This window comes from Oryctolagus cuniculus, chromosome 16 (assembly GCF_051225735.1).
Source record: "Oryctolagus cuniculus isolate XC-2025 breed Fujian yellow rabbit chromosome 16, ASM5122573v1, whole genome shotgun sequence".
Classification (NCBI taxonomy): domain Eukaryota; kingdom Metazoa; phylum Chordata; class Mammalia; order Lagomorpha; family Leporidae; genus Oryctolagus; species Oryctolagus cuniculus.
This window is the reverse complement of record NC_142882.1, coordinates 14,770,795-14,914,973: the sequence shown is the minus strand read 5'-3', so window position 1 is coordinate 14,914,973 and position 144,179 is coordinate 14,770,795. Positions and strand designations below refer to the sequence as shown.

Below are 144,179 nucleotides of genomic sequence, written 5' to 3'. Positions count from 1 at the left end.
AACTCACCACAGTGAAACATAAAGAAAAGATTCTAAAATGTGCAATAGAGAAACGTCAGATTACTCTCAGAGGATCTCCAATTAGACTCACCCAGACTTCTCATCAGAAACCCTACAGGCTAGGAGGGAATGGCGAGGCATAGCCCAGGTGCTGAGAGGAAAACTGATTTCACAGAATATTATATTCTGCAAGGCTCTCATTGGTGAATGAAGGTGAAATAAAGACCTTTCACATTAAACAGAAATTGAAAGAATTTGTCAACACACATCCATCCCTGCAAAAGATGCTTAAAGATGTGTTACACACAGAAACACAGCCATCAATATGAAAGAAGGTGAAGGAAGAAAACCTCACAGTAAAAGATCACAAGAAGTTCAAAGCATATATTAGAAATATCTTTGGCAAATGGCAGGGAAAAGTCACTACTTATCAAGAGTCACATTGAATGTAAATGGCCTCAACTCTCCAATTAAAAGACACAGGCTGGCTGAATGGATTAAGGAACAAAACCCATCTATTTGCTGCCTACAAGAAACACATCTTTCCAACAAAGATGCATGCAGACTGAAAGTGAAAGGTTGGAAAAAGATATGCCATGCCAACAGAAACCAAAAAAGAGCTGGTGTAGCCATCTTAATATCAGACAAAATAAACTTTAACACAAAAACTGTTAACAGAGAAAAAGAGGGGCACTATTTAATGACTAAGGGATCAATTCAACTGGAAGTTGTAACTATTATAAATGTATATGCACCTAAGTACAGGGCACCGGTTTATTTAAAATATATGGTAAGGAACTTAAAGGTAGACTTAGACTCCAATACAATAGAATTGGGGGATTTCAATGCTCCACATTCAGCAATAGACAGATCAACCAGACAGACGATCAACAAAGAAACAGCATATTTAATCGACACTATAAACCAAATGGGCCTAACAGATATCTACAGAACTTTTCATCCTACACTTAAGGAATACACATTCTTTTCAGGAGTACATGGAAGCTACTCTAGGATTGACCACATACTAGGCCATAAAGCAAGTCTCAGCAAATTCAAAAGAATTAGAATCATACCATGAAGCTTCTCAGAGCACAGTGGAATGAATCTGGAAATTAGCAATCCTGAGAGCATATGCAAACACATGGAGACTGAACAACATGCTCCTGAATGAACACTGGGTCACAAAAAAAATCAAAAGAGAAATCAAAAAGTAAATGAAGATAACAACACAATATATCAAAAGGTGGTCCAAGTACTTGGGACCCCCAACCCATGTGGGACACTCAAATGAAGTTCCTGGTTCCTGGCTTCTGCCTGGCCCAGCCAGTGCCATTGATTTCACTGGGGGCATGAGCAATTACATTCATACTTTCTCTCTCTTTCTCTCTCTCTCTCTCTCTCTCTCTCTCTCTCTCTCTCTCTCTTTCTCTCTCTCTCTCCCCTCTGTTCTCTGAATCTCTGATTTTCAAATAAAATAAATAAATCTTTTCTGAAAAATCAAGAAAATGCTATCAGTAGGGCTACACTTGCAGTAAGAGTCCTACTCAGTTTTTATCCTTGGTGTTCATGCAAGAATACAAGCTTCAGGGACTGAAGTTGTGATGTAGGAGGAAAAGCCACAGCCTGGGATGATGGCATCCCATACAGGCACCAGTTCACGTCCTGGCTGCTCCTCTTCCAAACCAACTCCATGCCAATGTCCCTGAGAAACCATCATAGGAAGGCCAAATACTTGGGCCTCTGTGATGCCTGGAAGCAGCTCCTGGTTTCTGGCTTTGTCCAGGCCCAGTTCGAGCCATTGCAGTTCTCTTGGGAGTGAATCTACCTGATGGAAGATCTTATCTTTCACTTCTCTCTCTCTCTCTCTCTATTAGGCTCTACCTCTCTCTGTAACTGACATTCAAACAGAGAAATAAAATATTTTAGAGAGAGAGAGAATATAAGCATCTGTAAATATTTGAAGAATTCTCTCTTACAATTCTTTTCAACGTGCACCCTTTACTTTTTATAGAATGTAGGTGCTTCTGGCACCCGTATCAGAGATGCACTGTACACACATAGGCAAGTGTACATTGCACAATGGGTCAATGCATGGTACTTTAGTTTTCTTTATTTCACTAACTTACTGCATGTTGAATATTTTAACAAAACTTGAAGTCATTTTTGTTATCTTCCTCATAAAGGAAACTATATAGACCTTATTTGAAGATACTGCAATAAAAATATTTCTAGAGCTAAGATTATGGAAATTAAATATACTTTTGGAAGAATTCAAATTATTATAAACATATTTATTCAGCATTGAACAGTGGAAATATTTATCATTGAGACTTAGTACATTTTTACATTTCTCAAAATGATTGGCTTTAATATTTAACATTGCTTAAATGTTGACCTTTTGCAATGGTTTTTGGGGTTACCAAGTTGTATCATTTTTAGGATTTTGTGTCTCTACATTTCACATTGATTTTCCTCTTCTTCTAGTATATACATCCAAAGAACAAAGTGGTGGCCTTCGTTATGTGTATTGCACACCATGCACAGTGTCATAGATGTAGCACAGAAAATAACACAGTATTCCCATCACAATTCATGTGAAGTAGCGCCCTGCTCATCAGTTGTATATGGAAAAGTTCTGATTTCAAGCCCTTTAGAAATCCAAAGGGAGCCCTAACAAATATAAATATTATATTTCTTGTTTAGACATTAGGCCTCAGATTGAGACAGTCTCCTCCAGGACTGGATGGGAAAGAAGGACACCAGATAGAATCAGTGTCAGAGTTGAGCTAGAGAGGATGAGCACCGTCAGACAACAGCTTATACATAATGAGATGGTGATAGTGAGCATACAACAAGGGTATGGAAAGAGTGAGTGAAGGTGTGCATGGAGAACAATAGGGCACTCTGATCCCAATGCAAATATTCTTGGTTTCCTTTTTATCAAGAGGCTGGATTCTCATAGGTCAGTTCTAGGGTTTTTACCTGTATGATTGGAAATGTCTCTTTCTGGACAAATAACACAAGTATAGCAGCAGACAGGTCTTCCTTTCTGTGTCATTTTCCTGAATCCTGGACCACACCTCTGGCTACACAAAGACTGAGGAGTCTGTGGAGAAAAGAGAATGATGATGATTGCTTTGCACGACATTAGGCACTGTGATAGGATGACTATTTGCCTCATCACCCCCAAGGACATCACTGTGTCCTTCCCAATCTGATTCTGTATCTCCTTGATTTTACCTAGGCACCCAATTTGGAGTTTCTATGATGCTCGTTAGAGGTTTTTCATCTGTGTAACAAATAATATGAGGGTACCTGATCGCTTAAATTTCATTCATCACCAGATATATGCTTCCGAACATTTCTCTCTTTATTGAATTGTTTCCTCTGAAATCTTTGCCATTCAGTTTTTTATTTGATAATTATTTTGAGAATGTGTATGCCTGAGACTATTTTACATGTGTCTTTCCTTAATTGAGTAGATTTTACATGCCAGAAAAAATAATATCCAAAAATCAGTATGACTAGGTACACTTCTGAGTAAGCAGATTGATTCTACAATCTCTGGAGCCTGGAGGCAGAACAAGATCTTTGATTGCTTCATTGGTCAATTTGCCAAATATTTAAGTTATAGATAACACCAATGGTAAAGTTTCTATCCAGAAGATTGAAAAGCATGTATTCTTAGCAAAAAACATATTAAGTAATTTCATTTCATCTACAAGGATGCTGGACAGTTGAGGGAGGGGGGACAAGCATTTTATAAACCTTTAATGCTATCATAATAAGAATTTTGTTTTGCAGTAGTAATATTCTTAATTAGCAGATGAAGAATATAAGGTTTGATGTAATAAACAGATAGAAGGCAAAGGCAGGATTTATATCTCCTACCTGTCTATAAACATTTCTCATACTCCTTCCAAGTCTACAGTGACCAGGTAATTGACATTCCAAGCTGATACACTTTTAACAACAAGATGGGATGACATTAATGAATACTCAAGGATTATTTGCATAAATTGGCTGTAGGAAGCAAACCAGAATGTGTGATCATTTTAGATAAAAAATATCTGTCTCACATGTAGACATCCAGTGATTTCATGATTTGTACTATAACCATGCATAGCATGTTTAGTTTGGCACATGAGAGGTACTCGGTAAATTATTTGATGAATAACCGATATTTTGTTCAGTATATTCTAAAATTCATAAAGTTTAGGTTTTCCAAGTTGTGAGATATAAATCATGTGAAATAAGTTATGTAAGTAAAAAAAAAAGAATAGAATTTTGATAACAAAGAAAAACATATATTCCTAATTTTATATCAATAATAAGTAAACACAAGCATCTGGATAGCAAATGTAGACCTATCTATTAAGTTATTATGAGAAGGGGGGTGATAGTGTGGCGTACCTGGTAAAGCTGCCTCCTACACTGCTGTATTCCCATATAGGTGCCAGTTCAGGTCCTGGCTTCTCTACTTCCAATTCAGCTCTCTGTTATGCCTGGGAAAGCAATAGAAAATGGCCCAAGTCCTTGGGCCTCTGCACCTGTGTAGGAGACCCTGAGGAGGATGCTGGCTCCTGGCTTCAGGTTGGCACAGCTCTGGCCATTGCAGCCAACTGGGGAATGAACCAATGGATGGAAGACCTCTCTCTCTCTCTCTCTCTCTCTCTCTCTCTCTCTCCCTCCCTCTGCCTCTCCTTCTCTCTGTGTGTAACTCTGACTTTCAAATAAATAAATAAATCTTTAAAAATATTATGAGAAAATTATGCTACAGGTTGATACAAGCCATTAAATGGAAAAGACTTGAAAACATTGTGCAGTGAAAGGTGCCAATCAACAGATGATAACAAAGGCTATGAATCAGTTTATATGCAGTCTCCACAACAAGCAGACCCATAGAGACACAAGGTGAACTGGGGGTGTGCTGGGCAGGAGGAAGGCCTGAGTATGGGGACACACTGACAATGGGTGTGGGGATTTGTGAGGGTAATGGAAACCTGTGGGTTTATCAGCAAGAATTTGTCAAGAAGTACCATAAGCTTTATAAAGAAATATACCTCATGATCCAAGAATTTGCCCCAATTATTTCAGTCAGAGAAATATACAAATAAAATTATCATTAATATATTACATCGAGAAGCAAGAAATGAGTGACATTCCAAATATTCAATATTGGGTAAACAAGTATGAGTTATGCATATGAAATGACACTTGGTGGCCATAACATAATGTCCATCAGTTAGGGGGAAATACTTTCATGGCATATTGCGTCATGTGGAAGTCTAATGACACATAGAATTGGCAGTTTGTGCCCATATAGGACTTTTCTACATCTAGGCACAGTAATTCCTGAGACATCAGATGGACACACATGATGACTGACTCTCTTCTGCATAGAATGGAGATGGACATTGTTTGCCAGTTGAACAGTAGGTAGAATGCAATGTATGGGGGGACAGGCTCTATTTCAGGTGGTGGATCTCAGACAATAATAGCTTCTACACGAGGCATATTTGTTAGCAATGACACCCAGGGTGAGTGCCTTAGACCTAACACTGACCTCAGGCCATTCTCTATTCCATGGGTTTTGTCTGTGGCAGACAAGGGTGGGGGCGAGGATGGGGGCTGGAGTTCCACTAGTCCACTCATTTCAAGATTCTCAGAGGCTGATTAGGATATCAGATTAATAGAGTGGATATAAAATATGTCCATCTCTCTCTCTTCTCTTCTAGAGGAGTGGAGAGCAAAATAAAATGGAAAGGGAACGTTGTGAAAGGCAAAAGAAAGGAAGGAACTCCAGAGTTCTTTGATCTGCATTGCTGCAACTTCTGTGTACATTTTTTAGAATTCTCAAGCAGATTAACCAATACAAGCACACACTCACTTGCAGTCTGAACCACAGTTGACACATAACTCAATGTTGGACTTACCAATTAACTGACATTTTATACTTTGGCCCTGATAAAAAAGGTAACCAGACCATGTCTGTTTCTCGTTCCAGGATGTGAAGGGGGGGGGGAACCCAACCAATAGCAAGTCTCCATCTCTGTAGACACTTGGCCTCATGAAATTATAACAGATCAAGGGAGGAATGTCTTGTGAACTGCATATAGGATTCAAGAGTAATTTGAGAAAAATCACAGAAAACAGGTCAAGTCCACCCAACATAAAGTTAAAAGCCCAAGTCTCTACTGATATTAGGAAAAAATAGACTGGATTATGTCTGCTATCTCAGCTCCCTACAAGGGGAGTATCTCTGTGTAGGGCAAAGCTGGTCCCAGTATTGCTGTATGCTCTCAACAAGTAGACAGTGTGTGCTAATCTACTGAGTCACACAGAGACACAGCTAGAATCACTAGGAAGACATTTCAAAGGAAGTCACCCGGTTGAGGCCTTGCCTTAATGTCCCTGTGATCAGATCAGCTGATCTGATTTTCATTGCTTCACTTCTGCCCTATCCAGGAACTGTAGGCATCACCTTGCCCTGAGGCTATGCGTCTGCCACTCTCTATGAGCATAAAAACAGCTTTGGAAAAACATGATTTGGACTCTCATTCCTCCCTAGGGCATTGCTGGAAAAGAACTCTGTAACCTGCGTGCACAGAGGCAAGGGTCATTACATCAGTAGATGTAATGGGAATTTGGGATTTGGCAATTGTAGAAAGAATTAGTGTTTGAATTAAAAAAAAAACACATCCAGTTTCATCATTTCACATGATCCTTCATCAAGAAGGTGAAAGGTCACATTCACCACTGATGACCCTATGTGTACCCTAGGAAGTCTCTTCATGGCTTTGTCTAATATCTCTCTCAGGCCTACAGAACTTTAATGGAGAAATGGGCTTCATGATTTACCAATGTGTAAGCATATCCAGAGAAGGGCAGAAGTTCATCCCCCTACTGACACATCCACAAAATTAATCCTTTTACTCAACTTCTTGTGTAATCTGCTTGATTTCGAAGTATATCAAAATACAGCAAAGATTCTCACCATATATGACTAAATGATTTAGAATGTATAAAGAAATATATGTAGCATCTGTGTATGTGTGTGTGTGTTTGTGCTTCTGTTTTCTTAAGTTGCTTCTTTCTCCATGTATTAACTTTGCTCCTACCGTTCTCTCAGCTGCTGATACAAACTTGCACATATGAAAGACAGTGGCTGAGGACATGTGTGAGGAACATCATACTTTATGCATACATGTGAAATGAGAATTCAATGCATATTTAAAATTTCACATATCATCTCCTCCCACCTCTCTCTGTTTCTAATTCTTCTCATAGAATGACACATCCTTGAATGCAGGAGGCCATTCTATCATCTGTGCATTGATGACCAAGACTTATTCATGTACACTCTTGGCAGGGGAACTCTCCAATTTTAGCCAACAACCCAAGACCCAGAGGAAAATACACACACTCTGGATATCACAGTGTGTCATACAGTGCCTGAATCATGGAAGAATATGTTATCCCCAGCACTGTTTGCAAATTTGCTTTTCCTTGGAAGTTGCTGAAGCTGTAGGACAGGCATAATTGGAAAGAGAGAGAGCACTCAAATGAGAGGTGGGAGGTGCATGTGTACTCAGCAGTCCTTATTTTTCCTCAACCTCCCTATCCTAAAGGTTTCATTTGGGTAGAAGCTTAGTCTTTTGTTTTTGGTGGCCACCATCTCATGAGTTTAAATGATGAGAAATTGATTGTCCATGCATCCTTTCAACAAATTGGGAATTGCTTTAACTCAATCAAGAAAAGTCTATGAAGTAGTTGCAAGGGTGATTATGGTATGGACTGTTCTGGAACCCATCCCACGGAGGTTTTGTTGCAACTTTATGTTAGCTAATTATAGTACTTCAATAACATAAGCAAAACATGGATGGAGATGTTTGTATGATTTTTGGGTAGGTTGCACTACTGTGTACATACAGGATTAAGTTTTTTAAAATAATTCTATTTAAGTTCAAAAAATGAAATTCAAGTTGTGTTTTTGTTCCACAATTACAAATCCATCATAGATTTTTCAGAATTCACAATTTCTGTTTATAGGCACCTTGTATTACTTGGTAGACCCAAACTTACAAAAAATGTATAAATGCAATTCTAGGTATACATATTACTCAGGTTTTCTTCTGTCTCTACCATTGGACTATTTTGTGAGAATGTGATTTCTTTTGGTATTATAAGTTCAGGGTATGACCAAAAAGAAAACTTCCAAATCTTCCCATTGTTTTGAAATCATCTATAGTGTTAGCTAACCCTTGTCTTCTGGGTCACAAGATGCTTAATATAGCGTATATCAGGAATATATTGTTGGAACCTTTTGACAAATTCACTTCTTTTTTTTTAACTTTTATTTAATGAATATAAATTTCCAAAGTACGATTTATGGATTACAATGGCTTCCCCCACATACTGTCCCTCCCACCCACTACCCTCCCCTTTCCCACTCCCTCTCCCCTTCCATTCACATCAAGATTCATTTTTTATTATCTTAATATACAGAAGATCAGCTTAGTATACATTAAGTAAGGATTTCAACAGTTTGCTCTCACACAGAAACATAAAGTGAAAAATAATAGATGATTTTTTTTAAATGAAGATGAAATCAGATCAGACCTATTGTCATGTTTAATCCCAGTGAGAGTCAAGTTGGGAGTTGATAATTTCTTTTTTTTTTTTTTTTTTTTTTTACAGAGGATCAGTTTAGTATACATTAAGTAAAGATTTCAACAATTTGCACCCCCATAGAAACACAAAGTGAAATATATTGTTTGAGTACACTCGTTATAGCATTAAATCTCAATACACAGCACATTAAGGACAGAGATCCTCCATGAGGAGTAAGTGCACAGTGACTCCTGTTGTTGACTTTACCAATTGACACTCCTGTCTATGGCATCAGTAGTCTCCCTATGCTCCAGTCATGAGTTTCCAAGGCTATGGAAGCCCTCTGAGTTCTCCGATTCTTATCTTGTTTAGACAAGGTCATAGTCAAAGTGGAGGTTCTCTCCTCCCTTCAGAGAAAGGTACCTCCTTCTTTGAAGACCTGTTCTTTCCACTGGGATCTCACTCGCAGAGATCTTTTGCCAGAGTGTCTTGGCTTTCCATGCCTGAAATACTCTCATGGGCTTTTCAGCCAGATCCGAATGCCTTTAGGGCTGATTCTGAGGCCAGAGTGCTATTTAGGACATCTGCCATTCTATGAGTCTGCTGAGTATCTCGTTTCGCATGTTGGATCACTCTCCCCTTTATTTATTCTATCAGTTAGTATTAGCAGTTACTAGACTTGTTTATGTGCTCCCTTTGACTCTTAGTCCTTTTTAAGATTTACTTATTTTTTGAAAGAGTTACACAGAGAGGAGAGGCAGAGAGAGAGAGAGAGAGAGAGAGAGAGAGGTCTTTCATCCGATGGTTCACTACCCAGTTGGCCGCAATGGCTGGAGCTGTGCCGATCTGAAGCCAGGAGCTTCTTCTGGGTCTCCCACACAGGTGCAGGGGCCCAAGGACCTGGGCCATCTTCCACTGCTTTCCCAGGCCACAGCAGAGAGCTGGATGGGAAGTGGAGCAGCCACATCTCAAACTGGCACCCATATGGGATGCTGGTGCTGCAGGCCAGGGCATTAACCCACTGCACCACAGTCCAGCCCCATAATTCATTCTTTTCTAAGGATTCTTTGGTACACAAACATTTCAATCAATATTACTATACATAAAAAGAGAAATTAGATGGTGAAAGAAACTTTCCAGGATAATTTTTACATATGGTTATTTGCCTTTTCCCCAGATTTTAATTCCTCCAACTAATTTAATTAATGTGTTTGTCCCATGTACATGGATATACAAGGTCTTAAATATATTCTACATGTAAGCTATGGTATCAAATAAGAAAGGGATACATTTCTCTTTCTTTTTTAGAAAACTTTCATTACTTCATATAGTATATTCACAGTTTCAAAATGGCAGTGTTTCATTTTTAATATAAGGTACTTTTCTATTTTGTCACACTGTATTGTATATATTATCCTGCCACATGAATCTAAAATTTTTCCTGTGGTATAAACATATAAACAAGTGTTCCTTTTCCATACACACCTGAACCAAATTGGATTTCTGATCACAGAGAGGACTCGCTTGTGGGACACTAAATATATCTGGTGCAAAAATTATGCTGTGGATCCATTGAGTAATTGAGTGATAAGAGTGGTGAATTAAATTATTTAAAATCATTTTGCTTTACCAGTGCCATATCACTATTCAAAGTGATCGGTTTCAGTTCACAATTGATCATAATGATAGGATTAAGAGTCAAAGGGATCACATAACTAAGACTAGTGTCTGATAATATTACTGATAGAATTAAAAAGACTAGAATGAACCAACATGGGAAGCAGGATACATAGCAGACTCATAAAAATGTCAGATGTCCTAAACAGCACTCTGGCCTCAGAATCAGCCCTTAAGGCATTTGGATCTGGCTGAAGAGCCCACGAGAGTATTTTAGGCATGGAAAGCCAAGACACTCTGGCAAAAAGCAAACAAACAAACAAAAAAAAAAAACCACAAAAAATAAAAAAAAAACCCACATGGAAGATCTCAGCGAGTGAGATCACAGTGGAAATAATGAGCCATCAAACCTCCATCTCCTCCCTCTGAAGGGAGGAGAGAACTTCCACTTTGACTATGACCTTGTGTAAATAAGATCAGAGTTGGCGAACTCAAAAGGCTTCCATAGCCTTGGCAATGCACGACAAGAGCCTAGGGTGATTACTGAGACTATAAACTAGAGTGTCAATTGTTAAGTCAACAACAGGAGTCACTGTGCACTTACTCCCCATTTAGGATCTCTGTCCTTAATGTGTTGTCCAATGTGAATTAATGCTATAACTAGTACTCAAACAGTACTTTACACTTTGTGTTTCTGTGTGGGAGCAAACTGTTGAAATCTTTACTTAATATGTACTAAATTGATCTTCTGTATATAAAGATAATCAAAAATGCATCTTTTTTTAAACTTTTATTTAATAAATATAAATTTCCAAAGTACAGCTTATGGATTACAATGGCTCCCCCCCCATAACTTCTCCCACCGGCAACCCTCCCATCTCCCGCTCCCTCTCCCATTCCATATGCATCCAGATTCATTTTCAATTATCTTTATATACAGAAAAGCAGTTTAGTATATATTAAGTAAAGATTTCAACTGTTTGCACCCACACAGAAACACAAATTGTAAAATACTGTTTGAGTACTAGTTATAGCATTAAATCTCAATGTACAGCACACTAAGGACAGAGATCCCACATGAGGAGTAAGTGCTCAGTGACTCCTGTTGTTGACTTAACAAGTTGACACTCTTGTTTATGGCGCAGTAAAATGAATCTTGATGTGAATGGAATGGGAGAGGGAGTGGGAGACGGGAGGGTTGTGGGTGGGAGGGAAGTTATGAGGGGGGAATGCCACTGTAATCCAAAAGTTGTACTTGGAAATTTATATTTATTAAATAAAATTAAAAAATAAAATAAAATCATTTTACCCTAGTGATATACTTTGCCATTATGATGGGTATATTTGTTCACCCCTGGGTTATTTATAGCACTGATAATCAGCTGAATATTGAGTACCTTAATATTTTTTCAAAATATGAAGCTGTCATCTATTAAGTTCTGTACTGTGCACAAAGTTGGAAGAAAAATCAAAGACTCAAGAACAAATACTTGTAAAATTCCCACCTTATTATAAGCAACCAAAAATATACTAATACAAAAAGTCCATGTATATGTTCTGAAAAAAGTATACTTCTCACTGATACAGTACAACATGGGTAAAAAATGAAAATATTGGGCAGTGAAAGAAGCTCATCCCAAAGGCTGACAAAGTGAAATAGAGGTTCTTGTCTTCCGATAAGAAATTAATTTCAGATATAAGATGGAGGAATGATAAGCAAGGCAGCAAGGTTGAATGAGGTAGTGCATGCATCAGAATACCTAGGCACCTTTCCAGACACATCTGCGCATTGTCAGTAGTGGTCCTGGGTCTCAAAATTCATCCATGCCAAGACCCTGGAGTTGGATCAGGGGATGTGCTTATGGGGTGAGCCCAAAAATCTTGATGCCTGTCTTCTACCTCTGAAAGGCTGGGGAGCAAACACAAAATTCTATGGAAGGCAGAACAAGGGTGAGGACCTCTGCTTTCATTCATCTGCCTTTCTGCCATACATTTGTCAGATTTTCCAATAGGGACAGAATACACAAAGGCACAAAGATACACTCACCTGCAGTCACAATGATACTTAACACATACACACAACCTTGAACTTACCAAGATGAGGACACTGTATTTTCTGGTTTGAACATTAGAGTCTGGTTGTATCTCTATTGGTAGACTTTCTGTGTAGACATTTATCCTCAGATAAATTTGGTAGCTGCAGACTGACATATTCAGTGAAGTGTGCAAGAGTTGGAGTTGCAGGCAAAGAAAATACAGAGATGATGACATGTCAAGATCTCCTCAGCATAGAGTTAGAGACCAGAGTGTCAGCTGAAATGGGGAGAACATGGGGTAGATACTGTCTGCAGGGCCAGCCCTCTGCAGGGAGAACTAGTCTCTGTGTAGGGCACAACCAATCCCAGGATTGCTGTGTCCACAGCCTACAGAATGCATGTCACAGTCTGGTGATCCAGACAAGGACACAGCTCGAAGCCAAAGGGAGAGATTTCTAAGTCAGTCACAGTGCTGAGACCTCGCCTATGTGTCTCTGTGGTCAGAGCAGGTCAGAACTCTGTGTCCTTTTATTGCTATATCCCTCTCCATCCCAGGAAGTCAGGGAAACCCCCAGCCCTGATGCTCTGCACTGTGACTGGGAAATAAATTGTAAAGGATGTGTGGAGGTTAACATCCGTGCATTGTCTCTCCTGATGCCAGGATTTGAATTGTCCTTGTGCATGGTTCTGACTTTTCTTCACCAGGATGTGTGAAGGGCTGACTGTACCCAAGGTCCAAGGGTTCTATTCCTCTCCTATTGAGCTTACCTGAGTATTGGAGCCTCCTGCCTGCCAATATCCTAAGTTATGATTGTCAACGGGCTTTCTCTGGGTCAACAGTTTCTGAGCACAGGACCTTTTATTGGAAAAGGGCTTGAACTGAGAGATTTGGAGAGGATTTGCTTTTTAAAGACCCGGATATATGACAAGACGGCCTTTGGGGGACCACATGACAGGATAAGTGGGTGAAGTGGGAGGCAACTCTGGAAGACAGCACGGCATTATGAGCATGGTGTGGTCAGAACAAGACTTGCCCTGACCACCTCATGGTGTGCAGGAAGGATATCTACTCTCATCCCTGTCCTTGAGAAAAAGTAAACACTGATTTAGATGTTATCGAGAGCATACTCATGCCTGGGCACACGTGGTAGCCAGTCTCAACAGAGGTGAGCCTTCCCACAGTGAGCTGGGGACACACAGGATACAGGAAGTCAAGTAGGCTGTAAGCCCAGGCCATGGTCATCCATATCCCTGAGCCGCATCTCTATTTAAAATATATGTTTGTTTTACTTTAGACGTTACATACAGAATTCTAAAAGTATGCTTCCCTCTGTTTCTATAAATTGACATCTAAAAATGATTTAGATAAGCAGGTTATCTTAATAGACTTTAATCAATTAAGAACAACGGAAGTTTTATTCAATTGTTTTAGTATTTGTGTAACTGTAAAAGATTCTGGGATGAGTGTACTCATTAGCAAAGCAATTAAAGCACTAGAGAATATTATCATTGTTCAATATTATTAATGACTAATTTTAGAAAATATTTTTAAAAAGCAATATAAAATGGTTTATGAAATAGACACTTAAGATAATAGTCATTAAAAAGCAATCCATTAAGTAATGTCATGTAAAATTCATATCACATAAAATACTACTATACAGGTTAAATATTATAACTAATATTTGACTAGAAATTTAACACTCAAAATATTTATATTTAAATATTTTGCATATTTGGATAGCAGAGAGTTTTGTTTATTCAGTATCCTCATTATTACCATCATATCCACATGGGTCTTCGCAGATCAGAAGTCCCCACCCTGAGGGGAACAGAGGGATTCGGGCAGCCCCAGTGTTGGGCGTTGAATCTGGGGGACTGGGATGTGCTAGGGCTGTAAGGCTGCAATGAGTTAGGGGCTTTGTGTAACAGGTCTCGCCGGTCCCAGCTGACTGAGTCCCATTCTCCTGCAGGCCACACGGGACACAAGGCAACCTCCCCAAACGGCAGAGACTGCAGCAGGGTCCCAGGCCAGGTAAGGCATTTTCTATGCTCTCACCTGACTGCCCCCACTAGGAAAGGCTCCCCCTTCCAAGGCTGACTGCAACGGGGGAGGGACTTTCTCTAGGATGCCCAGGCCTGCAGCCACCTCCGCGCTGGGAGCAACTATGCCCCTCCACTGGGACTCCTGCGGGACAGCCGCCTCCCCTCAACACACTCCGTGTTCCCCTAGGTGCAGAAGCTGCCCAGGAATGGCGGCCGTGTCCATGCCATGCTGTAGCGGTGCCCCGTGGAAGCTCGAGGGTAAATTTTGGGGTCCACGTGACTTGTTGGGATCCAAGGTGTAGGGAAAGTCCATTGGTTGAGCTCGCTGAGGGTGTCAGGACGGTGAGGTTTCTGGGTGGCCATGCAGGGCTGGATTGGGGGCTGGGTTTGCAGTTCAGGCTGTGCCCTGCCCTGTGCCCTGCCAGCCACTGCACGACAAGCCCTAACTGCTGGCTTTTCCTCCCCAGGGCCTGCAGAGTGCCAGCGCCCAGATGATCGTGGTGGTCTTGGAAGCGGGAACAGAGCTGCAGCTTCGCCTGGGAGCTGAGGGCCTGGTGCTGGCCCCACAGACAGCCCTGCAGCTCACACTGGGCCATGTGGTGGTCGTGGTGGTCCCTGAGAACGTCCTGACAGCAGCAGAGGGGCTCTGGTTCCCTGCCCAGGCCCGCTGGCTCCTGCTCACAGGTGCTGACCCCACCTGGGAGATCAGCATGGAAGACGGGTCTGCCGTTCCCCAGGGAGCAGACAGGGCGGCTGGTGCTCCCCACGGCCCCCAGCCACCCTCGGCATGCCCAGCCAATGCAGCACCAGGAGCCCGCTCCTCTGGCCACCCAAACACCCTCTTCCTCACCCCTCGCTACAGCTACAGAGCCGCTGCCCCTCGGGACTCCTCCCACATGCCCAAGCCTCACCCAGAGAGGCATCCTTTGCCAGCTGAGTTCCAGTTGAGTCTCCATGGCCTGGAACCCCTGGCCTGCTCTGCCCTCAGACCTCTGCCTCCCTCTCCCTCTCCCAGCCCAGGGCCCAGAGCCCCTCCCATCAAGGCCTGCCTCAGGCCAGGCTGCAAGGCACAAAGACATCTCTTCCAACACTGATGCCCCCCACCCCTGGGAGCCCTCAGGCCCCACACAAACTGCAGACAAGCTGACAGCAAGACCATGGACACCTGCCCCTTCTGGGATTGCCGCCTCCCTGACCTCACGCCCCGCTGAACGAGGGGGACACTGTGGGTGTGGGGGCTGTGGAGAAATGCCATGGGCTCTCGCTAGACTGTCACCAGCTGGAGATGCTTGGAGGAGAAGTGGAGCTCTGGATTCTCTGGAGTGGGGGTGGGGGAGAGGGTGGGGGTGGAATGCTGCCAGCGACCCTCCCGTTGTGCTGGCTGGGGAAGATGGTGGAAAGGCTCCTAGCACTTGCCTTGTTAGTGGCTGAAAGAAGAGACTCCAAGTTCACTCCACAGTGAGAGAACTCACCAACTGTGACCCGCTGGGAGGATTGTCTCCTCTGCTGTATCTGGATGAGAATTTTGTGCGCTGCCATTGTCTCTGTGGAAAAGCCACCATCAAGAACTGAGACTTACGCAGTCCTTGGAACATGTTCCACTCCATGAGACAGTTTGCCCATAGACAATCATTCTCGTGTTTGTAACTCTTGTGAATCCTATCAATACACTTTGTTATGCAAATGTTCTATGGAGATGTGCTCTCTTTGTGATCTACACCCTGGGTTGAGCATTCAGAAAAAGGGGAGAGAGTCACAACGTGTGATGTCTTAGTTTCTCATGATGCTACTTGGATACTTTGGCTGGAATACAACAGAAAAATGAGTTGTGTGTGTGTACTATTTCTTTTCTATCCCAAGCATACATTTCAAAAGGCACCTTGCAGATGACCAAAAAAGGATACCTATTGTTTGTAAAGAGTGATTTTATTTTTTGACAGACATAGAGAGAGGTAGGTGCAGAGAAAGAGAGTGAGGGGGAGGGAGAGAGGGTTCCAGAGGGTGAGAGGATGAGAGAGAGAGAGAGAGAGAGAGAGAGAGAATCTTCCATCTGCTGATATACTCCCCAATGGCACGAGCCTTCCTGGGTCTCGCACAGGGATGCCAGGGCCCAAGCATTTGGGCCATCCTGTACTGCATTCCCTGCCCTGGCCATGGCAGAGAGCTGCATCAGAATGGAGCTGCCAGGACTCAAACCGGCGCCCATATGGGAGCCGGCACTGCAGGCGGCGGCTTTGCACGCTATGCCACAGCACCGGCCCCTGGAGGATGTTTTTATTTATTCAACAGATAGATTTATAGACACACACACACAGAGAGAGAGAGAGAGAGAGAGAGAGAGAGAGAGTAGACAGAGACAGAGAGAGACAAATAGAAAAGTCCTCCCTCCTTTGGTTCGCTTCCCCAGATGGCTGCTAGGGCTGGTAATGTGCCGAACCGAAGCCAGGAGCCAGGTGGGATGCCTTTTTTTTTTTTTAAGATGTATTTCTTTTATCTTAAATGTAGAGTTCCAAAGTGGTAGGTCTTCCATCTGCTGGTTCACTCGCCAGATTGCTGCAATGGTGGGCAAAGCAGAGCGAGGTGAGGTGGAAGACGCAGCCCGCCAGCGGTGGATGGGGTCCCAGCTGCCTCCACCTCCCCTTCTCCTGGGTGAGGCTGCCTCCCACTGGGCACCACTGTCATCCAGAAGGTTGGAGCCAGGCGCACGGGGACCACGGGCAGTTTGTGGGGATGAGAAAGCAAAGCTGTGTGTTGCAGGGTTTGCTTTTCTTGGAGAGCAGAGTCACAGAGAGTGAAGGAGAGAAGGGGAGGTGGAAGATGGTGTCACGCTTGCTCTTCCAATTGCTCTCAGTAACTCTTTCTTTGAAATCAATTAAGAAATGTGTCAGCACAATCTGGTCTATGACCCCAAGAAAGTTCACATGACAAAGAGTAGATGACATTGCCTGTCCCTCGACACCATGGAGTGAAGACCCATGAGATAATACTGTTTGAGGTTGTGGCCATGTTTGGAGTGAACCAGCAGGGGGAGGGCTTCTCCCCAGCCCTCCCCCCACCCCATCTGTAACCCAGCCTTCCAAATAGATCACTGAATCTGAAGGAAAACATCCTGTCAGTTATGGAGAGAAATGTGAGTGAAGGCAGAAGTATACCAGTGGACACTGGGGAGTCACAATCATTCTCTACTCACCAGGGAGGGCTGGCTTGCAGAATGGAAGGACACAGGTTCTCTCTCCCGTGCTCACAAGGTTTGCCTGGCTGCCCTCAGTGCGGGATGCGCACACAGCCTGTGGATCCTTGGACAATGCTGCTGCAGCTCTGCCGTCTGGCTCATCTTTCGAGAGGAAGACAGTACACAACCAACTCATCAGGAACTCCACAGCTCCCGGGATAAATGCAGTCACTTTCCCCGGTCACAATCCCATCAGCGGTGAAGCCACAGGCCAAGGCAAAACTCTGGGTGGGAAACATATTTTCTCTCTGGAAAACAATAGCACGTTTGCAGACACACCAATTTGCATAGGGCATCGGTTTTACTAGGCTACAGGAGAAACTGTGCTGCTGTTGTGGCCCAGGGGAGGAAGCCACCTGTGGAAATGCCCACATCCCATAGAGGCACAGGGTGGAGTCCTGGCTGCTGCCCTTGCAATCCTGCTCCCTGATGCGCCTGGAAAAGCAGTGGGAAGAGCCAGTGGATGCAAGATGGCTCTTTGGGTCTCCCTTTCACACTGTCCCTCCGCCTTTCTCAATCAATACAGAAGGAAGGAAACCAGTAGTAAAGATGGGAAAAGACTGATCTCAACCATTCCATCCTGGGGCCGGGGCTGTGGTGTAGCAGGTCAAGCCACCGCCTGCCGTGTCAGCATCCCAGGGGGAAGCTGGTTTGAGTCCTGGCTGCTCCACTGCTGATCCAGCTCTTTGCTAGAGCCTGGGAAGGCCAGAGAGCATGGCCCAAGTCCTAGGGCCTGTGTACCCACGGGGGAGACCCAGTCGAAGTTCTTGGCTACTGGCTTCGGATCGGCGCAGCTATGGCTTTGCAATTCACTGGGGAGCGAACCGGTGCATGGAAGACTTTTCTCCGTCTCTGCCTCTCCAGCTCCCTCTGTGGAACTCCGACTTTCAAAAACATAAATACAATAAAAATAAATAAAAGTGTTCTTTTAAAAAATCCATTCCTGTAAAATCACACAAGCCTCATGGGAAAAGATAACCACATCAAGGAGTGAGAGGACCTGTTGACCAGAACTGCATCCCATAGGCAGTTCTTCCTGGATGGGATTTTCATCAGGGAGGGTTCTATTGGATTTTGACTGTCCTGGATAGACAGACTGCCAGCCTATCATTATCCCGATTGACTGGGTTCCGCTCAGCAAGCCCCGCCCCTCACCAGCCCAGCAGGCTTGAAATACCAGGAGGAAGCCAAGGCTACCATTCCTCCCTGGCTCCACCTCTGCCTCCCACACCTGGATGCATTCCAAGGAGCTCCCTCTGTCCAAGCTCACTCTGCCCTGCCCGTGTGAGGCTGCAGGAACATCTCCCTAGCACTCAAGTTGCCTGGGGTACCAGCTGGGGGGCTGATCCCTCTGCCTCAGGTGAAGAGAAAGAGCAGGAGCCAACGGGAGATCTGCAGGAAGCAGACATCGCCTGGGGTTGGCACAGACAGACCAGAGAATCTGTACCATGAGCGGCTGCCGGCGCCCAAGGAGTCCTAGTGACTCCTGCCAGGAAGGGACCAGCGGCCCTGTTGGAGACAGCAGGTATGTTGGAGGAGAGTGTCTAGGTGACAGATTGAGTGTGTGTGTTTGTGTGTGTGTGTGTGTGTGAGAGAGAGAGAGAGAGAGAGAGAGAGAGAGAGATAGAGAGAGATGCCTCGTAGGTTCCTGTCCCATGTCGGTGTGTGCTGAGGTGAGCACAGTTTCAGGGGTGGGAACATCAGCCCCCTGGGCCCAATGATGCTCTTTTGTTCAGCCTGTGCTAAAGGATCTGCAGGTGGGTGCCTGATGGCAGAACAGCAGAGCAGACTCCTTTTTAAGCTGAGTGGTTGGTATGGCCCCCAATTGATGTTGTAATATCCACATGGGCCTTGGCAGATCAGAAGTGCCCACCCTCAGGGGAGAAGAGGGATTCAGGCAGCCCCAGCGTTGGGCATTGAATGTGGGGGACTGGGATGGGCTCAGGGCTGCAGGGCTGCAATGAGTTAGGGGCTTTGTGTAACAGGTCTCGCTGGTCTCAGCTGACCGAGTCCCATTCTCCTGCAGGCCACACGGGACACAAGGCAACCTCCCCAAACGGCAGAGACTGCAGCAGGGTCCCAGGCCAGGTAAGGCATTTTCTATGCTCTCCCCTGACTGCCCCCACTAGGAAAGGCTCCCCCTTCCAAGGCTGACTGGAACGGGGGAGGGACTTTCTCTAGGATGCCCAGGCCTGCAGCCACCTCCGCGCTGGGAGCAACTATGCCCCTCCACTGGGACTCCTGCGGGACAGCCGCCTCCCCTCAACACACTCCGTGTTCCCCTAGGTGCAGAAGCTGCCCAGGAATGGCAGCCGTGTCCATGCTATGCTGTAGCAGTGCCCCCTGGAAGCTCGAGGGTAAGTTTTGGGGTCCACGTGACTTGTTGGGATCCAAGGTGTAGGGAAAGTCCATTGGTTGAGCTTGCTGAGGGTGTCAGGACGGTGAGGTTTCTGGGTGGCCATGCAGGGCTGGATTGGGGGCTGGGTTTGCAGTTGGGGCTGTGCCCTGGCCTGTGCCCTGCCAGCCACTGCACGACAAGCCCTAACTGCTGGCTTTTCCTCCCCAGGGCCCGCAGAGTGCCAGCGCCCAGATGATCGTGGTGGTCTTGGAAGCGGGAACAGAGCTGCAGCTTCGCCTGGGAGCTGAGGGCCTGGTGCTGGCCCCACAGACAGCCCTGCAGCTCACGCTGGGCCATGTGGTGGTCGTGGTGGTCCCTGAGCACGTCCTGACAGCAGCAGAGGGGCTCTGGTTCCCTGCCCAGGCCCGCTGGCTCCTGCTCACAGGTGCTGACCCCACCTGGGAGATCAGCATGGAAGACGGGTCTGCCGTTCCCCAGGGAGCAGACAGGGCGGCTGGTGCTCCCCAGGGCCCCCAGCCACCGTCGGCACGCCCAGCCAATGCAGCGCCAGGAGCCCGCTCCTCTGGCCACCCAAACACCCTCTTCCTCACCCCTCGCTACAGCTACAGAGCCGCCACCCCTCGGGGCTCCTCCCACATGCCCAAGCCTCACCCAGAGAGGCATCCTCTGCCAGCTGAGTTCCAGTTGAGTCTCCATGGCCTGGAACCCCTGGCCTGCTCTGCCCTCAGACCTCTGCCTCCCTCTCCCTCTCCCAGCCCAGGGCCCAGAGCCCCTCCCATCAAGGCCCGCCCCAGGCCAGGCTGCAAGGCGCACAGACGGCTCTTCCAACACTGATGCCCCCCACCCCCGGGAGCCCTCAGGCCCCACACAAACTGCAGACAAGCTGACAGCAAGACCATGGACACCTGCCCCTTCTGGGATTGCCGCCTCCCTGACCTCACGCCCCGCTGAATGAGGGGGACACTGTGGGTGTGGGGGCTGTGGAGAAATGCCATGGGCTCTCGCCAGACTGTCACCAGCTGGAGATGCTTGGAGGAGAAGTGGAGCTCCGGATTCGCTGGAGTGGGGGTGGGGGAGAGGGTGGGGGTGGAATCCTGCCAGTGACCCTCCCATTGTGATGGCTGGGGAAGATGGTGGAAAGGCTCCTAGCACTTGCCTTGTTAGTGGCTGAAAGAAGAGACTCCAAGTTCACTCCACAGTGAGAGAACTCACCAACTGTGACCCGCTGGGAGGATTGTCTCCTCTGCTGTATCTGGATGAGAATTTTGTGCGCTGCCATTGTCTCTGTGGAAAAGCCACCATCAAGAACTGAGACTTACGCAGTCCTTGGAACATGTTCCGCTCCATGAGACAGTTTGCCCATAGACAATCATTCTCGTGTTTGTAACTCTTGTGAATCCTATCAACACATTCTGGTATGCAAATGTTCTATGGAGATGTGCTCTCTTTGTGATCTACACCCTGGGTTGAGCATTCAGAAAAAGGGGAGAGAGTCACAACGTGTGATGTCTTAGTTTCTCATGATGCTACTTGGATACTTTGGCTGGAATACAATAGAAAAATGAGTTGTGTGTGTGTACTATTTCTTTTCTATCCCAAGCATACATTTCAAAAGGCACCTTGCAGATGACCAAAAAAGGATACCTATTGTTTGTAAAGAGTGATTTTATTTTTTGACAGACATAGAGAGAGGTAGGTGCAGAGAGAGAAAGAGAGTGAGGGGGAGGGAGAGAGGGTGAGAGAGGGTGAGAGGGACAGAGAGAGATAGAAAATCTTCCATCTGCTGGTCTACTCCCCAATGGCAGGAGCCTTCCTGGGTCTCGCACAGGGATGCCAGGGCCCAAGCATTTGGGCCATCCTGTACTGCATTCCCTGCCCTGGCCATGGCAGAGAGCTGCATCAGAATGGAGCTGCCAGGACTCAAACCGGCGCCCATATGGGAGCCGGCACTGCAGGTGGCGGCTTTGCACGCTATGCCACAGCACCGGCCCCCAGAGGAGTTTGTTTATTTATTTGACAGATAGATTTATAGACACACACACACACACACACACACAGAGAGAGAGAGAGAGAGAGTAGACAGACAGAGACAGAGAGAGACAAATAGAAAAGTCCTCCCTCCTTTGGTTCGCTTCCCCAGATGGCTGCTAGGGCTGGTAATGTGCCGAACCGAAGCCAGGAGCAGGTGGGACGCCTTTTTTTTTTTTTTTAAAGATGTATTTCTTTTATCTTAAATGTAGAGTTCCAAAGTGGTAGGTCTTCCATCTGCTGGTTCACTCGCCAGATTGCTGCAATGGTGGGCAAAGCAGAGCGAGGTGAGGTGGAAGACGCAGCCCGCCAGCGGTGGATGGGGTCCCAGCTGCCTCCACCTCCCCTTCTCCTGGGTGAGGCTGCCTCCCACTGGGCACCACTGTCATCCAGAAGGTTGGAGCCAGGCGCACGGGGACCACGGGCAGTTTGTGGGGATGAGAAAGCAAAGCTGTGTGTTGCAGGGTTTGCTTTTCTTGGAGAGCAGAGTCACAGAGAGTGAAGGAGAGAAGGGGAGGTGGAAGATGGTGTCACGCTTGCTCTTCCAATTGCTCTCAGTAACTCTTTCTTTGAAATCAATTAAGAAATGTGTCAGCACAATCTGGTCTATGACCCCAAGAAAGTTCACATGACAAAGAGTAGATGACATTGCCTGTCCCTCGACACCATGGAGTGAAGACCCATGAGATAATACTGTTTGAGGTTGTGGCCATGTTTGGAGTGAACCAGCAGGGGGAGGGCTTCTCCCCAGCCCTCCCCCCACCCCATCTGTAACCCAGCCTTCCAAATAGATCACTGAATCTGAAGGAAAACATCCTGTCAGTTATGGAGAGAAATGTGAGTGAAGGCAGAAGTATACCAGTGGACACTGGGGAGTCACAATCATTCTCTACTCACCAGGGAGGGCTGGCTTGCAGAATGGAAGGACACAGGTTCTCTCTCCCATGCTCACAAGGTTTGCCTGGCTGCCCTCAGTGCGGGATGCGCACACAGCCTGTGGATCCTTGGACAATGCTGCTGCAGCTCTGCCGTCTGGCTCATCTTTCGAGAGGAAGACAGTACACAACCAACTCATCAGGAACTCCACAGCTCCCGGGAAAAATGCAGTCACTTTCCCCGGTCACAATCCCATCAGCGGTGAAGCCACAGGCCAAGGGAAAAATCTGGGTGGGAAACATATTTTCTCTATGGAAATCAATAGCACGTTTGCAGACACACCAATTTGCATAGGGCATCGGTTTTACTAGGCTACAGGAGAAACTGTGCTGCTGTTGTGGCCCAGGGGAGGAAGCCACCTGTGGAAATGCCCACATCCCATAGAGGCACAGGGTGGAGTCCTGGCTGCTGCCCTTGCAATCCTGCTCCCTGATGCGCCTGGAAAAGCAGTGGGAAGAGCCAGTGGATGCAAGATGGCTCTTTGGGTCTCCCTTTCACACTGTCCCTCCGCCTTTCTCAATCAATACAGAAGGAAGGAAACCAGTAGTAAAGATGGGAAAAGACTGATCTCAACCATTCCATCCTGGGGCCGGGGCTGTGGTGTAGCAGGTCAAGCCACCGCCTGCCGTGTCAGCATCCCAGGGGGAAGCTGGTTTGAGTCCTGGCTGCTCCACTGCTGATCCAGCTCTTTGCTAGAGCCTGGGAAGGCCAGAGAGCCTGGCCCAAGTCCTAGGGCCTGTGTACCCATGGGGGAGACCCAGTCGAAGTTCTTGGCTACTGGCTTCGGATCGGCGCAGCTATGGCTTTGCAATTCACTGGGGAGCGAACCGGTGCATGGAAGACTTTTCTCCGTCTCTGCCTCTCCAGCTCCCTCTGTGGAACTCCGACTTTCAAAAACATCAATACAATAAAAATAAATAAAAGTGTTCTTTTAAAAAATCCATTCCTGTAAAATCACACAAGCCTCATGGGAAAAGATAACCACATCAAGGAGTGAGAGGACCTGTTGACCAGAACTGCATCCCATAGGCAGTTCTTCCTGGATGGGATTTTCATCAGGGAGGGTTCTATTGGATTTTGACTGTCCTGGATAGACAGACTGCCAGCCTATCATTATCCCGATTGACTGGGTTCCGCTCAGCAAGCCCCGCCCCTCACCAGCCCAGCAGGCTTGAAATACCAGGAGGAAGCCAAGGCTACCATTCCTCCCTGGCTCCACCTCTGCCTCCCACACCTGGGTGCGTTCCCAGGAGCTCCCTCTGTCCCAGCTCACTCTGCCCTGCCCGTGTGAGGCCGCAGGAACATCTCCCTAGCACTCAAGTTGCCTGGGGTACCAGCTGGGGGCCTGATCCCTCTGCTTCAGGTGAAGAGAAAGAGCAGGAGCCAACGGGAGATCTGCAGGAAGCAGACATCGCCTGGGGTTGGCACAGACAGACCAGAGAATCTGTACCATGAGCGGCTGCCGGCGCCCAAGGAGTCCCAGTGACTCCTGCCAGGAAGGGACCAGCGGCCCTGTTGGAGACAGCAGGTATGTTGGAGGAGAGTGTCTAGGTGACAGATTGAGTGTGTGTGTGTGTGTGTGTGTGTGAGAGAGAGAGAGAGAGAGAGAGTGAGAGATAGAGAGAGATGCCTCGTAGGTTCCTGTCCCATGTCGGTGTGTGCTGAGGTGAGCACAGTTTCAGGGGTGGGAACATCAGCCCCCTGGGCCCAATGATGCTCTTTTGTTCAGCCTGTGCTAAAGGATCTGCAGGTGGGTGCCTGATGGCAGAACAGCAGAGCAGACTCCTTTTTAAGCTGAGTGGTTGGTATGGCCCCCAATTGATGTTGTAATATCCACATGGGCCTTGGCAGATCAGAAGTGCCCACCCTCAGGGGAGAAGAGGGATTCGGGCAGCCCCAGCATTGGGCATTGAATGTGGGGGACTGGGATGGGCTCAGGGCTGCAGGGCTGCAATGAGTTAGGGGCTTTGTGTAACAGGTCTCGCTGGTCTTAGCTGACCGAGTCCCATTCTCCTGCAGGCCACACGGGACACAAGGCAACCTCCCCAAACGGCAGAGACTGCAGCAGGGTCCCAGGCCAGGTAAGGCATTTTCTATGCTCTCCCCTGACTGCCCCCACTAGGAAAGGCTCCCCCTTCCAAGGCTGACTGGAATGGGGGAGGGACTTTCTCTAGGATGCCCAGGCCTGCAGCCACCTCCGCGCTGGGAGCAACTATGCCCCTCCACTGGGACTCCTGCGGGACAGCCGCCTCCCCTCAACACACTCCGTGTTCCCCTAGGTGCAGAAGCTGCCCAAGAATGGCAGCCGTGTCCATGCCATGCTGTAGCGGTGCCCCGTGGAAGCTTGAGGGTAAGTTTTGGGGTCCACGTGACTTGTTGGGATCCAAGGTGTAGGGAAAGTCCATTGGTTGAGCTTGCTGAGGGTGTCAGGACGGTGAGGTTTCTGGGTGGCCATGCAGGGCTGGATTGGGGGCTGGGTTTGCAGTTGGGGCTGTGCCCTGGCCTGTGCCCTGCCAGCCACTGCACGACAAGCCCTAACTGCTGGCTTTTCCTCCCCAGGGCCCGCAGTGTGCCAGCGCCCAGATGATCGTGGTGGTCTTGGAAGCAGGAACAGAGCTGCAGCTTCGCCTGGGAGCTGAGGGCCTGGTGCTGGCCCCACAGACAGCCCTGCAGCTCACGCTGGGCCATGTGGTGGTCGTGGTGGTCCCTGAGCACGTCCTGACAGCAGCAGAGGGGCTCTGGTTCCCTGCCCAGGTCCGCTGGCTCCTGCTCACAGGTGCTGACCCCACCTGGGAGATCAGCATGGAAGACGGGTCTGCCGTTCCCCAGGGAGCAGACAGGGCGGCTGGTGCTCCCCATGGCCCCCAGCCACCCTCGGCACGCCCAGCCAATGCAGCGCCAGGAGCCCGCTCCTCTGGCCACCCAAACACCCTCTTCCTCACCCCTCGCTACAGCTACAGAGCCGCCGCCCCTCGGGGCTCCTCCCACATGCCCAAGCCTCACCCGGAGAGGCATCCTCTGCCAGCTGAGTTCCAGTTGAGTCTCCATGGCCTGGAACCCCTGGCCTGCTCTGCCCTCAGACCTCTGCCTCCCTCTCCCTCTCCCAGCCCAGGGCCCAGAGCCCCTCCCATCAAGGCCCGCCCCAGGCCAGGCTGCAAGGCGCGCAGACGTCTCTTCCAACACTGATGCCCCCCACCCCCGGGAACCCTCAGGCCCCACACAAACTGCAGACAAGCTGACAGCAAGACCATGGACACCTGCCCCTTCTGGGATTGCCGCCTCCCTGACCTCACGCCCCGCTGAATGAGGGGGACACTGTGGGTGTGGGGGCTGTGGAGAAATGCCATGGGCTCTCGCCAGACTGTCACCAGCTGGAGATGCTTGGAGGAGAAGTGGAGCTCCGGATTCGCTGGAGTGGGGGTGGGGGAGAGGGTGGGGGTGGAATGCTGCCAGCGACCCTCCCATTGTGCTGGCTGGGGAAGATGGTGGAAAGGCTCCTAGCACTTGCCTTGTTAGTGGCTGAAAGAAGAGACTCCAAGTTCACTCCACAGTGAGAGAACTCACCAACTGTGACCCGCTGGGAGGATTGTCTCCTCTGCTGTATCTGGATGAGAATTTTGTGCGCTGCCATTGTCTCTGTGGAAAAGCCACCATCAAGAACTGAGACTTACGCAGTCCTTGGAACATGTTCCACTCCATGAGACAGTTTGCCCATAGACAATCATTCTCGTGTTTGTAACTCTTGTGAATCCTATCAACACATTCTGGTATGCAAATGTTCTATGGAGATGTGCTCTCTTTGTGATCTACACCCTGGGTTGAGCATTCAGAAAAAGGGGAGAGAGTCACAACGTGTGATGTCTTAGTTTCTCATGATGCTACTTGGATACTTTGGCTGGAATACAACAGAAAAATGAGTTGTGTGTGTGTTCTATTTCTTTTCTATCCCAAGCATACATTTCAAAAGGCACCTTGCAGATGACCAAAAAAGGATACCTATTGTTTGTAAAGAGTGATTTTATTTTTTGACAGACATAGAGAGAGGTAGGTGCAGAGAGAGAAAGAGAGTGAGGGGGAGGGAGAGAGGGTGAGAGAGGGTGAGAGGGACAGAGAGAGATAGAAAATCTTCCATCTGCTGGTCTACTCCCCAATGGCAGGAGCCTTCCTGGGTCTCGCACAGGGATGCCAGGGCCCAAGCATTTGGGCCATCCTGTACTGCATTCCCTGCCCTGGCCATGGCAGAGAGCTGCATCAGAATGGAGCTGCCAGGACTCAAACCGGCGCCCATATGGGAGCCGGCACTGCAGGCGGCGGCTTTGCACGCTATGCCACAGCACCGGCCCCCAGAGGAGTTTGTTTATTTATTTGACAGATAGATTTATAGACACACACACACACACACACACACACAGAGAGAGAGTAGACAGACAGAGACAGAGAGAGACAAATAGAAAAGTCCTCCCTCCTTTGGTTCGCTTCCCCAGATGGCTGCTAGGGCTGGTAATGTGCCGAAACGAAGCCAGGAGCAGGAGGGACGCCTTTTTTTTTTTTTTAAAGATGTATTTCTTTTATCTTAAATGTAGAGTTCCAAAGTGGTAGGTCTTCCATCTGCTGGTTCACTCGCCAGATTGCTGCAATGGTGGGCAAAGCAGAGCGAGGTGAGGTGGAAGACGCAGCCCGCCAGCGGTGGATGGGGTCCCAGCTGCCTCCACCTCCCCTTCTCCTGGGTGAGGCTGCCTCCCACTGGGCACCACTGTCATCCAGAAGGTTGGAGCCAGGCGCACGGGGACCACGGGCAGTTTGTGGGGATGAGAAAGCAAAGCTGTGTGTTGCAGGGTTTGCTTTTCTTGGAGAGCAGAGTCACAGAGAGTGAAGGAGAGAAGGGGAGGTGGAAGATGGTGTCACGCTTGCTCTTCCAATTGCTCTCAGTAACTCTTTCTTTGAAATCAATTAAGAAATGTGTCAGCACAATCTGGTCTATGACCCCAAGAAAGTTCACATGACAAAGAGTAGATGACATTGCCTGTCCCTCGACACCATGGAGTGAAGACCCATGAGATAATACTGTTTGAGGTTGTGGCCATGTTTGGAGTGAACCAGCAGGGGGAGGGCTTCTCCCCAGCCCTCCCCCCACCCCATCTGTAACCCAGCCTTCCAAATAGATCACTGAATCTGAAGGAAAACATCCTGTCAGTTATGGAGAGAAATGTGAGTGAAGGCAGAAGTATACCAGTGGACACTGGGGAGTCACAATCATTCTCTACTCACCAGGGAGGGCTGGCTTGCAGAATGGAAGGACACAGGTTCTCTCTCCCATGCTCACAAGGTTTGCCTGGCTGCCCTCAGTGCGGGATGCGCACACAGCCTGTGGATCCTTGGACAATGCTGCTGCAGCTCTGCCGTCTGGCTCATCTTTCGAGAGGAAGACAGTACACAACCAACTCATCAGGAACTCCACAGCTCCCGGGAAAAATGCAGTCACTTTCCCCGGTCACAATCCCATCAGCGGTGAAGCCACAGGCCAAGGCAAAACTCTGGGTGGGAAACATATTTTCTCTCTGGAAAACAATAGCAAGTTTGCAGACACACCAATTTGCATAGGGCATCGGTTTTACTAGGCTACAGGAGAAACTGTGCTGCTGTTGTGGCCCAGGGGAGGAAGCCACCTGTGGAAATGCCCACATCCCATAGAGGCACAGGGTGGAGTCCTGGCTGCTGCCCTTGCAATCCTGCTCCCTGATGCGCCTGGAAAAGCAGTGGGAAGAGCCAGTGGATGCAAGATGGCTCTTTGGGTCTCCCTTTCACACTGTCCCTCCGCCTTTCTCAATCAATACAGAAGGAAGGAAACCAGTAGTAAAGATGGGAAAAGACTGATCTCAACCATTCCATCCTGGGGCCGGGGCTGTGGTGTAGCAGGTCAAGCCACCGCCTGCCGTGTCAGCATCCCAGGGGGAAGCTGGTTTGAGTCCTGGCTGCTCCACTGCTGATCCAGCTCTTTGCTAGAGCCTGGGAAGGCCAGAGAGCATGGCCCAAGTCCTAGGGCCTGTGTACCCACGGGGGAGACCCAGTCGAAGTTCTTGGCTACTGGCTTCGGATCGGCACAGCTATGGCTTTGCAATTCACTGGGGAGCGAACCGGTGCATGGAAGACTTTTCTCCGTCTCTGCCTCTCCAGCTCCCTCTGTGGAACTCCGACTTTCAAAAACATAAATACAATAAAAATAAATAAAAGTGTTCTTTTAAAAAATCCATTCCTGTAAAATCACACAAGCCTCATGGGAAAAGATAACCACATCAAGGAGTGAGAGGACCTGTTGACCAGAACTGCATCCCATAGGCAGTTCTTCCTGGATGGGATTTTCATCAGGGAGGGTTCTATTGGATTTTGACTGTCCTGGATAGACAGACTGCCAGCCTATCATTATCCCGATTGACTGGGTTCCGCTCAGCAAGCCCCGCCCCTCACCAGCCCAGCAGGCTTGAAATACCAGGAGGAAGCCAAGGCTACCATTCCTCCCTGGCTCCACCTCTGCCTCCCACACCTGGATGCGTTCCCAGGAGCTCCCTCTGTCCAAGCTCACTCTGCCCTGCCCGTGTGAGGCTGCAGGAACATCTCCCTAGCACTCAAGTTGCCTGGGGTACCAGCTGGGGGCCTGATCCCTCTGCCTCAGGTGAAGAGAAAGAGCAGGAGCCAACAGGAGATCTGCAGGAAACAGACATCGCCTGGGGTTGGCACAGACAGACCAGAGAATCTGTACCATGAGTGGCTGCTGGCGCCCAAGGAGTCCCAGTGACTCCTGCCAGGAAGGGACCAGCGGCCCTGTTGGAGACAGCAGGTATGTTGGAGGAGAGTGTCTAGGTGACAGATTGAGTGTGTGTGTGTGTGAGAGAGAGTGAGAGAGAGAGAGAGATGCCTCGTAGGTTCCTGTCCCATGTCGGTGTGTGCTGAGGTGAGCACAGTTTCAGGGGTGGGAACATCAGCCCCCTGGGTCCAGTGATGCTCTTTTGTTCAGCCTGTGCTAAAGGATCTGCAGGTGGGACACAGAATGCAGAACAGCAGAGCAGACTCCTTTTTAAGCTGAGTGGTTGGTATGGCCCCCAATTGATGTTGTAATATCCACATGGGCCTTGGCAGATCAGAAGTGCCCACCCTCAGGGGAGAAGAGGGATTCGGGCAGCCCCAGCGTTGGGCATTGAATGTGGGGGACTGGGATGGGCTCAGGGCTGCAGGGCTGCAATGAGTTAGGGGCTTTGTGTAACAGGTCTCGCTGGTCTCAGCTGACCGAGTCCCATTCTCCTGCAGGCCACACGGGACACAAGGCAACCTCCCCAAACGGCAGAGACTGCAGCAGGGTCCCAGGCCAGGTAAGGCATTTTCTATGCTCTCACCTGACTGCCCCCACTAGGAAAGGCTCCCCCTTCCAAGGCTGACTGGAACGGGGGAGGGACTTTCTCTAGGATGCCCAGGCCTGCAGCCACCTCCGCGCTGGGAGCAACTATGCCCCTCCACTGGGACTCCTGCGGGACAGCCGCCTCCCCTCAACACACTCCGTGTTCCCCTAGGTGCAGAAGCTGCCCAGGAATGGCGGCCGTGTCCATGCCATGCTGTAGCGGTGCCCCGTGGAAGCTCGAGGGTAAGTTTTGGGGTCCACGTGACTTGTTGGGATCCAAGGTGTAGGGAAAGTCCATTGGTTGAGCTCGCTGAGGGTGTCAGGACGGTGAGGTTTCTGGGTGGCCATGCAGGGCTGGATTGGGGGCTGGGTTTGCAGTTGGGGCTGTGCCCTGCCCTGTGCCCTGCCAGCCACTGCACGACAAGCCCTAACTGCTGGCTTTTCCTCCCCAGAGCCCACAGAGTGCCAGCGCCCAGATGATCGTGGTGGTCTTGGAAGCAGGAACAGAGCTGCAGCTTCGCCTGGGAGCTGAGGGCCTGGTGCTGGCCCCACAGACAGCCCTGCAGCTCACGCTGGGCCATGTGGTGGTCGTGGTGGTCCCTGAGCACGTCCTGACAGCAGCAGAGGGGTTCTGGTTCCCTGCCCAGGCCCGCTGGCTCCTGCTCACAGGTGCTGACCCCACCTGGGAGATCAGCATGGAAGACGGGTCTGCCGTTCCCCAGGGAGCAGACAGGGTGGCTGGTGCTCCCCACGGCCCCCAGCCACCCTCGGCACGCCCAGCCAATGCAGCGCCAGGAGCCCGCTCCTCTGGCCACCCAAACACCCTCTTCCTCACCCCTCGCTACAGCTACAGAGCCGCCGCCCCTCGGGGCTCCTCCCACATGCCCAAGCCTCACCCGGAGAGGCATCCTCTGCCAGCTGAGTTCCAGTTGAGTCTCCATGGCCTGGAACCCCTGGCCTGCTCTGCCCTCAGACCTCTGCCTCCCTCTCCCTCTCCCAGCCCAGGGCCCAGAGCCCCTCCCATCAAGGCCCGCCCCAGGCCAGGCTGCAAGGCGCGCAGACCTCTCTTCCAACACTGATGCCCCCCACCCCCGGGAGCCCTCAGGCCCCACACAAACTGCAGACAAGCTGACAGCAAGACCATGGACACCTGCCCCTTCTGGGATTGCCGCCTCCCTGACCTCACGCCCCGCTGAACGAGGGGGACACTGTGGGTGTGGGGGGGCTGTGGAGAAATGCCGTGGGCTCTCGCCAGACTGTCACCAGCTGGAGATGCTTGGAGGAGAAGTGGAGCTCCGGATTCGCTGGAGTGGGGGTGGGGGAGAGGGTGGGGGTGGAATGCTGCCAGCGACCCTCCCGTTGTGCTGGCTGGGGAAGATGGTGGAAAGGCTCCTAGCACTTGCCTTGTTAGTGGCTGAAAGAAGAGACTCCAAGTTCACTCCACAGTGAGAGAACTCACCAACTGTGACCCGCTGGGAGGATTGTCTCCTCTGCTGTATCTGGATGAGAATTTTGTGCGCTGCCATTGTCTCTGTGGAAAAGCCACCATCAAGAACTGAGACTTACGCAGTCCTTGGAACATGTTCCACTCCATGAGACAGTTTGCCCATAGACAATCATTCTCGTGTTTGTAACTCTTGTGAATCCTATCAACACATTTTGGTATGCAAATGTTCTATGGAGATGTGCTCTCTTTGTGATCTACACCCTGGGTTGAGCATTCAGAAAAAGGGGAGAGAGTCACAACGTGTGATGCCTTAGTTTCTCATGATGCTACTTGGATACTTTGGCTGGAATACAACAGAAAAATGAGTTGTGTGTGTGTTCTATTTCTTTTCTATCCCAAGCATACATTTCAAAAGGCACCTTGCAGATGACCAAAAAAGGATACCTATTGTTTGCAAAGAGTGATTTTATTTCTTTGACAGACATAGAGAGAGGTAGGTGCAGAGAGAGAAAGAGAGTGAGGGGGAGGGAGAGAGGGTGAGAGAGGGTGAGAGGGACAGAGAGAGAGAGAAAATCTTCCATCTGCTGGTCTACTCCCCAATGGCAGGAGCCTTCCTGGGTCTCGCACAAGGATGCCAGGGCCCAAGCATTTGGGCCATCCTGTACTGCATTCCCTGCCCTGGCCATGGCAGAGAGCTGCATCAGAATGGAGCTGCCAGGACTCAAACCGGCGCCCATATGGGAGCCGGCACTGCAGGCGGCGGCTTTGCACGCTATGCCACAGCACCGGCCCCCAGAGGAGTTTGTTTATTTATTTGACAGATAGATTTATAGACACACACACACACACACACAGAGAGAGAGAGAGAGAGAGTAGACAGACAGAGACAGAGAGAGACAAATAGAAAAGTCCTCCCTCCTTTGGTTCGCTTCCCCAGATGGCTGCTAGGGCTGGTAATGTGCCGAACCGAAGCCAGGAGCAGGTGGGACGCCTTTTTTTTTTTTTAAAGATGTATTTCTTTTATCTTAAATGTAGAGTTCCAAAGTGGTAGGTCTTCCATCTGCTGGTTCACTCGCCAGATTGCTGCAATGGTGGGCAAAGCAGAGCGAGGTGAGGTGGAAGACGCAGCCCGCCAGCGGTGGATGGGGTCCCAGCTGCCTCCACCTCCCCTTCTCCTGGGTGAGGCTGCCTCCCACTGGGCACCACTGTCATCCAGAAGGTTGGAGCCAGGCGCACGGGGACCACGGGCAGTTTGTGGGGATGAGAAAGCAAAGCTGTGTGTTGCAGGGTTTGCTTTTCTTGGAGAGCAGAGTCACAGAGAGTGAAGGAGAGAAGGGGAGGTGGAAGATGGTGTCACGCTTGCTCTTCCAATTGCTCTCAGTAACTCTTTCTTTGAAATCAATTAAGAAATGTGTCAGCACAATCTGGTCTATGACCCCAAGAAAGTTCACATGACAAAGAGTAGATGACATTGCCTGTCCCTCGACACCATGGAGTGAAGACCCATGAGATAATACTGTTTGAGGTTGTGGCCATGTTTGGAGTGAACCAGCAGGGGGAGGGCTTCTCCCCAGCCCTCCCCCCACCCCATCTGTAACCCAGCCTTCCAAATAGATCACTGAATCTGAAGGAAAACATCCTGTCAGTTATGGAGAGAAATGTGAGTGAAGGCAGAAGTATACCAGTGGACACTGGGGAGTCACAATCATTCTCTACTCACCAGGGAGGGCTGGCTTGCAGAATGGAAGGACACAGGTTCTCTCTCCCGTGCTCACAAGGTTTGCCTGGCTGCCCTCAGTGCGGGATGCGCACACAGCCTGTGGATCCTTGGACAATGCTGCTGCAGCTCTGCCGTCTGGCTCATCTTTCGAGAGGAAGACAGTACACAACCAACTCATCAGGAACTCCACAGCTCCCGGGAAAAATGCAGTCACTTTCCCCGGTCACAATCCCATCAGTGGTGAAGCCACAGGCCAAGGCAAAACTCTGGGTGGGAAACATATTTTCTCTCTGGAAAACAATAGCACGTTTGCAGACACACCAATTTGCATAGGGCATCGGTTTTACTAGGCTACAGGAGAAACTGTGCTGCTGTTGTGGCCCAGGGGAGGAAGCCACCTGTGGAAATGCCCACATCCCATAGAGGCACAGGGTGGAGTCCTGGCTGCTGCCCTTGCAATCCTGCTCCCTGATGCGCCTGGAAAAGCAGTGGGAAGAGCCAGTGGATGCAAGATGGCTCTTTGGGTCTCCCTTTCACACTGTCCCTCCGCCTTTCTCAATCAATACAGAAGGAAGGAAACCAGTAGTAAAGATGGGAAAAGACTGATCTCAACCATTCCATCCTGGGGCCGGGGCTGTGGTGTAGCAGGTCAAGCCACCGCCTGCCGTGTCAGCATCCCAGGGGGAAGCTGGTTTGAGTCCTGGCTGCTCCACTGCTGATCCAGCTCTTTGCTAGAGCCTGGGAAGGCCAGAGAGCATGGCCCAAGTCCTAGGGCCTGTGTACCCACGGGGGAGACCCAGTCGAAGTTCTTGGCTACTGGCTTCGGATCGGCACAGCTATGGCTTTGCAATTCACTGGGGAGCGAACCGGTGCATGGAAGACTTTTCTCCGTCTCTGCCTCTCCAGCTCCCTCTGTGGAACTCCGACTTTCAAAAACATAAATACAATAAAAATAAATAAAAGTGTTCTTTTAAAAAATCCATTCCTGTAAAATCACACAAGCCTCATGGGAAAAGATAACCACATCAAGGAGTGAGAGGACCTGTTGACCAGAACTGCATCCCATAGGCAGTTCTTCCTGGATGGGATTTTCATCAGGGAGGGTTCTATTGGATTTTGACTGTCCTGGATAGACAGACTGCCAGCCTATCATTATCCCGATTGACTGGGTTCCGCTCAGCAAGCCCCGCCCCTCACCAGCCCAGCAGGCTTGAAATACCAGGAGGAAGCCAAGGCTACCATTCCTCCCTGGCTCCACCTCTGCCTCCCACACCTGGATGCGTTCCCAGGAGCTCCCTCTGTCCAAGCTCACTCTGCCCTGCCTGTGTGAGGCTGCAGGAACATCTCCCTAGCACTCAAGTTGCCTGGGGTACCAGCTGGGGGCTGATCCCTCTGCCTCAGGTGAAGAGAAAGAGCAGGAGCCAACAGGAGATCTGCAGGAAGCAGACATCGCCTGGGGTTGGCACAGACAGACCAGAGAATCTGTACCATGAGTGGCTGCTGGCGCCCAAGGAGTCCCAGTGACTCCTGCCAGGAAGGGACCAGCGGCCCTGTTGGAGACAGCAGGTATGTTGGAGGAGAGTGTCTAGGTGACAGATTGAGTGTGTGTGTGTGTGTGTGTGTGAGAGAGAGAGAGAGAGAGAGAGAGAGTGAGAGATAGAGAGAGATGCCTCGTAGGTTCCTGTCCCATGTCGGTGTGTGCTGAGGTGAGCACAGTTTCAGGGGTGGGAACACCAGCCCCCTGGGTCCAGTGATGCTCTTTTGTTCAGCCTGTGCTAAAGGATCTGCAGGTGGGAGCCTGATTGCAGAACAGCAGAGCAGACTCCTTTTGAAGCTGAGTGGTTGGTATGGCCCCCAATTGATGTTGTAATATCCACATGGGCCTTGGCAGATCAGAAGTGCCCACCCTCAGGGGAGAAGGGGGATTCGGGCAGCCCCAGCGTTGGGCATTGAATGTGGGGGACTGGGATGGGCTCAGGGCTGCAGGGCTGCAATGAGTTAGGGGCTTTGTGTAACAGGTCTTGCTGGTCTCAGCTGACCGAGTCCCATTCTCCTGCAGGCCACACGGGACACAAGGCAACCTCCCCAAACGGCAGAGACTGCAGCAGGGTCCCAGGCCAGGTAAGGCATTTTCTATGCTCTCACCTGACTGCCCCCACTAGGAAAGGCTCCCCCTTCCAAGGCTGACTGGAACGGGGGAGGGACTTTCTCTAGGATGCCCAGGCCTGCAGCCACCTCCGCGCTGGGAGCAACTATGCCCCTCCACTGGGACTCCTGCGGGACAGCCGCCTCCCCTCAACACACTCCGTGTTCCCCTAGGTGCAGAAGCTGCCCAGGAATGGCGGCCGTGTCCATGCCATGCTGTAGTGGTGCCCCGTGGAAGCTCGAGGGTAAGTTTTGGGGTCCACGTGACTTGTTGGGATCCAAGGTGTAGGGAAAGTCCATTGGTTGAGCTCGCTGAGGGTGTCAGGACGGTGAGGTTTCTGGGTGGCCATGCAGGGCTGGATTGGGGGCTGGGTTTGCAGTTCAGGCTGTGCCCTGCCCTGTGCCCTGCCAGCCACTGCACGACAAGCCCTAACTGCTGGCTTTTCCTCCCCAGGGCCCGCAGAGTGCCAGCGCCCAGATGATCGTGGTGGTCTTGGAAGCGGGAACAGAGCTGCAGCTTCGCCTGGGAGCTGAGGGCCTGGTGCTGGCCCCACAGACAGCCCTGCAGCTCACGCTGGGCCATGTGGTGGTCGTGGTGGTCCCTGAGCACGTCCTGACAGCAGCAGAGGGGCTCTGGTTCCCTGCCCAGGCCCGCTGGCTCCTGCTCACAGGTGCTGACCCCACCTGGGAGATCAGCATGGAAGACGGGTCTGCCGTTCCCCAGGGAGCAGACAGGGTGGCTGGTGCTCCCCACGGCCCCCAGCCACCCTCGGCACGCCCAGCCAATGCAGCGCCAGGAGCCCGCTCCTCTGGCCACCCAAACACCCTCTTCCTCACCCCTCGCTACAGCTACAGAGCCGCCGCCCCTCGGGGCTCCTCCCACATGCCCAAGCCTCACCCGGAGAGGCATCCTCTGCCAGCTGAGTTCCAGTTGAGTCTCCATGGCCTGGAACCCCTGGCCTGCTCTGCCCTCAGACCTCTGCCTCCCTCTCCCTCTCCCAGCCCAGGGCCCAGAGCCCCTCCCATCAAGGCCCGCCCCAGGCCAGGCTGCAAGGCGCGCAGACCTCTCTTCCAACACTGATGCCCCCCACCCCCGGGAGCCCTCAGGCCCCACACAAACTGCAGACAAGCTGACAGCAAGACCATGGACACCTGCCCCTTCTGGGATTGCCGCCTCCCTGACCTCACGCCCCGCTGAACGAGGGGGACACTGTGGGTGTGGGGGGCTGTGGAGAAATGCCGTGGGCTCTCGCCAGACTGTCACCAGCTGGAGATGCTTGGAGGAGAAGTGGAGCTCCGGATTCGCTGGAGTGGGGGTGGGGGAGAGGGTGGGGGTGGAATGCTGCCAGCGACCCTCCCGTTGTGCTGGCTGGGGAAGATGGTGGAAAGGCTCCTAGCACTTGCCTTGTTAGTGGCTGAAAGAAGAGACTCCAAGTTCACTCCACAGTGAGAGAACTCACCAACTGTGACCCGCTGGGAGGATTGTCTCCTCTGCTGTATCTGGATGAGAATTTTGTGCGCTGCCATTGTCTCTGTGGAAAAGCCACCATCAAGAACTGAGACTTACGCAGTCCTTGGAACATGTTCCGCTCCATGAGACAGTTTGCCCATAGACAATCATTCTCGTGTTTGTAACTCTTGTGAATCCTATCAACACATTTTGGTATGCAAATGTTCTATGGAGATGTGCTCTCTTTGTGATCTACACCCTGGGTTGAGCATTCAGAAAAAGGGGAGAGAGTCACAACGTGTGATGCCTTAGTTTCTCATGATGCTACTTGGATACTTTGGCTGGAATACAACAGAAAAATGAGTTGTGTGTGTGTTCTATTTCTTTTCTATCCCAAGCATACATTTCAAAAGGCACCTTGCAGATGACCAAAAAAGGATACCTCTTGTTTGTAAAGAGTGATTTTATTTCTTTGACAGACATAGAGAGAGGTAGGTGCAGAGAGAGAAAGAGAGTGAGGGGGAGGGAGAGAGGGTGAGAGAGGGTGAGAGGGACAGAGAGAGAGAGATAGAAAATCTTCCATCTGCTGGTCTACTCCCCAATGGCAGGAGCCTTCCTGGGTCTCGCACAGGGATGCCAGGGCCCAAGCATTTGGGCCGTCCTGTACTGCATTCCCTGCCCTGGCCATGGCAGAGAGCTGCATCAGAATGGAGCTGCCAGGACTCAAACCGGCGCCCATATGGGAGCCGGCACTGCAGGCGGCGGCTTTGCACGCTATGCCACAGCACCGGCCCCCGGAGGAGTTTGTTTATTTATTTGACAGATAGATTGATAGACACACACACACACACACACACAGAGAGAGAGAGAGAGAGAGAGAGAGAGAGAGAGTAGACAGACAGAGACAGAGAGAGACAAATAGAAAAGTCCTCCCTCCTTTGGTTCGCTTCCCCAGATGGCTGCTAGGGCTGGTAATGTGCTGAACCGAAGCCAGGAGCCAGGTGGGATGCCTTTTTTTTTTAAAAAAGATTTAAAAATGAGTTGTGTGTGTTCTATTTATTTTCTTTCCCAAGCATACATTTTAAAAGGCACCTTGCAGATGACCAAAAAATGATACCTATTGTTTGTAAAGAGTGATTTTATTTATTTGACAGACATAGAGAGAGGTAGGTGCAGAGAGAGAGAGTAGGGGGAGGAGAAGGAGAGAGAGTAGGGAGAGAGAGAGAGTGTGTGATCTTCCATCTGCTGCTTCACTTTCCAATGGCAGGAAATGTTCCGCTACATGAGACAGTTTGCCCATATACAATCATTCTCTTGTTTGTAACTCACGAAATGTATCCATACTCCTTGGTATTCAAATGGTATATGGAGATTCATACTCTTTGTGGTATATACTCTGCCTTTAGAATTCAGAAAAAGGAGAGGCCAGCACTCCATTCTATAGGCTAATCCTCTGCCTGTGTCACTGGCACCTCGGGTTCTCATCCTGGTTGCTCCTCTTCCTGTCATGCTCTCTGCTGTGTCTCAGAAAGGCAGTGGAGGATGGCCCAAGTCCTTGGGCCCTGCACTCGAATGGTAGACCAGGACAAGCATGTGTCTCCTGGCTTCAGATCAGCCAGATGTACCGGCCGTAGCGTGCCTGCTGCAGAAGCCATTGAAGGGTGAAGCAATGGAAAAAGGTACACCTTTCTCTCTGTCTCTTTCTCTGTCTCTCCTCTCTGCCTGTGAAAAAAAAGGACAAATTTATTCACATATTCACTACATGATTTCTTTGTTTCTAATCATGCTACTTGGATTCTTTGGCTTGAATTAAGCAGAAAAATGAGTTGTGTGTGTGTTGTATTTATTTTCTTTCCCAAGCAGACATTTGAAAAGGCAAATTGTTGGCTGGAAGATGTCACCTTTTGACAAAGTCACAGTGAACACACAGGGAGGGACATTCTCAAGGTAGTGGTGTCCACCTCCATGAGTTAGAAGTTCGTGGATGGAATTTTGGTGCAACAGATGATGTTGCTGGCTGTGGTGCAGGCATTCCATATAGGCACCGGTTTTAGTCCCGGCTGTTCCACCTCTTGTGCAGCTCCCTGCTACTGTGCCTCAGAAAACAGCACAGGATAGCCCAAGTCCTTGGGCCCCTGCACCCATGAAGGAGACCCAGATGGACTTCCTGGTTTCTGGCTTCAGCCTGGGCCATTTCATCTCTTTGGACATGACCCTGCAGATGGTTGATCTCTTTTTCTCTCTTTGTCTCCATTTCTCTGTAATTAGATTGATGTATTTATTTGTGAGGTTACATCCAGCGTGTGGGAGAGATAGAGAGAAAGATTTTTCCTCTTTCCAGTGGCACACTCTCCAAATTGCCTCAACATATGGAGCTGGGCTGATCTGAAACTAAGAGCCAGAAGCCTCTTCTTGGCCTCCCGCATGAGCAGAGACCCAAGTACTTGGGCCATCTTCCTGTAATTTCCCAGACCATAGCAGAGAGCTGGATCAGAATAGGAGCAGCCGGGACTCGAACCGGCACCCATATGGGATGCCGACCTTGCAGGTGGAGGCTTAGCGCACTACCCTACAGTGTCAGCCCCAATAGTTAAATCTTGAAACAAACAAACAAAAAAGACAGGGAAGCTCACACCCACCCTTCTACCATCTGGCCCACACCCTCAGGTACCTAATCCCAAAAAGATGTCCACAACTCCCACATAAGTTCACTTAAGGTCATCTTCATACTCCCTCAGGATTTCTCAATGGCATGAATTTGCCCTTTTACAGTCTTTTCTGGGCTGGATGTTGTGGAGCATGCTTAATATGCACACTCCAATACTGGAGTAACTGAATTCAAGTTCAGGCTCTACTCCCTGTCCTTGTACCTTGGGAAGCAGCAGGTGTCGGCTCAAGTAGGTGGGTCCCTGCCACCTAGGCAGTAGACCAGGCCTGAGTTCACAGCGCTTGATCTGGCCTAGCCCAACCCCATGATGGCATGCATTTGGGGGATGAAACAGCAAGTGGGATCTTGATCTCTCTCAAATAAATAAAAAATGAATAAGGAAAGCTTTTTTCCCCAAAAAAACTCTTTCCTTTAAGGACAACCCAAGGAGGTCTGTTTGGACAATTAGGTAGCAGTTCTAATCAGAAACTCACATAATGTGATGTATTTATCTCTACTTCTCTGAGGAGTTCCTACAAATTATGAGTAACATTTTTTGCAAGATTCTTTTTGAAAATCAACTTTTTAGCAGTGTAAACATTCCTAAGCAATTATTTCATGGAAGGAATAATATGGTATAGCTTAAAGTGAATATCACTACTATGAAATATTTTCTGGATAAGAGAGCAAGTCTTCCAACTCACCAGAAAGCACCGAGATTAGCGGATCAAGTGGTCAACATATTCCTTCTGGGGCTGGTGTTTGGGTGTAGCCTCTGCCTGAGACACTGGCAGTCCATATGGGCACTGATTCAAGAACTGGCTGATCCACTTCTTCTAGATTCCCTGCTAATGCACCTGGGAAAACAGCAGAAGACAGCCCAAGTGCTGGGGGAGTGAACCAGTAGATGGAAGACCTTTAAATCTGTCAGTCTCTCTCTCTGTAATACTGCCTCTCAGCTGGATAAATCTTTATAAAAAAAAAAGCAGGGTTCCTTTTATTTGCACACATGTGGGAAACCCAGGTGAAACTCCTAGCTCTTGGCTTCAGTCTTGCCCAGCCCCAGCTGTTGTGGCCTCTTTGGGAGTGAACCAATGGATGGGAGACCTCTCGTTCTCTATCTCTCTCATTCCCTCTCCTCCTTCCTCATTCTTTCCCTCTATATTCCTCCTACACCTCTCTGTGTTATTCTGCCTTTAAAAAATTAAAAAATAAATCTTCTTAAAGAAACCCAGATAAACATGTCCCTCCTTTCTGGAATTATTAAATCACTCCCAGGAATGTGCCAATATCATCTGCTAGAACATCCAGTTCTGCAAACAAGAAAATTGTCAAAAGAAACTAATGCATGAGATTTCAACATGACCCATGCTTTCCACAAAACTTGGGAACAAATCAGAACCTAAAAGGAGGAAGCTGCATAAACAGGAAGTCTAGAGTCCAACTAGAAATAATTGTGTGCAGCTGGAGTCTGGCATGGGCCATGACCAAATAAGATGGGGGCACACTTTTCCATGAGTGTGCATAAAATGTCAGCCTCTTCTTCCTCCTAAGCATCGGGCTCATGTACTCAGTGATTCAGAGAACAGTCACATATCAGAGAAATTGACTATGGAATTGTGGCATGATACAATCCAGACGCTGGGTCAAGAGTAGGGTTCCTGGGGACAGCATGGTGGCATAGTTGGCTAAGCCTCCACCTGTGGTGCCGGCATCCCACATGGGTGCCAGTTCATGTCCTGGCTGCTCCACTTCCAGTCTAGCTCTCTGCTCATCACATGGGAAAACAGTGGAAGATGGCCCTAGTGCTCGGGCTCCTGCATCTCCATGGAAGACCTGGAAGAATCTTCTGGCTTCGGATTGGCTCAGCTCTGGCTGTTGTGGCTACCTGGCGAGTTGTCCAGCAGATGGAAGACCTTTAAGTCTGTCTATCTCTCTCTCTCTCTGTGTCTGCAATTCTACCTCTCAGATGAATAAATCTGTAAAAAAAAAAAAAAAAGTAGGGTTCCTTTCATTTGGAATGTAAAGACAAGGCCAGCATTGTGACCCTGCACACTAAGCTGCAACTTGTGACACTGAAACTATCTATTGGAGTGCTGGCTCAAATCCTAGCTACTCTACTTCCCATCTAGGTTTCTGCTAATGGCTCTGGAAGGTAGTGACATAATGTGATGCGTTTATCTCTACTTCTATGAGGAGTTCCTACAAATTATGAGTAACATTCTTTGCAAGATTCTTTTTGAAAATCAACTTTTTAGCAGTCTGTCTGTCTTTCTGTGTCTGCAATTCTATCTCTCAGATGAATAAAAATTAAAAAGAAAAGTATGGTTCATTTTATTTGGAATGAAAAGACAAGGCCAGCAATGTGGCCCTGTGCACTAAGCTGCAACTTGTGAAACTGCAACTCTCTATTGGAGTGCTGGCTTGAGTCCCAGCTACTCTACTTTCCATCTAGGTTTCTGCTACTGGCCCTGGAAGGCAGCAAGTAATGTCCCAAGTACCTGAGCCTACACCTTCCCTGTGGGAGACCAGGATGGAGTTTGAGGCTTCTGACATCAGCCTGGCCAAGCCCCGGCCATTGAGGCCATTGGAGGATTGAACCAGCAGATGGAAGATTGTGCTTGCTCTCTCTGTCTCTCCCTGTAAATATGATTTTTTTCAATTAATAAGTAAATAAATAAGGCTCCTAAAGACATCATCTCTGTACATTGTTCAACCCCCCACTACCCATCATATAAGGATTGAATAATATGATGTTTCCTTTTCTTGAGACTTTGCGTATTCATTCATGAAGGATTAACTTTGTGAATATTCTGTATTTTTATAACCATGATGAAATTGTAATTGTTAAAATATAGATGTGGTTATGTTTGCATTTTATTCTTATTTCCTGTATGTATATTTCTACTCATGTTTTGAAGATTTATTTATGTATTTAAAGTCATAGTTACAGAGAGTGGAGAGGCAGAGAGAGAGAGAGAGGTCTTCCCTCAGATGTTTCACTCCCCAATAGGCCACAATTTCCAGAGCTGCGCCGATCCGAAGCCAGGAGCCAGGAGCTTCCTTTGGGTCTCCCATGTGGTTGCAGGGCCCCAAGGACTTGGGCCATCTTCTACTGCTTTCCCAGGCCATAGCAGAGAGCTGGATTGGAAGCACAGCAGCTGGGACTCGAACCAGAGCTCATATGGGATGCCGTGGCTTGAAGCCAGGGTGTTAACCCTTCTGCGCCACAGTGCTGGCCCCTCATTATTTTTAAAAATGTATTTGAAAGAGAAATGATGAGAGGGATGGGGGGGAGCAACAGGAAGAGAGATGGTCACAAGCATACCAGGGTGTGGACCAACTCCAAAGCCTGTAACCCAATGCAGCTCTCACACAGGCATGGCATGCACCTAACCATGCAGCTACCACTTTCATCTCTGAAGGTCGCATCAGCAGGAAGCTGGAATTGGGAGCAGAGCTGGTACCAGACCTCAGGCCTTCTATATTGGATACAGACATTCAAAGTGGCTTATTTTTTAAAAAAAAAAATATTTATTTAGGGGCTGGTGCTGTGGCACAGTGGGTTAACACCCTGGCCTGAAACACCAGCATCCTATATAGGTGCCAGTTCTAATCCCAGCTGCTCCACTTCTGATCCAGCTCTCTGCTATGGCCTGGGATAGCAGTAGAAGATGGCCCAAGTCCTTGGGCCCCTGCACCCACATGGGAAGCCTGGAAGAAGCTCCTGGCTCCTGGCTTCGCATCGGCACAGTTCCGGCCATTGTGGCTAACTGGGGAGTGAACCATCTGATGGAAGACCTCTCTCTCTCTCTCTCTCTCTCTCTCTGCCTCTCCTCTCTCTGTGTAACTCTGACTTTCAAGTAAAAATAAAGAAATCTTAAAAAAATATTTATTTATTTTATTTATAGACACAGTAACAGAGAGGCAGAGAGAGAGAGAGATCTTCCTTCTGTCGGTTCCCTCCACAAATGGCTGCAATGGCAGGTGCTGGGCAGATCTGAAGCCAGGAGCCTGAAGATTCTTCCAGGTCTCCTACATGGGTGCAAGGGCCCAAGGGCTTGGGTCATCTTCTACTGCTTTTCCAGGCCATAGCAGAGAGTTGGATCAGAAATGGAGCAGCCAGGACTTGAACCAGTGCCCGTTTGGGATGCCAGCACTGTAGGTGGTGTCTTTACCGGCTACACCACAGCACTGGCACCATCACAGTGGCTTCTAAACTACAGCACCAAAGACTTGTCCTTATTTCTAAAGTTAATGACAATTACTGTGCCAAGGTCCTTAAAAACGTGTGTGAAGAATGGATTGAAAAATCCATGATTCGGGTAAAAATGTTGAAAGGATAGTTTTTTCTTGTTTTCCATGAACATTTTGAATACATCTCATACATTTTTGGGATAAGATGACCAAAAGATGATACCTATTGTTTTAAAGGTTTATTTTATTTATTTGACAGACAGAATTAAATAGAGAGGTAGACACACATAGTTTGCCAGAGAGAGAGAGAAAGAGAGAGAGAGAGAGAGAGAGAGAGAGAGAGATCGTCCATCTGCTGGTTCACTCCCCAATGGCATGTGCTTCCTCCAGGTCTCTCACAGGAGTTTATAGGCTCAAGAACTGAGGCCACCATGTGCTGCATTCCCAGGCCATAGCAGACAGCTGCACCAGAAGGTTAGCCTCCAGGACTTGAACTGGTACCCATATGTGATGCCAGCAGTGCAGGCAGTGAATTTACCCACTATGCCACAGCACTGTCCATGTCACAGTGGCTTCTTAACTGCAGCACCAAAGACTTGTCCCTATTTGTTATTTTTAATTGACAATTTCTCTGCAAAGGTCTTTAAAATGTGAGTGAAGAATGGATTTAAAATACGATGGGTAAAAATGTTGAAAGGCTGGTTTTCTTTATAAATCATATTTTCCATGAACATCTTTAAAACATCTCATACGTTTGTGGGTTAAAATGACCAAAAATATACCTATTGTTTTTAAGGATTTATTTTATTTAATTTAAAAGAGTTACAGAGAGAGGGAGACACAGACACAGAAAGGTCTACCATCTGCTGGTTCATTCCCCAAATGGCCACCTTGGCCAGAGTTGAGCTAATCCAAAGCCAGGAGCCAGGAGCTGCCTCCAGGTCACTCAATGGGTGCAAGGGCAAAAGGAGTTGGGCCATTCTCCACTGCTTTCTTAGGCCATAGCAGAGAGCTGGAGTGAAGTGGAGCAGCTGGGACTTAAATCGGCACCCAATGGGGTCCAGTGCTGCAGTCCAGGGATTTAACACACTGCACCACAGTGCCAGCCCCATAATGGATAAATATTTTTGGTGATGGATATACTGGTTAGCAGGTTTGGGTCATTGTGCACTGCTCACATGTATGAAAATACTACACATTTGTAGCCAGCATCATGTCAGAGCTTGTTAAACAGCCCTTGTGCAATGCCAGCATCACACATTGGAGCAGAGGTTTGCATTCTGAATGCTCCATTTCCCATCCAGCTTCCTGCTAATGCACCTGGGAAAGCAACAAAAGATGGCCCCAGTGCTTGGACCCTTGCGTCCAGGTTGAGGCCCTCTAAGTCCTTTCAATGTAGAGATGGCATCCTGCAGACTTGCTCATTGGCACTGCTAAAATATGCCTTGAAAATTGTGTGTGACAGTGAACACAAGAACCAAAATCCATGAGGGCCAGTGTGGTGGCCCAGCGTACATTGCCACCCACATGGCTGCAGCATTCCAGCTGAGTGTCCTCAGAGCACAGGTTGCTGCACTTCTGATCTAGCTTCCTGCAAACACTCCTGGGAAGACAGTGGAAGAACACCCAGGTGCTTATGTCCCCGCCACCTCTGTGGGAGATCCAAATGAAACTCCAGGTTCCTGGCTTCAGTCTGGTCCAGCCTCTAAATATTGCAGCCATTTAGGAAGTGATTCATGTATGTGAAATCTCCCTCTTTCTCTGTCTCTCCTTCTCTCTCTGTGATCTGCATTTCTAAGAGAGAAAAAATAAATACAAAACACATGGAAATGATTATTTGTAGTTTTATTCAATCCAAGAAATCCAAGGATTGAGCCCCATAATCCAGATCAAACATAATCCAGATCAAAGTCCTTCCTTCTGAATTCTAAATCCAGGGTGTGTTTCACACATGCAGAAGGACTCCACAAGAAACTTCAGTTCATCATGACTGGAGCATAGGGAGATTACTGATACCATAAACAGGAGAGTCAATTTGTAAAGTCAACAACAGGAGTCACTGTGCACTTACTCCTCATGTAGGATCTCTGTCCTTAATGTGCTGTACATTGAGATTTAATGCTTTAATGAGTACTCAAACAGTATATTTAACTTTGTGTTTCTATGTGGGTGTGAACTGTTGAAATCTTTACTTAATGTATACTAAACTGATCTGTATATATAGAAAAATGAAAATGAATCTTGATATGAATGGAAGGGGAGAGAGAGCGGGAAAGGGGAGGGTTGCGGGTGGGAAGGAAGTCATCGGGGGTGGGGGGTGGGGGATGCCAATGTAGTCCATAAGCTGTACTTTGGAAATCTATATTCATTAAATAAAAGTTAAAAAAATAAAAAATTAAAAATAAAAAAAGAAACTTCAGTTCATGTAACACACCAGGTACGAACACAGTTTTCACAAGAGTTACAGGCCCCAGATTAACCTGACAATCCCAAACTGTCCAAATTCACCTTCAATAAATGCAAGATGTGTAAGAACTGACAGTGCTGCTATTTTGATTGTCATCACAGTGACCTGGTATTCACAATTGGAATTGGGTAACAATGGTGTCACCAAAACTCTCATCCCATTGACAGCTGAGGACACCGGAAATCATTGACACCTGAAATTCATCATTGCCTCTATTTCTCCAGTGCATGAGGCAGATGTGAGAGCACATGGCATTTCTCCACAGCCCCCCACACCCAGAAGGTCCCCCTCATCAACAGGGGGTGAGGTCAGGAGGGGGCAATCCTGGAAGGGGCAGGTGTCCATGGTCTTGCTGTCAGCTTGTCTGCAGTTTGTGTGGGGCCTGAGGGCTCCTGGGGGTGGGGGGCATCAGTGTTGGAAGACATGTCTGTGCCCCTTGCAGCCTGGCCTGCAGAAGGCCTTGATGGGAGGGGCTCTGGGCCCTGGGCTGGGAGAGGGAGAGGGAGGCAGAGGTCTGAGGGCAGAGCAGGCCAGGGGTTCCAGGCCATGGAGACTCAACTGGAACTCAGCTGGCAGAGGATGCCTCTCCGAGTGAGGCTTGGGCATGTGGGAGGAGCCCCGAGGGGCGGCGGCTCTGTAGCTGTAGCGAGGGGTGAGGAAGAGGGTGTTTGGGTGGCCAGAGGAGCAAGCTCCTGGGGCTGTATTGGCTGGGAATTTCAAAGATGGCTGGGGGCTGTGGGGAGCACCAGCCACCCTGTCTGCCTGAGGGACACACACAGCAGCTACTCCCTGGGGAACGGCAGACCCGTCTTCCATGCTGATCTCCCAGGTGGGGTCAGCACCTGTGAGCAGGAGCCAGCGGGTCTGGCCAGGGAACCAGAGCCCCTCTGCTGCTGTCAGGACATGCTCAGGGACCACCACGACCACCACATGGCCCAGCGTGAGCTGCAGTGGTCTCTGTGGGGCCAGAACCAGGCCCTCAGCTCCCAGGCAAACCTGCAGCTCTGTTCCTGCTTCCAAGACATAAATGACCATAGAGGGGCTGGCACTCTGTTGGCCCTGGGGAGGAAAACCCAGCAGGTAGGGCTAGTCAAGGAGAGGCTCTCAGGGCACAGGGCAGAGGACAGCACAAACTGCAACCCTAGCCCGAAACCGAATCTGCATGGCTGCACAGAAACCTCACCATCTTGAAACTCTCAGCAAGCTCAACCTATGGACATTCCCTGGGTGCTTGAGCCCAAACAGCTGGGTGGGACCCCAGGACTTACATTCAGTGTTACTTGAGGCAACACTTCACTGTGGACTGAACATGGTCACACCTTTGTAGCTTCTATACCTCTGGGTACACAGAGTTTGTTGAGGAGAGGCAGCTGTCCTTCAGGAGACCCAGTGGAGGGGCTGATTTGGGGACTCCTAAACCCAGGACAGCATAGCTGCTCCCAGAGCTGAGGTGGCTCCAGCCCTGGGCATCCTAGAGACAGTCCCTCCCCCATTCCAGTCAGCCTTGGAAGGGGAAACCTTTCCTAGAGGAGGGATTCAGGAGAGGGCATAGAAAATGCCTTACCTGGCCTGGGACCCTGCTGCAGTCTCTGCCGTTTGGGGAGGTTGCCTTGTGTCCCGTATGGCCTGCAGGAGAATGGGATTTAGTCAGCTGAGACCGGCGAGACCTGTTACACAAAGCCCCTACCTCATTACAGCCCTGCAGCCCTGAGCCCATCCCAGTCCCCCAGATTCAACGCCCAACGCTGGGGCTGCCCGAATCCCTCTTCTCCCCTGAGGGTGGGGACTTCTGATCTGCCGAGGCCCATGTGGATATTACAACATCAATTGGGGGCCATACCGACCACTCAGCTTAAAAAGGAGTCTGCTCTGCTGTTCTGCAATCTGGGTCCCACCTACGGATCCTTTAGCACAGGCTGAACAAAAGAGCATCACTGGACCCAGGGGGCTGATGTTCCCACCCCTGAAACTGTGCTCACCTCAGCACACACTGACATGGGACAGGAACCTATGAGGCATTTCTCTCTCTCTCTCTGCTTATTCACCCCCCAAACACACTCAATCTGTCACATAGACACTCTCCTCCAACATACCTGCTGTCTCCAACAGGGCTGCTGGTCCCTTCTGGACTGGAGTCACTGGGGCTCCTTGGGCACCAGCAGCCACTCATGGTACAGATTCTCTGGTCTGTCTGTGCCAACCCCAGGTATTGTCTGCTTCCTGTAGATGTCCCATTGGTTCCTGCTCCTTCTCTTCACCTGAGTCAGAGGGTTCACTCCATAGCTGGTACCCCAGACAACTTGAGCACTGGGGAGGTTTCCTGTGGCCTTTCACTGGCAGAGTGAGCTCAAAGAGGGTGAGCTCCTGGGAACGCCTCCAGGTGTGGTAGGCAGAGGTAGAGCCAGCCGATTTGCCAGGGAGGAATGGTAGCCTTGGCTTCATTCTGGTATTTAAAGCCTGATGGGCTGATGAGAGGTGGGGTTTGCTGAGCAGAACTCAGTCAATTGGGATAATGATAGTCTGGCAGTCTGTCTATCCATGACAGTCAATCAAATATAGCCAGCCCCAGCCCCAGCCCCATGAGAAAATTTCTACATGGAAAGCTAAGACACTTTAGAAAAAAAAAAAAAACACCCAACAAACAAACAAACAAACATCTAAATAAAAGATCTCCGTGAGTGAGATCCCTGTTGAAAGAACAGGCCATTAATGAAGGAGATACCTTTCTCTGAAGGGAGGAGAGAACTTCCACTTTGACTATGACCTTGTGTAAATAAGATTGGAGTTGGTGAAATCAAAAAGCTTCCATATCATTGGCAACTCATGACAAGAGCCAAGGGTGATTACTGATGCCATAAATGGGAGTGTCAATTGTTAAGTCAACAACAGGAGTCACTGTGCACTTACTCTCTATGTAGTATCTCTGTCCTTAATGTGCTGTACATTGTGATTTAATGCTATAACTAGTACTCATACAGTACTTTACACTTCGTGTTTCTGTGTAGGTGCAAACTGTTGAAATCTTTACTTCATATATACTAAATTGATATTCTGCATATAAAGATAATTGAAAATGAATTTTGGTGAATGGAATGGGAGAATATTTGGGAGATAAGAGGGTTGTGGGTAGGAGAGAAGTTATGGGGAGGGAAAATCCACTGTAATCCAAAAGCTACACTTTGGAAATTTATATTTATTCAATAAAAGTAAAAGAAAAATCCAATCCAGTAAGAACTCCCTATGGTATGCAATTCTGTTAAACAAGTACCCTCACTGCTTGATATGATTATATTTTCCATAGCCTTGTCCAATTTTAGAGGAATTTTTTAAAGAGTTATTTATTTATTTGAAAGTCAGGGCTACACAGAGGGAACTGGAGAGGAAGAGATAAATAAAGTTCTTCCATCCATTGGTTCACTCCCATTTGATTGCAAAGGCTGGAGCTGATCTGATCTGAATCCAGGAGTCAGGAGCTTATTCAGGATCTCCCACATGGGTGCAGGGGCCCAAGGACTTGGGCAATCCTCCATTTTCTTTTAAAAAAAATAGTTTATGTATTTATTTAACTTTGACATAGAGTTACAGACAGTAAGAGGGAGAGACAGAGAGAAAGGTCTTCCATTGCTGGTTCATTCCCCAAATGGCTGCAGTGGCTGAAGCTGTGCTGATCAGAAGTCAGGAGCCAGGAGCTTTTTCTGGGTCTCCCACTTTGGTGCAGGGGCCCAAGCACTTCATCTATATTCTACTACTTTCCCTGGCCTTTTCAGAGAGCTGGAATGGAAGAGGAGCAGCTGGGACACCAACCAGCACCCATATTGGATGCTGGCACCACAGGTGGAGAATTAACCTACCATGCCACAGGGTCAGCCTCTGAAGTATTTTCAAGTGAAGAGATCAGTGACAATTCGTACATTTGAAAGCTCGGTCAAGTTTCACCTCTGTCATTTTGATTGATGCCATTGTTTACAATTCTTCTAGCTCACGCAGCTGAAGAATAAAATCTTTTTTAAGGAATATGTGTTGTGGGGCAGCTAAGGGGAAGTATGCTCTCCTGTCTGATGGGTTCAGAGGTAGGCTGTCCATTGAGGCCCAAGACCAGTTTTTGGGTCTCCTGCCAGATACAATCTCTCCTCTGAGGTGAAAAGTGTCTCAAGAAGCTGCTGGCAGTTATCCCAATCTCTCAAGAGGAGAGATTAGAACCTGTGGTTTTTCTGAGAAAGAAGGGTTTTGCTGTTGCCAATTATACAGATCACTAGTGAATAAGGGAATATAGATAATGCAGGGGGTCCTGCCCTCCCTGAATGGGGAGGTAACATGACATAAAGGGAAGACTGGAACCTCTGGCAGCTCTGGGTAAAGATAATACCTCATCCCACTCTGTGTGTGCAGAGGACTAATGAGGCCAGTCATCTCCAGACCCTGTCAACAGAGGACTCACTGAGGTCCTCAGAGTTACTGGTGTTGACAGGCCCTCAGGGGACATTGGAGTGGAAGAGTCAGGGGCACTTATAGTCATAGGCATAATTCCAAACTGGGGAGTGTCTAGGACATCTGAATCCTCTGGAAGACTTGGAATGACTGAAGGGGGTGACTTATCCTTCCCTTGGGCCACCAAAACACTCTTTCCTTTTGATGACCTTATCTGTTTCTTTAGGTTGGTTTTTAGCCATGTTGGGGGGCGTCTATGAGAAAATCCATCCAGACCCCAATATACGGGGCCTGGGCAGGATGATCTGGCTTCCCAAAAATCACCCATTGAAACTGTAAAACTATAAAGAGGTAAGTGGTTCTTTCCGGTGGCCACCCAACATTACAGATTGGCCACTCCTGCTCACAAAAAAGGTGGACATTAAGAGCATTTATTTAATATCCAAAAGATACAATCGCACACTTTTTGACTTCCTCAAAGTCTTTCAGGAAGAAACCCAATGAGGGATCAGCTGGAAGAGAAGATCCCTGTCCCATCTCCTAAATGAGTAAAACACTGAGCACACAAGGCACAACAGTGAATGAACAGATAAAGATGAATCCTATACAAATTAGGTTGAACCAAAACCAGAAAACCAAAACCAGAGGTCTGAGATGACGTCTAAAACTCAGACCTGGTTCTGGAAGTAGTGCTGTGTCCAGCCTTCCAACAATCCCTGATAGGTCAACTCACAGACCAGAAACCAGAAGAAATCAATAATGATTTCTACTCACCAGGGAGATACCAGACCATTCCTTTGATTTAAATTTAGTGAAGACTCTGAGAAACTGTGCTGAAGTGTCAGAAGTCAGCCCAGGGCTGAGGAACATCTCTCAGGGGCCAACCCTGAACTTCCTCATTGGGCTATGGGAGTACAGGGGAGAAATGTATGTTATTGCTTTTTCAAGCTTTCCTTAGGTATAGTATACAAATTTAGCACATTACATGCATATATTTTGATGACTTTGGACATTGAACACATCATAATATCAGTACCATAATCAAAGAAGTAGGCATCCATAGGAACCAAAAATCCCCATAGGCTGGGTGGTAAAAATACCACCTTAAGTGTGAAAATGATCATTTGGATAGAATTAAGTGTTAAAGTGATCATATAAATAGGATCAAGTGTCTGTTAATAATAATAGAATTTAAAAGTAGAGACTGTTCCAACATGGGAAGCAGTCCACACAGCAGACTCATAGAATGATAATCACATTAAGCAGCACTCTGACCTCAGAATCAGCCCTCAAGGCATTCTGGTCTGGCTAAAAAGTCCACAAGAACATATCTGTCATGGAAAGCCAAGACACTTCGAAAAAATATGTCCTACATGAAGCACCTCGGTGGGTGAAACCCCAGGGGAAAAAAGGGGTCTTCAAAAAATAAGGTACTTTTCTCTGAAGGGAAGAAAGAAATTTTGCTTATGGTCTTCAAAAGTATTCCATAGGGCCAGCACTGTAGCATAGTGTGCAAAGCCACCACCTGTAGTCCTGGCATCAATATGGGCACCAATTCAAGTCCTGGCTTCTCCATGTCCTATCCAGCTCTCTGTGCACTGAATTTATATCCTGCTACTTTGCCACACTCTTCTATGAGTTCTAAGAGTCTCTTAGTAGAGTTCTTTGGATCCCCTAAATAATCATATCATCTGCAAAGAGGGATAGTTTGACTTCTTTCTTCCCAAGTTGTATCCCTTTAACTTTTTTTTTCTTGCCTAATAGCTCTGGCTAAAACTTCCATTACTATATTGAATAGCAATGGTGAGAGCCGGCATCGCTGTCTGGTGCCAGATCTCAGTGGAAAGGCTTCCAACTTTTCCCCATTCAATATGGTGCTGGCTGGGGGTTTTTCACAAGTTGCCCTGATTGTGTTGAGGAATGCTCCTAATATACCCAATTTGCTTCTAAGATCAATCCCATTCACAATAGATACAAAGACAAACCAATACCTTGGAATAAACTTAACCCAGGATGTCAAAGATCTCTATGATAATTACCTTCAAGAAAGAAATAGAAGAGGATACCAAAAAAATGGAAAAATCTTCCATGATCATGGATTGGAAGAATCAACATCATCAAAATGTCCATTCTCCCAAAAGCAATTTATACATTCAACGCGATACCAATCAAAATGCAAAGACATTCTTCTCAGATCTGGAAAAAGTGATGCTGAAATTCATATGGAGGCACCGAAGACCTTGAATAGCTAAAGCAATCTTGTGCAAGAAAAACAAAGCTAGAGGCTTCACAATACCAGATTTCAGGACATATTACAGGGCAGTTATAATCAAAACATGGTACTGGTACAGAAACAGAGGGATAGACCAATGGAACAGAATTGAAACACCAGAAATCAATCCAAACACCTAGAGCCAACTCATATTTGATCAAGGATCTAAAACCAATTCCTGGAGCAAGGACAGTCTATTCAATAAATGGTGCTGGGAAAACTACATTTCCACGTGCAGAAGCATGAAGCATGACCCCAAAATTACACCTTACACAAAAATCCACTCAACATGGATTAAAGACCTAAATCTATGACATGACACCATCAAATTTTTAGAGAACATCAGAGAAATCCTCCAAGATACAGGCACAGGCAAAAATTTCTTGGAAAGGACCCCAGAGGCACAGGAAGTCAAAGCCAGAATTAACATTTGGGATTGCATCAAATTGAGAAGTTTCTGTACTGCAAAAGAAACATCAGGAAAGTGAAGAGGCAGCCAACATAATGGGAAAAATATTTGCAAATTATGCAACTGATAAAGGATTAATAACCAGAATCCACAAAGAGATCAAGAAACTCCACAACAACAAAACCAACAACCCATGTAAGAGATGGCCCAAGGACCTCAATAGACATTTTTCAAAAGAGGAAATCCGGGCTGGTGCCGTGGCTCAATAGGCTAATCCTCCACCTGTGGCACCAGCACCCAGGGTTCTAGTCCCAGTCAGGGCACTGGAATCTGTCCCGGTTGCTCCTCTTCCAGTCCAGCTCTCTGCTGTTGCCCGGGAGTGAAGTAGAGTATGGCCCAGCTATTTGGGCCCTGCACCCGCATGGGAGACCAGGAGGATGCACCTGGCTCCTGGCTTCAGGTCAGTGCAGTGCGGCGGCCACAGCACACTGGCCACAGTACCCATTGGGGGTGAACCAACGGAAAATGGAAGACCTTTCTCTCTCTGTCTCTTTCTCTCACTGTCCACTCTGCCTGTAAAAAAAAAAAAAAAAAGAGGAAATCCAAATGGCCAACAGACACATGAAAAATGTTCAGGATCACTGGCCATCAGGGAAATGCGAATCAAAACGACAGTGAGGCTTCACCTCACCCCTGTTACAATAACTTACATACAGAAATCAACTAACAGCAGATGCTGGCAAGGATGTGGGATAAAGGGGCACTAACTCACTGTTGGTGGGAATACAAACTGGTAAAGCCACTATGGAAGTCAATCTGGAGATTCTTCAGAAACCTGAATATAGCCCTACCATATGACCCAGCCATCCCTCTCCTTGGAATTTACCCAAAATAAAATAAATTGGCAAATAAAGGAGCTGTCTGCACCTCAATGTTTATTGCAGCTCAATTCACAATAGCTAAGACATGGAATGAACCTAAATGCCCATCAACAGAAGACTGGAAAATGAAATTATGGGATATGTACCCTATAGAATACTATATAGCAATAAAAAATGAAATCCAGTCATTTGCAAAAAAATGGAGAAATCTGGAAAACATCATGCTAAGTGAATAAGTCAGTCCCAAACGGACAAATATGATATGTTCTCCCTGATTGGTGACAATTAATTGAGCACCTAAAAGGTAAACTGTTGAAGTGAAATGGACACCATGAGAAACAATGACTTTATTAGCCCTTGTCCTGACTGTTGAGGAACAACCTACTATTTTATTCCTTTTAATATTTTTTTTGTTCTACCTAATACCATTGGTTGAACTCTTTAATTAATACAAAATTATTCTTAGGTGTTTAATTTCACTGAAAATAGACTCCTGTTAAATATAAGAATGTGAATAAGAGAGGTAGGAGATGTACAGTTAGACACATGCTCACTCGGACATACCGCTAATGGTAAAGCTGAAACATGTCAGGGGATTCCAAGTCAATCCCATCAAGGTGGCATGTTCCAATGCCATGTTACTCATCAAAGTGATCAAAGTTCATAATTGATCATAATGATAGGATTAAGTGTCAAATGGATCACATAAACAAGACTAGTTGTCTGCTAATAATAACTGAAAGAATTAAAAAGGAGAGAAAGATCCAACATGGAAAGCAGGATACATAGTAGACTCATAGAATGGCAGATGTCATAAATGTCATAAATAAGAGTGTCAATTGTTAAATCAACAACAGGGGTCACTGTGTACTTACTCCCCATGTAGGATCTCTGTCCTTAATGTTTTTCCTATGTAAATTTATGGTAAAACTGGTATTAAAATGTACTTTATACTTTGTATGTCTGTTTCGGTACAATCTGTTGAAATCTTTGCTTAGTGTATATTAAGTTGATCTTCTGTATATAAAGATTGAAAATGAATCTTAATGAAGAATGGGGGGCAGGTGCTGTGGCACAGAGGGTAAACACCCTAGCCTGAAGCACTGGTGTCTCATATGGGCACCTGTTTGAGACCCAGCTGCTCCACTTATGATCCAGCTCTCTGCTAAGGCCTGTGAAAGAAGGAAAAGATGGCCTAAGTCCATAAGCCCCTGCACCTGCATGAGACCTTGAGGAAGCTCCTGCCTCCTGGCTTTGGATTGGCATAGCTCTGGCTGTTGTGGACATTGGAGCATGAACCATCAGATGGAAGACCTCTCTCTCTCTCTCTGCCTCTCCTCTCTCTGTTGTGTAACTCTGACTCACAAATAAGTAAGTCTTTCAAAAAATGAAGAATGAAATGGGAAAAAGATTAGGAGATGGAATGGTTTGCAGGTGGGAGGGTGGTTATGGAGGGAAAATTGCTATAATCCAAAAGTTGTACTTTTGAAGTTTATATTTATTAAATAAAAGTTTTCCAAAAAAGCTAATGAATAGAGATGGAAGTGGTACAGAAAGAGGCAGTGACCCAAATGCATCTATATAAATACCAAAAGTGTTCCTTCATATATTCTAAAACCTTAGGTATATATGATTTGAATAATTATCATACTATGGTACACCCTAATTCAAGAGATTAAGATTGATACAGTCATCCTTTGTAGATACCATACATATTTGCCTTTGTGACTTTTATTCCATTCAACCCCTCTCTGTGGAGGATCTCAGGCAAGGCCATTATTTCATGCTGTGTTGCCAGAGTGGGAGAATCCTAGAGAATTTTTCAAGTGTTTTCCATAACAACAGGGGTTGAATTCCTAATGCATAGTTAGTTCCTAAGTAGTGGAACCCTCATACCCCAGATTCAGAATCTTAGAAATGGTTTAAACATGAACCATGTCCATGTGACTATATGTGTTCATGTGAACAATGTGATACCATTCATTTCTCTGTTGGCCTATATATTTTTGAGTAGTTACCCCAAGTATTGTGCCTACAATATGCTATCATTAGAATATTTTATATAGAATTTAAAGTTCCAGCTCAGATAAGGATGACAGCTTGCTAAAAATATTATTAGCCATACATGTTCCCTGAATCATTGCCATGTTAGAGAGATGTTGGATGAAGTCCAGGAAGCATAAGGCTCAGCTGTCAACCTCCACAAATTCTAGACCCTCCATCTCTCAATTACATGGTGGCCCTTGGAAGTCAGGCCCCTTCCCCACCACTACTGCTACCGTTCTATCAAAGATTCCTCTAGAATTCTATAAAAAATCACATTCTTACCCACTACCTACATGACCCCCTTTTTTCCTGATCTAATGAAATTGTCAAGCATTTGTCTTCTGTTTTATGATATGTTATTTATTCAATTTCTAATTCTTCCTGCACTAAGTACTCTTCACATTTCTTTTTAGGTTGGTGTGTGAGTCTTGTAGAATGGAGGCCTATGTGAATGAGTGTAATTGGTTGCTACCAGATTTCTCATAGGTAATTGGTACAACCTTGAAGGGCATGATCATGATGGGGAAACTAAACTCAATAAATTTAAGCAAGGAAGTAGAAGATATACAAACTAAGATCTTCATAAGATAAATGGATGTGCACACAAACAAATGCAAAGAAATATGGTATTCATGTATTATAAGTATTAATAGCCTTAAAATATACATAATATGAAAAGGCATATAATAACTTAGTTCAAATCATGTCAAAATCCCCATGTCATTTTTCACAGAAGTAGAAAAGAACAAAGGTTACCAAGGCTGGGAGTTTCAATGCTCAGAAGTTAGAGAAATAAAATTTCATTTAGACAAGACCAATGAGTTCAAGTGATGTGTTGCACATCATGGGGAGCCTGGGAACAGCATGCAGTTTACTTGCAAAATGTCTGAGGCCGTTGACTTTAATGTGGTTAACCCAAAAAATTGAAGAGGATGAGAGGATGTGAGGTAAACACATGGCAAAGAGCTGGATAAACTGATTCACAATGTGCACAGATATCAACTCATTCACTTGGAACCATAAGTCTAGACAATTTAAAGTTAACAATTAAAAACAGGTAAGAAGATTATTAATTAAAAAGATAGAGGAAACAGCACTCTGGCCTCAGAATCAGCCCTTAAGGCACACAGATCTGGCTGAAAAGCCCATGAGAGTATTACAGGCATGGAAAGCCAAAACACTCTGGCAAAAAAAAAAAAAAAAAAAAAAAAAAAAAAACAAAACCAAACCTACATGAAAGATCTCTGCGAGTGAGATCCCAGTGAAAAGAACAGGTCATCAAAGAAGGAGGTACCTTTCTCTGAAGGGAGGAGAGAACCTCCACTTTGACTATGACCTTGTCTAAATATCATCAGAGTTGGAGAACTCAAAAGGCTTCCATAGCCTTGGTGACTCATGACAAGAGCCTAGGGTGAGTACTGATGCCATTAACAAGAGTGTCCATTTGTTAAGTCAACAACAGGAGTCACTGTGCACTTACCCCTCATGCGGGATTTCTGTCCTGAATGTGCTGTACATTGTGATTTAATGCTATAACAAGTACTCAAACAGTATTTTCACTTTGTGTTTCTATGGGGGTGCAAACTGTTGAAATCTTTACTTAATATATGCTAAACTGATCTTCTGGATATAAAGAGAATTGAAAATGTATCTTGATGTGAATGGAAGCGGGGAGAGAGAGGGAAAGGGGTGGTTTGGGGGTGGGAGGGAAGTTATGGGGGGAAGCCATTGTAATCATAAGCTGTACTTTGGAAATTCATATTCATTAAATAAAAGTTTAAAAAAAGGGTAGAGGAATATTGTTTAGAATGTTTCCTGTAAAAAGTGAGAGAAAATAGACAGCCTGAGAAATCCATGTTTGATACAGAACAGAATTCCTTTCACTTGTCACATGGAAACCATACCAATGCTAAATGCTTGTTAAATGGGGAGAACCTCAGGGAGGTGGGTAACTGGATAAATTGTCTGGAGGGGTATACATGGTGAAAGAATTGGTCCCCTTTTCTGAATATGCCCGTTCATTCTTAATCATGAAGCCAATGTTCCCAGCAGCGTTCTGTAGACTTGAGATTGATATTAGATACAGCAATGAAGAGACTGGGTGGGGAGCACAGAGTCATCAATGATAGACATCAGCCCTTGACTTCTTTCCAACTCATATGTGGAATGATGCAACTAGATATTTTGTTGATCCTAGCATCGACTCTTTCTAAACTTGCCAAACACACCAAGAAGTCCCCTGGAGTAACACTTAACACTTTGTACACAGTCCAATCATTCAGTGGTCCCCAGTGCTTTGTTGGACCTTGATGAAATCATACAAGGAGGCGAGGAAAGAGAGTCCAAAACATGTTTTTCCAACATGTTTTCCCCAATAATGGAGGGTGACAGGTGCAGGGCCCCAGGGCTGGGTGATCCCTTGAGTTACTGTGTGGGACACAGTGAAGCAATGAAAAGGCTGAGCTGCAAGTGCTCTGCTGATCACATGGACACCAAGGGCAATGTCTCACTGCATGGACTTCCTTAGAAATAACTCCCTGTAGTTGCTAGTTGTGCCCCTTTCTGACTCACTAGACTTGAAGACAGCGATACTGGGATTTGGCAGTGCCCTGCACAGAGAGCGATTCTCTGCAGGGGATTGAGCCTGCTGACACCTGCCAGCTCCTTGTTCCCTAACCTCAGCTGATGTTCTGGGCTTCATCTCTGCATTGTGAAAACACTGGCAAGATGTAGTCTGTGAGCCTTCTGTGCCTACTCCTGCATACTATACACACTTTACAGGGCATGACTCACAGGGAATGCCATCATTACCTTAAGCCAAGTATCAACCAAGACGGAGACCTGATCTTGGGTGGCTTTTTCCCTCTCTACTATCCAGAAACAGAAACTGAAAAGGTCCAGATATCTTTTTTACATCGTCCCCAGTATAAAACTGTTGTTTCGTGGTAAGTTCAAGATTGTGCATATGTGTTAAGTCTGGTTATTCTTGAATGTGAGTGTATGTTACTATGTCTGTGTTTAATACTTTCTGAGAATGCTGGAAGGTATGCAGAAAGTGGCATAAATGCCAATAAAGAAAGGCATAGGTTCCCTCCACTCTTGTTCCTTCCACACATTCCTGTTCATTTTTCCATTTGTTTCTTAGTCTTTCAGGGACAGAGCAGTGACATCAATAGAAATGTGCCCACTCCATGTAGCCCTGGACATCTTGGGATGAGTCAAAATGTGGGGACTCCAGATCCCATCCCACCTGCATGCATGGAGTGGGCACAGGTGTCCTGAGACACTGAGGCCCTGGTCTGGGGTCAGCGTTAGGATTAAGAGGTCATTCTGGGTGTCAGTGCTGACAAGAGCATTGTTGAAATGTACTTGATAGTGAATCAATGTGTGTCTGAGATGTGCCACCATAAACAGACTGTGACAGACTGTGTCTCACCACATGTCAATAACTTAGCCCCAACAGACTGCAGGCATTAAGTCTCTGAAAGTCACAAGGAGAAAGGGGTTTATCTTCCCCAATTCTTTCACTTGGATCCTGATGGTTCTCCAGGAATCACACAGAAAATTCTGGGCTTGACGTACCTGTGCAGCATGTGTTTTAGTAACTTTTAACATGGATGTCTGAAGAGGATTAGAAACAAACATCCTGTCTCTGCACCCTTGTTGATGGTGACAGTGGAGTGTGTTTCTGACTCACTGCAGAGAACCACATGCTCATGTGTTCAGAAGAGGGTGAGGCAGAGAGCTGTTGGTTTAAATGGTGTGTGTCTGGCTTTTCCATGCTTTTTGGAATTTAAAGCTTATCCACTCAGCAGATTGCCATGCAGTGTGGGCAACTGATAATGGGCCTGGCAACCTCTGAGGCACAGGGTTACCATGTAATCTCTCATCTCAGGGACACTGGGAGACAGTGAGGACCTGTCTTGTTCATGATCTCAGGGTGAGGTCAGCCCACGCCAAAAAGAGGAGGACAGGCTTTGCCCTGCCTTCTGTTCCCCAGGTAGAAAAGTGTCTGGTCACCCTTGTTTGTGCAGACATGCCAGCCTTCATGTGCTTGTCACACTCTAAAATAAAATTATATATGCTTTAGTCTCCTTTAGTTAATATGGGCCAGATGATTAATTCTTTGTGGACTTTGGCTTCAAGCTCCAGCTTCAATACAATGACTGAACTCCCTTAAAGCTGATGGAAGATGTGTTGTTATTTGCCTACAAGGAGTTATTTTATGTGCAGATCCCACACTTGTTTACCCAGTGTTTGGCCTTTAATTTGGCATTCATTTTGCGTGACTGTATGTAATACTCTAATGATCAATTTCATTTAATAAACTGCATATTTCTCTTAGAAGATTGGGGTACATCATTGAATAATGAGATAAAGTCTTTTATCAAGATTTTTAAAAGAGTTACCAACTCATTGCTGATAAACCTGTTAATGTTCATCACCCACTCACAAATCCCCATAGTCCTTTTCAGTGTCTCTACATTTTTCATTCTTTCTCTCCTAGTCCATACCACCCATCTGTCTTGTGTGTCTGAGGATCAGTCTGTTATAGCCCCTCCATGTGAACTGATTCATACCCCTTGTGGTCTTTTGTGACTAACATCTTGCAGTGCACCATGTTTTCCTATTTTATCCATGTTGTGGCTTGCAACAACATTTAGTATACTTTTCTCAAAATATCTTAATATCTAGGTCTGCTTTGGTGTCAGACACTCCTGTTTACTTAAAAAAATAACTCTGCATGCCAGGTTCTGTACTTAACAACTCACAACTTTGCATTCAGGAAAAAAAAGAATTAAGCTAGTCAACTTTCAGCTGATAGCACATGCTGTAAATAACCCAGGGTGAATGCAGTATGCCCTTCACAATGAAAAATTCTATTACTAAGACTAAATGTGTAAAAGAAAAAAAGTTTATTCAATGGTTTTAATTTATTATTCAAATAAATAAATTTAAGCTATGGACACATGACAGTAGCATGATTTCTGTGCCAGGTTGACTTCATTTTTAACAAGTAAGTCCTCGACATATCTGAAAATCTCCTTGGATTAAGTGTGTCTAGAATACTGACTTTTACCTGGAGGACAAAATTAAATTTTAAACTCCTCATATAAGAACAACATGCACAACACTGTCTGACCCAATAAATACTGTTCAGCTAAAAATAAAGCACTGTCAATTAGAAACTTTTTGAATGTGTTTATAATATTGAGGATAAGGATAAATGAAAAACTCTTAATTAAGCCCAAAACAGAAACATAATATCCAATGCAAAGTAACTAAAGGAATGATTGGATGAATATATTGAGTCCCAGGTAACTTATTAACATGTATGACTTTTCTTAGCTTTCAAATTATGGAAGCAATGTAATAAGTTATAAAAGTTCAAAAGAATTCCAAGGGAAGAAGATAAAAGAAATCCATAGTGAGGAAATAGACCATCCACTCTCTCATAAAATGTGAGAGTTCCTAAATTCTCAGAAATCCTATTTTCACTTAAGATATATGTTGTGATTATAGAGTAAATTGAGATTATGTTATATCAAAGATTAAATGAAAAAAGAGAAAGGAAGGAGGGATAATTAAGGGAGGGACATATGGTTATCCTCTTAGAATATCTATGAAATATATGAAATCTTTGTATTAATAACAATTTTAAGAACATATATAGAAAACAGGAGGCAACATGCAAGTGTAAAATATGAAATGACAAATGTGAATTCAATAGAGAAAAAAATAAATGGAAACTAAGCAATCATCAGCAATTATCTGACAGATTTCAGGAGTCAAATGTTTACATTCAAGGAAAACAAAATGTTAAATCTGATTTGAGCAAAGCAAAATATTAGAGTAGAAAATTAAAGTGAGGACTAGGGAAAAACAGCTCAGGTGGCCCTGAGAATGTTCTAAAATTTTGGACAACAGATGAGTCAGGTGGTATTCAGCCTACTCCAGAAATTACTGAAAACAGAAATGCTTGCTCCTGGGTGTTGTCCTTAGGTTGAACACATCAAAGATTCCCTAGAGGGTTCATGAAGGTGAGAGTGATCATAGACATGGTTTGCTTCAGAGGAGTCCAAGGACCTTGCCAGGATCTTCTAGAGCCCTTGGAACCTCCCTCACACCTCCTCCATGTGCAAGAGCTGTGGCACAACTGAGTGGAAGCCTGAGTCTGACCATTGCTGCTTCAGGGCGTGGCTGTGTTGTTGCTCTGAATTCCATGCTCTGAACCTTCTCCCTGATGCTGCCCCTCTTTTTAGGTGGCTGTGGAAGAGCTACCAATACGTGCTGGCCTTCTGCTTTGCCATCCAGGAGATCAATAAGGACCCCCAGCTACTCCCCAACCTGACCCTGGGTTTCAAATTCTTCAATGCCTTTGCCAGTGAACAGTATACCTTATTGAGCTTAGTGTATTGGTTGGCTGGGATGAATCTGGCTTTTCCTAACTACAGCTGCCATAAACAAGGAAGACATGTTGCCATCATTGCTGGAACCACATCAGCATTGTCCATTGAATTTGGAACACTTTTGGAGCTCTACAAAACCCCACAGGTAAATGAGTTGTGAATTTGGAGAACAATAGTTGAATCTCCTCCAACACCATTCTCTCACCTCTGAAAAATGGAAATGGGGCAGCCGAGTGTGCATATTCCACCATGGTATAGGAGAGATCCCATGGATTTTTCAGGGACATGAGGTTATTAACAGGGGAAGGATAAGGAATAAAGGCAAATAGCAGGGTATGTTGACCATATTCCTTTTTTTTTAACAGGCAGAGTGGACAGTGAGAGAGAGAGACAGAAAGGTCTTCCTTTGCCATTGGTTCACCCTCCAAAGGCCGCTGCAGCCAGTGCACTGCGGCTGGCGCACCGCACTGATCTGATGGCAGGAGCCAGGTGCTTATCCTGGTCTCCCATGGGGTGCAGGGCCCAAGCACTTGGGCCATCCTCCACTGCACTCCCTGGCCACAGCAGAGAGCTAGCCTGGAAGAGGGGCAACTGGGTCAGAATCCAGTGCCCCAACTGGGACTAGAACCCAGTGTTCTGGTGCTGCAAGGTGGAGGTTTAGCCTAGTGAGCCGCGGTGCCGGCTGACCATATTCTTAATATTCCTGTCTAGGGCCTGTGTAACCATCTCCCACCTGCTGGAAGCATTGACTATCTAATAGTCTCACCTCTATGCCTCATAAAAAATGTCCACAGCACACAGACATGCCCCATCCTAGGACAGCACTGTCTCAGGTGGCACCCAGAGATCTAGGACTAATGGATATGGGGATCTACCTCTTGGTTCTCTTTGGGAAAACACTGAGTGTAACAGTGAAAAATTATTTTTAAAAAGACTTCTATATTTGTTTATCTAAATGGCAAAGCAATAGAGAAAGAAGGAAAGGCACATACACATACACACAGAGGTGGGGTGGATCTCCTATTCCACAGGGTCACTCCCCAAACTCCCACAACAGCTAGATCTGAGCCAGCCAGCAGCTAGCAGCCAGCAGTCAGCAGCCAGCAGCCAGCAGCCACTATCTCCGTCCAGTTATACCACATGGTAGAAAGGGGCCTAGTACTTGTGTAACACATTGCTGAATGCTCAGGCACATTGGCAGGCAAGTAGATCGGAAGCTTATTAGCCAGGACTTGAACTGACAATTTAAAATTGGATGCTGGTATCATCATTGATAGGCTAACACGCAGTGCCACAAGGCTGGCTCCACCATGGAGTGTTGAGACTCATATCCAGTTATACTGGAGCTCAACCAATCATGTTTTCAATCCTAATTAGTCACAAGCACACAGATTGATTTTTTTCACATTCTCAGTGGCCATGCCATATACAACTCTACATATCAAACATGTGGACATTGAATCCAATCTTCAGGAGACAGCGAAGCAGCCAGTCAGACAAGGGGCTCCAATATAACCAGCTCTGCTGGTTTGCTCACCAAATGTCTGCCATGATGTTGGGCTGAGTCTGCCAGAGCAGATGTGTAGAACCAGGAAGTCATTCCACATGAATTCCATGACCCAATGACTTGAGACATTATCACTTCCTCCCTAGGTCTGCACCAGTATCTAAAAAATACTTCCCCAGGGACACACTACACAAGAAAATGTGCCTGCCAAACATAGGCCACATGGTGAGTGGAAGTTTCTGTTTTGGAAAAATTATTTTGCCCCAAATCAAAGAGGGTTGGTAATTGTATTCTTGGAGACAATGCAGGATTCCTGTGGTAATCCGTGTACACCAAATACCAAGAGATCAACACAGTAGAGATTTCTGTCTAAAGTTATCTACCATGGAGAAGGTGGCTCTGCTCCACCAATCACCCTGGGCAAGGATGTGGGAAAGACCACTGGCTGGGTGAAGCAGCATCCAAAGTTTCTTATTCCTCAGTCCCCACTGCAGGACATGAAGAGCATACAGAAACTGACAGATTTTCTTTAAAGCTAAGGATGAGGAGTCACATTTATTAACCTAAAGTAATGTGCATGTGAAGCATGGTCTTCTCTGTGGTCAATATAGCAAGATTTTTCATCTCACTGCACTTTTTCTTTTCACACAATAGTAACCTACTTAAAGCTCACCTTGGGGAGATTTTTTTTCACTCACTTCCAAGTGAGATAAGACAAATCTCACAAAAATGTGATCATGTTTTTCTTTGCTTTCAGCTCACCTATGGCCCTTTTGATCCCATGCTAAATGATAAGGACCAGTTTCCCTCACTCTATCAGATGGCCACCAGTGACAGCTCTTTGGGCCATGGAATGATCTCCTTGTTGCTGCATTTTGGCTGGATGTGGGTGGCTCTCTTTGTGTCTGATGACATGAAGGGAGAGCAGTTCCTTCAGTACTTTGAAGCAGAGATGCTCAAGAAAAGTGTCTGTGTGGCCTTTACAGTGAAGCTCCCTGTCACAAAGAAGTTGTATGGGGATAGTGATCTCACTTTCATGAGTAGCATCAGAGCTTCATCTGCAAATGTGCATATACTCTATGGTGATGTAAGAGGTCTCATCATTGTGGATATTTCAGTGAGGTCCTTTTTAACCATGGGGAAGGTGTGGATCTTGACATCAAAGTGGGATCTTGTTATGTCTGAGACAAACCACATGTTGCACTCTCTACATGGAGGCTTCTCATTTTCACCCCACAAGGAAGAAATCCCTGGCCTCAAACATTTTGTCAAGATGGCAAACCCTTCCCACTACCCAGAAGACTTTTACTTTAGTAAATTATGGCTTTTCCATCTGGACTGCTCACTTGCAGGGTCATTTTGTGGACGTATTGGAACCTGCTCACGAAATACTTCCTTAGAGTTTCTTCCAGGACATATTGACCTGTTGACCATATCTGACTCCAGCTATTTAGTCTACAATGCTGTCTACACAGTGGCTCATGTCCTCCATAAAATGCTTTTGGAGAAAGTAGAAATGGGATCTCCAGGAGAAGCAGCCCAGCCCATGATTCTTCCCTGGCAGGTAAACCTCCCTTAGAACAGAACAAGCACTGGCCACTTGATGGAATCTAGAGATGTTTTATTGAGGTACAGCATCATGACCCTGCTTTTCATCTCAAGTTCAGAGAGATTAGGTACAAAAGAATATGGGCTCTTTCTTTTGGTTAGTGGTATATCTGTGATTGTTGGCTTTGGCTGGAAATTTCAGTCACTGTAGATTTTGAATGTTTACTTTCTAATCAGAAATCATATTAGGAAAGTTTCTAATGCTGGCTGAAATACTGTAAAGTATACAATGAAACACATGAGTAAACAACAGATAAAAAGTTGTCATTCCCTAATATTCTTTGGAATTTATATAAAGCCAAAAAAGACATATTGACCAATTATTTTTCATTTCTATTCATTTTTCATTTGTAAAATTTAACAATTTTGGCATCCTGCTACGTGTACATCACATGTAGATATTTATATATATTCATATATACAGCTTTTTCTTGGAATAGGACTATTAAATTAAAAAGGTGAGGGATTAATGACAATGTTCCTAATAAAGGGAAATTAGGGTATATATCATATACATGGTATGCTTCATGGAAACAACATGCTAGGATATCATCACAGTGTTTGTACTCTGTATATTAACTTGAACAAATCAGAAAAACATCTGATGTTTCTTTCCTGGGCCTGCAGTATCTCACTCAGCATAGTGATCTTCAATTCCATGTATTTTGTTGCAAATATTGATCAAATCTATAATTGATTAATTATACATAATATAAATTAATTATATACATTATGTAATTATATAATATAGAGAAATTGCCAATCAGACAGGTAGAAAATTTCCAATCCATAATTTATGGTCCTAATTAATTCTCCACAAAAGGGAAACCAAAGAGTTTCAGTAGGACCCAGTGAATTTTTAGTGCATCATTTTTTCTATGCACATATGTACTTGTTAATTCAATATATCAATTTATGATCACTACAGCTATTTCTTTATGTTTAAGCTGTTGTCTGGTGGTGCTCATTCTAGAAAGTCAACTTTAGCACTGATGCTAAAAGACATCACAACACATTAGATGAGTCATCATCTGAGATTTGCAGGTGGAACCTGCTATATTGCAGCTGAGAAATTCAGGAAGTGTAATAATCAAGACTTTCTATTGATGCCTGTAGATCATGAAACCAATTCATCTTTACAAACACATGATAAGCACAGAGCAAGCGCCATAACTCTGTTATTCCCATCTGCTCCTTGATCCAACTGGCTCTCTGTGGCATCTGGTTGGGAACCTATCCTCCTTTTATTGAGTTAGATACACACTCTGAGCTTGACCACATCATCCTGGTGTGCAACAAGGGCTCGGCCACTGCCTTCTACTGTGTCCTGGGCTACCTGGGCTCCTTGGCCTTGGCCAGCTTCACTGTAGCTTTCCTAGCCAGGAATCTGCCTGACACCTTCAATGAAGCCAAGTTCCTTACATTCAGCATGCTGGTGTTCTGCAGCGTCTGGGTGACCTTCCTGCCTGTCTACCACAGCACCAAGGGGAAGGTCATGGTGGCCGTGGAGGTCTTCTCCATCTTGGCCTCCAGTGCAGGGCTCCTAGGCTGCATCTTTTTTCCCAAGTGCTATGTTATTCTTATTAGACCTGAGAAGAACACTTTGAAAGGCTTAAAGAAAAAAGCAAGTTCTAAAGGATTCTAAATTTTTTCCACTTGTTTTATTATCATATATTTAGAGTTTAGTACCAAGAATCCACTCTGAAATAGCATTCCAGAAATATGGGGGAACTAAAATTGATTTTTCCTTTAAAAACTTATTGTATTGGACATTATCCTAGCATTCTGAGTGCATGGCATAAATTTCTACCTTTGGCTTTGGCTCCTGTCATGGACGTCTGACTCCTGGGGACCCTGGAAGGAAGGGTTGAATCTTCATGTTAACTTGGTCCTGGCCACCTATGTGAAAAACTGGGGTCTGACTGCCTGTTGTTGGTTGTAGCCTCAGTCCAGGACAGGCATGGGGTTGTGTTTCTCTCCCTCTCAGAGTTAGTAATGGATTTTAGAGAAAAATTTTATATTGAGTAAAAATAAATTATGATGTAAATTTTCATCCAGACTACAACGACAATGTTATTTTATATTAAAAGGCTATCCCTGAAATGGTGGAGACTGAATTAATTTATATTTTTTATCAATGTACAGACAATGTAATTGTTCATATTTGCTAAGACATCTAATTATACAAGCTTTATGTTCTGTTTGCCCTGGCTATTGAGTGCTTGACATCTCTTTGTTGACATTGTCATTTAAGTGAGATTCCTTTTCCAGACACGGGAGGTGCTTGGTCATACAGTGTTCCTCTGTAGAGATATTGTGTTGCCCAAAATATCTTAATAAATTCTCATTGTTGAGCTATTTTGAAATGATGTCTTTATCAAACATATATGGAATATTCATTTAAACATGGCACCGAATCATTAACTGTATGTTCTTTCATCAATATATTGGTTTTTGTTTTTGTCTTTGTTTTAAGTTTTATTTTTTCACTTGCACATGCGATACAATGTTGTTTTTATTAATGTGAAATTCTCATAGCTAAGATGAACCAATTTTAAACTGGATAAGTCAAAAGCATTTAAGTACATGCATATTCATATTGAACATTCAGATTGTGCATAGTATGTTCACACATTCGTGCAATAGTCTTCTCTAAGTGGATTGAAGACATTTTCATCACCCTATAAAAATTTCTTTATGCAATAAGAAGTCAGTTTCAAACTCATATCATGCAAGCAATCATCTTCTTTAGTTTCTCTGAGCTTACCTTTTCTGAATAATTCTGATCAATATGTAGCATAGGAGTCTGGCTTCAAACCCATCCACATTGCAGCAGGCATCATTTATTTCTTTTTCAAACTGTATAACTTTCCATCTTACAGATTTTTATCATTCTGTTTTACAATTTTATTGATTCATTTTATTGCTCAACCTAGTAATATTTTATTTGTTATTTTGAGATAGTATAGTTTTAGTTTGCATTTGACTCAAAGGCTTAATGCTGCACTACATAAAGTGTTCAACAAATACCAAGAAAGAAGACCATAGTTCTGCAGGAATATAGGCAGGGGATGTAAATGATAATCCAATGAAAAATGTTCAACTTCTCTTATATGTAGCAAATTTTAAAATAACTTTTGAACATTCATGCTATGGTAGTGTGCAGTGGAAGGTTTCTGGCACATAACAAACCTTCCCAGGCAGACGAATCAATTAATTCACAAGCTTTTATTGGGATTCCGCTCCTGGGCAAGGTTTCCCAGCCCCAACAGAGCGTCAGAGGTTGGAAGGGCTCCTTTTATAGATATAGGGCATAGAGGTAAAAGGTTGAGGCAGGTCTGATCCTCGTGGGTTGACCTTTAGGCAACCGGTGGACCTTCACAAGGACTTTTCTTTCCCAGAAGTGCGGGTAGGGTCTCTCCATTCCCAGAAGTATAGGCCTTCTCTCCTTGTGGATCCCAAAGCTACCATGTAGTTCTTAATAATTTATTCCACAAAGATTTAAAACTAAGCATGGCAAAACATTGTATTTTCAACCAAAATGATACACACAGACAGTTTACTTTCCTTTAATTTATTTTTATTTCATAGCCAAAATGAATTTTTCTTTTATTTCCCCAGAACACTTTTATTTAAGGTATCTAAACTTCAAACATTTCATAAATACAACCTTAGGAACATTGTGAATCTCCACATCCTTCTTCCTCCTTCCTCTCCAATTTCCATTCCTACTTTACACTGAGATCTATTTTCTTTTTTTTAACTTTAATTTAATGAATATGAATTTCCAAAGTACAGCTTATGGATTACAATGGCTTCCCCCCCATAACGTCCCTCCCACCTGCAACCCTCCCCTCTCCTGCTCCCTCTCCCATTCCATTCACATCAAGATTCATTTTCAATTATCTTTATATAGAGAAGGTCAGTTTAGTATACATTAAGTAAAGATTTCAACAGTTTGCATCCACATAGAAACACAAAGTGAAATATACTGTTTGAGTACTCGTTATAACATTAAATCACAATGTACAGCACATTAAGGACAGAGATCCTACATGAGGAGTAAGAGCACAGTGACTCCTGTTGTTGACTCAACAAATTGACACTCTTGTTTATGGCATCAGTAATCACCCTAGGCTCTTGTCATGTGTTGCCAAGGCTATGCAAGCCTTTGAGTTCACTGATTCTGATCATATTTAGACAAGTTCATAGTCAAAGTGGATGTTCTCTCCTCCCTTCAGAGAAAGGTACCTCCTTTGATGACCTGTTCTTTCCACTAGGATCTCACTCATGGAGATCTTTCATTTAGGTCAATTTTTTTTTTTTGCCAGAGTGTCTTTGTTTTCCATGCCTGAAATACTATCATGGGCTTTTCAGCCAGATCCGAATGCTTTAAGGGCTGATTCTGAGGCCAGAGTGCTGTTTAGCACATCTGCCATTCTATGAGTCTGCTGTGTATCCCCCTTCCCATGTTGGATGGTTCTCTCACTTTTTTATTCTATCGGTTAGTATTTTCAGACAATAGTCTTGTTTATGTGATCCCTTTGACTCTTAGTCCTATCATTATGATCAATTGTGAACAGAAATTTATCTCTTGGACTAGTGAGATGGCATTGGTACATGCCACCTTGATGGGATTGAATTGGAATCCCCCGGCATGTTTCTAACTCTACTGTTTGGGGCAAGCCAGCTTGAGCATGTCCCAAATTGTACATCTCTTTCCTCTCTTATTCCCATTCTTATATTTTAACAGGGATCACTTTTCAGTTAAGTTTCAACACTTAAGAGTAACTGTGTATCAATTACAGAATTAAACCGATAGTATTAAATAGAACAAACAAAAATAATACTAGGAGGGATAAAGTATTAAGTTGTTTATCAACAGTCAGAGCAAGGACTGATCAAGTCACCACTTCTCATAGTGTCCATTTCACTTCAACAGGTTTCCTTTTTGGTGCTCGGATAGTTGTCACCGATCAGGGAGAACATATGATATTTGTCCATTTGGACTGGCTTATTTCATTCAGCATGTTTTCCAGATTCCTCCATTTTGTTGCAAATGACGAGATTTCATTGTTTTTCGCTGCTGTATAGTATTCTGCAGAGTACATATCCCATAATTTCTTTATCCAGTCTACTGTTGATGGGCATTTAGGTTGATTCCAGGTCTTAGCTATTGTGAATTGAGCTACAATAAACATTAAGGTGCAGACCGCTTTTTTATTAGCCAATTTAATTTCCTTTGGGTAAATTCCAAGGAGTGGGTTGGCTGAGTTTAATGGTAGGGTTATATTCAGGTTTCTGAGGAATCTCCAGACTGACTTCCATAGTGGCTTTACCTGTTTACATTCCCACCAACAGTGGATTAGTGTCTCTTTTTCCCCACATCCTCACCAGCATCTTTTGTTGGTAGATTTCTGAATGTGAAAAATTCTAACTGGGGTGAGGTGAAACCTCATTGTGGTTTTGATTTGCATTTCCCTGATTGCTAGTGATCTTGAACACTTTTTTAGGTGCCTGTTGGCCCTTTGGATTTCCTCTTTTGAAAAATGTCTATTGAGGTCCTTGGGCCATCTCTTAAGTGGGTTGTTGGTTTTGTTTTTGTGGAGTTTCTTGATCTCTTTGTAGATTCTGGTAATTAATCCTTTATCTGTAGCATAGCTTGCAACTATTTTTTCCATTCTGTCCGTTGCCTCTTCACTCTCCTGACTGTTTCTTTTGCAGTACAGAAACTTCTCAATTTGATGCAATCCCAAATGTTAATTTTGGCTTTGACTGTCTACACCTCTAGGGACTTTTCCAGAAACTCTTTGCCTGTGCCAATATCTTGCAGGGCTTCTCCAGTGTTCTCTAATAATTTGATGGTGTCAGGTCATAGATTTAGGTCTTTAATCCATGCTGAGTGGATTTTTGTGTAAGGTGTAAGGTAGGGGTCTTGCTTCATGCTTCTGCACATGGAAATCCAGTTTTCCCAGCACCATTTATTGAATAGACTGTCCTTATTGCAGGGATTGGTTTTAGATCCTTGATCAAATGTAAGTTGGCTGTAGATGTTTGGGTTGATTTCTGGTGTTTCAATTCTGTTCCATTGGTCTATCCATCTGTTTCTGTACCAGTACCATGCTGTTTTGATTACAACTGCCCTGTAGTATGTCTGAAATCTGGTATTGTGATGCCTGCGGCTTTGTTTTTGCTGTACAAAATTGCTTTAGTTATTTGAGGTCTCCTGCATCTCCATATGAATTTCAGCATCATTTTTTTCTAGATCTGAGAAGAATGTCTTTGGTATCCTGATTGGAATTGCATTGAATCTATAAATTGCTTTTGGGAGAATGGACATTTTGACGATACTGAATCTTCCAACCCATGATCATGGAAGATTTTTCCATTTTTTGGTATCCTCTTCTATTTCTTTCTTTAAGATTTTGTAATTATCATCGTAGAGATCTTTAACATCCTTAGTTAAGTTTATTTGAAGGTATTTGATAGTTTTTGTAGTTATTGTGAATGAGATTGATCTTAGCAGTTCTTTCTCAGCCATGGCATTGCCTGTATATACAAAGGCTGTTGATTTTTTTGCATTGATTTTATATCCTGCCACTTTGCCAAACTCTTCTATGCATTCCAAGAGTCTCTAGTACAGTTCTTTGGATCCTCTAAGTAAAGAATCATATCGTCTGCAAAGAGGGATAGTTTGACTTCTTCCTTCTTAATTTGTATTCCTTTAATTTCTTTTTCTTGTCTGATGGCTCTGGCTAAAACTTCCAGAACTATGTTGAATAGCAGTGGTGAGAGTGGGCATCCCTGTCTGGTACCAGATCTCAGTGGCAATGCTTCCAACTTTTCCCCATTCAATAGGATGCTGGCCATGGGTTTTTCATAAATTGCTTTGATTATATTGAGGAATGTTCCTTCTATACCCAATTTGCTTAGAGTTTTCCTCATGAAAGGGTGTTGAATTTTATCGAATGCTTTCTCTGCATCTATTGAGATGATCATATGGTTTTTCTTTTGCAGTCTGTTAATGTGGTGAATCGCATTGATTGATTTGCGAATGTTGAACCATCCCTGCATACCAGGGATGAATCCCACCTGGTCTGGATGGATAATCTTTCTGATGTGTTGTTATATTCTATTGGCAAGAATTTTATTGAGGATTTTTGCGTCTATGTCCATCAGGGATATTGGTCTATAATTCTCTTTCAATGCTGCATCTTTCTCTGGCTTAGAGATTAAGGTGATGCTGGCTTCATAGAAAGAATTTGGGAGGATTACCTCCTTTTCAATTGTTCTGAATAGTTTGAGAAGAATTGGAGTGTTCTTCTGTAAATGTCTGGTAGAATTCAGCAGTGAATCCATCTGGTCCTGGGCTTTTCTTTGTTGGGAGGGCCTTTATTACTGTTTCAATTTCTGTTTCAGTTATGGGTCTATTTAGGTTTTCTATGTCTTCCTGGTTCAATTTAGGTAGATTGCATGTGTCCAGGAATCTATCCATTTCTGATAGATTTTCTTGTTTGCTGGCATACAAGTCCTTGTAGTAATTTCTGATGATTCTTTTTATTTCTGTGGTGTCTGTTGTTACATTTCCTTTTTCATCTCTGATTTTATTGATTTGGGTCTTTTCTCTTCTTTTTTTTTAGTTAGTTGGGACAATGGGTTTTCAATTCTATTCATTTTTTCAGAAACCAGTTCTTCTCTTGGTTGATTTTTTGTAGCATTTTTTTGGATTCAATCCTGTTAATTTCTTCTCTGATTTAAATTATTTCTCTTCTCCTACTAGATTTGGGTCTGGTTTGTTGCAGATTTTCTAGGTCCTTGAGATGCAGTGAAAGCTCATTTATTTGATGCCTTTCCAATTTCTTGATATAGGCATCTATTGCTATAAACTTGCCTCTCAACACTGCTTTTGCCGTATCCCATGAATTTTGATATGTTGTGTTGTTATCCTCTTTTATTTCCAGAAAGTTTTTGATTTCTCTTTTGATTTCTTGAATGACCCAGTGTTCATTCAGGAGCATGTTGTTTAGTCTCCATGTGTTTGCATACTCTCTAGGGTTTCCTGAGTTGCTAATTTCCAGCTTCATTCCGCTGTGGTCTGAGAAGCTGCATGGTATAATTCTAATGCTTTTGAATTTGCTGAGACTTGCTTTATGGCCTAGTATGTGATCAATCCTAGAGAAGGTTCCATGCACTGCTGAGAAGAATGTAAAATCTTTAAATGTAGGATTGAAAGTTCTGTAGATATCTGTTAGATCCATTTGGGCAATAGTGTCAATTAAATCTGCTGTTTCCTTGTTGATCTTCTGTCCTGTTGATCTATTTCTTTTTTTTTATCTGTACCCCCATATTTATTGCCGCTCAATTCACAATAGCTAAGATATAGAATCAATCCAGATGTCTATCAGTTGAAGACTGAATAAATTACGGTATATTACACCATGGAATACTACACAGCAATTAAAAAAAAAGGGAATCCTGTCATTTGCAACAAAATGGATTCAACTGGAAACCATTACACTTAGTGAAATAAGCCAGTCCCAAGAAGGCAAATACCATATGTTCTCCCTAATCTGTGGTAACTAATATAATAGAGTACCTAAAATGTAATCTATAGAACTGAATTTGGCACTTTGAGATGTGATGACTTTGAACAGCCCTTGTCTCAACAATTGAGGAACAGACTTCTTTTGCATACTATTCGTTGAACTCTTTAACTTAATGTAAGGTTAATCATAGGTGTATAGGGCTGGCGCTGTGGCTCATTTGGTTAATCCTCTGCCTACAGTGCCGGCATCCTATATGGGCACCGGGTTCTAGTCCTGGTTGCTCCTCTTCCAGTCCAGCTCTCTGCTGGGGCCCTGGAGGGCAGTGGAAAATGGCCCAAGTGCCCGGGCCCAGCACCCGCATGGGAGACCAGGAGGAAGTGCCTGGCTTCGGATCGGTGCAGCACCAGCCATGGTGGCCATTTGGGGAGTGAACCAACAGAAGGAAGACTTCTCTCTGTGTGTGTGTGTGTGTCTCTCTCTCACTGTCTAACTCTATCTGTCAAATAAAATTTTTTTAAAAATTAGGTGCATAAAGATAATTAAAAATAGATCTTAGTGAAAAATAATAATGGGAATAGAAGAGGGAGGAGGAAGAAGGATAGCAGGAAGAAGGTGGGAGGGAGGGTGGGGTGGGAAGAATGAATCACTATGATGCTTAATTTGTATATATGAAATGCATGAAGTTTCTATACCTTAAATAAAAGGTTTCTAGTTTAAAAAAAGACTAGCTTCTTTAATTTAGCATAATCATTTTGAGCTTCACCCATGCTGTGGCATGTATCAAGTATCTAGGTTGTTATTGCTGAATAGAATTCCACTGCACAAATATACCAATTTGATTTATTCATCTACCTGAATAGACCTTAAATTGCTTTCAGATTTTATTATTATGAATAATATTATCAAAAACACATCTCCAGCTGGCGCCATGGCTCACTAGGCTAATCCTTCTCCTGCGGCGCTGGTACTCCGGGTTCTAGTCCTGGTTGGAGCGCCAAATTCTGTCCCGGTTGCTCCTCTTCCAGTCCAGCTCTCTGCTGTGCCCCAGGAAGGCAGTGGAAGATGGCCCAAGTGCTTGGGCCCTGCACCTGCATGGGAGACCGGGAGGAAGCACCTGGCTCCTGGCTTTGGATCAGTGCAGTGCCAGCCGTAGCAGCCATTTGGGGGGTGAACCAACGGAAGGAAGACCTTTCTCTCTGTCTCTCTCACTGTCCAACTCTGACTGCCAGAAAAAAAAAAATCTCCCCAGTTCTTATGTGAACCTATGTTTTTATTTCTGTTGGACAGATTTCTTCTATGCTTTTTAAGATTGTCTTACAGTATACTGAGTTGAAAGAAATATTTAGATATTATTAATATAATATCTTTTAGGTATATGATTTGCAAATATTTTCACCTAGTGTGTAACTTTCTTTTTTTTTAACTTTTATTTAATGAATATAAATTTCCAAAGTATGGCTTATGGATTACAATGGCTTCCCCCATACCGTCCCTCCCACCCACAACCCTCCCCTTTCCCACTCCCTCTCCCCTTCCATTCACATCAAGATTCATTTTCAATTCTCTTAATATACAGAAGATCAGCTTAGTATACATTAACTAAATATTTCAACAGTTTGCTCCCACACAGAAACATAAAGTGAAAAATAATAGATGATTTTTTAAATGATAATGAAATCAGATCAGAACTATTGTTATGTTTAATCCCAGTGAAAGTCAAGTTGGGAATTGATAATTTCTTTTTCTTTTTTTTTTTTTTTACAGGAGATCAGTTTAGTATACATTAAGTAAAGATTTCAACAGTTTGCACCCCCATAGAAACACAAAGTGAAATATACTGTTTGAGTACTCGTTATAGCATTAAATCACAATGTAGGGCCGGCGCCGCGGCTCAGTAGGCTAATCCTCCGCCTAGCGGCGCCGGCACACCGGGTTCTAGTCCCGGTCGGGGCGCCGGATTCTGTCCCGGTTGCCCCTCTTCCAGGCCCGCCCTCTGCTTTGGCCAGGGAGTGCAGTGGAGGATGGCCCAGGTGCTTGGGCCCTGCACCCCATGGGAGACCAGGAAAAGCACCTGGCTCCTGGCTCCTGCCATCGGATCAGCGCGGTGCGCCGGCCGCAGCGCGCCGGCCGCGGCGGCCATTGGAGGGTGAACCAACGGCAAAGGAAGACCTTTCTCTCTGTCTCTCTCTCTCACTGTCCACTCTGCCTGTCAAAAAATAAAAAAAAAAAAAATCACAATGTAGAGCACATTAAGGACAGAGATCCTACATGAGGAGTAAGAGCACAGTGACTCCTGTTGTTGACTTTACAAATTGACACTCCTGTTTATGGCATCACTAATCTCCCTATTCTCCATTCATGAGATTCCAAGGCTACGGAAGCCTTTTGAGTTCTCCGACTCTTACTTATTTAGACAAGGTCATAGTCAAAGTGGAGTTTCTCTCCTCCCTTTAGAGAAAGGTACCTCCTTCTTTGAAGACCTGTTCTTTCCACTGGGATCTCACTCACAGAGATCTTTCATTTAGGGTTGTGTTTTTTTTTTTTTTTTCTCCAGAGTGTATTTGCTTTCCATGCCTGAAATACTCTCATGGGCTTTTCAGCCAGATCCGAATGCCTTTAGGGCTGATTCTGAGGCCAGAGTGCTGTTTAGGACATCTGCGATTCTATGAGTCTGCTGAGTATCTCACTTCCCATGTTGGATCACTCTCCCCTTTATTTATTCTATCGGTTAGTATTAGCAGGTGCTAGACTTGTTTATGTGCTCCCTTTGACTCTTAGTCCTTTCATTATGATCAATTGTTAACTGAAATTGATCACTTGAACTAGTGAGATGGCATTGGTACATGCCACCTTGATGGGATTGAATTGGAGTCCCCTGGTATGTTTCTAACTCTACCATTTGGGGCAAGTCAGCCTGAGCATGTCCCAAATTGTACATCTCTTCCCTCTCTTATTCCCACTCTTATGTTTAACAGGGATCTCATTTGAGTTAAATTTCAACACTTAAGAATAACTGTGTATTAATTACAGAATTAAACCAGTCATATTAAGTAGAACAGACAAAAAAACTACTAAGAGGGATAATGTATTAAGTTGTTCATTAACAGTCAGGGCTATGCTGATCAAGTCACCATTTCTCATAGTGTCCATTTCACTTCAGGAGGTTTCCTTTTTGGTGTTCAGTCAGTTGTCACCGATCAGGGAGAACATATGGTATTTGTCCCTTTGGGACTGGCTTATTTCACTCAGCATGATGTGTTCCAGATTCCTCCATTTTGTTGCAAATGACTGGATTTCGTTGTTTCTTACTGCGGTATAGTATTCTAAAGAGTACATATCCCATAATTTCTTTATCCAGTCTACCGTTGATGGGCATGTAGGTTGGTTTCAGGTCTTGGCTATTGTGAATTGTGCTGCAATAAACATTGGGGTACAGACTGCTTTTTGTTTGCCAATTTAAATTCCTTTGGGTAAATTCCAAGGAGTGGTATGGCTGGGTTGAATGGTAGGGTTATCTTCAGGTTTCTGAGGAATCTCCAGACTGACTTCCATAGTGGCTTGACCAGTTTGCATTCCCACCAACGGTGGGTTAGTGTCCCTTTTTCCCCACATCCTCGCCAGCATCTGTTGTTGGTAGATTTCTGAATGTGAGCCATTCTAACTGGGGTGAGGTGGAACCTCATTGTGGTTTTGATTTGCATTTCCCTGATTGCTAGTGACCTTGAACATTTTTTCATGTGCCTGTTGGCCCTTTGGATTTCCTCTTTTGAAAAATGTCTATTGAGGTCCTTGGCCCATCTCTTAAGTGGTTTCTTGGTTTTGCTTTTGTGGAGTTCTTGATCTCTTTGTAGATTCTGGTTATTAACCCTTTATCCGTTGCATAGTTTGCAAATATTTTTTCCCATTCTGTCAGTTGCCTCTTCACTCTCCTGACTGTTTCTTTTGCAGTACAGAAACTTCTCAATTTTATGCAATCCCAAATGTTAATTTTGGCTTTGACTGCCTGTGCCTCCCGGGTCTTTTCCAGAAACTCTTTGCCTGTGCCAATATCTTGAAGGGTTTCTCCAATGTTCTCTAATAACTTGATGGTGTCAGGTCATACATTTAGGTCTTTAATCCATGCTGAGTGGATTTTTGTCTAAGGTGTAAGGTAGGGGTCTTGCTTCATGCTTCTGCATGTGGAAATGCAGTTTCCCAGCACTATTTATTGAAAAGACTGTCCTTGCTACAGGAATTGGTTTTAGATCCTTGATGAAATGTAAGTTGGCTGTAGATGTTTGGGTTGATTTCTGGTGTTTCAATTCTGTTCCATTGGTCTATCCATCTGTTTCTGTACCAGTACCATGCTGTTTTGATTACAACTGCCCTGTAGTATGTCCTGAAATCTGGTATTGTGAAGCCTCTAGCTTTGTTTTTCTTGCACAAGATTGCTTTTGCTATTCGAGGTCTCTTGTGCCTCCATATAAATTTCAGCATCATTTTTTCTAGATCTGAGAAGAATGTCTTTGGTATCCTGATTGGAATTGCATTGAATGTATAAATTGCTTTTGGAAGAATGGACATTTTGATGATGTTGGTTCTTCCAATCCATGATCATGGAAGATTTTTCCATTTTTTGGTATCCTCTTCTATTTCTTTCTTTAAGGTTTTGTAATTATCATCGTAGAGGTCCTTAATGTCCTTGGTTAAGTTTATTCCAATGTATTTGATTGTTTTTTAGCTATTGTGAAAGGGATTGATCTTAGAAGTTCTTTCTCAGCCATGGCATTGCCTGTGTATACAAAGGCTGTTGATTTTTTTGCATTGATTTTATATCCTGCCACTTTGCCAAACTCCTCTATGAGATCCAAGAGTCTCTTAGTAGAGTTCTTTGGATCCTCTAAGTAAAGAATCATATCGTCTGCAAAGAGGGATAGTTTGACTTCTTCCTTCTTAATTTGTATTCCTTTAATTTCTTTTTCTTGTCTGATGGCTCTGGCTAAAACTTCCAGAACTATGTTGAATAGCAGTGGTGAGAGTGGGCATCCCTGTCTGGTACCAGATCTCAGTGGCAATGCTTCCAGCTTTTCCCCATTCAATAGGATGCTGCCCATGGGATTTTCATAAATTGCTTAGATTATATTGAGGAATGTTTCTTCTATATCTAATTTGCTTAGAGTTTTCATCATGAAAAGGTGTTGAATTTTATCGAATGCTTTCTCTGCATCTATTGAGATGATCATATGGTTTTTCATTTGCAGTCTGTTAATGTGGTGAATCACATTGATTGATTTGTGAATGTTGAACCATTCCTGCATACCAGGGATGAATCCCACTTGGTCTGGGTGGATGATTTTTCTGATGTGCTCTTGTATTCTATTTTATTGAGGATTTTTGCTTCTATGTTCATCAGGGATATTGGTCTATAATTTTCTTTCAGTGCTGCATCTTTCTCTGGCTTAGGGATTAAGGTGATGCTGGCTTCATAGAAAGAATTTGGGAGGACTCCCTCTTTTTCGATTGTTCTGAATAGTTTGAGGAGAAATGGGATCACTTTTTCTTTAAATGTCTGGTAGAATTCAGCAGTGAATCCATCTGGTCCTGGGCTTTTCTTTGTTGGGAGGGCCTTTATTACTGTTTCAATTTCTGTTTCAGTTATGGGTCTATTTAGGTTTTCTATGTCTTCCTGGTTCAATTTAGGTAGATTGCATGTGTCCAGGAATCTATCCATTTCTGATACATTTTCTTGTTTGCTGGCATACAAATCCTTGCAGTAATTTCTGATGATTCTTTTTATTTCTGTGGTGTCTGTTGTTACGTTTCCTTTTTCATCTCTGATTTTATTGATTTGGGTCTTTTCTCTTCTTTTTTTTAGTTAGTTGGGCCAATGGGTTTTCAGTTTTCCTTATTTTTTTCAAAAAACCAGCTTCTTGCTTGGCTGATTTTTTGTAGTTTTTTTTTTTTATTCAATCCTGTTAATTTCTTCTCTGGTTTTAATATTTCTCTTCTCCTACTAGATTTGGGTCTGGTTTGCTGCGGTTTTTCTAGGTCCTTGAGATGTGCTGAAAGCTCATTTATTTGGTGCCTTCTAATTTCTTGATATAGGCACCTATTGCTATAAACTTGCTGTCAATACTGCTTTTGCTGTATCCCATAAGTTTGATATGTTGTGTTGTTATCCTCTTTTACTTCCAGAAAGTTTTTGATTTATTTTTGATTTCTTGAATGACCCAGTGTTCATTCAGGAGCATGTTGTTCAGTCTCCATGTGTTTGCTTACTTTCTAGGGTTTCCTGAGTTGCTAATTTCCAGCTTCATTCCGCTGTGGTCTGAGAAGCTGCATGGTATAATTCTAATGCTTTTGAATTTGCTGAGACTTGCTTTATGGCCTAGTATGTGATCAATCCTAGAGAACGTTCCATGCACTGCTGAGAAGAATGTGAAGTCTTTAAATGTAGGATTGAAAGTTCTGTAGATATCTGTTAGATCCATTTGGGCAATAGTGTCGATTAAATCTGCTGTTTCCTTGTTGATCTTCTGTCCGGATGATCTGTCTATTTCTGAGAGTGGAGTATTGAAGTCCCCCAGTACTATTGTATTGGAGTCTAAGTCTCCCTTTAAGTCCCTTAACATATCTTTTAAATAAACCGGTGCCCTGTAATTAGGTGCATATACATTTATAATAGTTACATCTTCCTGTTGAATTGAACCCTTAATCATTATATAGTGTTCCTCTTTGTGTCTCTTAACAGTTTTTGTATTAAAGTTTATTTTGTCTGATATTAATATGGCTACACCTGCTTTTTTTTTTTTTGTTTTCTGTTGGCATGGAATATCTTTTTCTAACCTTTCACTTTCAGTCTGCATGCATCTTTGTTAGAGAGATGTGTTTCTTGTAGGCAACAAATTGTTGGGTTGTGTTCCTTGAGACAATCAGCCAATCGGTGTCTTTTAAGTGAAGAATTCAGACCATTAATGTTTAATGTGACTATTGATACGTAGTGACTTTGCCCTGCCATTTTCCCGGAAATATTTTCTAGTATATGCTTTGAGCTTCCCATGCTCTTTTACTGGTAGGTGTTCTTCCTTTCCCTTCTTTCATATTGATGGCCGTGTTTCTGTGTTTCTGAGTGCAGCACATCTTTAAATATCTTTTGCAGGGCCGGATGTGTGGCCGCAAATTCTTTCAATTTCTGTTTGCTATGAAAGGTCTTGATTTCACCTTCATTCACAAATGAGAGCTTTGCAGGATATAATATTCTGGGCTGGCAGTTTTTTTTTCTCTTAATACGTTGGCTGTATCTGGCCATTCCCTTCTATCCTGTAGGATTTCTGATGAGAAGTCAGCTGTGAGTCTAATTGGAGATTCTCTGAGAGTAATTTGACGTTTCTCTCTTGCACATTTTAGGATCTTTTCTTTCTGTTTCACTGTGGTGAGTTTGATTACAACGTGTCGTGGTGAGGATCTCTTTTTGTCATGTTTATTAGGGGTTCTATGAGCTTCCTGTACTAGGATGTCTCCGTCCTTCTCCAAACCTGGGAAGTTTTCTGGTAGTATCTCACTAAAAAGGCCTTCTAATCCTTTCTCTCTCCCCATGCCTTCAGGAACTCCTAGAACTCGAATGTTGGTTTTTTAATAGTATCCTGTAGATTCCCAACAATATTTTTTAATTTCTAATTCCCTCTTCTTTTCTTTGGTTTGACTGTATGTTTTCCTGTGCTCTATCTTCTAAGTCCGATATTCTCTCTTCTGCTTCACTCATTCTGTTTTTAAGGCTCTCTAATTTGTTTGTCATTTTATCTATTGTATTCTTCATTCCATCATGATTTCCCCTCACTATCACAGTTTCATGTTCTACTAGTTGCTTTATTTCATTTTGATTCCTCCTCAATATTTCATTTTTTCATTTTTTTCTATCCTGTCCAGTAAAGAATTCTGTAGTTCAAGAATTTGTTTTTGATAATTTCTTAATATTCTTATTAATATTTTGAGATCCGCTTCTTACATTTCTTCTATCTCATCATCTTCATAATCTTGAATTGTTTTTTTTTTTTTTCATTTGGGGGCATCATAGTGTCTTCCTTGTTCTTATTACCTCGGTCTCTGCATTTGTTGTTTGGCATTGTAGAGATATTCTTTGGTTTCTTCACTGTGGTGTTTTTTCCTGTTGTATTATGACTAGAGTAAGTGGACTGTCTGCTTTTGATGGATCCTTAGAGGCTGTGATGGGTGTGGCCAGAGAGCTCTTTTTGTTTCTTCAGGGTTAAGGTTGTACAAAAGGTGACTCACCCATGTTGTTCTCTCCCTTGCTCGTTCTCTCTCTCTCTCTCTCTCTCTCTCTCTCTCTCTCTTTTGTCTCAGAAGGGAAGTAATTTGCACAGCTGAGTGGAATTTAAGGCAGTTTGTGTATGAAATCTGGCCCCTGTGGGTATTAGTCTGCTCTACCCCAAGGATCACACAAAGGGTCTATGCAGCCCTCAGTGTGGTCTCAAATTTCTCTGCAGTCTCTCACCAGATTGCCAAGGTTACCGAGTTTGTGTACTCAGTGAGTTCTCTCGCCCACTCTTAGATTTTCACAGTCTCATTTCATTAGCTCCACACTTTCACTATGTTCTAACCTCCAGTTATTTCTCCCCACCAGAGTCAGTTTTTTCTGCTTGGCTGATGGTGGGCACCGCTTTGTATGTCCAAAATGGTGCCTGCTCTTTGTCTTACTTGGCTTTGTAAGCTGAGTAGAGAGAAAGGCTAGTGTCCATGCCAGTTCCCCTTATTTATTTTTTTTTCTTCATTCCAGTCAGCCTGGTGAACTTTCCACAGTGGGGCTTCAAGCCTCCTTCCCTCTAGGCTCTTTCTGCCTTTCCCCGCCAATGACTTGGTTACCGAGGTTTTTGTCTCACCTCCCCTTCTAGCGCTGGCATGCAGACTCCACACCTCGGCTTCTGTGCCGTGGGCATCCTTGCTCTCCCTGTAGGTCCTCTGTGTCATATCCACTAGATCAGGAAGTGTTTCCTCTGCAATTTTTTTCCGAGCCTTTTCCTCAGATTACAGTAACTCCACTTTTATTAAACTATCTTTTCAAGATGTATTTTCAAATAACTTTATACACATAAGCTTAATTCTATGCTAAATAAAAGTTCAACAACTAGTATGAAAAAATAAACCATTCCTCAAAAATTGAGAAAAGGGCTGTTCAAAGTCATCGCATCTCCAAGTGTTGTTGTTTTTTTTTTTTTAACTTTCATCTTGTGATTATTTTAAAGTTAGCTCCCACATTTTAGGGAGAACCTGTGGTATTTGTCTTTCTGTCTACCATATTCATTTTATCTACTTGTCTACAGCAGGACATTCATTTTTTTCCACATTGTAACTGGTATAAACTGGTTCTCCATACTTTTTTATATAGCCGCTTTACCAGGTTACATTCCCTCCAACAGTAGATTAGCGTTCCTTTTTGCACACATCCTCACCAGTATTTGTTGTTTGTTGATTTCCATATGAAAGCCATCCTAACTGGGGTGAGGTGAAACCTCATTGTGGTTTTGGTTTACATTTCCCTGATGGCTAGTGATCCTGAGAATTTTTTTCATGTGTCTGTTGGCCATTTGGATTTTCTCTTTTGAAAAATGTCTAAGTGCTTTGCCCATATCATCACTGGGTTGTTTTGTTGTTGTTAAGTTTCTTGAGCTCTTTATGTATTCTGGTTATTAATCTTTTATCAATTGCATAGTTTGCAAATAATTTCTCCCATTCTGTCAGAGTCTCTTCACTTTGCTGATTGATTCTTTTGCAGTGCAGAAGCTTCTCAATTAGGTGTAATCCCATTTCTCAATTTTGGCTTTTATTGCCTGTACCTCTAGGGTCTTTTCCAGAAATCTTTGTCAATGCCAATGGCTGACATCATTTTAAAATCAGTATTTTATGACTTCATGATGAAGAGTAAGAATAGATTATATCAAGGTACATACACTTCCCAAATCTGTAGGCAAGGGCAATGGCTTCACTTGTATTTTCCATAGCCATGCTCACTGTCACTGTGCTCCCATCTTTAGTGATCTCCCACTCAGCAGTTTCTGCTGTACTGTGGTCTCTCACAGCTACTCATCTCAGAACTCTGGGTCTATGACAAACAAATGCTGTGAAAACCTAGCAACCAGCTGATTTCTCTCTGTTTTTTAACAAAATGGATAGCAAAAATGTTAGCCTAGTGATTATGATGACCATGTCCTCAGTGGAGTGTCTGAGTTCAAACCTTGGCTCCAGCTCCTGACCCCAACTTCTCAGTAATTCAGACTCTGTGAGGCAGTGGTGACAGATCAAGTATTGGTTCCCTGTCACCTATGTGCATTTATTTCTGGGAATCTGGTTCTGTCCCAAACCAGCCCCAGCTGAGTGGGTGATTTTGCTCTTTCCTCTTAGACTTATTAAAACATAAACATGGCTGGGGAATTTTTGAAATAAAAGAAAAAGAGTAATTGTGTGAATCTAACCTCAGCTGACTAGCAAAGATATAAATAATAATGTCATATTTATGAGCAGCTATTCCTGAATTTGGGAATATTGAATTAATATCTATTTCCTTAATCAATTTACTTACACTACAATCACTCATATTTGATATGATATCTATACTACATATGCTTTTTGTTCAGTTTACTCCGGCTCATTTGAGTTTGTCATTTCACTGTTGGAACCATAATTTAAGTGGGGTTTCCTTCCCAGTAGCAAAGTCTATTGATCATGCTATTATCCTGAAATGGATACTGTACTATCCACACAGCTTTTAATGAATAATCATTGCCCATCTACACACGCTGGTATTCTCAAAGATGTCTTGATCCTTGTTTTTATTAACATCAGAGTAGCTGACTGTGGGTTACTATGTTCTACCCCAACACCCACCCCCATCCCCCAAATCCTACATACTCTAACAGAGAATATGCTTATGCAAAGAATCTGTTTTAATCATGATTTACAATGTTTTCTTCCTGAACGTCACATTCCTATGCTTTTATGAAACCACAAAGCTGCTAACATAATCTTCAGGGGAAATCGTTGTAGAATCATTATTTAACTAATGAACTTTTCTTATTCATACTCAAAAAATAAAAATAAGGTGGTATCTTTATCACACATATATGTATTTTTCATGAATACATAGAAATAAGTCTGTAATTAAATACATAGGACTAAATCTATCTATTGACTGCTGTTCATTTTTTACTTCGCTTAGAGTTTTTTCCATTATTCCAAATGCAGAGAATGCTGTTTCTATTGATATATAATTCACATAGCTAAAAAGTGTATCATTTTAAACTGAAAACCTCAGTGGAACTGAAGCATATTCATACTTACATGGTACATTCGCATTGTATACAACATGTTTACAGATTTGTGCAAACAACATCTCTATGTAGATCCAAAACCACTTCACCATCCCATAGTCAATCTCTTCTCCATTAAGCAGCCACCAGCAAGTTCTCAGACCACAGGGCATAGAACCCTCCATCTCCTTCAGGTTCTTTTTAAAATTTTTAAAAATTTTATTTATTTATTTGAAAGTCAGACTGACACAGAGGCAGAGAGAGAGAGAGAGGTCTTCCATCTGTCGGTTCACTCCCCAAATGGCCACCATGGCTGGAACTGGGCCAATCCGAAGCCAGGAGCCAGGACTTCTTCCAGGTCTCCCACATGGGTGCAGGGGCCCAAGGACTTGGTCTGTCTTCTACTGCTTTTTTAGGCCATAGCAGAGAGCTGGATTGGAACTGGAGCCGATGGGAATCCAATCAGCCCCCATATGGGATGCTGGCACTGCAGGTGTTGGCTTTACCATGTACAACACAGGTCCAGCCTCTTTCCTTGTTTCTATAGGTTTACATATATTTTACATACGATAGAAAATATACTAAAAACATATTATCTGTTGCAAAGTGCTTGGACACCATCCTTTAAGTGTGGTCACACAGAAAAATGAAAAGGGCGTGAGGTAATGAACAAGACACATAGTTGGATAGAGCCAATACTCAGTGTATGCAGTTGCAAATCATTCTCATGGAACCATAACTTGTTACATTTTAAATAATCATATAAAAGTATTTAAGAAAATTCTTTTGAGATTTTTTCTATGAAATGTGAGAGAACATAGATATGACCAGGAAATCAATGTTTGATAACGAATACATTTTCTGTCACTTTTCACAGGATATGTCACTTATCACAGTTCCTGTGATTTTCCACTTGCCATGGGATGTTTAAAGAAGCCTTGCTGTTGCAGAATAGAGAACTGAGAAGATTTTTGTGGAAATAAATTTATTGTGTGGAGGGGTAGGTCCAGGGGAATGAACAATTTTGAGAAGTATACAAAGAAGTGACAGAAATCCAGTCCTTTGAAAGTTGAGTCCTTTTAATTAATTTTCCCTTCCACAGCTGTCATTTCCCTTTTCTGTTTGCTCCCTAGTCCCTCAGAACAGAAGAGAGGTGTCAACATTTTTAAGCCCACTAATCTTGCCACATCCCCCGATCTATTATTTCGGGTATTGGAATGGGTGAGACTGCTGGCATCCGCAAATGAGTCTAATCAGTGTCCATGGAGATAGCTCACAGTTGTCCTGAGACACTGATAACCTGGCATAAGGTCATGCTTAGATCCCAAGGGGCTCTCCCTGGTATCATGGCCTAAAAGGGCATTGTTGAGATGTGCCTGAACTAGAAGCTATGAAAGCCTGAGATCTACCACTCTAAACAGACCCCTCATCAATCAATAACTCAGTTCTACCAGAGAGGAAGCATTGGTGTTCCTGATCATGAAAAGAAAAGGAAAAAGAAATATGTTTCCTAAGGAGTCAATGTTTTTTGCTCTAGGATGCTGATGGTACTTTTTTAGGAGCATTACAGAAATGGCATTAATTCTGGGCTGGGCTGCTAGTTTGCTGATTAACAAGGGGGTTTAACACCTTGTTGGTCACAACAGTGGAGAGTGCTTCTCGTTCAAGAGATCCACACGCTCATGTGTTCAAAACAGGGTGAGGAACATTTAAGTTGTTTAATTGGAGTTAGTCTGCCCTTGTGAGTTTCTTTTGGAATTTATACCTGTCCCCTCAGCAGGTTACCTTGCATAGGAGGGAGCTCCTTGTTTTGGGGACAGAATTGCAGCCTTGTGGTTTCCCTGACCTGTGCCTTTACATAACCTATCCCTTATTACTGTTTCCACTTGGTGTCCCAATCTCTTTTAGTATTTCCATTTCTACCCAAAATCTGAATGGAAACATTTTTGTGGGAGGTCTTTCATGTGTGTGAATTCCTTGGTTAGGTGACAGCTACTGACTGTTTGCATTGTGTTACAAATGAGGAGGTGGAATGTGATCTGAAGATGAAGGAATCCCTAACATCAGAGTGAGAGCCTTTAGCTCAGGTACCAAAGCTGGAGGTGCACTCTGCCTTCTGTCCTGAAGCTAGGGAAGTATCTCTCCACCCTCGTCCTGTGCAGAAGTGGCCCAGCCATCAAGTGCTTGTCACATCCTAGAATTTTTGATGCCTAGACCTTGGTAATATAACATGGGCACCAGCTATTAGTTCTGTCTTGGTATCTCATTAAGAATATCAAAATTATTTAAAGATTTAACACAAAATAAAATTCCATGTAATTTATTAGTTAGAACAAAAGAATCATGGAAAAAACAATGATTTAATGGACAAACATTGTTAGTCTTTCATAATTTATTAACAAGGAAGAGTTTTTATATTCAAATTATGTAGGTAACTTGAGAATTCAGAAAAGATGAGAATAATTCAAATAGAAGAAGAGAAAAATAATTCACAATGAGAAAACACAATTAAATATCATAGAAAAATGATATGTGGGAGTTATTTTTAAATTCCAAGAATAAATGTAGTTGGCTAAACCACTGAAAATAAGCAGAACATATTCAGGTGCAAAATGTGAAATGAAGAGAGGAAAATTCATTACCAGGACTGAAAATAAAGACACTTGAGTAACAGGCTTGGATTCTACACATTAAGTCACAAGTCCTGAAATAAATGCTCATCTTTCTAAGAGAATATAGTTGAACAAAGCTGCTTTCATAATCGTTGACATATTAGAGTAGAAAATTATACAAAGGGCCCAAAAATGTTCCTCAGGTGAATATGGATAAAGAGGAGAATGCTTTCCAAAGCTGGAAAAACTGGCAGGTTGGGTGGTTATTTAAAATATTCAAAACCTTATGGGAAATAGAAATGCCTGTAAGTTTGTTTCTGCTACTGAGCAGAAATTGGATTGCAAACTGGATACACCAAGTCCTTTCCAGAAAAGTTCATGAGGCTGAGTGTGTGCACAACTTTTGCACACCACTAGAGGGCAACATCTTGCTGTCTGGTCCACACATGGAGACACACCCCTACTATTTGTAGGACCTTCAAATATCTGTCCAGGAAACAGGAGTGTGCTACCTCACCCCAGTTACAAAACCTGAACATCCCTCACAGTGATTTGGAAACACTTTGCTTCATAGGAGTCAAAGAGGCATCTCAAGATCTTCCATGGCCCTCAGGGCTGGCACATCACTAAGTAGCAACCATAGTCTGACTTAGGACTTCTTCTGAATTCCATGGTCTCACCTTTCTCTCTGATGCTTCCCCTCTCTTTAGGTGACTGTGGAAGAACTACCAATATGTGTAGGCCTTCCACTTTGCCATCCAGGAGATCAATAAGTATGCTCAGCTACACCCAAACCTGTCCTATTAAAAACTGAGTAATATTCTTCTGGAATGAACAGACAAACTAATACTGATATCTGTATGTGATTAAAATTTAATTAAAATAAGGGCATGTCCATTAATTGACATGTGCTTTGTAACCTCTATCCTGCTATATTAACAGTGGTGAGCTATCTTAAAATACACAATATTATTTGCAGAGTTCAAGGTCTTCTTGACAGGCAGATGACACAAGCATATAACAAACCATAATTTAAACTGAAAATGAGATGAGTTGAATTTTCTTAAATACAGGCTTTTCTTCAATATTTTAATGAAAATAACAATTTTACCCAAAGTAAATAAAATTCCATTCCAATGCAGTGTCTTCTGTTCAATACATCACAATATTTATACATAAAGCTGACCTCAGGAATTCCAGAGAAAGGAAAATATAAAATAAGGAAAGACTTCTTCTAACAGATACCAAGATATATAAAGAACAAAATCGTAGAAAATAAGTATTGTTTAAAGTGAGGATGTCCTAGGAGTACTAAGTAGTTTATTTCTCCATCTGATTATGAGCAAGGAAAGTTTTAAACTTGATGACACTATACAAGTATAATTTTTTCAAAGATTTATTTATTAATTTTAAAGGCAGAGATATAGGGAGGCAGCGAGAGAGAAAGAGGGAGGGAGACAGAAAGAGAGAGAGACAGAGAAAGAGAGAGAGACAGGGAGAGGTCTTCTATCCCCTGATTCACTCCAAAAATAGCTACAATTGCCAGAGCTGGACCTATCCAAAGCCAGGAGTCAGGAGCTGCTGGGTCTCCCACATGGGTTCAGGGGCCCAAGGACTTGGGCCATCCTCCACTGCTTTCCCAGGCCATAGCAGAGAGCTGGATTGGAAGTGGAGCAGCCAGAACCTGAATCAGCGCCCATATGGGATGCCAGCACTGCAGACGGCAGCTTTGCCTGCTATGCCATAGCACAGGCCCCTAAACAACTATTCTAAGTCAAGTAAATACAAGGTTGATGAGAAAGACAATGTGGACAGTAGAAGAAAGATTTGAGAAGCATCCATGTCCATCAGTGAACCTAAGGAAAAGGCAATTTAAGCCCTGCCATCTGCTAAAGGTTTTGTTGGATGGACTACTTGGCACCTGTAGATGAGTGTTCTCCCTGGGTTAGGAATGCAGAAATTTTCACAACAGAGAAAAATGAAGAATTTGAGATAAGGAAACATGGAGTCTTTTCCCCCCTACATATGCAGAGCTCTGAATCCCATGTGCAGATCACGAGTACCCAAACATGGAGAGAAACCACTGCCTCCCCAAGCTGGTGACCTCCTTAGACTTTAAGGAATCCTTGGGGATGGCGCTGGTCTGCATGGCTCTGTGCTTCTCTGTCCTCACAGCTGCGGTCCTCTGGGTCTTGGTGAAGCACCAAGACACTCCCATCACCAAGGCCAATAACAGGACCCTCAGCTACATCCTACTTATCACCCTCCTCCTGTGCTTCCTCTGCTCCTTACTCTTCATTGGCCATCCCAACACAGCCACCTGCCTCCTCCGGCAAATAACAAATAACAAATAAAAAAGCCTTGTGTTCACAGTGGCTGTTTCCACCATGCTGGCCAAGACCATCGCTGTGATGTGACCTGGAAGAACAATGAGGCTATTGCTGGTATCAGGAGTTTCTAACTTCATCATTCCCATCTGCTCCTTGATCTAACTGGCTCTCTGTGGCATCTGGTTGGGAACTTGTCTTTCCTTTATTGAGTTAGAGACACCCTGAGCCTGACCACATCATCCTTGCATGCAACAAGGGCTGGGTCACTGCCTTTTACTGTGTCCTTGGCTACCTGGTCCTTGGCCCTGGCCAGCTTAACTGTGGCTTTCCTAGCCAGAAATCTGCCTGACACGTTCAATGAAGCCAAGTTCCTGACGTTCAGCATGCTGGTGTTCTGCAGTGTCTGGGTGACCTTCCTGCCTGTCTATCACAGCACCAACGTGAAGATCATGGTGGCTGTGGAGGTCTTCTCCATCTTGGCCTCCAGTGTAGTGCTCCTGGGCTGCATCTTTTCCCCCAATGGCTATTTTAGTCTTATAAAAACTCACTAAAATTCTTTGAAACCTTTTAAGAACCAGAGAAGTTCGAGGGGATCCTAAAGTATTTTTCTCATGAGTTTCTTCACATTTTCAAACCTTATAAACAAAAACAAAAGGAAAATAGCATTCCTACATTGTCAAATAAGAAATCTATAAATCATTGTCTGTTAGGCATTTAGCCTAGCAATTAAGATGACCTTGTCCCACATGACAGTAGCTGAGTTTGTAATTTGGCTCTGACCCCTCACACCTTATTTCCAGGAAATTAAACCCTTTGAGTGAATGGTGATGACTCAGAGTTACTGGGTCCTTGTAGGTTGATTTTTTTCCTGACTCCTGGCTCTGGCTTCAATCCATTGTCAGTAGCTTCAGGCACTGAGATGTGAAGCAGTGAAAGGTTGGTCTCTCAATTATCTCTCTGTTTCTCTCTTACTCTCAAAAACTCAAAGCTGGCAGAAATATAGTAATATAAGATGAAAGGAATCACTGCTTAAAATTGAAACAGAGCTGGCCATCAAATTATAAACAGCAATCACATTTTATATGATAGGGCTCTCCCTGAAAATATGCACACTAATTAATTTGATTTTTTATCACTTTAGATGTTATAAATACTCATATTTGAAAATATGTCTCAGTTATACATGCTTTATGTTGCTTCCATGAAGGTCATTGAACATTTTTTTTTTATTTTGTGTTAATAATGTAATGGAATTTCTTTCCCAAATACAAAAGTCAAATAATCCTTGAGCATTCATCTCTTTGGACACTGTATTGTTCACAAAACTCTTAGTAAATAATACGGCCTGGCTATTTTGAAAAACTATATTTATCACATTTGTAGGTAGTATTCACGATTACATAGTAATGATTCTATAATTGTGCCCTCTATCATTTGACAGCTTTCTGTTTTGGTCTTTGCTTAGAATTCTTATTCCTTGCAACAATGATGCTATTATTGAGGTGAAATTCACATACCCAATAAGAACCACTGAAGTATTGTACAATGATGTGATATTACAGTACATTCACATTAAAATTCTGCATTGATTTTTGTAAAGTACATTCACAAGTTTATGCAATTATGATGTCTGTGTATATTGCAGCTTTTTGCATCACCCTATAATCAAAGCCTTTCTCCATGAAGCAGCTGCTTGTAAACCTCCATGAACATAGTTTATGCAACCATTCATCTCCTTTAGTTTCTATGGGCTTACCTCTTCTGGATAGTTCTCAGCAATGGGATGAGATAATATGCGACTTCTGAGATCTACCTTCTTTCACATGGCATTACACTTTCAATTCATTAATTTATAGCAGGTATCCTTCATTATTTTTATGCCTGTTTAACATTCAAAGTTATGGATTTCCCATATTCAACTTGTTCAATTATTCACAGGTGACAATTTGGGGGTCTCATCCTTTCGGTGTCATGAGCAGAATTTTCTGAGCATTCTTGTAAAAATATATGTTTGGGTATGCACCTTCAACTCTTCTGAATGCACAGGATATTTCAAATTGTTATGAGGAAAACACAGTGAATATATATGTTTATTTTAGTAAAACTTTTTAGTTTTTATTTATTCATGTTTTAGGCTAGTTTCTATAATGTAAAGGAAATTAAAAAAAAAAACAAAAAAAGTGACATGTAAATCAAATTTTTTAAGAATAATAAAGATAATAAGAATAATAAAGGTTAGGGTTATGGTTAGGGTTAACCTAGTATACAAATATACAAATATATATAGTATCCAAACATACAAAATAGTATCTCTAGTATCCAAATATACAAAATACTTAAATATAAATATGTTGAGTGTTAAAATTCTAGGCAAACATTACTTATAAAGGTATAGCCAGTATAGTAGTATTTTATGAGATATGACTTTTTCATGACATTTCTTAGTATCTTGCTTTTTAATAACTATTTTCTTAAGTATCTATTTCATAATTCATTGATTTACTTTATATTATTTTTAAAAAGAGAAATATTTTCTGAAACCAGAAAATTAGGTTCTTTAATAATACAAAATGATGATAAAATGCTCAAGCTATTTAAGGGCTTTCCCAGATTCTTTTAAACATATCATGCCAAACACAGAACACAGTAGCTTTGGAGGATTCTGTGCTGGAAGTTGATTTTATTTCCAAGGTAACTCAGATTATGCTATGGAAACACATGAACACCAAAGTTGTAAGAGATCAATGCAGTAAAGATTTAAATTAGTCTCATAATGAGCATATAACAGTGACTGCTGAGAGAGGGGGTTGTTTTCCCCAGAGACATGGGGAGAAAATGAGGGAAAGACCACTATGCTGATGATCTACATCCAAAGTCCATGTATTCCTCAGTTGGAACTGCAAAGCATGCACAGCATGTGGGGATCTTGCCTGTTTTCTTCCATGCTGTGAGTGAAGAGTCACTCTCCTTAAAGCAATGGTCATGTGAAATGTCATCTTCTCTATGCTCAGAATGACAGAGTGCGGCATGGGGACAGCCTCATCCACAACCATGCCCCACGTTGCTGCCATGGTCCACACCTTAGCCACATGAAGAAGCATTTTTCTGCAATGTATACACCTACAAGACTCTACATCACTGTGTAGCATGTGCACATTTGCAGAGGAAACTCTTATGCTCCTCTTGAAAGCAATATCACTAGATACTGAGGATGCTTTTCTTCCTGAATTTGTTTCTTTGAATTTGAATTCTTCCTAGATTTATTTAGGTTTTACCACTTCATTATCTGAATTCATTACTTATATGTAAAATATATTTAGTAATTCAGATAGGCATGCACATGGTACAAATAGATTAAATTAGCTGAAGAAATTAAATTCTAGGAAAAAGACAAATAATCATATGTAAAAGTTAACCTCAGAGAGTTTATTTCACCACCTAATTTCTTTTTTTACTTATAGTAAGAGTACTTGAAATAGTCTGTGCTCCTATTTACAGTTGGTAATTTGGCATAATTTACAGTGAATTTGTCAAGGGTTCCAAAGATATATTCCTAATATACCCTATATTAGGCATCATAATCCAAGAAGGCAAGAATTAGTTCACACTATGAATAGCTGTAATATAATGTGAAGATTTGGAAGTTTTGTATTTGGTCATACACAGATCCTTATATTATGAAAAGAAGATCACATTTTCATAAAGTAGTCCAAGGGTAGAGATGGAACATGACATAAGTAGTATTATACATAGGTTTAAATTTATAGAATGTACACATTTTTATAAGTTTGGGCCTACCAGATAAACAAAGTGTCTTTAAACAGAAATTGTGAATTCTGAAAAATCTATGGATTGATTTGTATGTGTTGAGCCAAAACTGAGCTTGAATTTCATTTATTGAATTTAAATAAAATTTTAAAATAAACCTACCACTAGAAGAGTAACCTACACAAAAATCATAGTGGCCTGTCCATCCATGTTTTGCTAATGTTATTGGAGAACCAGGGTTAGCTTCCATAAAGATGCAACCAAATCTTTAGGATGAGTTGCAAAGAGCCCATAGCCAAGCCAACCTTGAACTATATCATACACCTATGTTGATTGTATTAAGTCAATTCCCAATTTGTTAGAAGGGTTCATGGACAAACATTTCTAATCATTTGAACCCATTAGGTTGTGGCCACCAAAAACAAAAACAAAAACAAAAACAAAAACAAAAACAAAAAACTAATTTCTACCAAAAAGAAACATTGAGGATAGGGAGTTTGAGAAAAAATAATGACTGCTAAGAAAACATGCACCTCCCACCTCTCATTTGAGTGTTCTCTCTCTTTCCAATTATGCCTATTGTACAGCTTCAGCAACTTCCAAGGAAAATCCAATTTGCAAACAGGGCTCGGGATAATGTATCCTTCCATGATCAAGGCACAGTATGGTACACTATGATAAACAGAGTGTGTGGATTTTTCTTTGGGTCTTGGGTTGCTGGCTAAAATTGGAGAGTTTCCATGCAAGAGTGCACATGACCAAGACTTGGTCATCAATGCAGAGATGATAGAATGGCCTACTGTATTCAAGGAGGTGTCATTCCATGAGAATTAGAAACAGATGGAGGTGAGAGGATATGAGGTGTGAAATTTTAAAATATGCATTCAATTCTCATTTCACTTATATGCACAAACTATGATGTTCCTCACACATGTCCTCAGCCAGTGTCTATCGAATGTGTAAGTTTGTATCATCAGCTGAGAGAATTGTAGTAACAAAGCTAATAAATAGGGAAAGAAGCAAATTAAAAAGAAAGAAGAACACACACATGCTCGGATGCTACATATATTCCTGAATACATTCTGAAAGGCATAATTACATATGGTGAGAAAATTTACTGTATTTTGATGCACTCTGAACACAATTAGATTACACAAAAAGATGTTTAAGGGTAAGTGCAGGGATTCACTACTGCCCTTCTCTGGATATACTTAGTTATTTAAAATTCATGAAGCCAGTTTCTCCATTAGACTACTACAGGCCTGGGAGAGATATTAGGCACAGCCATGAAGAGACTTTCTGGGTACATATTGGGTCATCAGTGGTGAATGTGACCTTTCACCTTCTTGATGAAGGATGGTGTGAACAGGTAAAACTGAGTGTGTCTTTTTTTAATTCCAACAGTAATTCTTTCTACAATTGACAAATCCATCAAAACAATAGACTGACCTAACAACTCTTGGCCCATGTGCACACAGGTTTACAGAGCTCTGTCCCAGCAGTGCCCCAGGGAGGAATGAGAGTCCAAAGCATGTTTTCCAAAGCTGTTTTTCCCCATAATGGAGAGTGGCAGGTGCATAGCCTCAGGGCAGGGTGATGCCATGAGTTCCTGGATGGGACAGAAATGCAGCAATGAAATATATAAAAGCCAGAGCTCTTCTGATCTCAGTGACATTAAGGCAAGGTTAAACACTGTGCCTCCATTTGAAATGTCTTCCTTGTGGTTCTAGCTGTGTCCCTGTGTGAACCAGTATTTAGCACACACTATCTACAGCTCGAGGGCATACAGGAATCCTGGGACCAGTTATGTACTACTAAGATATCTAGTCTCACTGCAGGGGGCTGAGACATCAGAGATAATACAGACCATTCTCTCCCAATATCAGCAGAGACTTCAGCCTTTAACTTTATGTTTGGTTCACTTGACATGTTGTTTTCTGTGATTTTTCTCAACCCACTCCTGAATTTTTCATACAGTTCACAGGACATATCTCCCTGGAAATGTTATAATTCCATGAGGCCAAGTGTCTATAGAGATGGAGACTTGGTACTGGGTGGGTTTTTCCCCCTTTACTTCCTGGAACCAGAATCAGACATGATCCGGTTATCTTTTTTATCCAGGCCAATGGATAAAATGGAAAGAGACCGGTAAGTCCAACACTGAGTTAAGTGTCAACTGTGGTTCAGACTGTGAGAGTGTGTGCTTGTACCTGTGTGTGGTTAATTGCACTTGGGAATTCTTAAAAAAGAACATATAGAGAAGTTGAAGGAATGCATGTCAATGAAGGCTGCACTTGCTTCCCTTCTTTTGCCTTTCACAACCATCCCTTTACATTTTCTGTTTGCTCTCCATTCCTGCAGAGAGTGAGAGATGGACATTTTTACCCACTCTATTGATCTCACCTCCTGATCAGCCTCCAAGAGTCTTGAAATGGATATGCAAGGTCTGAACTTAAGACCTGGCAGCCTTGTGTAATGGAAAAAAGAAGTAAACCTGTCAGCTTGCAGCTGACAACAAGTGCTGTAAGTAACCCAGCAGTGAATAAAAATCCCTGTACCAGGGAATTAATTGCAATTAAGCAAAAATGATTAAAAGCAAGAAACATTTCAGTTCAATGCTCTTAAGTTTCATTCAAATAAGTAAAACTACATATGGAACAGTCTTCAGTAGCATATTTTTAAAATTATTTACTTGATAGGTAGAGTTACAGACAGTGAGAGGGAGAGACAGAGAGAAAAGTCTTCTGTCTGCTGGTTCACTCTCCAAATAGCCGCAATGGCCAGAGCTTTGTCAATCCAAAGCCAGGAGCCAGGAGAATCTTCTGGGTCTCCCACACGGGTGCAAGGGACCAAGGACTTGGACCATCTTCTACTGCTTTCCCTGGCAATAGCAGATAGCTGGATGGGAATAGGAGCAGCTTGGACTAAAACTGGTGCCCATATGGGATGCGGCACCACAGGCAGAGGATTAACCTACTACGACACAGTGCCAGCCCCATCAGTAGCATATTTTGTGATTGGTCTACATAGTGTATAACAAATAAACCCTGTTTCTGAAATAAAAAAAAAAAACTTTTGAATCACCTGTTTATAAAAAGTAACAAAATTTGACTATTTTAGGTAAAAAAAATTCAAATTCTCTGTTAGAATAATACAGAATTGTGTGAAACTTGAGAAAAATGCACTTATCCTAAAATCAAACACTGAATTTTAGAAAATGTATAGGCATATTTCATAAATTTAACACATATTGAAATAACAATCTATTAACCTCAACATTTAAAAAGGGATCAATGCACCCAAACAACAGATGACTCCATAAATTGATTTAATCCCACGTAATCTATTGACAAGTATGTATTTGCTTGACATTCAAATTATGGATAAAATATAGAAATAAGAAAACATTTTGTAAGAAGACGTGCAGAGGTATCCATTATGTGAAAACAAAACATTCACACTCTTGGACAGGTAAAATTTGAGAGCCATTACTAAATCCCAAGAACTCATAATTTTGGTTAAGCTTTATAGAAACATGCAGAAAATATTAAAGAATAAAGAGTGAAATGATGACATGGAATTCAGAGCTTGAGGAAAACAGTGAATAAAATAAAGTGAACATTGTAAATATTCTGACAATTTGACGTTCTGAATGAAATGCTCTTTTTTAAAGCAACTATGTTTGAACAAAATTGCTTCTGTGAATGTTGGTATATTAAGTGGAAAATTACAGAAAGGGCTCATAAAAATGGCTTTGGTGAATAGATTAGAGATGTTCCCAAATGATAACATGACTGACAAGTCAGATGGTGTTCAATTATTTCAAAAGGTACTGAAAACAGTGATGCTTGCCTCTTGGGTTCCATCCTCAAGTAGAAGTGAAATCCCATGTTGGGACACATCAAGGCTTTCCTGAAGGGCTTGGGAAGGTGAGTGTGATCATGGGCACAGTTTACTTCAGAGGAGTCCAATGGCCATTCCATGATCTTCTAGAGCCCTTGGAACCTCACTCACACCTCCTCCATGTGCCAGAGCTGAGGCATCACTGAATGGAAACCTGAGTCTGACCATTGCTGCTTCAGGGCATGGCTGTGGTGTTGCTCTTAATTCCATACTCTCTCCCTTCTCCTTGATGCTGCCCCTCTCTTTAGGTGGCTGTGGAAGAACTACCAATATGTGCTGGCCTTCTTCTTTGCCATCCAGGAGATCAATAAGGACCCCCAGCTCCTCCCCAACCTGACCCTGGGTTTCCAGCTCTACAATTCTGTAACCAGTGGTCATTTCACCCTGAGGAGCACTCTGCACTGGCTGACTGGAAAGCATCATCTCATCCCTAACTACACCTGCCAGACACAAGGCAAAACAGTTGCCATCATTGCTGGAACCACATCAGCATTTTTGGCTGAAATTGGAACGATGTTGGAGCTCTACAAAACCCCACAGGTAAATGGGTTGTGAAATCTGGTGAGAAATACTTCCATCTCCCACCAGATCTGTTACATCTGGGGTAAGGTCCTGTGGAAGCCAAGTGACATATTCCACTATTAGTTGAAAAAGATTTTGGGGAATTCCTTAGAATGAGAAAGGGAAGGAACAGTGTAAGCTGAGAGCCTCCACCAAGATACTCTTCTGGGGCCAATGTATCCATCCCCACCTCTTGGGAATATAGATTGTTGACTGTTCACAGGAAATACCCACAGCACAGAGATGTCCTAGGATGACTCCATGTTATACATGGATATATGAAGACCTGGGACAGTACTTTCCTTTGGATTCCACGGAACATAACAGCCCCAATGATCATTAAAGAGTGTTTGGGGCTGAGTTACAGTTGCATGAGATTTCACACCCTTCCAATCCTGACTTCCTCACATTCAGCAGATTCCTTCACAGCATTCCCAGTTCACTTTCCATGTGCAACAAAGAGATTTAAATCTTACTGTGTGTTTCATGAACTGAGAAACAATGAGACACACACAGTGTACACCCATTCACTAGTTTAGTCAACAAATACCCATTATGGTTCTGCTGCTGACTGCCCTTGAAAAACTGAGGGGCCTAGAACTCAATTCAAATCTCCCAATTAGGTGTCAGGAACCCAATTACATAATCCATTCAAGCGACCTCCAAGGGTCTGCATTCACATTCTTAGGATTCTTAAAGGAAACCCACTTCAAACAGGTGGCAATCTACACACATTACCAGCAAACTCACAGTAGAGTAGCATAGGAGGATTCTGGTCTGAAAAGCAAGTTTAAGAAAACTCAGAGATGGTAGGTGAGTGTTTTCTTCAAGGCAATTTCGGTTATGACAGAAAAATTAATGAAATTCAAGCTATCAAGAAATCAACACAGTAAAAGGTTGTTTGGCTCAGAGGAAACATTAACACCAGTTTCAATGGGGGCTATCTCCAGATGTAACATGGGGTGAAAAGTGGGAAAAACCAATGTCCGGGTCCAAAATCCATGCACTCTTCTTCCCTCAAATGAATATGAAGATTTACAGGTATCTTACACATTTTTGCATGCTGTGAATGAGGATGTCCATTCTAATCCTGAAAGCAATAAGCATTGAAGCATGGATTTCTCTGAACCCAGATGATAGAACGTGGTCTTCTCTACCCACAAACCTCAGATCATCATGGTTTCCTTTCCATTCAGATCACATACAGTCCTTTTGATCCCATGCTAAGTGAGAGAGACAAGTTTCCATCGCTCTATCAGATGGCCACTAGTGACAGCTCTCTGGCCTGTGGAATGCTCTCCTTGCTACTACATTTTGGCTGGATTTGGGTGGCGATCTTTGTATCTAATGACATGAAAGGAGAGCAGTTCCTACAGGATATTGAAGCTGAGATGGTAAAGAAAGGTGTCTGCTTGGCCTATTCAGTAAAGCTCCCTGACGCTAAGTCAAGGTATGAAGAAAGTGAAATCTCTTTCCTAGAGGGGATCCGAATTGCATCAGCAAATGTGCATATTCTATATGGTGATGTGAGGAGCCTCTATACCATGGAATTTCTAAGCAAATGCTATTTAACCCTGGGGAAGGTGTGGATCATGGCTGCAAAGTGGGAGATTGTTGTGAAGGAGACAGACCACATGCTGCACTCTTTTCATGGAGGCTTCTCATTTTCACATCACAAGGGAGTAATTCCTGGCCTCAACCACTTTGTCAAGACAGTGGACCCTTCCCACTACCCAGAAGATTTCTTCCTCAGTCAACTATGGCTTCATGCTTTTCACTGCTTACCTCCTGGGTCACTTTGTGGAACAATTGGAGTCTGCCCACCAAATGCTTCCTTTGAGTTTTTCCCAGGACACATTGACATGCTGACCATATCTGACTCCAGCTATTTCATCTACAATGCTGTGTATGCAGTGGCCTATGCCCTCCATAAGATGCTTTCAGAGCAAATAGAAAAGGGATCTCCAGGAGATGCAGCTCAACCTAGGATTCTTCCATGGCAGGTAAACATCTCCCAGAACAGGACATGCACTGAACACCTGATAGCATTCTCAGGTATTTTTATTGCATTACCATATGACCGTGTTTTCATGTTGAGAATGGCATGATCAGGTATGATGGAAAGTGGGCTCTTTCATACCTCACTGTGTTTAGATACATCTGTAATAGTTATCTGTGTTTGGAGGATTTGTTATCTGCTATTGAACATTTTAAAAAACAATTTCTGCTATGGAACATGTTGAAAATATTTAAAAATAGTATAAATACTATGAAATGCACATAAGTCTACAGATAAATAGTTTTGGACATTTGATCACACTGATAACCAATGCCAAAAAATAGAACATAGCATTACTAATACCTAAATAGAGCTCTATATCCCCTACTCAATTTCTTTTTTTTTTACATGTGATAGATGAGCATATTGTCAATAACATGGTATGCTGCAGGGAAACAATATTAAGATTACATAGACAGTGATCAGACAACCACACCATTTTATACTCTATATATTAACTAGCACAAATAAGAGAAAACAAGATGTTTTTGTAGGCCTGGCTTATGCAATTTACTGTAATGTCCTCCAGTTTTAAATGTCAAGATTTCATTTTTCTCATGGATAAGTAATATTCAAATATATATATCTCACAAATATAGATAGATAGATAGATAGATAAATATCAGAATTCCATCACCCAGTCATCAGTTGATGAACATTTAGATGATTCCACATCTTAGGTATTGTGCATTGAGCTGCTATAGAATCGGGAGTGCAAGTGACTCTTTCATGTGCTTATTTTGTTTCCTTTGGACGCATTCACTAGAGTGAGAGAACTGGGCCATGTGGTAGAACTAGTATTGGTTTTTTGAGGAATTTCTCTACTATCTTCCATTATGGTTGTGCCAGCTTACAATCATTCCCATCAAATGTATTGGCATATTTTTTTCCAGATCCTCATCAGAATTTGTTTTTTCAAATTTTGGATAATACTCATTCTTGGTGGAGTGGAGTGAAATCTCACTGTAGTTGTTATTGGCACTTCCCTAATGGTTAGCAGTCCTGATCATCTTTTCATATTTCTCTTGGCCATTTGTATTTCATCCTTTGAAAAATGCCTGTTATTATCCTTAGGTCATTTCTTAACTGGATTTTTGGTTATGTTGTTGTTAAGTTTCTTGAACTCCTTATACAATCTGGAGATTAATACTTTATTGGATCCATGTTTTGCAAATATTTTCCCCCATTCTGTAAGTAGTGTCTTCACTTGGATGAGTGTATCTTTTGCTGAGCAGAAGTTACTTAGCTTAATGTATTTTGTTGCCTTTACTGCCTTTATTTCTTGTATCTTGTCCAAGAAATTGTTTCCTAGGTAAATGTCCTGCAGTGTTTCCCCAGTATTTGCCTCTTATAATTTGATGGTTTTGGATTTAGGCTTAGATCCTTGATAAAATATGAGTTGATATTTTTATAGGGTGTAAGGTAACAGTCTGAATTCAAATCTCTGCAAATAGAAATCCAAATTTCCCAACACTACTTGTTGAAGAGACTGTCTTTTTCTAGGGAGTGAGTTTAGTTCCATGTAACATTTTCAACTCAGACTCTATAATGACAGATCACAGAAAAACAATGTTTCTCACTGTAGGATGAAATGCTATAAAGTATCTTTTTTTGACAGGCAGAGTGGACAGTGAGAGAGAGAGACAGAGAGAAAGGTCTTCCTTTGCCATTAGTTCACCCTCCAATGGCCGCCGCGGCTGGCACGCCACGGCCAGCAGGCTGCGGCACTGCACTGATCCGATGGCAGGAGCCAGGTACTTATCCTGGTCTCCCATGGGGTGCAGGGCCCAAGTACTCGGGCCATCCTCCACTGCACTCCCTGGTCACAGCAGAGAGCTGGCCTGGAAGAAGGGCAACCGGGACAGAATCCAGCACCCCGACCAGGACTAGAACCCGGTGTGTCGGCGCCGCAAGGTGGAGGATTAGCCTAGTGAGCTGCAGCGCCGGCCTATAAAGTATCTTAATACAGCTCATTACAAAGACTGGAAAGAAGATAATGATCAAAAACTACTCTTTTCTTTGGAATGATTGCAAAGCTAGGAAATATGGACTATGTTGTATCCCACAGCAGCTAAAAATCTTTCTGATTTTAAAATATCCCCTATCATCTCAAAAGGTAGCATTATATGCAATAAAAATGAGTCAAAGTGCAGAGAGAGAAATAAAAGTCATGACACCACGGCTCACTAGACTAATCCTCTGCCTGCGGCACTGGTACTCCAGGTTCTAGTCCCGGTTGGGGCACCAGTTCTGTCCCAGTTGCTCATCTTCCAGTCCAGCTCTCTGCTGTGGCCTGGGATGGCAATGGAGGATGGCCCAATTGCTTTGGCCCAGCACCCACATGGGAGACCAGGAGGAAGCACCTGGCTCCTGGCTTCAGATCAGCGCAGCACACCAGCCATAGCAGCCATTTGGGGGGTGAACCAATGTAAAAAGGTAGACCTTTCTCTGTCTCTCTCTCTCACTGTCTAACTCTGCCTGTCAAAAAAAAGTCATGGCACATTATTATTAAACTTTACTAAGGTAAAAATATTTTACAATAAATTACACATATACATCATACATAATTTTATAAGTTTAGAATTACCAAGGGCAGCCAGGGATGTACAAGCTGATTTGGGAAAATGTTTATTAAGAAAAATTATGCTTCAATTTTTAATTCATTTAATTAAATTCAACTGCACATTAGCAGGAAGCTGAATCAGTAGTAGAAAACCTGGGATTTAAACTGGCACTCACAGGGGTTCTGGGCACAGTGGAAAGTGGCTTCACCTGCTGCACCACAAGACAGCACAAATTTCTTAAATGAAGAAATTTTTTCTAATATAAAAGAACAGATTTTATGTATTTCATTGATACAATTCTAAGAAGATAACCATGCTTTTTTTTTTCCTTTCTCAATCCCCACTACTTCCTTTCCTATTTTCCTTTTAATTTTTGCAATAACATCATTTCCATTTACTTTAAGTTGCAGGGTTAACACACTACGAATCATAAGTTCCACAAGTGAAAAGTAGAAAGACTACTACTCCTCAGGAATTTACACAAGGGTGATAAACACAAACCAAATCCAGAGAAGACAGTTTCATTTTTATATATTGTGGGTTTTTCTTCCATTCTATAATATGTAGTACCTGTCACCAAAAAAACTTATTTGATATTTTCTTTATGGAATGGCTATATTTCGTTATGCATAATGGTATCCAGCTGAATCTATTTTTTTTAAAAAAGAGAGAATTTCATAATTTTGGGGGGGTAGGATTAAACTTTTAAAAGTGCACACAGTTGCACTCCCCTGTGGAACCATCACAATGATCAAGATATCTCACATACAAAGCCGTGTTGTTCTCATGTGGAAGAACTAAGATGAGCTTTCCTAAATCTCTGACTAATCCTTCATGGTCAGCCACCTTGTGGGACACATTCTGTGATTTCTCTGTTTGGATTCAAATGCTCCCCATCATTTTAATTGGGGAGAGGCAGAATTCCCCACACTTGAACCCACAATATGGTGACCATTCAGACAAAACTCAGCCTTTACCAAATAGACTCTCTGAGGATAGAGAGGAGGGAAAAGCAGGATTTCTCATGTGCGCCTCCCACCTCTCATCTGAATGTTCTCCCTCTTTCCAATTGTGCCTCCCCTCCAGCTTCATCCACTTCTCAGGAAAATCCAATTTACCAACAGTGCTGGGGAGGATGTTTCCTTCCATGAAATGAGACACCGAATGGCACACTATGATATCCACAACATTGTGAATTTTCCCGCTGGATTTCGTTTGCTGATTAAAATTGGGGAGTTTTCCTCTGAGAGTGCACACGGCCAAGAGTTGGTCCTCAATGAAGACATGATAGAATGGCCTGTTGCATTTAAAGAGGTGTGGATCCATGGGAGTATTGGATACATATGGAGGTTCTGAATAGAATCTGAGAGGAGATTATGTGTGAGAATTTAAATAAGCATTCAACTCTCATTTCACATCTTGGCTTCCAAAGTTATGGTGTCCCTTACACATATAAGAACCAGTGTGTATTATAAGTGCACATGTGTATTAGATATTGTTGTTTTTACTTTTGGCATATTTATGCATCCTGAGGTTGAGTGACTAGAATGAGCAAGGTTAAGGAATGGAGATGGAGATCAATATACAGAAATAATTTACTAAATGCATGTATACACAGATTCTAAAATTTTATTTCAACTTTTTTATTTATATAAGGTGAAGAAACTTCATGTATTTTATATATATATTTATAAGCATAGTGATATTTTAATCACTTGGTGAGAGTCATTATTATGTTTTGATGCAGTATGAGCACAACTAAATTATGAGTTGACTATTTGTAGAAACTATTCCCATTTTGCTTTGTCATTGTGCTTGTACATCAGTTCAGTTTTTCTTCTGAATATCACCACACAGCTGTGATAAAAAATTTATCATCATTGTGCTGTTGATACACCCCAGGCAATTTTGTGGCTGATTTTTATGACTATTGTGTGTTATACCACAAATGCATTGGTAGAATCAGGAATTGATGCTCTCCCTGGGTTTAGACATTTAGAAGTAGATCAATGCGCAATCCATGGTTTGTAACATTTGCTCATCTTTTATTTGTAGGCTTGTCTTTTTTCTGAGTATCTACTAATAGAAGTGTACTTAGTCATCATATTTTTTGGATATTTTTTCTTGCATGTAAAATCTACTCAATAAAGGAAAGAGACATGTAAAATAGTCTCAGACATACACATTCTGAGAATGATTACCACATAAAAACTGAACTGAAAAGATTTCAGAGGAAGCAATTCAATAAAGAGACAAATGCCCAGAAGCATAGATCCAGTGATGAGCAAAATTAAACCCATCAGGTGCCCTCATAATATTTGGCAGTCAATTGACAAACCTGGAATGAGCATCTTAGAAACTCCAATGGGATGTATGAATAAAATCAACAAATACAGACTGGGGAGGACATAATGATGACCTTGGGATGAAAAGGCAATTAGAGACATCCTATCACAGTGCTTAATGTCATGCAAGGCAATAACCATCACTTCTCTTTCCCCATCAGACTCCTCAGTCTTTGTGTAGCCAGAGGTGTGGTCCAGGATTCAGGAAAATACCACAGGAAGGAAAACATGTCTGCTGCTATACTTGCGTTGTTTGTCCAGAAAGAGACATTTCCAATCATACAGGTAGAAAACATATAACTTACCTGTGAGAACCCCAGGTTCTGAACTGCTTCTTGATAAAAAGCAAACCAAGAATATTTGCAATGAGATAATAGTCTTCACTCATTATTTCCATTCCCTTGTTGTATGCTCACTATTGCCATCTCATTAAGTGTAAGCTGTTGTCTAGTGGTGCTTATCCTTTCAAGCTCAATGCTGACAATAATTCTATCTGTCATCCTTCTTTCCCATCCAGTGATGGACAAGACTCTCAAATTGAGATCTAAGGTCTAAACAAGAAATACAATATTTGTGTTTTTAAGGATATCTAGAAGGCTTGAAATCAAAACTTTTTAATAAACAACTGATAAGCAGGTAGCTACTTCACATGAATTGTGATGGGAATACTGTATTACTTTCTGTGCTGCCTCTTTGACATAGTGCATGGTGTGCAGTACACATAATGAATGCAACCACTTTTCCTTTATGTACAAACCAGAAGAAGAGGAAAAACAAGATTCAATATAGAGACACAGCATCCTAAAAATGATGCAACTTGCTAACTCAAAAAACCTTTGCAAGGCAAACATTTAAGGAATGTTAAACATCAAATAAAATATCAAAGCCAAATGTTTTGAGAAATGTAAAAGTCTCATTGGTAAATAGCTCCACTGTTCAATGTAGAATAAATATGGTATTAATAATTTGAATTCTTCCAAAGGATGTTTTAATTCACATAATCTTTGCTCAAGAAATATTTTGATTTCAGTATCTTCAAACAAGCTATATATAGTTTCAAGTATAAAGAAGATAACAGAAAAATGACTTCAAGTTTCTGTGAAAACACTCAACATGCAGAAAGTTAGTGAAAGAAAACTAAAGTATCATGCATTAACCCATTGTACAATATACCCTTGCCTATGTATTCCTGGGGTATCTCTGAGACAGGTGCCAGAAGCACCTACATTCTATTAAAAGTAAACAGTATACATTGAAAAGAATTGAAAGAGAGAATTCCTCAAAATTTTTGCAAATGTTCATATTCCCTCTTTTTATGAAATATATTTATGTATTTGTTTCAATATTAGAGTTACAGATAGAGGGAGAGTGTAATAGAGAGGGAGAGAAGATACAGAGAAAATCTTCCATCAGGTAGATTCACTTTCCAGATAGCTGCAATAGCTGGTTATGGGCCAGGCCAAAGAAAGAAACCAGGAGCTTCTTCCAGGTCTTGCAGAGGCCCAAACATTTGAGCCTTCCTCTGCTGGTTTCCTAGGCACATTGGCATGGAGATGGTTTGGAAGTGAAGCAGCCAGGACATGAACAGGTGCCTGTATGAGATGCCATCATCGCAAACAGTGACTTTAACCACTACATCACAAGTCTTGTCCCAGAAGCTTGTATTTTTGCATGAGCACCAAGGATAAAAGCAAAGTAGGACTCTTACTGCAAGTGTAGCCCTACTAATAACATTTTTTTTATTTTTTAAAAAAAGATTTATTTATTTTATTTGAAAATCAGAGATTCAGAGAATGAGAAAGAGAGAGAGAGAGAGAGAGAGAGAGAGAGAGAGAGAGAGAGAGAGAATTTCAATCTAATTGTCAGGCCCCAGATGGAAACATTGGCTCAGGCTGGGCCAGGCAGAAGCCAGGAGCTAAGAGCTTCCTTTGGGTCTCCCACATGGGTGTGGGGGTCCCAAGTACTTGGGCCATCTTCTGCTGTTCTTCCTAGGCAATTAGCAGGGACCTGGATTGGAAACTGATCAACTGGGACACAAAACAGTATCCATATGGGATGCTGGCATTGTAGGTGGTGGCTTTACCTACTATGCCACAACAATGACCCTATTTTTGTTTGTTTGACATTTGAAAGAGAGACATATTCACCAACTGGCCTATTCGTAATGACTTCTCTCATGCTGTAGCTGTAACCATCTCCCAGAACAGAACACGCATTGAACACCTGTTGGCATCCTCAGGTATTTTTATTGCAGTTCCAAGTGATCAGGCATGATGGAAAGTGGGCTCTCTTTTTTTTAAAATGCTTTAATCTTTTTTTTTAATTTATTTAATAAGCATAAATTTCCAAAGCACAGCTTATGGACCACAATAGCCTCCACCCCCCCCATGTCTTTCCTCCCATCCACAATGCTCCCCTCTCCCACTCCCTCTTCCCTTCCCCTTCACATCACAATTAATTTTCAATTATCTTTATATACAGAAGATCGATTTAGCGTATGTTAAGTAAAGATTACCACATTTTGCTCCCACACAGAAACATAAAGTGTAAAATACTATTTGAGTACTAGTTATAGCATTAATTAAACACTTAAGATTAATTGTGTATTAATTACAGAGCTCAACCAATAGTTTTAAGTAGAATATAAAATGCATCTTTTGCATTGTTGTGGCTTCCCCCGACCTCCCTCCCTCCCGTGGCCTTCCCCTCACCCACTTCCTCTCCCCTCCCCCCCATCATCACGTTTCATTTTCGGTTACCTTCATATACCGAAGATCAATTTAGTATATACTAAGCAGGGATTTCAACAGGTTGCACTCACACAACCGAACCAGGTATAGGGTATTGTTCGACTAGTAGTGTTGTTTTTGAGTTTCATAGATAAACATATAAAGGACAGAGATCCTGTGAGGGGAGCATGAACCTAGTGACTCCCGTTGTTGATTTAACAATTGGCACTCTTATTTATGACGTCAGCAATCACCCGAGACTCTTGCTATGAGCTGTCTAGGCTATGGAAGCCCCTTGAGTTCACCAACTCTGAATTTGTTTAGTCAAGGCCATATCACAGTGGAGGTTCCTTCCTCCCTTCAGAGAAAGGCGCCTCTCTCCTTGATGGCCTGATCCTTCTGCTGGAGTGTTGTTCACCAGGATCCTTCATTTATATTGTTTTTTTGCCACTGTGTCGTGGCTTTCCATGCCTGAGAGACTCTCATGGACCTTTTAGTCAGATCCAAATGTCCCAAGGGTTGATTCCGAGACAGGAGTGCTATTTTGGGCATTTGCCATTCTATGAGTCTGCTGTGTGACTTGCTTCCCCCGCAGGATCATTCTCAACCCTTTTGATTCTTTCATTATTTGCTTACACTGGTCTTATTTGTGTAATCTCTTCGACACTTACCCTATCTTTTGGATCAGTTGTGTATTTATATTTGTCTCTTTACCAAGTGTGCTGGCATTGGTACCTGCCTCCTTGGTAAGATTGAGTTGAAATCCCCTGACACATTTCCAGTTCCACCATTGGAGGTAGGTCTGAGTGAGTATGTGCCGTCCTATATATCTCCTCCCTCTCTTATTCCCACTCCCATGTTCCACAGAGATCAATTTCCTATTAATTTTTAAACGCTTAAGAATGGTTGTGCATTGATTGCAGAGTTCAACCAGTGGTCTTGTGTAGAGCATACCGAGCAACAACAACAACAACAAAAATACTAAAGGAACAAAATAGTAAGTTTTTCCTCAACAGTCTAGACAAGGGCTGCTCATGTCATTGTCTCTCATAGTGTCCATTTCACTTCAATGGGTATCATTTTAGGTGCTCGTTTAGTTGCCATCGATCAGGGAGAACATGTAATATTTATCCCTTTTGGACTGGCTTATTTCACTCAGCATGATGTTTTCCAGCTTCCTCCATTTTGTTGTGAATGCCCGGATTTCGTTGTTTTTTACTGCTGTATAGTGTTCCATAGAGTACATATCCCATAGTTTCTTTATCCAGTCATCCGTTGATGGACATTTAGGTTGATTCCATGTCTTAGCTATTGTGAATTGAGCTGCAACAAATATTGAGGTGCAAATGGCTTTTCTCACCCCTTTAATTCCATTTGGGTATATTCCAAGGAGTGGGATGGCTGGGTCCTGTGGTAGTGCTATGTTCAGATTTCTGAGGACTCTCCAGACTGTCTTCCATAGTGGCTTTACCAGCTTGCATTCCCACCAACAGTGGATTAGTGTCCCCTTTTCTCCACATCCTCGCCAGCATCTGTTGTTGGTTGATTTCTGTATGTAAGCCAATCTAACCGGAGTGAGGTGGTATCTCATTGTGGTTTTGATCTGCATTTCCCTGATGGCTAGGGATCCTGAGCATTTTTTCATGTGTCTGTTGGCCATTTGGATTTCCTCTTTTGAAAAATGCCTGTTAAGGTCCTTGGCCCACTTTTTTATTGGGTTGTTTGTTTTGATTCTGTGGTGTTTTTTGATCATTGTGTAGATTCTAGTTGTTAATCCTTTATCTGTTGTGTAGTTTGCGAATAACGTCTGCCATTCTGTTGGTTGCCTCTTCGCTTTCCTGACTGTTTCCTTTGCTGTTAAGAAACTCTTCAATTTTAGGTAATCCCATTTGTTTATTTTATCTTTGATTACCCGTGCCTGTGGGGTCTTCTCCAGGAATTCTTCGCCTATTCCGATATCTCGGAGGGTTTCCCCTATGCTCTCAATTAGTTTCATGGTGTCGTGGCGCAACTCTAGTTCTTTGATCCATATTGAGTGGATTTTTGTATAAGGTGTAAGGTAGGGGTCTTGCTTCATACTGCGGCATGTGGACATCCAGTATTCCCAGCACCATTTATTGAAGAGGCTGTCCTTGTTCCAGGGGTTGGTTTTAGGTCCTTTGTCAAATATGAGTTGGTTATAGATGTTTGGATTGATCTCTGGTGTTTCTATTCTGTTCCATTGGTCTATCCATCTGTTTTTGTACCAGTACCAGGCTGTTTTTATTATAACTGCCCTGTAGTATGCTTTGAAGTCTGGAATTGTGATGCCTCCAGCATTGTTTTTATTGTAAAGGATTGCTTTAGCTATTCTGGGTCTCCTGTTTCTCCATATGAATTTCAGCATCGTTTTTTCTAGGTCTTTGAAGAATGATTTTGGTATTTTGATTGGTATCGCATTGAACTTGTAAATTGCTTTTGGGAGAATGGACATTTTGATGATATTGATTCTTCCAATCCATGAGCATGGCAGGTTTTTCCATTTTTTTGTGTCGTCTTCTATTTCTTTCTTTAGTGTTTTGTAATTTTCATCATAGAGGTCTTTGACCTCCTTGGTTAAATTTATTCCAAGGTACTTTATTGTTTTTCTGGCTATTGTGAATGGGATTGATCTTAGTAGTTCTTCCTCAGCCCTGGCATTGTCTGTGTATACAAAGGCTGTTGATTTCTGAGCGTTGACTTTGTATCCTGCTACTTTACCAAACTCTTCTATGAGTTTCAGTAGCCTCTTATAGGAGTTTATTGGGTCCTCTATATATAGTATCATGTCATCTGCAAACAGGGATAGTTTGACTTCCTCCTTTCCCATTTGTATCCCTTTAATTTCTTTTTCTTGCCTAATGGCTCTGGCTAAGACTTCTAGGACTATATTGAATAGCAATGGTGAGAGTGGGCATCCCTGTCTGGTGCCAGTTCTCAAAGGAAATGCCTCCAACTTTTCCCCATTCAATATGATGCTGGCCTTTGGTTTATCATAGATTGCCTTAATTGTGTTGAGGAATGTTCCTTCTAACCCCAATTAGGTTAGGGTTTTCATCATTAAGGGGTGTTGTATTTTGTCAAATGCTTTCTCTGCATCTATTGAGATAACCATATGATTTTTGTTTCTCAATTTGTTAATGTGCTGGATTACGTTGATTGACTTTCGAATATTGAACCATCCCTGCATACCAGGGATAAATCCCACTTGGTCCGGGTGAATGATCTTTCTGATGTGTAGTTGGATTCGGTTTGCCAGAATTTTGTTGAGTATTTTTGCATCTATGTTCATCAGGGAGATAGGTCTGTAGTTTTCTTTCTCTGCTGTGTCTTTTCCGGGCTTAGGAATTAAGGTGATATTGGCTTCGTAGAAGGAATTTGGGAGGATTCCCTCTCTTTCAATCGCTTGGAATAATTTGAGAAGAACTGGGGTTAGTTGTTCTTTAAATGCCTGGTAAAATTCAGCAGTGAAGCCATCCGGTCCTGGGCTCTTCTTTTTCGATAGTGCGTTTATTACTGATTCAATTTCTTCCATGGTTATGGGTCTGTTTAGATTTTCTATATCTTCACGGCTCAGTTTAGGAAGGTTGCATTTGTCCAGGAATCTATCCATTTCTTCCAGGTTCCCCAATTTGTTAGCATACATCTCTTTGTTGTAGTTTCTGATGATTCTTTTTATCTCTATTGTGTCAGTTGTTACATTTCCATTACTATCTTTGATTTTACAGATTTGGGTCTTCTCTCTCCTTTTTTTGGTTAGTTGGGCCAATGGTGTGTCAATTTTGTTTATTTTTTCAAAGAACCAGCTCCTGGTTTTGTTGATCTTTTGTATTGTTTTTTTTTTTGTTTGTTTCAATTCTGTTTATTTCTTCTCTGATCTTTAGTATTTCTTTCCTCCTTTTGGATTTGGGCTTGATTTGCTGCTGTTTTTCTAGTTCCTTGAGGTGCATGGAGAGTTCATTTGTTTGGTTCCTTTCCAGCTTCTTGATGTAGGCACTAATTGCTATAAACTTTCCTCTTAGCACTGCTTTTGCTGTGTCCCACAGGTTTTGATAGGTTGTATTATCATTTTCATTTGTTTCTAGGAATCTTTTGATTTCTCTTTTAATTTCTTCAATGACCCACTGTTCATTTAGGATCATGTTGTCCATTCTCCATATATTTGCATATGATGTAGAGATTCTTGGGTTGTTGATTTCAAGTTTCACTGCACTATGGTCTGAGAAACTGCATGGTATAGTTTCAATTTTTTTGAACTTGTTGAGGCTCCCTTTATGGCCTAGTATATGGTCAATCCTAGAGAATGTTCCATGTACTGGGGAGAAATACGTGAACTCTGTGTCTGTGGGGTGGAGGGTTCTGAAGATATCTATTAGGTCTATTTGGTCTATGGCGTCAATTAGCTCAGTTGTTTCCTTGCTGAATTTCTGTCTGGTTGATCTGTCCATTGGTGAGAGCGGGGTGTTGAAGTCCCCTGCTACTATTGTATTTGAGGCTATATCTCCCTTTAAATCCTTTAGTAATTCTTTCAGGTAGCCAGGCGCCCTGTAATTAGGTGCGTATACATTTATAATAGTAATGTCTTCCTGTTGGATAGACCCTTTAATCATTATATAGTGCCCTTCTCTGTCTCTTTTAATAGTTTTTATGTTAAAGTCTATTTTGTCTGATATTAGGATGGCCACACCAGCTCTTTTTTGATTTCCATTAGCTTGGAGTATCTTTTTCCATCCTTTCACTTTCAGTCTGCATGCATCTTTGCTGATGAGGTGTGTCTCCTGAAGGCAGCATATAGTTGGATCATCTTGTTTTATCCAATCCGCTAGTCTGTGCCTCTTTGTCGTGGAATTAAGACCATTCACATTCAATGTGATTACTGTTAAGTACTGTCTTTTTCCCTTCATGTTTCCTGAAACGAGCTGTTTATGTATTTTGAACTTTGCTTGTGGGTTACTCTACATTCGTTTTTTTTGCAGTGAAGTTCTTGTTTTTGTATTTCTGTGTGCAGCACGTCTTTGAGCAAGTGTTGTAGGGTTGGACGCGTGGATACAAATTCTTTCAGTTTCTGTTTGTCGTGGAAGATCTTTATTTCCCCTTCATTCATAAATGATAGCTTTGCAGGATATAGTATTCTATGTTGGCATTGTTTGTCTTTTAAAACTTGAAATATATCATGCCATTGTCTCCTTGCCTGTAGTGTTTGCAATGAGAAGTCTGGGGTGAGTCTGATTGACTTACCCCTGAATGTGATTTGTCGCTTTTCTCTGGCACATTTTAGGATTTGTTTTTTGTGTGTCACTGAACTGAGTGTTGCCACAATGTGTCGTGGTGAATTTCTCTTCTGGTCTACTCTGTTCGGAGTCCTGGTTATCTGTTGTATTTGTGTGTTGTTATCCAGCTGCCTTTGTTTAAAGTTTTCTGATATTATTTCGTTGAAGACACCGTCTAATCCATTCTCTCTTTCCACCCCCTCAGGGACTCCTATTATCCGAACATTACACTGTTTGATTGAATCTTGTAGGTCTCCGACCGTGTTTTTTAATTTTTTAATTTCTTCTTCCTGCGATTGAACTGACTGTATTATTTCTGGAAGTTTGTCTTCAAATTCTGATATTCGGTCTTCTATTTCATCTGTTCGATTTCCGAGGGATTCCACGGTGTTTTTTATATGGTCAATTGAGTTTTTCAGTTCTAGTATCTCATTCTGGCTTCTCTTTAAGATCTCTAATCCTTGGGCTTGTTTTTCATTCAGCTCTTGACACTGTTTCTCATTATTTCTAAGTATTCTGATTATTAATTTTCTGAATTCTTTTTCTGGCATGTTTTCAACTTCTTCTTCTTCTGCCTCTGTTATGGTTGGTTTAGCCTGCTCCATTGGCAAATTTATATTATCTTCTATTTTTTTTGGTTTTTGGTTTTGTTTTTTGGCATTCTGTCTGGCTGATTTTTCAGGTTGATTTCCCTCTACTATAGGCTGCTGTGAGTCTCTACCAATATCCAGTGTAACCAGGCTGCTCTACACAGCCCGCAGGTAAACAGACAGGATGGCTGCTCTCTGCCCACTGCAGCTCTGGATCCTGTGCTTTTTCCCCACCAGGAGGCGCTATTCAGTAACTTGAGTAGTCGGGTCTCAGGACTTTGGGCTGCCCTCCCTCGAGCATCCTCAGCTCCACCTTTGGGCTCCGCCTCCGAAGGTTAGTGTGGAGGCAAAGATAGTTCTCCTTTAAGCCTGAATGTAAACAAACAAAATGGCTGCTTCCCTCCCGCTGGAACTCTGGGGAGGCGCCAAGAGATACTGGCTTACTCAGTCTCTCAGTTAGTGTCCCTGAATCGTGCACCCTCTCCGCCGGCGCCACTCACTCTGTTCCGTTTTCTATTTCCTCCCCCACTCAGTCGTGCATGTCTCAGTGTCCCTCCCAGGGTGTGTTGGGGGAGGGGCAGCGGCAGCTGTGCCGCGGTGCTGGGCTAGCGCCCCGTCTCACCTCGGCTTCCAGCGCTGGTGCGTAAACGCTCCTGCTGGTGTCCTGAGTCTCAGGCGTCCGCGTCCTCCTCGCGTGTCCACCCTAACACCCCAGTTTGAGGAAGGGCTTAAAAACTACAAATTTTCATCCCTCTTTGAACCTTCCCTTAGTGGAGCTTTGCTGTGCTCCCTCCCTCTCTATTCCACCATCTTCCCGCTTTGTGGGCTCTCTTCCATACCTCACAGGGCATAGATATATCTGTAGTTGTTATCTGTGTGTGGAGGATTTATAATCTGCTATTGAGCATTTAAAAAAAAACATTTCTGCTATGGAACATGTTGAAAATATTTAAAAACTGCATACATACTAAGAAATGCATGAAAGTCTACAGATAAATGAGTTTTCATCATTGCATCACACTCATAATCAACACCCAAATTCAGCACATAGCATTGCTAGTATCCCAAAGGAGCTCTGTATCCCAACTCAATTTTTTTAACATGTGAAAGAGGAGCATATTGTCATTAACATGATATGATTCAGTGAAGCTATGCTACTATTAAATAGCCAATGATCTGACAACCACACAATTTTATACTCTGTATATTAACTAGCACAAGTAAGAGAAAACTTGATATTATTTTAGGTCTGGCTTATATAATTTACTGTAATGACCTCCAGTTTTAAATGCCATGTATACATTCTTTTTCATGGCTGAGTAATATTCCATTATATATATATACATGTACATATATATTTTTATGTATGTATATGTATATATATGTGTGTGTGTGTGTGTGTATGTCACATTTCCTTCATACAGTCATCAGTTGATGGACATCTAGATGATTCCACATCCTAGCTAATGTGCATTGAGCTGCTATAAACATGGGAGTATAGGTTATTCCTTCATGTGCTGATTTCATTTCCTTTGAATGCATTCCCAGTTGTGGACAGCTAGACCATATGATACAACTAGTATTGCATTTCTGAAGACTCATTCTGCTATCTTCCATTATGGTTGTACAAGCTTACAATCTTTCCCATCAACAATATATTTAGGGACTTCTTTTCCAGATCCTCACCAGACTTTGTAATTATCCACATTTTTCACATTCTAAGTGGGATGGAGTGAAATCTGACTGTAGTTTTTATTGGCACTTCCCTGATGATTAGCATCCAAGTGCTTGGGACCCTGTAGTCACATGGGAGACACAGTTGAAGCTGCTGCATCCTGGGTTGGCTTGGCCTAGTCCAAGTCCTTGCAGCCATTGTGGAGTGAATCAGCAGATGCAAGATCTGTCTCTTCTTTCCCTCTCTGTATCTCCCTCTCTCACAGTAACTCTGATTTTCATACTTTTTAAAAGTTTAACAAAATTGAATGAACTATCAGTTGATTTTGGCGTTATGAATCAGAAATTTAAGCATAATTTTTCTTAATAAACATTTTACAAAATCTGCTTGTACATCCCTGGCTGTACCTGGTAGTTCTAAACTCATAAATTCATTTATGCTGTGTATGTGCAGGTCTATTTGTATAGCATTTTCATCTCAGTAGAGTTTAACAGTAATATGCATGAGTTTTATTTGTCTCTCTGCACTTTGACTCTTTTTTTCTTGATAATACCGGTACCTTTTGAGATGATAGGGGAAATATTTTACAACCAAAAAAGATAATTATGAATGTCCTGATGGTAGTTAGGATCTGGACAGTATGTACTAGCCCTGACTTTCTGAGTCTCCTGACACCTTTGTGGGATGACCAATTCTTTAAACAACTATCATCTTGTCTTCACTAATTTGAACCAAGGACTTCATAAATAACAATAATCTTTGGAAACATTCTTGGCCTATATACTTACTTTTCTAGTTATGAGGCTACCAAATCACAACTGGTGTGTCAACTATTATTGTACTTAAACACAGAAATTACATAATCAAGTAAACATGCTGATGTCCATTTACATATATGTATATGCAGATTATATATATTTCTTCTGTGAGACATTAAATTTATTTGATTTACTCAAATAATTTGATCAGTATTTTTTCCTGTACATAAATGGAGAAATTCCTAATTGTGTTCTACAATGGGTATTAGATTTATGTAAGCTAGAGTTAAAATCAAGAAAAATCCATATATAATCCAATGGGTGTACCCTGTGCTTATGTGCATGCTTAGTGATCTTGTAAATAATAATAGGCTCACAACCCTTCCTTACTCTTTGTGGCAGGCTTTCTATATGACATCACTTCCTGTGTCAGAGTCATTTTATGATATAACATTGACCCCACTTCTATTTTCCCCATCAGGGTCTCACAGAGGGCATGGGCTACAGTGTATAGCGTTATAGAGGAGATAGCTGCTGTGGGATACACCATAGTCCATATTTCCTGGCTTTGCAATACTTTCAAAGTAAAGTGTGGTTTTGATCATTACCTTCTTCCTAGTCCTAGTAATGAGCTGCTGCATTAAGATATTTTATAGCATTTCATCCTACAGTGAGAAACAGTATTCTTCTATGATCTGTCATTATATAGCCTGAATTGAAAATGTTACATGGAGCTAAACTCACTCCCTAGAGAAGGAGTCTCTTCAATAAATGCACACACTTGGATTTCCACATGCAGAGATTTGAAATTGGACTGCTACCTTACAACCTATACAAATATCAACTCATCATTTATCAAGGATCTTAGCCAAAAACCTGAAACCATCAAATTACAAGAGGCCGACACTGGGGAAACACTGCAGGACATGTGCCTAGGCAATGATTTCTTGGATAAGACCCCAAAACTGGCCGGCACCATGGCTCACTAGGCTAAACCTTCGCTTGTGGCACTGGTACTCCAGGTTCTAGTCCCGGTTGGGGTGCCGGTTCTGTCCCAGTTGCTCATCTTCCAACCAGCTCTCTGCTGTGGCCCAGGAGGGCACTAGAGGATGGCCCAAGTGCTGGGCCCTGAACCCGCATGGGAGACCAGAAGGAAACACCTGGCTCCTGGCTTTGGATCCCCATAGTGGCCATTTTGGGGGGTGAACCAAATGAAGGAAGACCTTTCTCTCTGTCTCTCTCTCTCACTGTCTAACTCTGCCTGTCAAAAAAAGACCCTAAAAGTACAGGCAATAATGGCAACAATAGACACATGGGATTAAATCAAGCTAGGTAACTTTTGCTCAGCAAAAGATATATTCATCAAAGTGAAGATACAGCTAACAGAATGGGAGAAAATATTTGTAAAATATGCATTCAATAAACTATTAATACCAAGATCGTATAAGGAATTCAAGAAACTTAACAACCACATAATCAGCATTCCAATTAAGAAATGAACTGGGGACAGTGCTGTGGTGCAGCAGATTAATGTCCTGGCCTGAAGCACCAGCATCCCATATGGGCACCAGTTTGAGACCCAGCTGCTCCACTTCAGATCCAGATCTCTGTTATGGCCTGGGAAAGCAATAGAAGATGACCCAAGTTCTTGGACCCCAGCACCCATATGGGAAACTTGGAAGAAGCTCCTGGCTCCTGTATCCTGGCTTCAGAACTGCACAGCTCAGCCATTGTGGCCAACTGGGGAGTGAACCATCAGATCAAAGACCTCTCTCTCTCTCTCTCTCTCTCTCTCTCTCTGCATCTCCTCTCTCTGTGTAACTCTGACTTTCAAATAAATAAATAAATCTTAAAAAAAGAAATGAACTAAGGATATGAACAAGCATTTTTCAACGGATGAAATATAAATGGCCAAGAGACACATGAAAAGATCTCCCCATCATTTTAATTGGGGAGAGGCAGAATTCCCCACACTTGAACCCACAATATGGTGACCATTCAGACAAAACTCAGCCTTTACCAAGTAGACTCTCTGAGGATAGAGAGGAGGGAAAAGCAGGATTTCTCATGTGCACCTCCCACCTCTCATCTGAATGTTCTCCCTCTTTCCAATTGTGCCTCCCCTCCAGCTTCATCCACTTCTGAGGAGAATCCAATTTACCAACAGTGCTGGGGAGGATGTTTCCTTTCATGAAACAAGACATCGTATGTCACACTGTGATATCCACAACATTGTGAATTTTCCCGCTGGATTTCGTTTGCTGATTAAAATTGGGGGGTTTTCCTCTGAGAGTGCACACGGCCAAGAGTTGGTCCTCAATGAAGACATGATAGAATGGCCTGTTGCATTTAAGGAGGTGTGGATCCATGGGAATATTGGATACATATGGAGGTTCTGAATAGAATCTGAGAGGAGATTATGTGTGAGAATTTAAATAAGCATTAAACTCTCATTTCACATCTTGGCTTCCAAAGTTATGGTGTTCCTTACACATATAAGAACCAGTGTGAATTAGAAGTGCAGATTTGTATTAGATATTGTGTTTTTTTACTCTGGGCATATTTATGCATCCCGAGGTTGAGTGACTAGAATGAGCAAGGTTAAGGAATGGAGAAAGAGATCAATATATAGATATAAATTACTAAATGCATGTCAACCCAAACTCCAAAATTTTATTTCAACTTTTTTATTTATATAACTTGAAAAAATTTCATGTATTTTATATATATATATATAAATATATATTAGCATAGTGATATTTTAATCACTTGGTGAGAGTCATTATTATGTTTTGATGCAGTATGAACACAAGTAAATTATGAGTTGACTATTTGTAGAAACTATTCCCATTTTCCTTTGTCATTGTGCTGTGAATCAGTTCAGTTTTCATGTATTATATATATATATATATTTATAAGCATAGTGATATTTTAATTACTTGGTGAGAGTCATGTTTTGATGCTATATGCACACAAGTAAATTATGAGTGGACTTATCCATCACCTATTTGTAAAAAAAATTCCCATTCTCTATATTTTCATTGTGCTTTCCAACCAGTTCAGTTTTTCTTCCGAATTGTACCTCATAGCTGTGTTGAAATACCCCAGACAATTATATCGGTGATTTGTTTAACTGTTGTGCGTTAAATTACAAATGCATTAATAGTGTCTAGAACTGATGCTCTTCCTGGGTCCAAAAGTCCAGAAATAGATCAATGCACAATCATTGGCTTATAACATTTTCTCATCACTTCTGTGTGGGCGTATCTTTCCCTGAGTAATTACTGAGAATTGTACCTAGTCATTCTGATTTTTTGGATATTTTTTCTGACATGTAAAACATACTCAATCGAGGAAAGAGGCATGTAAAATAGTCTGAGACATATACATTCTCAAAATAATTACCACATAAAAAGATGAACTGGAAAGATTTCAGAGGAAGCAATTCAACAGAAAGAGACAAATGCTTAGCATAGATCTGGTGAAGTACCAAATTAAAGCCATCAAGTACCCTTATAATATTTGGTAGACAGCTGATAAACCTGGGATGAGCATCACAGAAACTCCAAATTGGACGTCTAGGTAAAATCAAGGAGACTCAGATTGGGGAGGACATAGTGATGACCTTGTGGGTGATGAGGCAATTAGAGACATCCTATCACAGTGCCTAATGATGTACAAAACAATGACCATCACTTCTCTTTTCCCCTCAGACTCCTCAGTCATTATGTAGACAGAGGTGTGGTTCAGAATTCATGAAAATGCCACAGGAAGGGAGACTTGTCTACTGCTTTACTTTGTTGTTTGTCAAGAAAGAGACATTGCCAATCGTATAGGTAAAAAACATATAACTGATCTATGAGAACTCCAGTCTCTGAAATACCTCTTGATAAAAAGTAAACCAAGCATATTTGTGATGGTATCAGAGTGCCCTCTAATTCTCCATGCACACCTTTACTCACTCTTTCCATACCCTTGTTGTATGATCACTATCACTATCTCATCATGTGTAAGCTGTTGTCTGGTGGTGCTCATCCTCTCAAGCTCAACTCTGACAATGAATCTACCTGGCATCCTTCTTTCCCATCCAGTGCTGGATGAGACTGTCTCAATCTGTGTCTAAGGTCTAAACAATAAATATAAGTCAGATATTTGTTAAGGCTCCCTTAGGATTTCTAGAAGTCATGAAATCAAAACATTTTCATAAACAACTAAAAAGCAGGGAGCTACTTCACATGAGGTGTGCCAGAATATTGTATTGCTTTCTGTGCTACATCTTTCACATAGTGCATGATGTGTAGTACACATAATGAATGCCTCCTCCTTCTCCTTTTATTGTATATACTAGAATAAAAGAAAACCAGGACGAAATTTAGAGACAAAACACCCTAATAAGGGTGCAACTACATCACACCTCAAGCCCATGAAGCTTCTATTCTTGCATGATTACCAACTTAAAACCTGAGTAGCACCCTTACTGCAAGTATGGCCCAAGTAATATCATTTCCTTTCTTTTTTAAAAAAGTATTTATTTTATTTGAAAGAGTTACAGAAAGAGAGAGAGAGAGAGAGAGAGAGAGAGAGAGAGAGAGAGACCATCTACTTATTCATGCTCCAGCAGAAACAATTGCCCAGGTTCAGCATGGCAGATGCCAGCAGCCAGGTTCACTTGGGTACAGGGGACACAATCACTTGGGCCATCTTCTGCTGCTTTTTTCATTTCATTAGCAGGGAGCTGGATTGATATGGATCTACTAGAACACAAAACAATGTCCAAATGTGTTGCTGGTATTGCAGGTGGTGGCTTTACCTACCATGCCACAATACTGAAGATATTTTGGTTTGTTACATTGACATATGATTGAAAGAGAGACAAATTCACCAACTAGCCTGTTCTTAATCTTTTAAATAGGTCTTCTCCATTTGAGTATAAGTAAGAAAAACCTTAAACCTGATGACCCCAGATAAATATTCTAACCCATGTGATTACAAGGCTTCTCCTGAGAAAGACACTGGGGACAGTAGAGAAGAGGGTTTGGAAGACTCCATACCCATATGAAATACAGGAAATTCATCATTTTATAGATATTAAAACACTGAAAGAAATACCTCTGGATGACAAGATGAGTCCACATAGCCCTATATGCTAAGGAGTTTGTTTAAATGAGTTTCTGCCAAATGGAGATAAACATCATACCTGGAACAGGACTGCTGAAACCTCCTCTATTGTTTCTTGGTATACATCAGAGCAGGCAGGACTCACCACAACATTGCAAAGGAATGTTTCCTTAACAAGGAAGAAGGAGCAAATTGTGAAATGGAAACACAGAGTCTTCCTTTTCCACACAGATGCAGAGCAGTGCATCCCATGTGCAGATCACGAGTACCCAAACCAGGAAAGAAGTCGCCGCCTCCCTAAACTGGTGACATTCTTAGCCTTTGAAGAATCCCTGGGGATGGCTCTGGCCTGCATGGCTCTGTGCTTTTCTATCCTTACAGCTGTGGTCCTCTGGATCTTTGTGAAGCACCAAGACACTCCCATTGTCAAGGCCAATAACAGGACCCTCAGCTACATCCTGCTCATCGCCCTCCTCCTATGCTTCCTCTGTTCCTTACTCTTCATTGGCCATCCCAACACAGCCACCTGCATTCTATAGCAAATTACATTTGGCCTTAGGTTCACAGTGGCTTTTTCCACCATGCAAGCCAAAACCATCACTGTGATTCTGACCTTCAAAGCACTGAAACCTGGAAGAACCATCAATTTGTGGTATCAAGCACTTCTAACTTCATCATACCCATATACTCCTTGTTCCAACTGGCTCTTTGTGGCATCTGGTTGGGAATATCTCCTCCCTTTATTAAGTTAGATGCACTCTCTTACCATGGTCTTATTATCCTGGCATGCAAGAATTTTTCCTTCCCTGCCTTCTACTGTGTCCTGGGCTACCTGGTCTCCTTTGCCCTGGCCAGCTTAACTATGGCTTTCCTAGCCAGGAATCTGGCTGACACATTCAATGAAGCCTAGTTCAGCATGCTGGTGTTCTTTTTTTTTCTGACAGGCAGAGTGGACAGTGAGAGAGAGAGACAGAGAGAAAGGTCTTCCTTTTTCCATTGGTTTCCCCCCTTCAATGGCATCTGTGGCTGGCACACTGTGGCTAGTGCTCCATGCTCATCTGAAGCCAGGAGCCAGGTGCTTCTCCTGGTCTCCCATGTGGGTGCAGAGCCCAAAGACTTGGGCCATCCTCCACTGCCTTCCTGGGCCACAGCAGAGAGCTGGACTGGAAGAGGAGCAACCAGGACAGAATCCGGCACCCTGACCAGGACGAGAACCCAGGGTGCTGGCACCAAAGGTGGAGGATTAGCCTACTGAGCCATGGTGCCAGCCTTTTTTTTCATGCTGGTGTTCTGCAGTGTCTGGGTGACCTACCTGTCTGTCTACCATAGCACAAAGGGGAAAGCCATGGTGGCCATGGAGGTCTCCATCTTGGCCTCCAGTACAGGGCTCCTGAGCTGCATCTTTGCCCCCAAGTGTTATGTTATTCTCATAAAACCTGAGAAAAACACTTTGAAATGTTTAAAGAACCAACACAGTTCTAGTGCAGCCTGAAAGTTTTTTCATGAGTTTCTTTACATTTTCCTACTTTAATAAAAAAACAAAGGGCAGCAGCATTTCAACCATATCAGATAAGCAAAACTATAAACCATTGTTGGTTAGGAAGTTAGCCCAGCTATTAAGATGACCATGTCCCACATGACAGTAGTTGTGTCTGTAATTGGGCTATGACCCCTCACCCCACTCCAGATTCCCAGGAAAATAAACCCTTTGAGTCAGTGGTGGCACCTCAGAGCTATTGGATCCCTGTCAGTTTACAGTTTTTCTGGCTCTTGGCTCTGGCCTCCGTCCAGGCTCAGCCACTGCAGGCACTGAGAGGTGAATCAGTGAAATGTTGGTCTCCAACCATCTCTCTCTTTCTCTCTGTTTTTCTCTCTGCCTCTCAAAAAATACAATGCAGTCTAGAAGTATTTTAATATGAAATAAGAGTAATATTTAAAACTGAAACACAGGAGAACAAGTTTTAAATCAAGTTATGAATAGCAATATCATTTTATGATAGGGCTATGCCTGAACTTATAGACACTGTTTGCTGCTTAGGAGATTTGTCATTCTATAAGACTGCTGTGTGAACTGCTTCCCATGTTCAAACATTCTCTCTATTTGAATTATTTTTTTAACTTTTATTTAGTAAATATAATTTTCCAAAGTACAGTTTATGGATTACAATGGCTTTCCCCCCCCATATCTTCCCTCCCACCTAAACCCTCCCATCTTCCGCTCCCTCTGCCATTCCATTCACATCAAGATTCATTTTCCATTATCTTTATGTACAGAAGATCAATTTAGTATAGATTAAGTAATGATTTCATCAGTTTGCACCCACACAGAACATAAAGTGTAAAATACTGTTTGAGTACTCATTATAGCATTAATTCACATTGCACAATATATTAAGGACAGAAATCCCACATGAGGAGTAAGTACACAGTGACCCTTGTTGTTGACTTAACAAATTGACACTCTTGTTTATGGCGTCAGAAATCTCCCTAGGCTCTAGTCATGAGTTGCCAAGGCTATGGAAGCCTCTTGAGTTCTCTGACTTTGATCTTATTTCGACAAGGTCATAGTCAAAGTAGAAGTTCTCTCCTCCCTTCAGAGAAAGGTACCTCCTTCTTTGATGGCCCATCCTTTCCACTGGGATCTCACTCACAGAGATCTTTCGTTTAGGTCCTCTTTTTTTGCCAGAGTGTCTTGGTTTTCCATGCCTAAAATACTCTCCTGGGCTCTTCAGCCAGATCCCAATGTCTTAAGGGCTGATTCTGAGGCCAGAGTGCTATTTAAGACATCTGCCATTCTATGAGTCTGCTGTGTATTCCACTTCCCATGTTGGATCTTTCTCTCTTTTTTATTCTATCAGTTAGTATTCACAGACACTAGTCTTGTTTGTGTGATCCCTTTGACTCTTAGACCTATCAGTGTGATCAATTGTGAACTGAAATTGATCACTTGGACTAGTGAGACGGCATTGGTATATGCAACCTTGATGGTATTGTATTGGAATCTAATTCCACCATTTGGGGCAAGTCCAATTGAATATGTCCCATATTGTACATCTCCTCCCTCTCTTATTCCCACTCTTATATTTAACAGGGATCACTTTTCAGTTAAATTTCAACACCTAAAAATAAATGTGTGCTAATTATGGAGTTCAACCAATAGTATTAACTAGAACAAAAAAATTTGAAAAGGGATAAAGTATTAAATTGTACATCAACAGTCAGGACAAGGGCTGATCAAGTCATTGTTTCTCATAGTGTCCGTTTCACTTCAACAGGTTTCCTTTTTTGTGGTTGGTTATTTGTCCCCAATCAGGGAGAATATATGATATTTGTCCATTTGGGACTGGCTTAATTCCAGATTCCTCCATTTTGTTGCAAACGATTGGGTTTCATTGTTTTTGACAGCTGTATAGTATTCTATAGTGTACATGTCCCATAATTTCTTTATCCATTCTACTGTTGATGGGCATTTGGTTTGATTCCAGGTTTTAGCTATTGCGAATTGAGCTGCAATAAACATTAATGTGCAGACAGCTTGTTTGTTTGCCAATTTCATTACCTTTGGGTAAATTCCAAGGAGTGGGATGGCTGGGTCGAATGGTAGGGTTATATTCAGGTTACTGGGAATCTGCATACTGACTTCAATAGAGGCTTAACCAGTTTGCATTCCCACTAACAGTGGGTTAGTGTCCCTTTTTCCCCACATCCTCGCCAGCATCTGTTTTTGGTAGATTTCTGTATGTGAGCCATTCTAACCAGGGTGAGGTGAAACCTCATTGTGGTTTTGATTTGCATTTCCCTGATTTCTAGTGATCCTGAACATTTTTTCATGTGTCTGTTGGCCATTTGGATTTCCTGTTTCCAAAACTGTCTACTGAGGTCTTTGGTCCATCTCTCAAGTGGGTTGTTTGTTTTTTTGTGGAATTTCTTGACCTCATTGTAGATTTTGGTTATTAATCCTTTATCTGTAGCATCATTTGCAAATATTTTTTCCCATTCTGTCAGTTGCCTCTTCACTTTCTTGACTGTTTCTTTTGCAGTACAGAAACTTAGAAATTTTTCAATTTGATGCAATCCCAAGTTAATTTTGGCTTTGACTGCCGGTGCCTCTGTGGTCTTTTCCAAGAAGTGGAAAATCCTCAATAAAATTCTTGCCAATAGAATACAACATCACATCAGAAAAATCATCCACCCAGACCAGGTGGTATTTATCCCTGGTATGCAGGGATGGTTCAATGTTCTGAAATCAATCAATGTGATACACCACATTAACAAACTGCAGAAGAAAAACCATATGATCATCTCAATAGATGCAGAGAAAGCATTCAATAAAATTCAACACACTTTCATGATGAAAACTCTAAGCAAACTGGGTATGGAAGGAACATTCCTCAATACAATCAAAGCAATTTATGAAAAACCCACGGCCAGCATCCTATTGAATGGGGAAAAGTTGGTAGCATTTCCACTGAGATCTGGTACCAGACAGGAAGGCGCACTCTCACCGCTGCTATTCAACATAGTTCTGGAAGATTTAGCCAGAGCCATCAGGCAAGAAAAAGAAATTAAAGGGATACAAATTGGGAAGGAAGAACTCAAACTATCCCTCTTTGCAGATGATATGATTCTTTATTTAGGGGATCCAAAGAACTCTACTAGAGGCTCTTGGATCTCATAGAAGAGTTTGGCAAAGTGGCAGGATATAAAATCAATGCACAAAAATCAACAGCCTTTGTATACACAGGCAATGCCATAGCTGAGAAAGAACTGCTAAGATCAATCCCATTCACAATAGCTACAAAAACCATCAAATACCTTGGAATAAACTTAACTAAGGATGTTAAAGTTCTCTATGATGAGAATTACAAGCTACACCATGTTAGATATTTAAGAGATGTTTCCAAATACATGCATTTTTAAAATTTATAGAAGGCAGTGAACCTTCTGGTAAATGTTTCCTAATGGTTGAAATTGCTTGCCAAGTTTTCCTTTGATATGGGTACTGTCATTAAGCAATCTGAGACTTCCTTCTGCATTTCTCTATTCTAAGCCTGACTTTTTCCCTTATTTCTCTATTCTCTTCAAGGTGGGAAACTGACTCCATGCTAAAAGATTCTGTAAGATTCAAAATTTTTATTTAGTTCTTGTAAAAGGGATGGCTAACATTTTCTGTAATAATAGTATAGCTAAAGGGACAGCTTAAATTATGATTTCATAGCTAGATTTACTTTGCCGTGGGCACAGTAAACAGGCAAAACCTCCCTTTCAGACCAAACAAAGGGAGTGAATGTTTAAAAGTGATGACATAGCTTTCCTCATGGACATTCTCTACCTCAGAAAAACACTACTAGAATATGCCAGTGACTATAGACTTCCAGTTTAGGCCACTGGAGACTAGGGATGGGACTTGAGCACTCCCTTGACTTGCATCCTCTGGTCTGTTTTAACAAAACAAGGATCAGAAGAAAGCTAGGTATCAGACACAATGTAAAGATAGGTAGCAAGCCTATTAACAGCAGCTCTCTTCAGTGATCTGCCCTCAAAGAGACCCAACAGGTCAGTCCATTGCAGTGGCTTTCAATGTGGAAAGCTAGGGCTTCAGCAGAAAGTCAGCTCATGGAGAGCCTTGGCAGCTCTGCCAGCAAAGAGGTGGATCATCGGAAATGGAACTGTCCTGGAGTTGAAGACACCCAGGTCAGAGCCACATATCTTTCTAGCTCTAAGCTGAAAATCCCTTCACTCAGCCCAGCTTCCAAAGTAACCACTGCTGCTGAGGGGTTGGCCAAGTACAGCCAGTAATATTGCAGACAGAAATGTAAATTTCCTGTTAGAGTTGCCAACTTCCTTTGCCTGGCCAGCTCTCCTCCCATGCCAGATAGGTAATAGAAATCAACAGGGTGTTTTCCCCAAGGAGGTTCACACCTCCCTTGGGATGTACCCATTGGGCAGAGATAGATAGGCCTGGGCCACATAACTGACAAGGCATTAAAGCCCAACAGATTATTATCTGGCCTCTTCTGTCAGTTTATATTTTCCTCCCAATTGGGGAACTTATTTGTGGCTTTGAAAGCACCTTTCTTAGGTTCTCCAATAATGACTATGTCTTTTGTTCTAGACCCTATCTAGCTCATCTGGGGCCTTGTTCCTTTGTAATTATAGCTTCTACTCTAACATCAATGCCTCTACTCCCAACCTGTATGTATTTATGGTGCTCTAGCCCAATTAATATTGCATAATTGTTCAGTATTTCTCTACAGACAAACTCCTCTATCCGAAAAAAAAAAATGATGAGTGGCTTTTCTCCTGGTTTTGGCTGGGATCAGCTTTAAACCACATCTGTCAAACAGTCCTCACAAGGGTCTAGAGACCACTCTCATTTCCTCTTTTATATGAGATCCTCTCATTACTTGTTTAATGACACTCTTAGGATCATTGGTTGCTTTACTCACCCTGTCTTTTATACTACCGTGTCTGTTTAAGTGTTTACAGGTGATAATGGAATGAACCAGGCCTTCAGCAACCAGGTGGTGAAAAAAAATGCTGCTACAAGGATATACTGGGCTCCCCACCAAGGAGAAGTGAAGTGGCTTGAGACGTCACTCCATGCAGGCAGAGTGTACCTCATCACCCCATGTCAGTGGAAAGTAGCTCTAAACAGATAATCAGGGCCAGTGCTGCAGCAAAATGGGTTAATGCCCTAGCCTTAAGTGCTGGCATCCCATATTGGCACCACTTCAAAACCCAGCTGCTCCACTTCTGATCCAGCTTCTGACATGGCCTGGAAAAGCAGTAAAAGATGGCCCATGTCCTTGGGCCCCTGCACCCATATGGGAGACCCAGAAGAAACTTCTGGATCCTGGATCCTGGCTTCAGATCAGCATAGCTCCAGTCATTGCAGCCATCTGGGGAGTGAACCAGCAGATGGAAGTCTCTCTCTTTGCCTCTCCTTTTCTCTCTATGTAACTCCAACTTTTGATAGTTTATGAACTTAAAATAATCACTTTAACAAGTAAGATGGCATTGGTACATTCTACCTTGATGGGATTGAATTGAAATCCCCTGGGACATTTCTAGCTCTACCATTAGGGGTAAGTCAGAGTGAGCAGGTGCCAAATTGTACATCTCCTCCCTCTCTTATTCCCACTCTTACATTTAACAGGGATCACTTTTCATAAATCTAAATGCCTAAAAATTATTGTGTGTTACCTAAAGAGTTCAACCAATGGTATTAAGTAGAACAACAACAAAAAACACTAAAAGGAATAAAACAGTAAGTTGTTCCTTGACAGTCAGGACAAGGGCTGATCAAGTCATTGTTCCTTTTAGTGTCCATTTCTGTTCAACAGGTTTCCTTTTAAGTGATCAGTTAGTTGTCACTGATCAGGGAGAACATATTATATTTGTCCCTTTCAGACTGGCTTATTTAACTCCGCATCCTATTGAATGGGGAAAAATTGGAAGCATTTACACTGAGATCTGGTACCAGACAGGGATACCCATTCTCAGCATTGCTTTTCAATATAGTACTGGAAGTTTTAGTCAGAGCCATCAGGCAAGAAAAAGAAATTAAAGGGATACAAATTGGGAAGGAAGAACTCAAACTATCCCTCTTTGCAGATGATATGATTCTTTATTTAGGGGATCCAAAGAACTCTACTAAGAGACTATTGGAACTCATAGAAGAGTTTGGCAAAGTAGCAGGATATAAAATCAATGCACAAAAATCAACAGCCCTTGTATATACAGGCAATGCCATGGCTGTGAAAGAACTGCTAAGATCAATCCCATTCACAATAGCTACAAAAACCAACAAATACCTTGGAATAAACTTAACCAAGGATGTCAAAGATCTCTACAATGAGAATTACAAAACCTTAAAAAAAGAAATAGAAGAGGATACCAAAATATGGAAAAATCTTTCATGCTCATGGATTGGAAGAATCAATATCATCAAAATGTCCATTCTCCCAAAAGTAATTTATACATCCAATGTGATACCAATAAAAATACAAAAGACATTCTTCTTAGATACGGAAATAATGATGCTGAAATTCATATGGAGGCACAGGAGACTTCGAATAGCTAAAGCAATCTTGTACAACAAAAACAAATGCAGAGGGTCACAATACCAGATTTCAGGACATATTACAGGGCAGTTGTAATCAAAACAGCATGGTACTGGTACAGAAACAGATGGATAGACCAATGGAACAGAATAGAAACACCAGAAATCAATCCAAACATCTACAGTCAACTTATATTTGAACAAAGAACTAAAAGCAATTCCTGGAGCAAGGACACCTATTCAACAAATGGCGCTGGGAAAACTGCATTTCTACATGCAGAAGCATGAAACAAGACCCCTACCTGAATACCTTACAGAAAATTCCACTCAACATGGATTAAAGACCTCAATCTACAACCAGATACCATCAAATTATTGGAGAACATTGGAGAAACCCTGCAAGATATAGGCACAGGCAAAGAGTTCTTGGAAAAGACCTTATAGTCATAGGCAGTCAAAGGCAGAATTAACAGTTGGGATTACATCAACTTGAGAAGTTTCTGTACTGCAAAATAAACAGGAAAGTGAAGAGGCAACTGAAAGAATGGGAAAAAGTATTTGCAAATTATAGAACCGATAAAGGATTAATAACCAGAATCTACAAAGAGATCAAGAAACTCCACAACTACAAACCAAACAACCCACTTGAGAGATGGGCCAAGGACTTAAATAGATATTTTTCTTTTTTTTTTTTTTTTTTTTTTTTTTATCTTTTATTTAATGAATATAAATTTCCAAAGTACGACTCATGGGTTACAATGGCTTCCCCCCCCATACCGTCCCTCCCACCAACAACCCTCCCCTTTCCCACTCCCTCTCCCCTTCCATTCACATCAAGATTCATTTTCGATTATCTTAATATACAGAAGATCAGCTTAGTATACCTTAAGTAAGTATTTCAACAGTTTGCTCCCACACAGAAACATAAAGTGAAAAATAATAGATGATTTTTTTAAAATGATGATGAAATCAGATCAGACCTATTGTCATGTTTAATCCCAGTGAGAGTCAAGTTGGGAATTGAAAATTTCTTTCTTTTTTTTTTTTTTTTTTTTTTTTTTACAGAAGATCAGTTTAGTGTACATTAAGTAAAGATTTCAGTCGTTTGCACCCCCATAGAAACACAAAGTGTACAGCACGTTAAGGACCGAGATCCTACATGAGGAGTAAGTGCACAGTGACTCCTGTTGTTGACTTTACCAATTGACACTCCTGTTTATGGCATCAGTAATCTCCCTATGCACCAGTTATGAGTTTCCAAGGCTATGGAAGCCCCTTGAGTTCTCCGACTCTTATCTTGTTTAGACACGGTCATAGTCAAAGTGGAGGTTCTCTCCTCCCTTCAGAGAAAGGCACCTCCCTCTTTGAAGACCTGTTCTTTCCACTGGGATCTCACTCACAGAGATCTTTTTGCCAGAGTGTCTTGGCTTTCCATGCCTGAAATACTGTCATGGGCTTTTCAGCCAGATCCGAGTGCCTTTAGGGCTGATTCTGAGGCCAGAGTGCTATTTAGGACATCTGCCATTCTATGAGTCTGCTGAGTATCTCACTTCCCATGTTGGATCACTCTCCCCTTTATTTATTCTATCGGTTGGTGTTAGCAGATACTAGACTTGTTTATGTGCTCCCTTTGACTCTTAGTCCTTTCATTATGATCAATTGTGAACTGAAATTGATCACTTGGAGTAGTGAGATGGCATTGGCACATGCCACCTTGATGGGATTGAATTGGAATCCCCTGGTATGTTTCCAACTCTACCAATTGGGGCAAGTCAGCCCGAGCATGTCCCAAATTATACATCTCTTCCCTCTCTTATTCCCACTCTTATGTTTCACAGGGATCACATTTCGGTTAATTTTCAACACTTAAGAATAACTGTGTGATAATTACAGAATTAAACCAGTCATATTAAGTAGAACAGACAAAAAAAAATACTATGAGGGATAATGTATTAAGTTGTCCATTAGCAGTCAGAGCTATGCTGATCAAGTCACCATTTCTCATAGTGTCCATTTCACTTCAGGAGGTTTCCTTTTTGGTGTTGAGTCAGTTGTCACCGATCAGGGAGAACATATGGTATTTGTCCCTTTGGGACTGGCTTACTTCACTCAGCATGATGTGTTCCAGATTCCTCCATTTTGTTGCAAATGACTGGATTTCGTTGTTTCTTACTGCGGTATAGTACTCTAAAGAATACATATCCCATAATTTCTTTATCCAGTCTACCGTTGATGGGCATTTAGGTTGGTTCCAGGTCTTGGCTATTGTGAATTGTGCTGCAATAAACATTAGGGTGCAGACCGCTTTTTTGTTTATCAATTTAAACTCCTTTGGGTAAATTCCAAGGAGTGGGATGGCTGGGTCGAATGGTAGGGTTATATTCAGGTTTCTGAGGAATCTCCAGACTGATTTCCATAGTGGCTTGACCAGTTTGCATTCCCACCAACAGTGGGTTAGTGTCCCTTTTTCCCCACATCCTCTCCAGCATCTGTTGTTGGTAGATTTCTGTATGTGAGCCATTCTAACCGGGGTGAGGTGAAACCTCATTGTGGTTTTGATTTGCATTTCCCTGATTGCTAGTGACCTTGAACATTTTTTCATGTGCCTGTTGGCCATTTGGATTTCCTCTTTTGAAAAATGTCTATTGAAGTCCTTGGCCCATCTCTTAAGTGGGTTGTTGGTTTTGTTTTTGTGGAGTTTCTTGATCTCTTTGTAGATTCTGGTTATTAACCCTTTATCTGTTGCATAGTTTGCAAATATTTTTTCCCATTCTGTCGGTTGTCTCTTCACTCTCCTGACTGTTTCTTTTGCAGTACAGAAACTTCTCAATTTGATGCAATCCCAATAGTTGATTTTGGCTTTGACTGTCTGTGCCTCCCGGGTCTTTTCCAGAAATTCTTTGCCTGTGCCAATATCTTGAAGGGTTTCTCCAATGTTCTCTAATAACTTAATGGTGTCAGGACGAAGATTTAGGTCTTTAATCCACGTTGAGTGGATTTTTGTGTAAGGTGTAAGGTAGGGGTCTTGCTTCATGATTCTGCACGTGGAAATCCAGTTTTCCCAGCACCATTTATTGAATAGACTGTCCTTGCTCCAGGAATTAGTTTTAGATCCTTGATCAAATATAAGTTGGCTGTAGATGTTTGGGTTGATTTCTGGTGTTTCAATTCTGTTCCATTGGTCTATCCATCTGTTTCTGTACCAGTACCATGCTGTTTTGATTACAACTGCCCTGTAGTATGTCCTGAATTCTGGTATTGTGATGCCTCCGGCTTTGTTTTTGTTGTACAAGATTGCTTTAGCTATTCGAGGTCTCTTGTGCCTCCATATGAATTTCAGCATCATTTTTTCTAGATCTGCGAAGAATGTCTTTGGTATCTTGATTGGGATTGCATTGAATCTATAAATTGCTTTTGGGAGAATGGACATTTTGATGATGTTGATTCTTCCAATCCATGAGCATGGAAGATTTTTCCATTTTTTGGTATCCTCTTCTATTTCTTTCTTTAAGGTTTTGTAATTTTCATCGTAGAGATCTTTAACGTCCTTGGTTAAGTTTATTCCAAGGTATTTGATTGTTTTTGTAGCTATTGTGAATGGGATTGACCTTAGCAGCTCTTTCTCAGTCATGGCATTGCTTGTGTATACAAAGGCTGTTGATTTTTGTGCATTGATTTTATATCCTGCCACTTTGCCAAACTCCTCTATGAGTTCCAATAGTCTCTTAGTAGAGTTCTTTGGATCCTCTAAGTACAGAATCATATCGTCTGCAAAGAGGGATAGTTTGACTTCTTCCTTCTTGATTTGTATTCCTTTGATTTCTTTTTCTTGTCTGATGGCTCTGGCTAAAACTTCCAGAACTATGTTAAATAGCAGTGGTGAGAGTGGGCATCCCTGCCTGGTGCCAGATTTCAGTGGAAATGCTTCCAACTTTTCCCCATTCAATAGGATGCTGGCTGTGGGTTTTTTATAAATTGCTTTGATTATATTGAGGAATGTTCCTTCTATACCCAATTTGCTTAGAGTTTTCATCATGAAAGGGTGTTGAATTTTATCAAATGCTTTCTCTGCATCAATTGAGATAATCATATGGTTTTTCTTCTGCAGTCTGTTAATGTGGTGAATCACATTGATTGATTTGCGAATGTTGAACCATCCCTGCATACCAGGGATGAATCCCACTTGGTCTGGGTGGATGATTTTTCTGATGTGTTGTTGTATTCTATTGGCCAGAATTTTATTGAGGATTTTTGCGTCTATGTTCATCAGGGATATTGGTCTGTAATTTTCTTTCAGTGCTGCATCTTTCTCTGGCTTAGGGATTAAGGTGATGCTGGCTTCATAGAAAGAATTTGGGAGGATTCCCTCTTCTTCGATTGTTCTGAATAGTTTGAGAAGAAATGGGATTAGTTCTTCTTTAAATGTCTGGTAGAATTCAGCGGTGAATCCATCTGGTCCTGGGCTTTTCTTTGTTGGGAGGGCCTTTATTACTGTTTCAATTTCTGTTTCAGTTATGGGTCTATTTAGGTTTTCGATGTCTTCATGGTTCAATTTAGGTAGGTTGCATGTGTCCAGGAATCTATCCATTTCTGATAGGTTTTCCTGTTTGCTGGCGTACAGGTCCTTGTAGTAATTTCTGATGATTCTTTTTATTTCTGTGGTGTCTGTTGTTACGTTTCCTTTTTCATCTCTGATTTTATTGATTTGGGTCTTTTCTCTTCTTTTTTTAGTTAGTTGGGCCAATGGGGTGTCAATTTTGTTTATTTTTTCAAAAAACCAGCTTCTCGCTTGGCTGATTTTTTGTAATGTTTTTTTGGATTCAATCCTATTAATTTCTTCTCTGGTTTTAATTATTTCTCTTCTCCTACTAGATTTGGGTTTGGTTTGCTGCAGTTTTTCTAGGTCCTTGAGGTGCGCTGAAAGCTCATTTATTTGGTACCTTTCCAATTTCTTGGTATAGGCACCTATTGCTATAAATTTGCCTCTCAATACTGCTTTTGCTGTATCCCATAAGTTTTGATATGTTGTGTTGTTGTCTTCATTTACTTCCAGAAAGTTTTTGATTTCTCTTTTGATTTCTTGAATGACCCAGTGTTCATTCAGGAGCATGTTGTTCAGTCTCCATGTGTTTGCATACTTTCTGGGGTTTCCTGAGTTGCTAATTTCCAGCTTCATCCCGCTGTGGTCTGAGAAGCTGCATGGTATGATTCTAATTCTTTTAAATTTGCTGAGACTTGCTTTATGGCCTAGTATGTGGTCAATCCTAGAGAAGGTTCCATGCGCTGCTGAGAAGAATGTGAAGTCTGTAGATGTAGGGTTGAAAGTTCTGTATATATCTGTTAGATCCATTTGGGCTATAGTGTCATTTAAATCTGCTGTTTCCTTGTTGATCTTCTGTCCGGATGATCTGTCTATTTCTGAGAGTGGAGTATTGAAGTCCCCCAGTACTATTGTATTGGAATCTAAATCTCCCTTTAAGTCCCTTAACATATCTTTTAAATAGACCGGTGCCCTGTAATTAGGTGCATATACATTTATAATAGTTACATCTTCCTGTTGAATTGAACCCTTAATCATTATATAGTGTCCCTCTTTGTCTCTCTTAACAGTTTTTGTATTAAAGTTTATTTTGTCTGATATTAATATGGCTACACCTGCTTTTTTTTGGTTTCTGTTGGCATGGAATATCTTTTTCCAACCTTTCACTTTCAGTCTGCATGCCTCTTTGTTAGAGAGATGTGTTTCTTGTAGGCAACAAATAGTTGGGTTGTGTTCTGTGAGCCAGTCAGCTAAACGGTGTCTTTTAACTGAAGAATTCAGACCATTAATGTTCAATGTGACTATTGATATGTAGTGACTTTGCCCTGCCATTTTCCCGGAAATATTTTCTAGTATATGCTTTGAGCTTCCCATGCTCTTTTACTGGTAGGTGTTCTTCCCTTCCCTTCTTTCATATTGATGGCCGTGTTTCTGTGTTTCTGAGTGTAGCACATCTTTAAGTATCTTTTGCAGGGCTGGACGAGTGGCCACAAAGTCTTTCAATTTCTGTTTGCTATGAAAGGTCTTTATTTCACCTTCATTCACAAATGAGAGCTTGGCAGGATATAATATTCTGGGCTGGCAATTTTTCTCTCTTAGCACCTGTGCTATGTCTCGCCATTACCTCCTAGCTTGTAGGGTTTCTGATGAGAATTCAGCTGTGAGTCTGATTGGAGATCCTCTGAGAGTAATCTGACGTTTCTCTCTTGCACATTTTAGGATCTTTTCTTTATGTTTCACTGTGGTAAGTTTAATTACCACGTGTCGTGGTGAGGATCTCTTTTGGTCATGTTTATTGGGGGTTCTATGAGCTTCCTGTACTAGGATATCTCTGTCCTTCTCCAAACCTGGAAAGTTCTCTGCTAGTATCTCACTAAAAAGGCCTTCCAATCCTTTCTCTCTCTCCATGCCTTCAGGAACTCCTAGAACTCGAATGTTGGTTTTTTTGATAGTATCCTGTAGATTCCCAACAATATTTTTTAGGTTTCTAATTTCCTCTTCTTTTCTTTGGTTTGACTGTATGTTTTCCTGTGCTCTATCTTCTAAGTCCGATATTCTCTCTTCTGCTTCACCCATTCTGTTTTTAAGGCTTTCTAATGTGTTTGTCATTTGATCTATTGAGCTCTTCATTTCATTTTGATTTCTCTTCACTATAACACTTTCCTGTTCTACTAGTTTCTGAGTTTCATTTTGACTCTTCCTTAAAATTTCATTTTCACGAGAGAGATTTTCAATCTTGTCCATTAAGGATTTCTGTAGTTCAAGGATTTGCTTTTGAAAACTTCTAAATGTTCTTATCATAAATTTTTTGAAATCCGTATCTTGCATTTCTTCTATCTCATCATCTTCATACTCTTGGCTTGGGGTGTTTTGCTTATTTGGAGGCATCATAGTGTCATCGTTGATCTTGCTCCCTCTATTTCTGTGTTTGTTACTCGGCATAGTTAATTCTTCTTGCGTCACTGTGCGTTTTTTTTTTCTTTTCTTTTTTTTTTTTTTATTTATACTGTGTCCGTGTTAAGTGGACTGCCTGCTGTTGGAGGAGCCTTGGAGGCTTGAGATGGGTGCGGCCTGAGAGCTCTGCCTGGTTCTTCCAGGTTAAGGGTGTGCAAAGGTGACACCCTCAGGTTATGCGTGGTAAATCTCTCTCTTTTTATTTATTTATTTATTTTATTTATTCAGGGGGTAAGTAACACCGCAGGGCAAGGCTGTGCAGAATTGATGGTATTTAGCTTCCAGTCTTTGGCTCCTCTGGACTCCCACTGGGTTGCCTAGGCTACTGAATTGTAGTGACTCAGTTCCTTAGCTCTCCCCCATTGATATGTAAATCCAGAGCGCAGGCCTGCTCTTTGTCTCTTGGGAATTCTAGCCTTCCAGCCTTGTAACCTTTGCAAGGTTAGGGGGAAGAGAAACCCCGAAGCTTTTTTTTTTCCTTCTTTCAGGTAGTGAGTTTGCTGCACTTTCCGGCCCCCCTCTAGATTCTGACCCCCGTTTCCCCACCAATGTCTCGGGTTATTGAGCTCACCTCCCCTTCCAGCGCCGATGTGTGGAGCGTCCCAAGTCTCCCCGCTGTTGTCTGTGTGGCATGCACTCCCCTTGGAGCACTCAGATATTTTTCAAAAGTGGAAATCCATGGGTGTGGGGACCCATGAGCCGGCCATTGGCCCACATGCTAAGGCTTAGCTTGCTGACCATTTGCAATAGTTACTGCTGTGTGGATGTTTATGGTTTCTGTTGAGCTGTGATATCAGGACCGTTTCATAACCCCAGGCTAGAATCAAAACAACTATGGCCTTGGGGCTTCCTGTACTTCTTTTCCCACTGACCAAGGCTGAGAAAACACCAGGTGGAAGCTTGTTGTTAGCACCCGAGTCGTCTGCTACGTGACCAGGAGCTTGATTGGATGAAGGTGCGTGATCACCTTTATGGTTGGACAAGGAGCACATGGACTGTGCATGATCAGGCACCCGATTGGAGCACCGCTGCATGGACTGTAGCATGGACTAAGCTTTCATTACATGCTTCTGCAATGATATACTATATAAGCCATTTGTGATGTGGTACAGGAGCTTCCCCTTTCTTTTGGAGCTCCCCTTGCTCAAGGGTTTCTTTTTCTATCCTGTTTAAATAAAAGTCTACTGAAGACCGATCAGCTGGGAGCAGCATCGTTCCTTTGTGGGCAAGGGAGCGACACATGGGCCAGTGCCATGGATCACTTATTTAATCCCCTGCATGCGGTGCCGGAATCATATAAGGGAATCAGGTTCTAGTCCCCGCTGCTCCTCTTCCAGCCAATCTCTCTGCTGTGGTACTGGAAGTCAGTGGAGGATGGCCCAAGTGGTTGGACCCTTGCACCTGCATGGGAGGACAGGAGGAAGCACCTGGCTACTAGCTTTGGATCAGCATAGTTCTGGTCATAACAGGCATTTGAAAGGTGAACCAATGACAGGAAGATCTGTCTCTCCTTCTCTCTCTCTCACTATCTGTCAAATAATAATAATAAAAAAAAGAAAAAATCCATACAGCCAACAGATAATAATAATAAATATTCTTATATAATATAATATATAATAAAAATTAATAAAATTATAATAATTATTATAATATAATAATAATCCAAATAGCAAACAGATCACTAGCCATCAGGGAAATGCAAATCAAAACCACAATGAGTTTTCACCTCACCCCAGATAGAATGGCTTACATACAGAAGTCAAATAACAACAGATGCTGGCAAAGATGTGGGAAAAAAGGCACATTAATCCATTGCTGGTGGGAATGAATACTGGTAAAGCCAATATGGAAGACAGTTTGGAGATTCCTCAGAAACCTGAACATAGCCTTACCACATACCCAGCCATCCCACTCCTTGGAATTTACCCAAAGGAAATGAAATCGTCAAATAAAAGAGCTGTCTGCACCTCAATGTTTATTGCAGCTCAATTCACAATATCTAAGACATGGAATCAACCTAAATGCCCATCAACAGAAGACTGGATAAAGAAATTCTGGGATATGTACTCTATAGAATATTATGCAGCAGTAAAAAAGATGAAATATGGTCATTTGCAACAAATTGAAGAATCTGGAAAACATCATGCTGAGTGAAATAAGCCAGTCTGAAAGGGACTAATATCATATGTTCTCCCTGATTGCTGACAACTAACTGAGCACTTAAAAGGAAACCTGTTGAAGCGAAATGGGCACTATGAAAAACAATGATCTGATCAGCCCTTGTTCTAACTGTTGAGGAACAACTTACTATTTTATTCCTTTTAGTGTTTTTTTTGTTCTACTTAATATCATTGGTTGAACACTTTAATTAACACACAATTTTTCTTGGGCATTTAAATATATGAAAAGTGATCTCTGTTAAATCTAAGAGTGGGAGGAGATATACACTTTGGCACCTGCTCATGTGGACTTGCCCTAATGGTAGATCTAGAAATGTGCCAGGGATTCCAATTCAATCCATCAAGGTGGCATGTACCAATGCCATCTCATTAGTCAAAGTGTTCAGTTTAATGTTACAATTGATCATAATGATAGTATTAAGTGTCAAAAGCAAAACATAAACAATACTAGTGTATGCTAATAATAACTGAAGAATAATAACTGAAGGAGATAATGGTCTGACATGGGTAGCAGGATACACAGCAGACTTATAGAATGGCAGCTGTTCTAAACAGCACTCTGTCCTCATAATCAACCCTTAAGACATTTGGCTCTGGCTAAAAAGCCCTTGAGAGCTTCTTAGGTATGGAAAGCCAAGACAGAGTGCCAAAAAAATAACCTAAATGTAAGATCTCTGTGTGTGAGATCCCATCAGAAAGAATGGGCCATTACAAAAGGAGGTACCTTTCTCTGAAGGGAGGAGAGAACTTTCACTTTGACTATGGCCTTCTCCTAATAAGATAGGAGTTTGTGAACTCAAGAGGGTTCCATAGCCTTGGCAACTCATGACAAGCGCCTTGACTGATTACTGACGTCATAAATAAGAGTGTCAATTGTTAAATCAACAACAGGGGTCACTGTGCACTTACTCCCCATGTAGGATCACTGTTCTTTTTTTTTTACTTTTATTTAGTAAATACAAATTTCCAAAGTACAGTTTATGAATTACAATGGCTTCCCCCCTAATAGCTTCCCTCCCACCTGCAACCCTCCCATCTCCCGCTCCCTCTCCAATTCCATTCACATCAAGATTCATTTTCAATTATCTTTATATAAGAAGATCAATTTAGTATATATTAAGTAAAGACTTCATCAGTTTGCACCCAGACAGAACATAAAGTGTAAAATACTGTTTCAGTACTAGTTACAGCATTAATTCACATTGTACAATACATTAAGGACAGAGATCCTACAAGAGGAGTAAGTGCACAGTGACTCCTGTGTTGACTTAACAAATTGACGCTCTTGTTGAAGGCGTCAGTAATCTCCCTAGGCTCTAATCATGAGTTGCCAAGGTATGGAAGTCTTTTGAGTTCACTGACTTCGATCTTATTTCAACAAGGTCATAGTCAAAGTGAAAGTTCTCTTCTCCCTTCAGAGAAAGGTACCTCCTTCTTTGATGACCTGTTCTTTCCACTGGGATCTCACTCACAGAGATCTTTCATTTAGGTCCTATTTTTTTTTTTTTTTTTTGCCAGAGTGTCTTGGCTTTCCATGCCTAAAATACTCTCCTGGGCTCTTCAGCCAGATCCCAATGCCTTAAGGGCTGATTCTGAGGCCAGAGTGCTGTTTAAGACATCTGCCATTCTATGAGTCTGCTGTGTATCCTGCTTCCCATTTTGGATCATTCTCTCCCTTTTTTATTCTATCAGTTAGTATTCGCAGACACTAGTCATGTTTGTGTGATCCCTTTGACTCTTAGTCCTATCATTATGATGAATTGTGACCTGGAATTGATCACTTGGGCTAGTGAGATGACATTGCACAAGCCACATTGATGGGATTGTATTAGAATCCCCTGGCACGTTTCTAACTCCACCATTTGGGGCAAGTCAGCTTGAGCATGTCCCAAATTGTACATTTCCTCCCTCTCTTATTCCCACTCTTACATTTTACAGAGATCACTTTTCAGTTAAATTTCAACACCTAAGAATAACTATGTGTTAATTACAGAGTACAACCAATGATATTAAGTAGAACAAAAAAATTTGAAAAGAGATAAAGTATTAAATTGTACATGAACAGTCAGGACAAGGGCTGATCAAGTCACTGTTTCTCATAGTGTCCATTTCACTTCATCAGGTTTCCTTTTTGGTGCTCGGTTAGTTGGCACCAATCAAGGAGAACATATGATATTTGTACCTTTGGGTCTTGCTTAATTCACTCAGCATAATGATTTCCAGATTCCTCCATTTTGTTGTAAATGACAGGATTTCATTTTTATTACTGCTATATAGTATTCTGTAGAGTACATGTCTCATAATATCTTTATCCAGTCTACTGCTGATGGGCTTTTGGGTTGATTACAGGTCTTAGCTATTATGAGTTGATCTGTAATAAACATTAAGGTGCAGACAGTCTTGTTTTTGCCTATTTAATTTCCTTTGGGTAAATTCCAAGGAGTGGGATGGCTGGGTCGAATGGTAGGGTTATATTCAGGTTTCTGAGGAATCTCCAGACTGACTTCCATAGTGGCTTGACCAGTTTGATTTATCACCAACAGTGGGTTAGTGTCCTTTTTTCTCCACATCCTTGCCAGCATCTGTTTTTGGTAGATTTCTGAATGTGAGCCATTCTAACCGGGGTGAGGTGAAACCTCATTGTGGTTTTGATTTGCATTTCCCTGATTGCTAGTGATCTTGAACATTTTTTCTTGTGTTTGTTGCCATTTAGATTTCCTCTTTTGAAAAATGTCTATTGAGGTCCTTGACCCATCTCTTAAGTGGGTTGTTTGTTTTGATCTCTTTGTAGATTGTAGATGCTGGTTATTAATCCTTTATCTGTTGCATAGTTTGCAAATATCTTTTCCCATTCTGTCAGTTGCCTCTTCACTTTCCTGACTGTTTCTTTTGCAGCACAGAAACTTCTCAATTTGATGTAATCCCAAATGTTAATTTTGGCTTTGACTGCCTGTGATTCCAGGGTCTTTTCCAAGAAGTCTTTTCCGGTACCTGTATCTTGCACGGTTTCTCTAATGTTCTCTAATAAATTGATGGTCTTAGGTCATAGATTTAGATCTTTAATCCCATTCAAAATAGGCACAAAAAAACACAAATACCTTGGAATAAACTTAACCAAGGACGTTAAAGATCTCTTCAATGAGAATTACAAAATCTTAAGGAAAGAAATAGAGGAGGCTAACAAAATATGGAAAAATCTTTCATGCTCATGGATTGGAAGAATCAATATCATCAAAATGTCCATTCTCCCAAAAGTAATTTATACATCCAATGTGATACCAATAAAAATAGCAAAGACATTCTTCTCAGATCTGGAAAAAATGATGCTGAAATTCATATGGAGACACAGGAGACCTCAAATAGCTGAAGAAATCTTGTACAATAAAAACAAATCCAGAGGCATCACAATACCAGATTTCAGGACATACTACAGGGCATTTGTAATCAAAACAGCATGGTACTGGTATAGAAACAGATGGATAGACCAATGGAACAGAATAGAAACACCAGAAATCAATCCAAACATCTACAATCAACTTATATTTGATCAAGGATCCAAAACCAATCCCTGCAGTAAGGACAGTCTATTCAATAAATGGTGCTGGGAAAACTGGATTTCCACGTGCAGAAACATGAAGCAAGTCCCCCAACTTACACCTTACACAAAAATCCACTCAACAATCAGTATTTATTAAGATTTTTTGGACTCGTGGCATCCCCACAAGGAACACTGCTTGACCATGCTCCTCCTGTGTCTGGGGAAAAAACCTCACTTAAATCACAATGCCAAGAATTATATGTTAAACAATCAATAGCCAGGGCAAACAGAATGTGAAGCATGTTAATTAGATGTCTTAGCAAATAAGAACTCTTACATTGTCTGCACATTGATAAATAGAAATTAATTCAGTCTCCAGAATTTTAGGAATAGCAATTTAATATAAAATAACATTGCTGTTATAGCCTTGATGCACATCCGAGGTTTGATTTACACCATGATTTACTTTACTCAATTTAAAATTTTTCCCTAAACTCCATTACTAACTCTGAGAGGGAGAGAAAAAGAAGTTTAGTGATAGAGACAAAGAGAAATCCTATTCAATGCCTCACACCTCCTCAACCCCAGTGCTTGTACCTGGGTCGAGGCTACAACCAACAACAGGGAGTCAGACCCAAGAATTTTACATGGATGGCCAGGACAAAGTTACATGAAGATTCACCACTTCCTCCAGGGAATCAGTAGCCCAGGTGAGGAGCAAAAACCAGAGCCAGAAACTGATGCCATTCTCTCAGATCACTAGGCTAAACACCCAACCCACCAGTTGTATTTAAAGGAAAAATCAATTTCATTTACTTCATATATCTTAAATGCCACTTCAGTCTGGATTATCGGTCATAAACTCTGAATATGTGACAGCAAAACAAGTGGAAATCTTTAGAATCCCTTAGAACTTGCTCTTTTCTTTAAGTCTTTCAAAGAATTCTTTTCAGGCCTTATGAGAATAATGTAGCACTTGGGGAGGAAGATGCAGCCCAGGAGCCCTGCACTGGAGGCCAAGATGGAGAAGACCTCCACAGCCACCATGACCTTCCCCTTGGTGCTGTGGTAGACAGGCAGGAAGCTCACCCAGACACTGCAGAACACCAGCATGCTGAATGTCAGGACCTTGGCTTCATTGAACGTGTCAGGCAGGTTCCTGGCTAGGAAAGCCAAGGTGAAGCTCACCAGGGCCAAGGAGCCCAGGTATCCCAGGACACAGTAGAAGGCAGTGACCGAGCCCTTATTGCACACCAGGATGATGTGGCCATGCTCAGAGTGTGTATCTAACTCAGTGAAGGGAGGAGAGATTCCCAACCAGATGCCACAGAGAGCCAGTTGGATCAGGAAGCAGATGGGAAT

At 42.7% G+C, this 144,179-nt stretch overlaps 2 pseudogenes; one reads left to right on the top strand and one right to left on the bottom strand.

Annotated features, from left to right (window-relative positions):
* Positions 1–62,798: 62,798 nt before the first annotated feature.
* On the top strand, positions 62,799–123,532 carry LOC138848179 (vomeronasal type-2 receptor 116-like; annotated as a pseudogene).
* A 20,182-nt stretch (positions 123,533–143,714) lies between these two features.
* The window catches only part of LOC100355683 (vomeronasal type-2 receptor 116-like), a 7,854-nt pseudogene continuing 7,389 nt past the window's right edge, over positions 143,715–144,179 (bottom strand).